The 121,896-nt window shown below is 55.1% G+C and overlaps 2 protein-coding genes and 1 long non-coding RNA gene across 16 annotated transcripts; 1 reads left to right on the top strand and 2 right to left on the bottom strand.

Moving 5' to 3' along the window:
- Positions 1-5,934: 5,934 nt before the first annotated feature.
- Positions 5,935-31,747, bottom strand: LIMK1 (LIM domain kinase 1). Of its 4 annotated transcripts, none has more exons than XM_027527156.1 (16): positions 31,640-31,747; positions 29,861-29,957; positions 22,540-22,678; positions 22,111-22,220; positions 20,349-20,555; positions 14,207-14,312; positions 13,941-14,107; positions 12,744-12,927; positions 12,137-12,223; positions 11,697-11,828; positions 11,274-11,333; positions 10,882-10,947; positions 10,361-10,517; positions 7,734-7,789; positions 7,351-7,508; positions 5,935-7,241 (listed from the first exon to the last, which is right to left on the bottom strand). In XM_027527156.1, exons 1-16 carry the CDS (start codon positions 31,692-31,694, stop codon positions 7,079-7,081), a joined length of 1,944 nt encoding a protein of 647 aa, XP_027382957.1. In that variant the 5' UTR covers positions 31,695-31,747; the 3' UTR covers positions 5,935-7,078. The 4 variants fall into 4 exon arrangements, with proteins under 4 accessions (XP_027382957.1, XP_027382959.1, XP_027382958.1 ...); XM_027527158.1 differs by lacking the exon at positions 31,640-31,747 and adding an exon at positions 31,397-31,495; XM_027527157.1 differs by lacking the exons at positions 29,861-29,957; positions 31,640-31,747 and adding an exon at positions 26,285-26,589.
- LOC113883446 lies at positions 26,852-31,390 on the top strand. Of its 3 annotated transcripts, none has more exons than XR_003508645.1 (3): positions 26,852-28,283; positions 29,388-29,607; positions 30,591-31,390. It is a non-coding gene; the product is annotated as an uncharacterized LOC113883446 (long non-coding RNA). The 3 variants fall into 3 exon arrangements; XR_003508646.1 differs by having other exon boundaries at positions 26,852-29,607; positions 30,591-30,695; positions 31,045-31,390; XR_003508644.1 differs by having other exon boundaries at positions 26,852-29,607; positions 30,591-30,700; positions 31,045-31,390.
- A 12,585-nt stretch (positions 31,748-44,332) lies between the features above and the next one.
- Positions 44,333-77,421, bottom strand: ELN (elastin). 9 transcript variants are annotated; one of them, XM_027526772.1, is made up of 36 exons: positions 77,026-77,231; positions 70,537-70,587; positions 69,428-69,457; positions 68,898-68,930; positions 65,443-65,478; positions 64,712-64,804; positions 64,401-64,460; positions 64,256-64,318; positions 63,508-63,555; positions 62,466-62,537; positions 62,204-62,233; positions 61,627-61,698; positions 60,743-60,784; positions 60,271-60,330; positions 59,960-60,010; positions 58,424-58,519; positions 58,279-58,338; positions 57,538-57,723; positions 56,484-56,537; positions 55,830-55,910; positions 55,520-55,558; positions 55,025-55,111; positions 54,252-54,308; positions 52,529-52,642; positions 52,382-52,441; positions 51,734-51,859; positions 51,071-51,109; positions 49,577-49,648; positions 49,342-49,398; positions 49,005-49,073; positions 48,081-48,119; positions 47,816-47,869; positions 47,432-47,476; positions 47,064-47,090; positions 46,376-46,426; positions 44,333-45,358 (listed from the first exon to the last, which is right to left on the bottom strand). In XM_027526772.1, the coding sequence occupies exons 1-36, from the start codon at positions 77,105-77,107 to the stop codon at positions 45,315-45,317; spliced, it is 2,280 nt and encodes a 759-aa protein (XP_027382573.1). In that variant the 5' UTR covers positions 77,108-77,231; the 3' UTR covers positions 44,333-45,314. The 9 variants fall into 9 exon arrangements, with proteins under 9 accessions (XP_027382573.1, XP_027382571.1, XP_027382574.1 ...); XM_027526770.1 differs by having other exon boundaries at positions 55,520-55,561; positions 77,026-77,229; XM_027526773.1 differs by lacking the exon at positions 60,743-60,784 and having other exon boundaries at positions 55,520-55,561; positions 77,026-77,421.
- Between the last annotated feature and the right edge of the window lie 44,475 nt (positions 77,422-121,896).

Below are 121,896 nucleotides of genomic sequence, written 5' to 3'. Positions count from 1 at the left end.
CCCAAAGGGCCATGCTGGTGGCTGACCTCAGATGATGGTGCAGAAGGATGGTGGCAGGCAGAGGCCTGATTGCAGAGATGCCCAGAAGTAGATTCCATCCTGGAAACTTTCAGAAAGAGGAGGGCGGAGTCCATGGATGGCTAAGGATGACACTTTGGAGTTGGGATCCCAGAAGGAGGGCAGGATGCTTGGGGGAAACTGAAGTCTGTGTCTGGGCACTTGGCCTTTGAGGAGTCTTTGGGTCTTCCTGCGACCAGCTGGAGACCTGGAGAGATGAGTTGGAGGCCCTAGGGTGGGCAGCCCTGCTGCAGGTGAAATTCTCTGCCGAGAGTCAGGAAAGGGTTGAGGACAGGATGAGTGGGGAAGGGATGGGGAAGGAAAGCTGAGGCTTTGAGGGGCAAAAGGAGGCCCTACAGGGTCCTGACTGTCACCTAAGGGGTCCTTTGTTTTTGTTCAGTCGATAAGTCGTATCTGACCCTTTGCAAGCCCGTGGAGTCTGCAGCACACAGGGTTTCCTGGTCCTTTACCATCTCCCAGAGCTGTGTCAACTCGTGTCCATTGAGTCAGGGATGCCATCCAACTATCTCATCCTCTGTCACCCCCTTCTTCTCCTGCTGATCCTTCTCCACTCTGTCACACCCAGAACAGACAAACAGGTGGGGCCTAATGCGGACCTCTGAGATACCTCTAGGGCCTGTCCTCCAGGCTGACTGGCCCACTCATCAAGCACACGTGGGTGTAAATCCACAGAATGGAATCCAGGCCAACCTGCATGCTTCCCGCATGACCTCCATCGAGGTCCTCAGAGACCCGGACAGAGGCTGGAATGCAGGTTGTCCACCCTGAGGGTAGTCTGACCTGGGTCTGCTAAGTCCGTGGGGGTGGTGGTAAGCTCCTCCTTCCTGTTTTAGGGGAAGGGAAAATGATCTTTATTGAGCAGTTGCTCTCTGGTTTAATCACACATCAGACCTGCAGTGGGTATTACACTGACTACAGGCGTCAGCCAGTCATCTTTCATGCATTCACGTATTCACTGTACATTTACTCAGCATCTTCTGTGGGTGCATTAGGCACAGAAGTCTAAGACACCAGGAACTGAATCAGAACACTGGGGAAGTGAGTTGTATCATTTCCCAAATTGTGCGTGGGTGCTCAGTCGCTTCAGTTGTGTCCGACTCTTTGCAACCCTACAGACTGTAGCCCTCCAGGCTCCTCTGTTCATGGAATTTCCAGGCAAGAATCCTGGAGTGGGTTGTCATGCTTTCCTCCAGGAGATCTTCTTGACCCAGGGATCGAACCCACATCTCTTACGTTTCCTGCACTGGCAGGTGGGTTCTTTACCACTAGCGCCGCTTCTCAAGTTACAGAGGAACAATCCCCACTGTCACCCCATTTCTGGCCCCAGATGCACCCAGATTTTGGCAGACTCTTTAGGAGGCAGTGTCAGGATTTTGGCAGGGGAAGAAGGCCTAGGAAACATGTTCTGAGAAACCTCCCCACGTGCTTCTGATTTGGCAGCTAGGACAACCAGAAAACTCGACAAGTAAAACCCTTTGAAATGTTTGATCAAATTAATTTTAGATGCACAGCTGCGGAGAAGGCAATGGCACCCCACTCCAGTACTCTTGCCTGGAAAATCCCACGGGTGGAGGAGCCTGGTAGGCTGCAGTCCATGGGGTCGCACAGAGTCGGACACGACTGAAGCGACTTAGCAGCAGCAGCAGCAGCAGCAGCAGATGCACAGCTGAGCTCCCAGGGAAGAAAGAGAAAACCCAGGAGTCCAGAAACAAACGGGACTAAACACCACACAGGAGAAGGCAATGGCACCCCACTCCAGTACTCTTGCCTAGAAAATCCCATGGACGGAGGAGCCTGGTGGGCTGCAGTCCATGGGGTCCTAAGAGTCGGACACAACTGAGCGACTTCACTTTCACTTTCCCCTTTCATGCATTGGAGAAGGAAATGACAACCCACTCCAGTGTTCTTGCCTGGAGAATCCCAGGGATGGGGGAGCCTGGTGGACCGCCGTCTATGGGGTCGCACAGAGTCGGACACGACTGAAGTGACTTAGCAGTAGCAAACACCACACATGACCGACAATGAGTCGATAATGTGTCTTCCCTTAGGTGTTAGTGAGGGTCTGTAACCAGGAGTGACAGGAGATGAGATTTACAAGAAAAAAGAAAAATACAGACTAATTCAGGATGTATTATGTATACATAAAGTTTTGGGCTAAGTGTGGCAGTTGGACTCACCTACAATGAAAATTGTACCCATTATTAAGAAATGTCGTATACATATAAGAGATATACGTATACTATGGCTGATTCATGTTGAGGTTTGACAGAAAACAACAAAATTCTCTAAAGCAATTATCCTTCAATTAAAAAAAAATTGTTGAGGGCTTCTCTCATGGTGCAGTGGTTAAGACTCTGCTTTGCAATGCACGGGACATTGGTTTGACCCCTGGTCTGGGAAGATCCCAGATGCTGCAGAGCAACTAAGCCTGTGCTCCACAACTACTGGGCCAGAACTCTAGAGCCTGTGAGCTGCGACTCCTGAGCCCATGAGCCACAACTACTGCAGCCCCCGCACCTAGCTTCGCAGCGCGAGTAGCCACCACAGAGAGAAGCCGTGCATCACGACCAAGGGTAGCCCCGCTCACCACGACCAAGGAAAGCCCGTGTGCAGCAATGGAAACCCACGCAGCCAAAAAAAAAAGAAGCAATTTTTAAAAAGAAGTATCGAAGCCCTTAAACAAATTTTCACATGTGAGAATCAAAGTTACAATTAGGACAATTATAGCCCCTAGATCCTGAGGATATACAACAACAACATGAAAGAGAACATAAAATTCAGTATGCTGAAGACTCTTAAAGACATAAAATAATGAACCCAAACTTTTAGACAACACTCCATCTGACAAAGAACCAAATAAAGTTTCTAAAAAACTGAAAATGTAGTCACTGAAAGGGCACAATCAAGCCCTCGAGGGGTGGATTTAACACAGTAGGAGCGGCTTCCCAGGAGGCGCTGGTCATAAAGAACCCGCTGCCAATGCAGGGGACGCGAGGGATGCGGGCTCCACCCCCGGGTCGGGAGGACCCCCTGGAGGAGGGCATAGCAACACACTCCAGTACTCCTGCCAGGAAAACTGCATGCACAGAGGAGCCTGGTGGGCTACAGTCCATGGAGTGACAAAGAGTCAGATATGACTGAGCGCGCGCGCACACACACACACACGCACACACACATCTACCCTTCCCACCACTCATCTACTCTCTGTCTCTATGAATTTGCCCATTCCGGACATTTCGTGTACACAGAATCATCAGCATGTGACCTTCTATGTTTGGCTTCTTTCTCTCAGCATTGTGTTTTCTGGGATCATCCACGTTGTAGCATGTATCACTATTTCATTCCTTTTCATGGCTGAATAATATTCCATTGTATGGATATACTAGTTTTGTTTGTCCATTTAGCAGGTGATGGACATTTGGTTGTTCCCACTTTCTGACTCTTACAAATAATGTTGCTATGCACCTTCATGTACAAGTTTTTATGTGCATGTTTCCACCTCTGCTGTTTGTAAACCTGAGAGGGGAATTGCTGGGTCATAACTGTGTTTAAAAAAATTTTTTTTTAATATTTATTTTTGGCCTTTCTGGGCCTTTGTTGCTGCGCACAGGGCTTTCTCCAGTTGCGGTGAGTAGGGGCTGCTTCTCATTACGGGGAGGGGGCTTCTCATTGCGGTGGCACGTCTTCTTGCTGAGCACAGGCTCTAGGGCAGGCTGGCTTCAGTAGCTGCAGCCCTCGGGCTCCGCAGTTGTGACTCGTGGGTTCTACAGTGTAAGCTCAGCAGTTGTGGCACACAGGCTTAGTTGCCCCGTGGCATGTGGGATCTTCCTGGACCAGGGGTTGAACCCATGTCCCCTGAATTAGCAGGCAATTTCATAAACACGGGACCACCAGGGAAGCCCCATAACGCTGTTTAACATTTTGAGGAACTGCCAAACTGTTCTGCACAGCAGCGGCCCATTTTATATTCCCATTAACAGAGAAGGGGGTTTCTGATTTATCCACGTCCTTACCAACATATTTTTCCTTTCTTTTTAAAAATTGTGGCCATCCTGTGGGTGCTAAGTGGTATCTTGCTGTGGTTTTCCACGGATTTACTTTCCAAATACTGAACCACTATTGCATTCCTGGGGTAAATCCTCCTTGTCATAGTATATTATTCTTTTTAGGTATTTCTAGGACAACAATGGTGCCTGATTTTCCTCTTCCTGTACTGTTTCTAATTTTTGGCATTAGAAAGAGAATGACACATCTGTGTACAAAAGGTATTTGCATCTTGTTATGTGGAAGCATTGTTAAGAGTTGTATGGAAATCAAATATGGCAGAAAGGTGTGTGTGGGTGAGGAGCCGAAAGGATGGGTTGTGCTGGTTGCTCACGGTACCTCAGCCCCACGCCCGCTCCACAGCCTGTTCTGTGATAGTGTTGCTGGACTGCTGAAAACTACATTTCCCAGATTTCCTTGCAACTGGCTTCCTGTTGAGGTGCGCCTGCTAACAGTGGTCCCCTGAGAGAGACTGGAACATGGAGCAGGTAGAGACCTTCTTCTGCCCTTGTCCAGCAGGAGCCAATGTTTAGCTCTAGCACTATTTTTGCATCTTTTTTTTTTTTTTAATTACTTTTGGCTGCATTCGGTCTTAGTTGTGGCACGTGGGCTCCAGAGCGTGTGGGCACACAGGTTTAGTTGACCCACAGCATGCGGAACCTTAGTACACTGATCAGGGATTGAACCTGTGTCCCTTGTACTGGAAGGTGGGCTCTTAAGCACTGGACCGCTGGGAAAGTCCCGCAGCTATCTTCTTAGTAAGAAGTTCCAGCACCAACTGGAATCCAACCCTTCCCCCCAACACACATCAAAAATCCAAGCACTGTTCTGGGGCTCCGCCCTCCACGTCTCTAGCCAGCTTCCAAGATGACTACAGTGATTTCTCCTGGGCTGTATTTGTGGCCTTGTATAGACAGCTCACATGCTGGATCGGGGTTGGTCTGTGTGACTGGTGGAATATGGTGGAAGCAAGCTTGTGTGACTTCTGAGATTAGGTCCTAAAAGGCAGTGGAGCCTCTGCTTTGCTCTCTTGGGATGCTCACTCTCGAGGATGCTGTGAGGACACTCAAGGGGCCCTGTAGGGAGGCCTCTGAGAGGGACAGAGGCCTCTAGTCAGCAGCCAGCCCAGTTTGCAGCCATGAGCATGAGCCATGTACAGAAGGTCCTTGGAAAGGGACCCTCTGGTCCCAGTGAAGCCCTCAAAGCGTTGCAGCCCCGGGCAGTATCTGACCACAAACACAGGAGAGACCCCAGGCCAAAACCACTCACCAAGATGTTCCCAATTCTTAACAGAGAAGTTCTGAGCCACGAGTGACCACTGTTATTTCAAGCCACCAAATTTAAGGGGTGAATTGTTAACCTTGGCACCAGATAACTAAATTAACTTATTTCCTTAAGTGCCCCAGCCAAGGGGTGGCCGCTTCCTACAGTTCAACAGAAATGGTTATCTCAGTATCCACTTTTTGTCCTTCCACTGGATTAAACGATTCCCTGGATTAAATGACCTACATTTGAAATAACTAGGGTGGTTTCCAGTTTCCTGATGGGACTCTTTACATTTTAGAAAAAAAAAAAAAAGCAAGCATGAAATAAGAGCAATCCATTCCCTAGTCTCCCTTGGCTCTCCCCCTACTCCTCCCCCTACCCTCAAACTCAACTTTGGCAAAGCTGGGCCAACACCTCCATCCCCGCCCTCTTATCTGTCCCCACCCACACCTCCATTCCTGTCTTCTCAGACCAGGCTTCTGAATCAAAAGGTCCTTCTCTCCTCCTGTTTCTTTGGGGCCCCCAGACACATGTCACAATGCGGGATCTGGGGGGGGAGTACGGAATTTATTTTATTATTCTGAGTCTGGGTTTTGTTCCTTAGACGTCCCCATTCCTGGATGGAGATGACTCTTGTCACCTCCCTGAGTCATAGTCCCATGGGCCTGTTTTTGATTGTTTTCCAGGTTCAAAGTGCACTGAGAAGGCTTCACAGTTTTAATACTTCCTAGATGCTCAACTGAGGCACAGTGACAAAATGGCCCCCCACCCCCGCCCGCCGGAAAAAATAAAACCCCAAGCCCCCGGCAGCTGCTGCTGCAGCCGTTATGAAAAAATAATACAAACTCTTCTTAAAAAATAGATTACACAGAAAGAACCCAGAGGACAGAGGGGTGTGGGGAGGGGCAGGGGCTGCTTCAGCCACTGGCAAGGAGCCTGGGGAGAGGCCTGGAGGGGGTGCTGAGATGAACTTCAGGGGGCTGGGAGGCTGGGGGACTCTGCCCAACCACCCTCTGCGGCGCCCCCCAGCAGCTCTGGCCCCCGGACCACGGCTCCCCTCCCCCTCCAGGGACCCTCCCTTCACCCTGAGGCCTGGTACCTGCTTCCCACTAAAGTGGCTTCAATAAAGAAAGGAAAAGACCCAAAGCGAGTCAGGGCTGCTGTCTGGCCCCTGGGACTTTCGCCCCACGGGAGCAGACCTCTCTCCCTTTGGGGTTTGGATAATTATCTATACCTGCTGCTACCGAGACAACCCCCTGGGGGGCTGACGGGCCCCAAACTCCCTGTCTGCTCCCAGGAACACGCATGATGGGCCACAGTCGGGGGGGCGGCCTGTCCTCCAGCCCAGCCTCGGAGGAGCTGCAGACAGCGGAGTGTGCATGGGGGTGGGCCGGGGGGCAGGTGCGGGACAGGGCGCAGCTCACACGGGCCCTCCAGCTCATGCAAGGAGAGGCGGGAGGGGGCGGCCCCACCAAGACAGAGGTAAGGCAGGGTGAGGTGATGGTGTGTGTGAGGCCAGACCAGCTCTGGGGCCGGGGGCAGAGATGGGGCAAGGCAGGGCCCGGCGCGGGGGAGGGTCTGGGTGCCCGCCGCCCCGGTGAGGGCGCCACACCCAGGCCGCCTCCTGTAGAGGAATCCAGTGCCGGGCAGATTCCATGGAGGCGGACAGGGGCAGCCAGGGGCGCTGGGCTCAGTCAGGGACCTCGGGGTGGGCGGGCAGTCCGCTCTCGCCACGCCGGTAGGTCTCCCAGAAGCCCCTGTCCAGCTGCTCCAGCTGTGGGCCCAGCGGCAGGTGGCCAGCCAAGTGCATGTGGAGGGTCTCCAGCCACTGCTCCAGCTTCACGAAGGAGGGCCTGGGTGGGGGTGGGGGGTGGGAGACAGGAGGTGGGGGCATGGTGGGTTCTGGCTCTGCTCGGGAATCCCCCCACCCACACCCCGCCCTAAGCCCCGCATCCTGCTCACCTCTTCTCGGGGTCCAGGTCACAGCAGCGCACGGTAATGGGGAAGAAGCTCGGGGGGCAGTTTGGGGGGCAGTAGCGGTCCAGGAAGCCTCGCACATTGAGGCCGAAATCCATGGTGCGTGGCAGGTAGTCCGGGTCAGCGTTCACTCGCCCAATGATCTGTCCAGACGAGGCCCGGCAGTTACCTGGGGGGCCCTGGGGCTGGGTGCCACCCGGATGGGTTTGAGGGTGGGTCTGGTACCCATCTGACCACGGGGATGCAGGCAGTGGCGGGCAGCCCGTCCCCACAGCCTCCCTGACCTGGGACCCCGTAGGGCTCCAGCCTGCAGCTCAGAGTGCGTGGGGAGGGGGCTAGAGCCAGCTGCCACCCGCCCCTGGGCCTACCTCGCACAGGACGATCCCGAACGAGAACACATCCACCTTCTCATCGTAGCTGCGGCCTGGATGGAGAGACTACGGTTGGCAGGTGCACAGGGCCGGGGGTGCCAGCTGGCGAGGGGGCCAGGCTGGGGACTGCCCGCAGGGGGATGTGCTGACCCATAGGTGGGGACCAGGAGGCAGGTGCTAGCAGCCTCCGCGGGATCAGGCCCTGGGCTCTGACCTTACCTGGGCCCACCCAGGCTGAGCCAGCCTGCTGGCGGGGGAGGGGTGGCTGGTGGCTGATTGAGGGGGGGTCAGGGTGAAAGCCCTGGGCAAGGGGTTCCAAGTCCAGCTCAGTCACTAACCAACTCTGTGACTCCGGGCATGTCATGGACCCTGTGGTGACCCTGAGAGATAACTGTCAGACCCTCAGAGCCCGTTTGTGCTACTGTTTTTGGAAAGATAAAGAATTGATTTGAAGATACAATTCTAGATCCTGAGATGAGACCACCCTAGATTATCTGGGCAGGTTCTAAATGCCCTCCTGCATGTGTACTCACTCAGCTGTGTCCAACTTTTGTGACCCTTTAGACTACAGCCCGCTGGGCTCCTCTGTCCGTAGGGTTTTTCAGGCAAGCATACTGGAGTGGGATGCCATGCCTTCCTCCAGGGGATCTGCCCGACCCAGGGACTGAACCCGAGTCTTTTGCATCTCCTGCAGTGCAGGCAGATTCTTTACCACTGAGCCAGCGTGGAAGCCCCAAAATGCCATCCTAACTGTCTTTATAAGAGAGACTGAAAAGGAGAAGATACACAGGAGGAGGCAGCCATGTGGAAACAGAGGCAGAGATTGGGCCGATGTGGCCACAAGCCCGGAATGCCAGGGTCAGAGCTTAGACAGAGCAAGGAATGGACTCTCCCTTGAAATCCCTGGAGGGAGCAAGGCTCTACTGGATTTCAGACTTCTGCTGCGAGCACTCAGTCTGTGCACATGTTACAGCAGCCTCAGGGACTGATACAGACTCTCTGAGCCTCGGCCTGCCTTAGCTGTAAAATGGGAACAATACCGTCTGCCTAATAATGTTACAGATAATCAGGACAACCACTCTCACTGAATCCTGACTAGTTTACAAATCTTACCCAATCTTCATACCACTTCTTAAAGATAGGGACTCTTTTTGTTTATTTATTTTATTCTTTTTCTTTTCTTCAAGATAGGGACTATTAACCCTACTTTACAGGGCTTCCCTGATGGCTCAGATGGTTAAGAATCTACCCGCAATGCAGGAGACCTGGGTTTGATTCTTGGGTCGGGAAGATATCCTGGAGCGGGAAATGGCTACCCACTCCAGTATTCCTGCCTGGGAAATTCCATAAACAGAGGCGGCTGGTGGGCTACAGTCCATGGGGTTGAAGGTTCAGACATGACTGAGTAACTAATGCTAACACTTTCACTTTCTTTTACTTTACCAGTTATGTTATTAGGGGGTGGGTTATATTAACTTTGATCAGAGTTGGTGTTAAGGTGACCCCCAGTCTGCCTGTCCTGACCCTGTGTTTGCACATCCCCTGCCTGTGGATGGACTTTATCACCCCCAGTCTGGGCACACACGGGATCACTGTGTGACAGGCCTGAAAAAACAAATGGGGTGGGAGAAGGGGACTCTGTGGGAGGCCTAATAATGGTCCTGAGAGACCCTACACCCTGTCCAGGGACCGCCTGCTCCTTGGACCCTGAATGTGCTGCCTTTTACGGGACTTTGCAGGTGTCACTCAGTTAAGGATCTTGCGATGGAGAGATGATCTTGGGTTAGTTGGCTGAGCCCTCTGATCACAAAGGTCCTTGTGAGGGAGAACGGAGAGTCAGGGTCAGGGTAAGAGAGGTGACGGTGGATACGGGTGTCGGAAAGAAGAGACTGCGTGCGCTGCTGGCCTTGCTGGAGGAGGGGCCAGGAGCCAAGGAGTGAGGCTGCCTCTGCAAACTGTAAAAGGGAAGGAAACAGATCCTTCCCGCTCGAGCCACGAGAAGGAACGCAGTCCTGCTGACACTGGACTTTAGCTCAGCGAGCCTGATACTGGACTCCTGACCTCCAGAACTATAGGATAATCTGTGTGTGCGGTTTTAAATTTTTTGGGTGAACCTCATGACATGTAGGGCTTCCCTGGTGGCTCAGATGGTAAGGAATCCACCTGCGATGTGGAAGACCGGGTTTGCTCCCTGGGTTGGGGAGATCCCCTGGAGGAGGAAATGGCTACCCACTCCAGTATTCTTGCCTGGAGAATTCCATGGACAGAGGAGAATTTCATGACAGTGGGCTACAGTCAGTCCTTGGGGTCACAAAGAGTCAGACATGACTGAGTGACTAACATTTTCACTTGTCACTTTCAGTGGGCTCATACTTCCCTGACCAGGGATCAAACCTGTGCCCCTCTGCATTGGAAGCATGGAGTCCTAACCACTGGACCGCCCGGGAAGTCCCTAGGGTGATTTGTGTTTTTTAAGCCAAGTTGTGATAATCTGTTGCAGCAGCAAAAGGAAACTTATGTTAGGACTCGAGGAGAAGGAAGAGGTGGCTGGGACCTCTGCCTCCTGCAGTTCCGCCTGGGACCATGCGGCCCCAGGGATGTGCCCTGTGGGGCCCCCGACTCACCGTTGATCATCTCGGGCGCCATCCAGTAGGGGTTGCCCACCACCGTGTACCGCTTTTTCCGGTCTGGCTTCTTGAGGCTCCGCAGGTCCTCGGGCTGCGTCTTCTCGTCCACCATGAGCCGCGCCAGCCCGAAGTCGGCCACCACCACATTCTTGTTCTGGGGAGATGGGGAAGCAGGGCCACGCTGAGACACGCTCCCACCACCACCTGCTCACTCCCTCCTCTGCCTTCTGGGGTCAGCCTGTGGTCTCCTCATCACTGACCCCTAGACCCCGGGCTGCCTGCTCCCACTGCCTCCCACTGAAGTATATCTCCCTGCCCCAAATCTCTTTCAGTAAACCTCCCCTGATTGCCCCAGCCCCATATCCAGGCCCTCCTCCGGGCTGATGCAGCCTGGTATGGCCCATGGCCACACTGTGGGCCATTCTCTGTGACGGTCACCCTCCCAGCAGACCCCCAACCTGCTAGGAGTGTGGTGGGCGGCGGTCCCGCTGGGCCCTCCTGCAGCCCTGGCTGCTCACCTCGCGAACCAGGCAGTTGTGGGAGTTGAGGTCCCGGTGGATGATGTTCATGGAGTGGAGGTAGGCCTGAGGGTAGAGGGGCGTGGAGATGAGGGGGCAGCCGCGCTGAGGGACCCCAGCCACAAGGATGACCCGTCATCCTCCGCAAGGCTCCCATCTTCCCTCCCACTGGGTTCCCTCTGTCCTCTCTTGAAGCTTCCTATGGAATTTAGGAGAATGGTAGAGAATTTTTTTGGCAGGGGTCGGGAGAGGGGGAACTGCAAAGCAAGGCAGGTGGGATCTTAGTTCCCTGACCAGGAATCAGACCCATGTCCCCTGCAGTGGAAGCATGGATTCTTAACCACTGGACCGTCCCCCACTCCGTGCCGCCCCTGAAATCAGAGCCTACTCACCATCCCAGAAGCGATGTCCTTGGCAAAGCTCACCCTCTGACTCCAGGGGTACTGACTATCCTGGGGGTGGGGGTGAGGGGGGAAAAAGTCCAGGATGAGCCAACAGGGCCACAGGGACAGGACAGTGGGTGAGAAAAGCAGGAGGGGGTGAGTGTCCTGTAGGGGCTGATGATCACCCCCTCACTCTCTACGACACCCCCAACTGTCCCTTCCAAGGGGTGTGGGTGAACAATTCCAAACAATTTCCTGAAGAGCGGCTTTGAGATCAGAGGCTGATCCCCAGTGAAGAGCCTGGGAGACTGGGGCCCAGGGAGGAGCCTCTGGGTCCAGGGTCCCTCGGTGGGAGCGGCTGGGATTGGATGCGGGTAGGGGTGGGGGTGGAGGTGGGGTGGGGGGGAGGGCGTGGTTCCGCCCGGCACTCACCATGCTCTTGATGATGCCCCGGAGCGTGCCGCCCTTGATGTACTCGGTGATGAAGTTGAGCCTCTTGTCTTTGTAGAGCACCCCGATGAACTTGAGCACGTTCGGGTGCTCCAGGCATCGCATGACCTTCACCTGGGGAGTGGGGTGCAAACAGACTGCGCCCCCATCTTCTCCCACCCCTCCCACCAGAAGCCGCCATGGGCAGTTCTGAAGAAGGGGGAGTCTCCACACCCCACCCCCTCACTGGGGGTTCCTGCCTCACCTGCCGCCGCCCTGCCCTTTGCTTGGGCTGCCCCCACCCCCAGGGATGTCCCTGCCCCTCTCGCCCTCCTGGCAGAGTCTGTCTTCTTTCAATGAGGGCTTGAGTGTCACTTCCTCCCGGAGCCCTTTGCCACCCACCCCCTCTCGATGGGCAAGGGTGGGGCAGGCCCCTCACCCACCTCCTTGAGGAATGTCCGCTGGGTCTCCTCGTCAAAGCGGATCAGCTCCTTCATCACCATCACCTCGCCCGTCTCTCGGTGCGTCACCTGCATGGGGACACGTGGGGCACGGGCTCTGCTCCAGGCCGCCCCGCAGGAGGCCCACCCCACCCCACCCCAGGCAGATGGACACACGGGGCCAGGGGCTGAGGCCTGGCTGGTGGACATGGCAACCTGGCTGGTGCCTTTTCTATAAACGTGAAACTTCTAGGCTGGCCACTGCCAGAGAACATCAGAGGCAGGAAAGGGCTGGTCGTGAGAGTGTGAAGGGGGTGAGCGGCCCACATTGGGCTGAGTAGAGGGGCCTGGGGGAGGAAGCCTTCAGGGTCAGTCTGGGCTGCCCTCTCATCCCGACTCTGAGAAGCCACTGCCCTACGACCTCCTTCACGCAGTCTACCTACATATGGTAGCTAGCTCGAGGAGGCCCAGGGGGAGGCAAGCCCTGGCCAGGGAGCCTGGAAGCCAGACACCTTTCCACTGTGGCTTCCTGGGGACACTGGTGGGAAGAGGGTGGAGGGCCAACAGGTCACCCCCAGGTGGTCCCCTCCCTCCCTGGCATGCCCCATACCTTGATGGCCTGGCCGAAGCAGCCTTTGCCCAACACCTCCCCATGGATGAGATCCGAAGGCCGAAAGATGCGGTGCGGCCGGCAGACCACACGGAGAGACTCGGAGCGACCCAGGTCCTTGCGCTGGGAGGCCGGGGAGCCCAGGGAGCTGGCGCCCGGGGACCTGTCGATGCTGCAGCTCCTCCTGGGGAGACACACCAGTGCCAGGTGCCACCGGTGTCAGGTGGGCCCCTGGCCGAGGGCCCTGCCCCTTCCCCCAGCCTGCCATGCCCCACCGATGCCAGTCCATGTAAATCGCCCGTAGTCAGGAAGGGTGGGACCGGGCAGCTCTCCAGGGACCATCATGAGAGCCCTGCCCTGCCCTGATGCGAGCACTCCGTGCCCTGTCTGGCTTGGACTTCCCGTTCAGGAAGGAATGTTTGCCCTTGGCCTTCTCTGCCTGACGACCCTGGATCAGATGCTTTGTCTCCCAGCATTTGAGTCCTGGCCCTGAGGTGCAGAGGCGGACGACCTGCGCAGGACGCCCCTAGGTGGCCCTGCAGGGTGACCTGAGCTCCAAACGGGGGAGGAGGAGACCCAGGCCTTCGAGGTCACTGCTTCCTAGTGTAAAGGCTGTCACCCCAGGTGTGCCCCTGACCAGGAGTCCTGAGCAGGCCCCAGAGTGAGTGGCGTGAGGACCAGGCTGTCTCTGGGCTTCTTCTTTGCACCCTTCACCTCCCTTTAAGAGGTGCCCCTGGCCCCTCCAACCTGGACCACATCACAGCCCTCCGGCTGTCTCTGGTCCTGAGCACCTTCTCGAAAAGGGGACCAGAGTGGTCTCTGTGGGACGCATCACTGTGCTGTGAGACCCTGGCCACCAGCTGCCGCCTCGGAGCCCACCTCTCAACACACACCAGACGCCACAGCATCCTGAGCGCCAGGCCAGCGGCTCCTTGAAGCCAGGGCTGTGGTCCACCCCAGGAGCCCTGTCACCCCTGGCTGGGGGCGCCGCTTCCCCATTTCCTCCTTCTCATTCCCCTTCTTCTTCCCAGCTCCCTGCACCCCTTGCTGGCGTGTTCTTTTTTTTTTTGCGGGGCTGACTTCTCCATCAGACTGTGAGCAACTGGAGGGCAGGGACCACCCCTCCCCACCCCGACTGAGGCCCAGTGTCAGTGAAAGTAACAAGATACAGAGCATCACGGTGCAGGGCTGACTTACAGCACAGGCTTCTGCCGGCCGGAGCTGCCCGCCTCCCCACTGGGCGTGTGAGCCGGGGAGCCCAGGGGGCTGGGCTCAGACCCCGGCCCATGGCCCAGGCTGTCATGGGGGTCATGTTCCAGAGTCAGCTGCAGCAGGCGGCTGGTTTCCTGGATCAGCAGATCAATCTGGGGAGAGCAGGCACGTGGACAGGTGAGTCTCAGGTGGTGGCAAGCAGGCACGAAGGCACCACCTCCAACCCTGCTTGCCAGACCTGGGACCCGCACCTCGTCCAGGGGCACGTTCCGGATGGGGGTGCCATTGATTTCCAGGATCCGGTCCCCGACATGGATGGAATTCTTCACATCCGGGCTCATGCAGCCTGGGTCCACTCTGTGGGCACAGGGCAGTGGTCAGACCCCTGCCTGCCCCAGGAAGCCAAGGCCAAGGGGATCAGATCAGGAGTGTGGGGGCAAACAATGCTGTCTTGCATGACTGGTGGGTGGCAGTTGTCCAGAACACCGAAGTCTGGGTGGTGGGAAGAGTTCTACGTTAATTGCAACGCCTGCCATGGGTGGTGGAAAATGCCATGCCCCGAGGTATCTGCCCTGCTATACGAGATGCTCAGGCTTCCCTGGTGGCTCAGATGGTAAAAAAACCCACCTGCCAATGCAGGAGATGCAGGTTAGATCCCTGGGTCGGGAAGATCCCCTGGAGAAGGAAATGGCTACCCACTCCAGTGTTCCTGCCTGGAAAGTCCCAGGGACAGAGGAGCTGGCAGGCTACTGTCCATGGGGTCGCAGAAAAGTTGGACACAACTTAGTGGCTGAACAGCAACAGCAGCAACAGTGAGATGCTCGGGGGCTCCTGTTCAACAGAGCATTGTCTCTGCTACGGAGGGCAGACTTCTCCTTCCAACTGCCTGTGATGCTTGGAGCAGACGAGTGTCAAAGAGGCCTAAGAGGGTCTGGACCTACTGGCTTCCTGCCTGACCCCCAAACATGCCCTGCAAAACGAGCCTAAGGCTCCCACTCCTCCGAGATTGGCAGGAAGGGGTAAGCAGCCTTCCCTGAACCACAGCTACAGGTGAGGTGGGGCTGGTGACTTCCATTAGCTGGCCACGAGCTAAGTCACAGATGGCCAACTTGCCACACTACTTTGCTTCTTTTAACTCCTCCTGAGTGTTAATGATCTGATTTCATTTTGTCCTCATTAAAGCTTTTCAAGGAATGTTTGTCTCTGCCTTGAGATGCGGAAGGGCTGGGGCAGAGGGATATGGTTGTGGTGGTGGCAGGACAGAAAGGAGACAGAGCTTTAAGAAAAACAGTCTTAGCAATTTTTCAATTATTGAGAGTATATTCTCACGTGGGGGAGAAGCGCTTCCTTACACAGGGAAGTCAGGTTAACAAATGAAGCAGCAAGAACAGAGCTAGAAAAATCATCATTTTGTAGCCATCACAGTAGTAACTGCTATAGGGAAGACTTATCATGAAGGCAAGAACCATTTAGTGAAAGGTGGTTGGGGACAGGATATTTAGACTCAAATCTCACAGACGACTCACTGGTTACACTGCAAAGGGGGAAAAAAATCCTTTACAGCGGAGAGAGTAGACTGCACTTTAACCAAATAATCGAAGTTGACATCCCCAGTGAAGGGTACACTTTATACCTCCTGTGTCTACCACTAAGATGCACAGAGGAGGAGAGAGCATCAGTTACGAGGGCAAAATGCACGACCCAAATCTAGGGAAGAGGAACCCAAGTGCGGGGGAGGGGGACATCCTCCTAACGACTGACTTGGACTCTTCACAGATGTCAAGGGCATAAAGGACAATGGAAAGCAGAGGCACTGGCACAGGTTAAAAGAAGCTGAAGACACTTGAGGACAGCATTGTGACGGCTGGCAAAATCCGAGTTCGGGGTTGTATACTGGATAAAAGTATTATATTGATGGTAAATTTCCTAACTGTCATATAGTTGCACTATAGGACACAGTGGGTAATTACATAAAGAGAATTTATGCTTTTATTTTCAGGAGAATGTCTGAAGTATTTGGGGAAAGGATGAGTCAATGGTGCCTACAGCTTACTCTCAAATGATTCAGTAAATAACAGCAATACATGCACATGTGTGTATGAACATATCCAAATGAATATATATATGCTGATACACCCACACCTAGATATACATAGACGAAAACACACACATATCTCAAACGTGACAAAAAGTTAAAAATGATGAACCTAGGTAAAGGATGTACATGTGCTAAGTCACTTTAGTTGTGTCTGACTCTTTGCAACCCCCTGGACTCTAGCCCCCCAGGATCCTCTCTACGGGACTCTCCAGGCAAGAATCCTGGAGTGGGTTGCCATGCTCTCCTCCCAGGGATGCTCCCGACCCTGTGATTGAACCCACATGCCTGCATTGGCAGGTGGGTTCTTTACCACTAGCGCCATCTGGGAAGCCCGAAAGGGTGTATAGGTATTCAATACACTTATTATTTCAGCAATTTTTCTGTAAACTTGGTATTTTTCAAGATAAAAAATTTTAAAATCGCGACTATATTTTCACAGAGACTTCTTGTGGATCAGTTCAGTTCAGTTTAGTCACTCAGTCGTGTCTGACTCTTTGCGACCCCACAGACTGCAGCATGCCAGGCTTCCCTGTCCATCACCAACTCTGGGAGTTTACTCAAACTCATGTCTATTGAGTCAGTAATGCCATCCAACCATCTCATACTCTGTCGGCTCCTTCTCCTCCCGCCTTCAATCTTTCTCAGCATCAGAGTCTTTTCCAATGAATCAGTTCTTTGCAACAGGTGGCCAAAGTACTGCAGTTTCAGCTTCAGCATCAGTCCTTCCAATGAATATTCAGGATTGATTTCCTTTAGGATGGACTGTTTGGGTCTCCTTGCAGTCCAAGGGACTCTCAAGAGTTTTCTCCAACATCACAGTTCAAAAGCAACAATTCTTTGGTGCTCAGCTTTCTTTATAGTCCAACTCTCACGTCCATACATGACCACTGGAAAAACCATAGCTTTGACTAGACAAACCTTTGTTGGCAAAGTAATGTCTCTGCTTTTTAATATGCTATCTAGGTTGGTCGTAACTTTTCTTCCAAGGATATGGCCTTAAAAATATATTTCCTGGACTGCCCTGATAGTCCAGTGGTTAAGACTCTGCACTTCCACTATGGGGTGGTCTGGGTTCAGTCCCTGATCAGGGAACTTGGATCCCACAAGCCGCACGGCTTGGCCGAAAAACCAATAGGAAAGCGTGTATATATATATATTCCTTAGACTCTCCGTCTCCCTTGCCTCAGTCTCCTGCTCAAGTAGCGGGGAGGCTGGGGCAAAGATAAATTTAACTTCCCTTTCAATGCTGCTATAAACAAAATACACATAAACAAAATAAAAAGTGGCCAGCTAAGACTCTTCAAACAAACAGTTCAATCTGGCCAGCTGCCTTTGGGCAAGCTGGGATGCTTTTGAGAAGGGTGTGGCCCCTCGCAGACTGCTGGGAAAGCAGACGTTGGCTGGAAAGAATGCTCGCCCAGTGAGGGAGGCAGGGAGGAGGTGTCACTGACTCTCTGTTTCTAAAATTCTGCCTTGCTGTCAGGGTCCAGCTGGTCTGGGAGTTTCCCTGTCTCTCACCAGTCTGTCTGCTTAGTTGTGTGCGGAAGGCAGCTGCTGGCCTGGCTGATGCTCCAGATGGGGCTGGAAACACAGCATCAAGTCCAGCCTCCTCCTCTCTCCCGCTACCCTCTCCACTCCTGCCCCAACCATCTTCACTTCTCACCAGGCACTGGCCTGGTACCCAGCAGGCGTGTGAGAACTGTTCACTGACTCCCAAGGAAGGAACAGTTCACTGACTCCAAGGGGGTAGTTGTCCTACACTCAGACAACTATTTCTCAAGGGTCCTTGAAGGCCCAGGAGAAATATTAGAAGGCTCCAAGGTATCTGACTCCCTCATGGTTTAGACAAAGACTACGAAGCTCAGAGAAGGCAATGGCACCCCGCTCCAGTATTCTTGCCTGGAAAATCCCATGGATGGAGGAACCTGGAAGGCTGCAGTCCATGGGGTCACTAAGAGTCGGACATGACTGAGTGACTTCACTTTCACTTTTCACTTTCATGCATTGGAGAAAGAAATGGCAACCCACTCCAGTGTTCTTGCCTGGAGAATCCCAGGGACGGGGGAGCCTGGTGGGCTGCTGTCTATGGGGTCGCACAGAGTTGGACACGACTGAAGCGACTTAGCAGTAGCAGCAGCAGCACGAAGCTCAGAGAGGACAAGGAAGCAGCTCAGTGTCACACAGCGTATGAGCCACTGGCTTGGCCCCTTAACTTTCATTTCTTCTTGCATCTCAGGCCTTTTCTACAACCTTTAGAATTTTCTTTAGGGATGATCTGCGGGTATCAAATCCTGTTTTGTCTGCTTTAACATGTCTTTATTTCACCTTCATTCCTTTTTTTAATTTTTAATTGATTTATCTGTTTGTTGTTTTTTGGAGCTGTGCAGGGTCTTCGTTGCAGTGCTGGCTTTTCTGTAGCTGCAGTGTGTGGGGGCTACGTGTTGCAGTGTGCGGGTGTCTCATCGTGGAGCTCGGGTTTCAGGCGCCTGGGCCCAGCAGTTGTGGCTCCCAGGCTCCAGAGCACAGTCTCAATAGTTAAGGTGCACTGACCTAGTTGCTCCGCAGCATGTGGGATCTTCCCAGATCAGGGATTGAACCCATGTCTCCTGCATTGGCAGGCAGATTCTTTACCACTCAGCCACCGGGGAAGCCCTTTCCTTCACCCTTGAAGGACATTTTCATCGAGTATAGAATTCTGTTTTGTCTTTTTAAAATCATCTGGCTGCGCCACGTCTTAGTTGCGGCATGCAGGATTTCTAGTTGCCTGACCAGGGATCGAACCTGAGCCCGATGCAATGCAAGCTTGGAGTCTCAACCACCAGACCACAGTCAGGTCTTTTTTTGAAGGAAATTTGTTTCTTCCCTATGGCTACTTTTAAGATATATATGTTTTTTGCCTTTGTGGGGGTGATCCATGGGTAGATTTCTTATTTTTCTGTTTGGGATTTACTGGGTTTGAGTTTGTGGATTGACATCTTTTATCCCCTCTGGGAAGTTCTCAGCTGTTAAATACTGCCTCTCTCCCATTCTCTCTTCTGGGATTTTAGATGGATAATTAGATCCACTCACTCTGTCCTCTCTTTCTCTACTTTCTTAGCCTCACTACTTTCTTAAGCCTCTCTACTTTCTTAGTACACCTTAGCCTTTCTTTCTCTACTTTCATCTCGTGTTTCTGCTTCTCACTTCAGCTGTTTAAAACCTTGCTCTACTAGTACTAAACCTGTATTTCACTTCTAGAGGTGCTATTTGGTTCTTTTCCAAATTCATTTGCTCTTTACTCACTTTTCCCAAGCATCTCTTACTTATTAAAACACAGGAGTAAACAGAAAAAGAACACACACGGAGCATGCGCATTTTACATGGTCTCTGATAATCTTGCTCTCTGCAGTTTCTGTAGGTCTGCTCCTGCCCCGTTGCTGCTGTCGGCTTGCGATCACAGTGCCTTGTTGCCACACGTGCTCTGTGGTTTTTGACTGAACGGCTCCTATTCCTTGGGACACTCATCTCAGGAAATTCTCTGAAGCCTGGAGGTGGGTCCCACCTGCATCTGCTTCTGTCAGGGCCTAGGGACATTCCCAGTGGAGAAGTACTTTAAACTTTTACAACTTCTCCTGGAGGCTTTTTGAACTACCCAGGCTTGTCAATTTGGTTGGCAAACTCAAGTGTTTGAATTCTCAGGGGAGATTCCTTCTCCCCTTCTGTTCAGGTTCAAATCAGTTTATTTTCCAGTTCTGGGAAGGAGGGGTGGAAATCGCTGGTGGAAGGCACGGTTTATTTCTTGTTCTTCCTCACCTTGAGAGCACTTTGTGGGGGCGGGGGGTGTCCCAACTTTATGGAGAAGGGATAAGTGTTCTCTTACTAGACTCACTTTCCTAGAGCTAGTCGCTTGGGCTTTGAGAGATGCTCAGCCACAAGAAGACTTCAAAAGTGAAACTTAATTCCCTCCCCCCCACCCCTGATTTAGATTTGCCCTCAAGGTATGGCTGCCTTCCATGCTCTGCTGACACCCTCAGGCTCCCTTCTTCACCTGCTCCTGACCTGGTTGCTTCTCTTTCTTCTTTGGTCATGCAGTAAGTAAAGAGAACATTTTAAATATTTTATCTGGCAATTGTTACAGATTTTTTTCTCTTGGAGGAATGACTGGATCAGACAGCTGGTATAGCAGGTTGTTGGAGCTGGGCTCCATCTGGGCTCACATTTACCCGTTCTCAGTCCCCGCCCGAGTCGGCCTGCCCACCTAAGGCATCCGTGCCCACAGCCACACCAGCTGCAGCCTTGGCAGCCTAGCCACTCACCCCTGGACGCGGACGGTGTGAGAGTGCTCCGTGCTGCAGCCCGGCAGGCCGTGAGGGGGGTCGATGGAGACCGAGAGGCCACGTTTGCCATGAGCTGAGGCTGGGATGGAGACTAGGGTGACCGTGTGGGGCAGGTGGGAGCCAGGGGAGTCGGGCAGAATCTGCTCGATGACGGGGGTCACCACGGTCTGGTAGTAGCAGTGTCCGCTGCAAGAGCCGCCGGCGGTGGGGACCCAAGAGTGGGAAGAAAAGTGTGTCAGGGCAGTCAGCAGCATCACCCCCCACAATCCCTCAGGCCCGGGCTCTCTTCTCCTTCCACCTTCGCCTTCCTGCTCCCCATGGGAAGAGGAGGGTCTTGGCTGCTTGGTGGGCTGGGAGCAGGCCCTGCCCCTCTCTGGGGCTCAGTCATTCAGGGTTGTCTACACTGTCAGCTGGCCAGGATGAGACCTGGGGATAAATCCCATTTGGGAGGAAGTCATTAAAAGTCCATTTGGGAGCCTCAAAAGCCATGCTGCCCTCAAATCCAGCTTTATCAGTGCTGCCACACTAAAGGATTTCTCTGATCTTTGTCCCTGGTTCCTGCGAAAGAGGCTCTAAATCCTCAGGAGTGTGTCTTCTTTTTTCATGAGTCCCTCAACCCACACTTGAGCTAATGTTTTTGGTTTTGCTTTTATCTGTTTTTCTTTCTTTTTCAAAATTTCTATTTAATTGGAGGCTAATTACTTTACAATATTGTGGTGGTTTTTGCCATACATTCACATGAATCAGCCATGGGTGTACATGTGTTCCCCATCCTGACCCTCCCTTCCACCTCCCTCCCCATCCCATCCCTCAGGGTCATCCCAGTGCACCAGCCCTGAGCACCCATGCATCGAACCAAAATTTTTATTTATTTTTTGTCTTTTTTTGAGTTAATGTTAATGAGCCAATTCAGGCGGGGGTAGGGGGGTAGGGGTAGGCTGGTCACCAGAAAGACTGACCATGTGATGAGAGGCTGCCATCCTGATCCAGTCTGACCTCAAGGAGCCCAAGTTCAACCCCATGCCCAGTGATTCAGTCAATTACGCCACATAACGAAACTCCAATAAAAACTGTGGTGATGCTGGCGAGGACAGATCACATGTCCTGATTCTATGAGCGGAACGCGTGGAAGCTCTGCATTCCAGACCTCCCGGACTTGCCCTTTGTGTGTCTCCACCTGGCTGGTCCTGATTTTAGCTTTTCAGTCTTGCCTCCTTTGTCAAAGATTAATTGACCACAGGTGCATGGGTTTATTTCTGGGTTTTTATCCTGTTCCATTGATCTGTATTTCTATTTTTGTGCCAGTACCATACTGTTTTGATGACTGTAGCTTTGTAGTATAGCTTTTAGTAAAAACTGTGATTGTGGTGCTCTCCTGAGCTCTGTGAGTCACTGAATGAAGTATCAAATCTGAGGGCGCTGTGGGGATCCCTGAGTCTGCAGTTGGTTGGTCAGAAGTGTGAGTGGCCTGGGGACCCCTGCACTTGGGTCTGGGGTGTGGGCGGTCTTGCTGGGGATGAGTCCAGAGCTTACAGGGTTAGTGCTCACGCTGGTGCCAGAGTTACACAGCAATGATGTCAGGAAGAGAGCTGATGTCTCAGGCTTCCTCCATCTGACTTCGGTGTCTTATTTCCCAGTGGATTCTGCACTGTCACCATGACTGCCCTCTCGCAGAAAAGGGAAGGGCCCTGGCATGGGAGACCTGGGGGCACGCCAGAATCAGGGAGGGGCTGGCGCTCACCAGTACAGCTTGGAGTGCTCCACCAGAGTGTAGGTGTCCCCGTCACCGATGAAGGTTCCACATGTGAGGCAGATGAAGCATTCGGGGTGATATTTCAGCTCCCCGGCCACCTGGAAGCAAGTGTGTGTGTGTAGGGGGGGGCATGCGGGGAAGGGGACCACAACCCAGCTCAGAGGTTCCTTCAGCCCCTGTAGCTTCTCCCCTTTGCCTCCTCTCAGAAGGGCAGCCCCAAACCAACTTGGGGGCAGAGCTGGCTCCACAGATGGGGACTGAGGGATACAGACAGACACACAGGCTCAGGAGGCACTGGGCAATCAGAAAACCAGTGAAAAGAAGAACAAGAGAGATGATGGGAGAGAGATCTGGGGCAGGGAGTAACCTGTGAACACATACACACACCCACCAGGTAAGGTTGGGGGGTGTACTTACCATGACCAGCCCCTTGGTGATGTGCTCTGAGCATCCGTGGCAAGACTCGCCATAGCGGGCCCAATAGTCCTTCTTGCAGAAGAGCTGCCCATCCTTCTCGTAGTACTGGTGCGAAAGGGAGGCACTGCATTCGCAACACCTGGGTGGAAGGGGAGCTGGGACTCAGAGGGGCCCACCCTTTCCCCCCACACCTGGGCCCTGCCAGTCTCCAGGCAGCATTAGAGAAAGGTGTGCTCTCTGGATGGAGGCAGCCTGCTCTGGGCACAGGGCTTGGTGAGTGGACTCAGGGATGGATTTGGTGACCACCCCACTCCCTCCACCATGGTCCCTCGGCCAGAAGCCTTGGTCCTGTGTGCAACCTCAAATCACAACCCCATGCCCCCACCACAGCAGTTCTGCACCCAGAGTGTCCGGTCCACCTGCTAGCCCTGGGGTGAGAAGTGCTCCTCATCTGAGGCCCCCATCCCCTGTCGTGCAAGGAAGAGGGCCAAGTGTGGGCAGAAGACTTACTCTCAGGCCCAGGGAAGAACCTGGGAGCCCAGGACTCATGTTGCGGGGGGCACTGGAACAAACTGTGAGCCCCACTCATCTAGTCTAGTCTGCTTCTTCTCCCTTCTCGTCCTCCTATTCCCAGCAATGGGGAGGCTGCTGATGTAAATGGAGGTGTCTTTTTGGAGCTCTGAAGACCTATTAAGTGCTCACATCTTTCCATTAAAAAAACAATTAATTGGAATATAGTTGTTTTACAATGTTCTACTGGTTTCCGCTGTACAACGTGAATCAGCTGTAAGTATACACATATCCCTTCCTTCTCGAGCCTCCCTCCTACCCCCCCATCCACCCCCTAGGTCATCACAGAGCATCGAGCTGAGCTCCCTGTGTTTCGCAGCAGCTTCCACTAGCTATCTGTTTTACACATGGTAGTGTATAAGCGTCAAAGCTGCTCTCTCGCTTCATCCCACCCTCTCCTTCCCGGGTGTGTCCACAGTCTGTTCTCTTCGTCTGTGTCTCTATCCTGCCCTGCAAATAGGTTCATCAGTACCATTTTTCTAGATTCCACAGATAAGTGTTAATATATGATACTTGTTTTTTCTTTCTGACTTACTTCACTCTGTATGACAGGCTCACCTTCTTGCTTAAATTTACTTAGTCCTCACAGGCTACCATGAGGCAGGCATGGCTATCCCCATTTCTAGAGACGAGGCAGATGAACTTGAGAGGGTCTGTTCCACCCAGGGTCATACAGATGGGCAGCACAGGCCCCACGAAGATGCTCCCAGGTGCACTAAGATAGAAGGCAGGAGTTCAGCTCAGTGTAGACCAATCAGTTAGCTAAGACAAGGAAATCTCCTGGCTTCCTAGACTCCAGCCAGCCCCATGGGTGCTGCCGGTAACAGGAACAGGGTTTGGCATAGGGAGCAGGGAGGCCTGGCTGGTGGAGCCCCTGAAGGGCAGGTGCAGAGAAATGAGGTACAGGTTTCTTCCTAGGCACAACTCCACAGTCAGGAGCTAGACCGACACGCCTGGCTTCTTTACGCTCAAGGGTCCTGGTGGGGTGGGGACCAGCAGCCCAGCTAAGCCAGGGTGAACAAATCCAAGAATGGACTCTGAGTGACCAACAGCCCCTCCACCCTGGGCATGAGCCCTGCTGGGTTCGTAGAGCTTGACCGGGGTCCTGGCGTGCACAGGTATGTCTGAGCTGAGGACATGCCATGCAGACAACTGCTAGGGAATCCGTCCAGCTCTGCTGCTGTCTGGGTGCTCTGCATGATGTGCCAAAGTCACACAAGGATAGAAGGACCAGGCTTAGAGCTCCTAGCTCAGTGCAGGAACAATCTAGGAGAGAGGAGGGCAGGATAGACTGGGACTGGGTCAGAGAGCCCCGTGCCCCAGGCAGCCGGGGAGGCCTCCACTCTATTGTAGCCTGCAGAGTGGCAGGGCTCATTGACTGTGCTCCATAACTGCTCCTGAACTAGGCAACTGGCGGGGCGGGGGGTGGGGGGGTGGGGGTGGAGGAGGAGGAGGAGGAGGAGGAGGAGGAGGAGGAGGAGGAGGAGGAGGGAGAGGGAGGGGACAGCAACCAGAGCGCTGATGGGACGCTGTCCCTTTAAGAGGATCCAGCAGGTTCCCTGCTGTCTGGGAGCCTCAAGGGAGGCGCTGGGGACCACAGCTCAGGGCTTTGGGTGGGGGCGGGTGGCAGAGGAGCACAAAATGCCCAGGTTTTGAAACCTCCAATGGTGGGCGGAGGGGACAAGGAAAGCTCCTGGAGGCAGCGCTGGGATGTGGGAGGCGGCGCTGCGGCGGAAGCAGCTGGACCAGAGCCATGACGTCATCGGGCGCCCCCGCGGCCCTTCCTGCCCCGACACTCGCGGCCCCTATGGTGGGTGGACGTCTTACCGCAGGGTGGGCGACGGGCAAGGAACTTACCGAGCCAGGGGGGGAGGACGCCCAGGGTGGGGAGGTCCCTAGGGGAAGTCCCTAGCGCAGCCCCCGGGGGGCTCTAACCCAGCGCGGAAGGGAAGGTGGCGGCCTGAGAGCGGGCTCCGCACAGAGGCGGGGCGCGCTCGCCCCGCACCCCGATCCGGGAGTCACTGCGCCCTTCCACCGCGTCCCGGGAGTGTCCCCGCGGGAGTCTCACCCGACTCCGGGCGGCTGGAAGCCCCCTCCCCCGCCCCAGTGGGCGGGACAGCGGCAGTCACCTTCCTCCAGGGCAGAGACTGCTCTTCTGCCGGAGAACTACTTCGCTCACGCACACACACTCAACACTGCAGCAGCCCTGGAAGACGCGACTGTTGATTCACTCACGCGCTGAGACTGCAGTCAGCTCCCCAATAACCACTTCCTCGCAACCTGCTCCGATGCCCCACCACGGGCTCCCCACGCTGCCTGCATCCCCCCAGCCTCTGCCATTATAACCTGCCGGCTCTCTGAGGTCCCAGGCCAGGCACCTTTAAACGGTGCTCGCCGCTCACGGAGAACGTAAGTGTTTCCGTCAGCCTGGAGCAGTTCTCATCCGCCAGCGTCCTCGGGACTGCTCCCAGGAGCCTGGGGCTCAGCTTCTACCTCGGCCAGGGGACCTCCACCTCAGAGAGCGGACCCAGCCTAGGGTCACACAGAGGCTTAGTGGCCGGCCCCCTGGGGCCTCGGTGGACACTGCTGATGGCAGGCACACAGGAGCCCCTGACCCTGGGCATCCCCTCATCCCTCAGGCCCCTATCTGGGCAGGAGCCAGAGGAGGCAGGTGGGGCAGGTCATGTCCCTACAAAGGGTGTCCAGGGAGGAATACCCAGGATACTGTACCTTCCCTGAGAGCAGGCAATGGCAGAGCCAACCTTGGGCAGGAGAGAAGGGCACTGGGGGTGGGGTGGGGTGGAGTTGGGGGGGCTGAACAGGCCAGGCTGGGAAACCGGGATGACCCCCTCAAGGAAAGAGCAATCCCTCCCAGGGGTGCCCTCTACCCAGAATCATATTTCTGGATACCAAGGGTGCAAAAGAGCAGCTGGGGGACCAGCCTGATGGGAACCTGTACCAGAAGGGCCAGGGGCCGCAGCCTCGGCCTGCTTCCCCCTCGACCAGCAGCCAACAGTGACCAAGGAGTTTCACTTCTCCTGCCCCAGAACCCGGCCTCAGGTGGGTCTGTCCCACCGTGGCCTCCGGCCCCAGCAGGCCCCAGCCGGCCCCAGCCCTCACACCGCAGGCCCTGCCTGAGGCCTGGGACAGGACAGGAGGGGGGCTTTCCACTTACTTGGCCCTTCTGATGAAGACACGCCGTCTTCTCAGGGGGGAGGCCAGCATCCTGCGCTGCTGCCTATCTCTGGGTCCCCCGGAGGCTGCGGGGAGCGCAGGGGTGGGCCGGCAGAGCTGCTTCCCCGTCCCGCTCCAGGCACTCAGGATTGGAGGCTGCCGAGGGAGGGGCGAGCGTGGCCACGAGGCAGGGGAGGAGGATGCGGCAGTGTGGGTGCTGGCGGACCTGGTCTTAGCTCAGAACAGGAAGCAGCTGAAGGCCCTACTGCCTGGGCTCTGGTGCAGATAGGGAGGCCTGGCTGCGCCCTGCCCTCAGCCCTGCACATCAGAGAAAGGCGCCCTCCACAGCCCGCAGCCTCTTTTGTTTTTGGCCTTGCTGCATGGCTTGTGGATGCTCCCTGACCAGGGATCGAACCTGCACCCTCTGCATTGGGAGTGTGTGTGTGTGTGTTCAGTCGTATCTGACTTTTTGTGACCCCATGGACTGTTGCCTGCCAGGCTCCTCTGTCCATGGAATTTTCAGGCAAGAATTTCCTGAAATTCTTGCCATTTCCTCCTCCAGGGGGATCTTCCCGAACCAGGGATCGAACCCGTGTCTCTTGCATCTCTTGCCTTGGCAACTGGATTCTTTACCACTAACTCCACCTGAGAATCCCTCACTGGGAGTGTGGCATCTGAACCACTGGACTGCCTGGGAAGTCCCCCTCGGCCTCTGCTTTGAAAGGCTCCGGGTACTCTCTGGGGACAGGGAGCAGCTGCTTCTTCCGGTGCTGCCCCCAAGGGAACAGAGGTTGACTTCCACGAACAGTCTATCCTCCTTCCCTGAAAGTCCCCTGAAAAGGGGGGGGCATCCCAGCCCAGGCTCCGGCCCCCAGTGCCAGCTGCGCACTGAGCTCTCGCCCTCCAGGCCCCACCAGCCTCCAGGGAGATGTTACCAGAGTTACAGCAGCCCTGGGGCTCCTGCACCATGCTTTTCTGAGAATGGACCTCCCGGAGGCAACAGCTGGGCCAAAGGAAGCCTGGACCACCCTGGGCCTGGCCCCAACCTTCTAGAAGGCTGGGACAGAGAAAGGGGGTGGCCCTGCCGTGACAGCGACCCCTAGTGCTAACGCCAGAGGCATTCCGTGGGCCCACAGCAACCCTCCCACTGCGAGGCCTTGAAGCCCAGGGGCTAGCACTTCCAGGGGGCCCAGCAAGCAGTCCCTCCTTTATGAGCTGCTTTCCTGTCATGGGCGTGAGGACTGGTGGCCTTAACCAGGTTTGGGGGCTGTTGGGAGAACCACACAGCGTGGGGCCTGAAATGCTGTGGGAGTCATGGAAGCAGGGGAAGCCACGACTCTTACTGCCTGTGGGCCCCTGCCCCATTGTGGGAGCCTTCCCTGTGGCCCCACCACACCAGGGACAAACCCAACGTGCCCCCTCCCTACTGTCCCCACCTGGGGCCTCCCTCCTCTGCTGGTGAACAGGGCAGGGACCCCTCCCAAGTTGGGTTCCACACGTCCTGCCCCACTCTGCCCTTCTGTGGCTTCTGCAGGCGCACTCTTGCCCCTTCCCCACGTCTCCCAAGACTCTCCCTCCCTCCCCACCCCACACACAGGGACCCCCAAAGTTCTTCCCTTGATTTCTCTCAGCCTCATCTCAATCCCCTCTGCCGGCCCTCAGTGGGCTGATTTCTCTGATCTCTCCGCCTGGGACGGGTCTCAGATCACCTCGGCCAGCTGTGGGCAGGGCAGGGCCACTCTGGTTAACCTACTGCTTCTCCAACTCAAAGAGAACAGGGCATGACTCATGGCCAACTTGGCCCCCAGCTCCACCAGACCCAACGGACCACTCGTCTCCTTTGCACCCGGGGGTGCAGAACCAAATGGCTTAGATTAGTGTGCCCCTGCACTCACCAGCCCCCAGCTCCTCCCCCATGGTCCCTGACTTCTTCAACTCTGCAGTGACTTGGAGTGAGACAGATACAGGTTCGAGTCCCAGCTCCGCTGCTGCAACTTTTGGTAAGTTACTTGATTTCTCTGAGCCTCCGTTTCTAACATGGAAATTGGGCAAATGATGGTACCTCCTACACTTGTGGTGAAGGCTTGAGGACATGACATCCAGGAGTCACTGATGAACAGTGGCTAATATGACTAACTTGCCAAATAGCGTCCCTTTCAGATCTGAAACTCTCTCTGCTCTGAGTCACTGTCCCAGGTCGGGTCTTATGAGCACAGATCCCTGAACCACTGTGACAGTCCCTTCCCTGTCACCTGACCACCATCTGCCCACTGGAATGGCACTTTTCAGTAGCACTTCTGCTCACAACCCTCCCCTGCTTCCTGACACTCTCCGCTGGCTCCCTACTGCCTTCAGAAGCTCCTTATCTTGGCATTCAGGGCCCTTCACACATCAGTCCTAACTTTGCCTCCTCATCACATCCGTCGACTCACTCTGTCCAACCAGATGAGCTGTTCCATGCCTCAGCTGCTGGCACTGTTCCCCCTTCCCTGTCTCCGTGCATGTGGTCTTCTCTGCCTGTTCAGAGCCCCGTTCCTCCTCGAATGCCTCCTTCTGAACACCTGATTGGGAAGCCCAGGACATGGAACCCACCTCACCTCTCCTCTGGGCTCCCCAGCCAATGTTCATTTCACCCCTGCGGCTGTGTGTCTTTGGTCAAGAGAATTAACCACTCTGTGTCCCAACTAAAGGAGACCACACATATCCAACTATACAGAGTCCTTAAACCAGTGTCCAGCCCTTGCTAAAGTGTGGAAAATATTAGAAATTATTTTTAAAACATAAAAAAAAAACCCTCGTTGGCGGCTCCCGGTGCCCAAATTTAACCCTTCGTTCAGCTGGTGGTAGTGGCCCTGACCCCAGCAGGGCCTCCCCAACTTTACCTCCCTCCTTTTTGGTGCTTTTCTGCCTGAACTCTGCTGGCCACTGGCTGGGCCAGGCCCCGTCACCATTCATTCTACCATTCATTCATTCTGCACCTGCTGGGCTCTCTGTCTAGAATTGCTTCCTACCACACTTCTCCACCTGGGAAATCTCCCATCCTTTGGACCCCAGCTCAGGCCCCACAGGGCTCTCTAAGGCCCTCCTCTGGCCTTGTTTCTCAGGATGGTGGTACTGGATTGCTGGGCCACCTCTGCGTCCCCACGTGCACCACCACAACCCTGATCCTTCTCTCCTGTACTTGGGAGTTGGTGTCCTGGACGGAAGGGACTGGTCTTCCTGGTTAGGCATCTTTGCAAGGAGCCTGGGGCCACGACGGGGGCCCGTCTCCTCCCAAGGCCTGCTTGGTCTGCCTCTTCTCCCTGAAGTACCAGCATCCAGAAGGTAAAGGTGGATCACCCTCCACTCCCCTGCCTGCCAAGGTGCCATCAGGCCTTGGGATTATCAGCATAAATGCAGGTCTCTCCTTTTCTCTCTTCAGAGGTGTAGAATGACAAAAAAGAGAGGCCTCCAGGGAGCTTCTAAGCCAGATGCCCCATTTTACAGATGGGAAACTGAGGCCCAGGACCAAAGAGAGATCCCCCTGCCTCTGGCAAGCTTTTTTTCGGGCACCCCAGCCCCCACTAGCCTGCCCTACCTGAAGCAGTCTGCGTGCCAGTCAGCATTCAGGGCCTGGAGGTACTGGCCATCGTAGATCCTCTGGCCGCAGCTCGCACACACGGGCAACTCGCTTCCTGCAGGGGTGGAAAGAGCGTTAGGAACCATACTCAGGAGGGGCCATTTGCTGTAGGCCTGGCCTGCCTCGCTGGACCCCATGTACACCTCCACAAAGCCCCCTGTACACACGCAGCACCCAAGCTGAGCAGTGTCCGTGCAGAGCAGGAGACAGAATGAGAGTTGCTGAGACCATGGCTCAGTCTCCAAGCCCCCCGGGCCTCAGTTTCTCTCTATGTAAGCTAAGGAGGAGGTAGCAGAGGTCCACCCCCCAGCAAGAGCATTCTTCAGCTCAGGCTCTGGCAGTGTAAATGTGAAAAAAGAAAGCAGATGGAAGGCAGTGGCTGACACTCTCGTCACAGCCCCTTCTCCTCTGCTGCCTGCCCAGGAAGAGGAGCTCTTTTGAAGGGCAGGGAGTGGACAGCACTAAGTTGGTGCATCCTGTATTAAAGACCCCTGGAAGGCTTGGCTATGCCCTGGCCTCACAAGGGGCCAGGGCCTCAGGGCTGAGCTCCCAGACACCTGCTCCCAGGGAGGCCTGGCACCTCTTTAAGCTGGGCCACTAGGCATGCTTAGTCATCCTTGGGGCCTGGCACCCTCGGAGCAGGGTGGGCCCTGCAAGATCTCCCAGCTTGCCCCTTCCCATTGCACAGATGGGAAGACTGAGCCCTGGACAAGATAAAGCTTGCAAGGTCACCAACCAGGCTCCAAGGCCACAGCCTGCCCCTTCAAGAGGACTCAGGGGCCTAGGAGCTTCCGTAAGGTGGCTCCAAGTGGGCCTTCATGGACCTGGGGGGAGGGCAGGGCTGGAGGAGCTGGCAGAGTAGAAGCTTTGTTGGACCAGGTGGGCCTATGAGATGGCTCAGAGGAGGAACCCCAGGAAAGGAGACGCTAGGGAGGGAATCGTGGGGATCTTCCTACCGTAACTGTCCTGCAAACCCAAGCCTTGGACCGTAGTAGGTGAAAGGGGCAGAAGAAAGACTAATCATCCTCCCAGTCAAGACTGACAGCAGGCAGTGGGTTTGGTGCAGGGAGGGGGTGGGGTGGGGGCCGCTGCCCACAAGCTTCGGCGGACTCATATCTCTGCTCTGCCCATCCTGCCCCTAGATTCCCAGGCACGCCAACTATGCGGGGGCCAACTGTACAAACAAGGAAACTGAGGCCCAGAAGGTAGCGCCTGGCTCAAGGTCAGAGAGCCGGCCCAGACTTGGGGCTGCGATTCGGACGCAGGGCTGCGGCTTTCCCAACGACTCTTTCTTCCAAGGGCCGGTTAGAGACGCGATAACGGGTGGCCCAGGGCGAGCCTGGGATGGACACAGCACGCGCGGATGGAGGCCAGGGCTGGGTGGGCTGTGCCCGGGCTTCCTCCGGGGTGGTCGTCGGTCGGAGGATGGGAGAAGGCGGGGATGAAAGGGAGGAGGGGGCTCTCCGCCAGCGAGGGGTGGAGGGAGCATCTCACCGGGGCTGAGGAGGGGAAAACGGGATGGGATCTTTCCAGGGAGGGGCCTGCGGGCTTCTGAAGGACGAGCTCATCCCGGACGACACAGGGGCGCGGCCTCGCCGCAAACCCGGCCTCCGCGGCGGGCAGGCCCGGCCCCCTCCCCGCGCCCGGCCCCCCTTGCTTCTCCGTCTCCCCCCCAGCGCAGCATCCCCGCCCGCCCGGCCCCCAGGTCGGCGCCACCGCCGCCCGCATCCCGCGCACCTTCCTCTCCCATACGTTCTTCCCTCCAGGTACAACAAAGTAGCGTCAACCTCATGCACTCGGCGGGGGGCGGGGCCCGGCGGGTCTGGGGCTGGGGGCGGCCCGGGCCCCGCGCGCTCGCCCGCAGCCGCCGCCGCCGCCGGCCAGGGAGGCAGGGGCGGAGAGCGCGGGCCGGGCCGGGCCGGGCTGGGCTCGGGGCTCGCGGCACCGCCGCCGCCGCGTCTCGGATACCGGCTCCGGCAACCACTCCGCACCGCGGCGGCCTGGGGAGCGAGCGGAGGGGCGGACCGGGGCGGGGCCTCCGAGCTGCGGCACGGGGGCGGGGCGGGGCGGGGCGCCGGCGAGCTGCGGAACGGCCCTGCGCGGCCCCGCCCCGCCCGCAGCCCCGCCGCGCCAGCGACCACGCCCCCTCCCCGCCGGGCCCCGCCCCACTCCTCCTTTCATTCATCTTTCCCAGAGCGACAGCACTCCTCCGAGTCCCTAGGCAAATCCGGAATCCGAAAACTGCGGCTTAGGTGGGATGTGTGCTCTGATGCGGCAACCTAGAGGGTGTAGAAGCCGCAGTTGTTCAGTCGCTCAGTTGTGTCCGACTCTGCGTCCCCATGGACTGCAGCACAGCTTCCCTTGTCCTTCACCATCTCCCGGAGCTTGCTCGAACTCGTCCGTTGAGTCGGTGATGCCATCCAACCATTTCGTCCTCTGTCATCCCCTTCTCCTCCTGCCTTCAGTCTTTCCCAGCATCAGGGTCTTTTCTAAAGAGTCGGCTCTTCGCATTAGGTGGCCAAAGTATTGGAGTCTCAGCTTCAGCATCAGTCCTTCCAATGAACATTCAGGACTGATTTCCTTTAGGATTGACTGGTTGGATCTCCTTGCAGCCCAAGGGACTCTCAAGAGTCTTTTCCAACACCACAATTCAAAAGGATCAATACTTCGGCGCTCAGCCTTCTTTATGATCCAGCTCTCACATCCATACATGACTACTGGAAAAACCAGAAGCCCGCAGTTAGGAGCCTCGGTTTCCCTGCGCAGAGCCCGTCTGATCCAGGCCTGCTCGGTGGGGGCTGAGAACCGGGACCCTATCGGAAAGAGACGTCGCGGGACCCTGAGGTCCATAGTAGTTGCCTGGGGGAGGGGCCTCGGCCAGATCCTTTCCCTCTCTGAGGCCTGCAGTGAGAGCTGGCCCCACCTGGGGCAGGTGGGGTGCTGGGTAGGGAGGAGATGTGAGGCCCTCACCAGCCAGGCAGTGTGCTAAAGGTTCAGACCCCAGGGGAGACGGTGACAACTGAGCCCAGGGATTTGCTTCTCTCAGTGCTAGAGCCCTGGAGCTGGCGCCACCCTGCCCAGGATTCAGGAGGAGGTACTGCTAAAAGGAGGTTTTGAGAGAAGTGGCCGGAGGAATTGGGTGGTCCCCAAAGCACAGGCTTCCCTGGTGGCTCAGACCATAAAGAATCTGCCTGCACTGTGGGAGATCCAGGTTCCGTCCCTGTGTCAGGAAGATCCCCTGGAGAAGGCACTGGCTGCCCACTCCAGTATTCTTGCCTGGAGAATTCCACGGACTGAGGAGCCTGGCGAGCTACAGTCCATGGGGTCCCAGGAGTCGGACAGGACTGAGAGAGACTAACACTTTCACTTTCACTTTCAAAGCGCAGGTGCTCCTTCCAGCCCTGGAAGTATGGAGCACCCTGCTTACAACTGTCTTTCCGAGATCCACCCTCCCACTTCATCCCACTGCCTGGGAGCCTATACGGGGAGAGGCTGACCCACGTACCCAAGTTCATCCAGTGAACAAGGGGCAGAGCTGTTTATGCTCCAACTCCAGCCATCGTGTGTATAAATTTTCTCTAGCCAGGGCTTTGTCCAGTGGCCTACATGAGGGACAGTCACCTCTGGGTGCAAAACAACTACCTGGGGGAGGAAACAAAACATAATTTTTCTTTCTTCCTTCTTTCTTCCCTCCCTACCTGTTTATTTCTTTCTTTTTCTTCCTTCCTCCCTTCTTCCTCCTCCCTCCTTTCTTAACATGCAGGGTTGATGCTTGTCCTCACTTTATGCTGGTCAGATGGCCCTAAAGTACTTATAGTAAAGTGTCCTAAGGAGGTGTGTAGGTCCTCAGAGGCTGGCCAGCAACGCCTTTGCTTGTTTGTTGGTTTCCTTCAAGGTATGTATCAGGCAGGGTCCAGGCTGATATAGGAAACAGGAGCAGTCAGTGGGGATTACTGAGGAGTTTAATAAAGGAGATTTGACAATGGACTGGGCAGAGTTAAGGGAAATCCATGAAGACAGGCACAGCCTCAGTGTGGCAGCAGTTAGTACTCCTGGGTGAAGGGGCTTGGGAGAGGCCCCCAGTGCAGGGGGCTACCAAGGGGGATGTAGAGGTGCTGTGGGCCTGTGCCCAGTTAGCTGGAAGACAATCACTCAGTTTTAACACAATTAACCCTTACAGAATAGACTTGTGGCTGTGTAAGATTCTGGAAAAGAAAGCAGAGATTGAAGATGATGCTGATGCTGTAAGACGCATGAGAAGACGGAGCTGACACTTCCCTCTCTTGCTGGAGCTCCTTGGCAGCCGCGTTTTTCCGTGAAACCGAGGACCAGCTCATCAGATCTGACATATTCAGTCGCATTGCTCATCCAAGTTAAGTCTCTTTTTAACTGAAAGCAACAAACCAACTTTTTACTTTTAATAAATAAAACATTCACATATTGTTCATCTCATCTTTAGAACCAGGGGCTTCCCTGGTGGATCACGTGGTAAAGAATATGCCTGCAATGCAGGAGACCCAGATTTAATACCTAGGTTGGGAAGATCCCCTGGAAAAAGGGATGGCTACTCACTCCAGTATTCTTGCTTGGAGAATTCCATGGACTAGAGAACCCTGCCTGGGTGGCTCCTCTAGTCTGTGGGGTCACAAAGAGTTGGACATAACTGAGCAACTAACACTTCCACTTTTCACTTTCATCTTTAGAACATTCTTCTTAGATTCTGTTTTTGCATTGTTATGTGACGAACATTTTAAAAATAATTTATACGAACAAGAAGGTATGTAATTTGTAAGTGAATATGTCTATGTGTGTGTTGGGGAACAAATATTAAATTTTTATTTTTTGGCTGTACCACACGGATTATGGGCTTTTAGTTTCTCTACCAAGGATTGAACCTGGGCCCCCAGCAACAAAAGTTCTGAGTCCTAAATTCCCTGGACTGCCACAGAATTCCCAAATAGTAATTTGGGTACAAATTAAGATCTCTGGCTTAGAGGTGTTAAGTTTTAGGTACCCATTTGCCATCCAAGTGGCAAATATATATGTGATGTTTGCTAAAAAATATTTTAATGATTGTGTTTGTGATACAAGTTTTGGGATTAGGGGTCCAGAGCCCTATTGGGAAAGACTTACTCCAGGTCTGGTGGCTCAGACGGTAAAGAATTTGCCTGCAATGCAGGAGACCTGGGTTCGATTCCTGAGTGGGGAAGATCCCCTGGAGAAGGGAATGGCAACCCAGTATTCTTGCCTGGAGGATCCCATGGACAGAGGAGCTTGGTGGGCTACAGTCCATGAGGTTGCAAAGAGTTGGACACAACTGAGCAACTAACCCTGAATATTCATTGGAAGGACTGATGGTGAAGCTGAAGCTCCAAGACTTTGGCCACCTGATGTGAAGAACTGACTCATTGGAAAAGACTGGGATGCTGGGAAAGATTGAAAGAGAAGGGGATGAGATGTTTGGATGGCACCACGGACTCAATGCACATGAGTTCGAGCAAGCTCCGGGAGTTGGTGATGGATAGGGAGGCCTGGTGTGCTCTCGAAGAGTTGGACATGACTGAGCAACTGAATTGAACTGAGCAACTAACATTTTCACTTTTACTCCAGGTCAGTGATTAGGATTTGCCCAAATTGCCAAATTGTGGCCTGGCTGAACACAAGCTGGTGCCAAAAGGCTGCATAGGAACACCGACAGGATGAGCCCAAGACTGTGACCCAGGACAGGGGCCAGAGCCTGAAGTGTTCTAGCCCAGGGAGGGACAGAGAGCTGGCATCACAGGATCCCTGCTGTCAGATACAGCCTGCCCCCTCCTTGCCCATTCTGTGTGACCTCACCCAGACACGTGGCTCGGTGACTCCCCTGCCCTCTCCTTGAACTGTGGACACAAAGACCCAAATATCTTTGTGGCATCTCTTGGATGACACATGGGCACCTCAAACTGAATGCATCCAGATTAGAGCTCTTAACTGGTGCCCGGATCTGTTCCTCCCTCAGTGTTTCTCATCTCAGTAAATGACACCCTTGTCCTTTAGTGGCTCAGCCAAAATTCAAAGACATCCTCAACTCCTCTCTCCCTATTTCTTTTCTTGCACCCGTGTGTGTGTACTCAGTTGTGTCCGACTCTTTGCAACCCCATGGACTGTAGCCCCCCCAGGCTTCTCTGTCCCTGGGATTTTCCAGGCAAGAATACTGGAGCAGGTTGCCACTTCCTCCTCTAGGGGATTTTCCCGACCCAGGGATTGAAACCTGCCTCTCTTACGTCTCCTGCGTTGGCAGGCAAGTTCCTGATCCATCAGCAAATCCTATTGGCAGATTCTACTGGTTCCCTGTAAATCCCAAACTCCACTGCTTCTCTCTCCAGCCACCCTCCTCCCTGGTCTAGCTGGGTACAACTGCCCCCGGGTTATTCCCCCATGATGCCCCTGCACACATGGGTCAAAGTGTGACATTTCCTTACTTTCAAATCCAAAACTCTTACCGCAGCCATTAGGGGACCTCGTCCCTGATTACTCTTTGCTCCTGTTTCTTCTCTCCTTTGCTCTTTTTCAATAACCACAGTGCACCTCTCTGCTCTCATAACTTCCCAAGCAAGGGGTTGTCACAGGGCTTCTCACCTGAGATCAGGTGTCCCCCACCATCCCAACTGACTTAACATTCTTCCTCACTCTCCATCTCCTTCCCTGGCTTTTGATCCCCATAGCACTGATTTGCCTGATGTTAGGATTAATCGTTTGCTCACTGTGTTCGCTTCCTGTGGCTGCTGTCACAAATTACTGTGCTCACAGTGCCAGAGGCCACAAGTCCCAACTCAGTTGCACTGGCCAAAATCAAGGGCTGCATTCCTTCCGGAGTCTCTAGAGGACAATCTGTTCCTTTCCCTTTCCGGCTTCTTTTCCTTTTAAAATTGTGTTTTAAAACACACACACATAGTATAAATGAATCATCTTGACCATTTTTAAGTGTACAGGTCAGTGGTTTAAGTACAGTTGATACTTGAACAATTCAGGGGGTTAGGGCCACCAACACCCCCTCTCGCCCACTCCCACTGCCCCCAGAGACACAGACACACACACACACACACACACACACACAGTCGTAAAATCTGCACACTGCTATCTCTGCCTTAAAACCAAAAGAGTTGATAGATGATGACTCACCCAGGCCAGGAAGCCGAAACTGGAAAGAATCAGGACTCAACTCCCTGTTCTTTTGATTCTACAAATTGCGATCTCTACTCAAACACAAACTTTTCCCCACACTTCATCAAAGACCTGTAAAATGAAAATACAGGTACTATCTTTACTGAAGAAAATCTGCATATAAATGGACACTCCCAGCTGAAATGGATGTTGTTCCAGGGTAAACTGTACATTCACACTGTTGTGAAACAGATCTCCAAAAGTTTAATTTTCTTTTTTGGGGGGCTATGCCATTTGGTTTGCCGGATTCTAGTTCCCCGACCAGGGCTCGAACCTGTGCCTCCTGCAGTGGAAGCATATAGTCCTAACCACCAGACCACCAGGGAATTCCCCAATACTTGGAAAAAAAAAAGCCTTTCTTTATTTATTTGGAATATAGTTGATTTGCAATACGTGTTGGTTTCAGGTTTACAGTCAAGTGAATCAGTGATATGTGCACATATAGCCAAAAATTTTAAAGAGTATTTTCCCATATAGATCATCACGGAGTGCAAAACTTTTCCATCTTGCAAATCTGAAGCTCTGAACCCATTAAACAGTCCATCTTCTTTCCCCCTCTCCCCCAGCCCCTGGTGACCACCGTTCTACACTCTTTTCCCATGAATTTGACTACTTTAGAGGCTTCATCCAAGTGGGATTGTACAGAATTTCCCTTGTGACGGGCTTTGCACTCAGCAAGGTGTCCTCTAGCTTCCTCCGTGTGGTAGCATGTGACAGGATTTCCTTCCTTTATTTATTTTTAGGATTTCCTTCCTTTTTAAGGCTGAATAATACTCCACATTTTCTCTCTTCATTCCTCTGTTGTTGGAAACGTATTTTGTTCCCATATCTTGGTTAATGTGGATCGTGCTGCTACAAGCATGGGAGTGCAAATATCTCTTCAAGACAGTGATTTCATTTTCTTCACTTATATACACATAAGTGAAATTGCTGAGTCATACGATAGTTCTTTTCTTTTCTTTTTTTAAAAATTTATTTATTTTTGGTCGCGCTGAGTCTTCGTCGCTGCGCAAGGGCTTTCTCTAGTTGCGGCCAAGAGGGGCTGCTCTTCGTTGCGGTGCACAGGCTTCTCTTGGCGGTGACTTCTCTTGCTGCGGAGCACAGGCTCTAAGCACACGGGCTTCAGTAGTTGTGTCTCGTGGGCTTTAGCGTACAGGCCCAGAGGCATGTGAAATCTTCCCAGACTAGGGTTCGATCCACTCGTAGATTCTTATCCATTGCGCTACCAGGGAAATCCTTATTTTTAATTTTTTCAAGGAACCTCCATACCATTCTCCCATTATGGCTGTCCCAACTTACATTCCCACTAGCAGTATACAAGGGTTCCTTTTTCTCCACGTCCTCTCCCACACTTGTTATCTTTTGTTTTTTGATAAGAAACCATTCTAACAGGAAAGGGGTGATATCTCATTGTGGTTTTGATCTGTATTTGCATCACCTGACGATTAGTGATGCTGAGCACCTTTTCATTTACCAAATGGCCACGTAGATGCATTCTCCTGAGAAATGTCTGCTCAGATTTTTTGCCTATTTTAAAAAATTGGATTAAAAAGAAAAAAGATTTTTGAGTTGCTTAAGTTTCAAATACATTTTGCTATTTACCTATATCAAAGATACGATCCAAAAATATTTCCTCCCATTTCGTCGGTGGTCTCTTTGCTTTGTTGATGGTTTCCTCTTCTGTGAGAAAGCTTTTTAGTTTAAAACCATCCCACTTGCTCATTTTTGCTTTTGCCATCTGTTCCCCTGGGGTCTTATCCAAAAAAACTGTTGCCCAGACCACGGTCAGGAAGCTTGTCTTCTATGTTTTCTTCTAATATATTTTTCTTCTATATGTTTATTTTCTTCTAACGTTTGATAGTTTCAGGCCTTACAGTTGTCTTTAATGCATTTGGAGTCGATTTTTGTGTACGGTGTGAGATGGGGGTTCACCCTCCTTCTTCTGCATCTGGATATTCAGTTTTTTCCAGCACCGTTTATTGAAGAGACTATCCTTACCCCATTGTGTGTTTTTGGTACCCTTGTTGAAGATTGGTGGTGGTGGTTTAGTCGCTAAGTTGTGACCGACTCTTGTGACCTCACAGACAGAGGAGCCTGGCAGGCTACAGTCCATGGGATTCTCCAGGCAAGAATTCTAGAGTGGGTTGCCATTTCCTTCTCCAGGGCATCTTCCCAACCCAGGAATTGAACCCGGGTCTCCTGCATTATAGGCGGATTCTTTACCAACTGAGCTACAAGGGAAGCCCTTGAAGATCAGTCGATCGTAAACGCATGGAATTATTTCTGGACTCTATTCTGTTCCATTGGACTCTCTCTTTTTCTTTATTACTGTAGCTTTGTAATGTATTTTGAAGTCAGGAAGAGTGATGCCTTCAGCTTTATTCTTCCTGTTCAAGACTGTTTTGACTGTTTGGGGTCTTTTGAGGTTCTGGATGAATTTTAGGCTTGTTTCTGTGAGGGTACGTGGGCTGAAGACTTCCTATTCTGCAACCTTGCTAATGTCATTTCTCTGTATTTTTCTCTTCTTGTGGTATCTTTGTCCGGCTTTCCGAGTAACGAAATGGTATCAGGGTAATGCTGGCCTCTTAGAATGAACTTGGATCTGTTTCACCTCTTCAGTCTTTTGGAAGAGTTTCAGGAGAATTGGTATAAATTCTTCTTTAAATATTTGGTAGAATTCACCAGTGAAACCATCTGGTCCTGGCTTTTCTTTGTTGGGAGGATTGATTACTGATTCATTCTCCTTTCTTGCCATTAGTCTGTTCAGATTTTCAATTTTTTTTTCACCATTCAGTCTTAGCAGATTGTGTGTTTTTAGGAATTTATTCATTTCTTGGAGGTTATTCAATTTGTTGGCACACAAGTCTCCTAGCTTCTTTTAAGGATACTTGTGATGGCATTTAGGGCCCATCAGGATAATATCCTCATCTTAAGATTCTTAATTACATCTGCAAAAACTTTTTTCATATAAGGTAGCTGCCATGGGCTTAAAATTCATGCCCCCTTAAAATTCATATGTCGAAGTCCCAACCCCCAACATCTCGGAATGTCACTGTGTCTGGAGATAGAATCTTTAAAGAGGCGATTAGGTTAAAATGAGGTCATCGGGAACTTTCCTGGCAGTCCAGTGGCTAAGACTCCATGCTCCCAATGCAGGGGGCCTGGGTTCGATTCCTGGTCAGGGAACTAAGACTCCCCCATACCACAACTAAGAGCCCTCACACGGCAACGAAGACCCGGTGCAGCCAAATAAATCAATACTGAAAAATACACACAAAAATGAAATGAATACAAGAACTAAAATAAAAATGGTGTCAGAATAATAAATAAAAATTTGTCAGAATGGGCTCAAATCCACTACGACTTGTGTCCTTATAAGAAGAGGAGGTTAGGAGACATATATGCACAGAGGGAAGACCATGCAGGGACCCAGGTAGAAGGCGGCCACCTGCACTCCGAGGAGAGAGGCCTTAGGAGAAACTGGGCCTGTGGACACCTTGATCTTGGACTTCCAGCCTCCAGAACTGTGAGAAAATAAATTTCTGCCAACCAGCCTGTGCCACTTTGCTATGGCAGCCTGAACAGACTACTAGCAAGCGGTGGTATTTACAGGGTTTCGGGGATTAGGACCCAGGTCTCCTTGAGACTGTTATCAGCCTGGCACAGGAGTCTTGCCTGGAGAATCCCATGAACAGAGGAGCCTGGCAGGCTACAGTCCACGGGGGTCGCAAGAGTCGGCTATGACTCAGCGACTAAATCACCATCTCTCTCCCAGCGTGTATAACTAGTGACAGCAGGGAGTTTAATCTCTCTTATTCTTACAACAAAGTTTATCCTCAGGGAATTGCATTATGGTGTGGATAGACAGTAAACAAAGAAGCAAAGTGCACTCTGGGCTTTCCTGATGACCCCGCGGTAAAGCATCGGCCTGCCAGTGCAGGAGACGCGGATTCCGTCCCTGTATCAGGAAGATCCCCTGCAGAAGGCAATGGCAACCCACTCCAGGATTCTTGCCTGGGAAATCCCATGGACAAAGGAGCCTGGCGGGCTACAGTCCATGGGATCGCAGAGTCGGGCACGACTTAATGACTAAACGACAACAACAAAGTGTGCTGTGTTATGTCGCGACATGACAGTGGGTGTTGGTCACGGGTGCTTGGAGAAAGAGAAGGCAGGGCCTAGTGTTGGAGGAAGGTATAGCTCGAAATCCCCAATCAGGGACTGAACCTTTGCCCTCAGCAGTGAAAGTCAGGAATCCTAACCACTTCAGTTGCTTCAGTCATGCCGACTCATGTCTCCTGCTTTGGCAGGTGGGTTCTTTACCACTAGCGCCACCTGGGAAGCCCCAACCACTGGAAAAGAAAGTGAAAGCCGCTCAGCCATCTCTGACTCTTTGCAACCCCATGGCCTGTACAAGTCATAGAATTCTCCAGGCCAGAACACTGGAGTGGGTAGCCACTCCCTTCTCCAGGGGATCTTCCCAACCCAGGGCAAACCCGGGTCTCCCACGTTACAGGCGGATTCTTTACCAGCTGAGCCACCAGGGAAGCCCAAGAATACTATCCCTTCTCCAGCAGATCTTCCTGACCCAGGAATTGTACTGGGGTCTCCCGCACAGCAGGGGGATTCTTTACCAGCTGAGTTACCAGGGAAGCCCCTGGACCACCAGGGAATTCCCTAGAGTTTGCAATTTCAGAAACAGGGTCAGGGGAGCACCTTCTGAGAAGGTGACATTTGAGTCAAGACCTGAAGGAGGTGAGGGTGCCAAGCACGTCGATAGCAGAGGGAAGGACGTTCTGGGCAAGGGAGACAGCAGAGGTGCTGGCCGGAGATGGGGTGGCCTCTGCCCGCGAGGAATGGGGAGAGGGCAGGGTAGTTGGGTGGCTGGTAGGGGGCCAGGTAGCAGGATGCAAGATCAGAACAGCTGGTCTAACTCAGTTAAGAGGCTCCTCGGCCATGGACGGGCCTCTGGCTTGGGCAGACGGCAGCCGCTGCAGGATTTTGAGCAGATGCATGACCTGAGCTGACTTTACGTTTTAAAAGGATTGTTTTGGCTGCTGTGTGAAGCGAAGGCTGAAAAGGAGCCAGGTCAGGATGGGGAAGCCCAGTCTGGAAGCTGTGTCTGTTGTCTAGGCAAGAGTTGCTGTGGACCAGGGCCTGGACCCTGGAGGTTGGGAGGGGTGGTTGGACCCTGGTCACCCTCTGAAGGTGGTGCCCTGGGGTTTGCTGGTGAATCTGGTGTGTGAAATGGGAGGAGAGGAGGATTCCTAAGCTGCAGCCTGAACCCCTGGAACTGAGATGGGGAAGGTGCCGAGGGGCAGAGGGGAGCAGGTTATGGTGGGGGTGGGAGGGGGGAACCCATGCCACTCAGGGTTATGAGACTTTCAGGTGGGGATGTTAGGAACTGGCTGTGAACGTGCAGGTCCAGAGTTCAGGGGAGAGGTCTGTGCTGGAGGTATCAGTTTGGGAATTGCTAATGCGTACATGGTATTTAAAGTCATAAATTATGAGAAACCACAGCAGGGGGCCCCCAGGGCTGAATGCTGGAGCCGGCCAAATTTCAGAGTCTGGAGAGCTTGTGGAGTAATGAGCAAGGGATCTTTTCGATGAACAAATAAGTGATGAATCGATCTCGTTTGCCACTGCTCTTGGGCAGGTTGTCCCTCCTCACTGATGGTCACCGCAGCCCCTTGCGGTCTCTGCGAACGCACCCCTACCCCCTTCTGACCCATCCTCCGTTTTTCCTGGGCTCTGGCCGCTCCGGCCAGGCACTGCGGGCCTTCACGGGGCTGCTCTTCCTCCCTGAGAGGCCTGATCCTCCCTACTCTCTGCACTATTCTCCGCCTGGTAAATTGCTTCCTGCGCTCTGCTGTCCTCTGGAACTGGGTCCCTGAGCATCGCCCCACACCCGTGTCTTTCCAGCCAGACTCCTGGCAGCGTGAGGGCCCTTGTTCTCAGATGTGCGGATACTAGCGTCTACACGGGCAGACCCCACCTGCACTCCCAACACAGCTCCTCCTTGCCACCCTTGTGGCTTCCCCGGGTGCCCACTGGCCCTGGGGTTGTCTCTGGGGAGGACGGACACTAGCCCATACGGGCCCTGGACGTGGACTTGGTGGTTTGGGGAGGGGAGTTTGGAATCTGGTACCCAGAGTGCTCTAGAAGGGAGGGGTGGGCTCCGGGAGGGCGCATCAGATGGATGAGTGGCCCGAGGGGAGGGGGACGGCCCTGGGGAATGGGTGCAGTCAAGGGTGGTACTCAGTCTCCTGTTGAGCCAGCAGGGTGTCCCTCTTTATAATTTGTCAGGAAGCAAAGTGGTGCCTTATGCCAGGTGTGACAGGGAGGGAGCGTTGAGAGGGAAGCATGCTCCTGTTTTTCTTCGGCTGGACCATTTCTTCTCTCTTGGCTGTTCACTAAGGTCAAGGTTTGGTCTGGACAGAAGGGTCATTTTTGTTTCCTCCGCTCATCCAGCTGCAGCCACAGCATCCAGAGGCCAAGGACTTGGGTCTGAGGGGTGAGGGCTGGGGAACGTGTGTCTGGGTGAGCCCATCTCCTCGGAGGGATGAGTGCGTCAGACTGGCTTCCCTGCTTCCCCTAAAAGGGATTATCATTTTTAAAGGACAGGCTGAACTTGAAGAAGGATCCTTTCACCAGAAGTCAATGGCAGATGATTTTGGTAGAGTGAAAGTGTTAGTCGCTCAGTCGTGTCTGACTCTTTGCGACCCCATGGTCTGTAGCCCACTCGGCTTCTCTGTCCATGGGATTCTCCAGGCAAGAAAACTGGAGTGGGTTGCCATTCCCTTCTCCAGGGGATCTTCCCTGACCCAGGGATCGAATGTGCGTCTCTTGCACCTCCTGCATTGGCAGGTAGATTCTTTACCTAAGCGCCACTTGGGAAGACCCAAGTTTCCCCGAGTTTCCCTGAGCCCTGTTCCCTACCTGGACCGGCAACTGAAGGCAGATGAGAGCTTACAAAGGAGGCCAAGACACAGTTTCCTTTAAAATGTTTTCATTTATTAGTCTTTTCTGAAGCAGTTAATTCTTTTTTTTTTTAAATGTATGTTTCATCCAGAGCTATACCAAAGTGATTAAAATGAATTTTCTAAAGGGGATATAGCTCCCCAGATCAGAAAAAAGAAAGGTTTTTTGTTTGTTTGTTTGTTTTTTTCCAATAAACCACACAAGTAAAATGAAAGAACATCAACAATCAAAAATAATCCCCAAATGTCCAGGACAAAAAATAAAATATTTATTGATCTATCACAGCGAGACACATAGAGATGGGCGGGGCGGGGGAGAAATGCTCTGAAGTACAGTGGCTCGAGGAGGGGACGGGGATACAGTACTGCGTGGGGGGAGATCCAGGTTTGGGCGGAGATTCCTGCGGCCCCAGCTGGTACAGCTCTTCACACCCAGAGGCTCGGGGCCCCTTCGTAGGGGTGTGTGCGATGGGGTGGAGGCTGGGCCCAGGCTGCCATGACAGGTTAACCAAGTCGATGGTGGGGGTGCCCAGCCAGCTAGGGGTGCCGGGCGGCCAAACCAGGACAAGGATGGACGGACGGATGGACAGATGGGCGGATGAATTCCACAAGAGCAAGAGGGCTGTTCCCAATATGGGGGCGGGGGGAGTCTTCGGACATAGGGAACAGCAATGGGTCGGGGAAAGGGGGGCCAAGGAGGCCAAGAGATGGTGTGACCCAATCCAGCGTGAGGGTTTCGATGCTTGGGTACCAACTGGACTGCAGCCAGAGGTGGGTCCTGGTGGGCAGGGGGAGGCGAGACTGCCCAGGAAGTGTCTGCACCATCTTCAGAGGAGCCCCAGGGAGGGGGGGTCCCTAAGGGGCTGCCCTTCCCTCCTCCCTCCCCGCAGGAAGAGTCAGAGCACCAGCATGTAGCACCAAGTTCCCCTAGAGATGGAGAGTGTGTGAAGGGGGAGTTCCTGGGCGGGAAGGGCGTCGGGGCAGGGGGCCAAGCCCACCCACCCCTTGCCTCTGAAGGAGGGGGGGCCTCCCGGGGCCCACTTGGCCACCACTCTCTTGCCTCCTTGCCCTGTGGATTTCCAAGGCCGCCCGGCCTGCCCTGTTCCCACCCGGGGTGGGAACTTAGGAGGGGGCATGGGAAAGGGGGGTGGGGTCACAAAGGGTTTACATTCTCCACCAAGCAGTAGCACCAACGTTGATGAGGTCGTGAGTCAGGGGTCCCGGGAAGCTCACTTTCTCTTCCGGCCACAGGATTTCCCCAGGCAGGCCCCACCTGGGTGCAGGGGAGGCACGCCCCCCAGTCAGTCCTGGCCGCTGGTGCTCAAGCCCTTGCCCACTCTGCCCAACTCCAAGCTCTTCTCACATCCGCATTATCACCACGGGAAACAGAGGCTCCAGGAAGCCAGGCGGAAGCCTGGCCACCACCCCAGGCCAAACTCCGCGCCCTTTCATTGTGCAAACTCCCACTGGGCAAGTGGATGGTAGCAGGGCTCTTGCCCTCTCCTGGGGAGGATCTGACTGGTTAACCTTGTTTCAAATCATCAAGCCACCAGGGTCGGTCGTGGGGCCTGGACTAGCGCCTACCCCTGCAGGAGCAAGGTGTGGCTCGTTACCGCCACCTGGTGGCAGCGAGCTGCCTAGTGGTAGAGACACCATATCTCTGCAGAGCTCATCCAGGGTGTTTGTTGGGAAAGAAAGCAAGTAGGGTCATGGGCCGCAAGCACCAGCTGGTGCCTGACTGAGAGCTGGGCGCCTTTAATGAGGTCAGACTGCTCTGGCCTCTGTTCCTCCCTGGGCTGCCTCGTCTCAGGGTGAGGGGGGGGGGGGCGGTGGGAAGCAGGTGCGGGTGGAAGGGGATCCAAAGCCTGAGCGACTGCCAGGGTGGAGCTGGGGCTTTTCTGAGTCCCTTTCAGGCATCTTGGGAGAGGCCTTGAGGGTGGTGATCAGACACTGCCAGACACATGTCTGCCCCTTGGAGCAAGGGCGTGGCTCCAGGACCCCTGCAGGGTCTACCCTCCAGTTCCCTGACACCAGGGCTCCCTGTCACCTCCATCCTCTCTCTCCTCCTCTGTCCCTCCCAGTCCTTCCTCCTCCCCCCACCTTTTCTTTCTCTCGGCTTCTCCCTGCAGGAGTCGGGGTGTGGGTACCAGGCAGGGAGGGCTTGCCAGGCCTGGCCTGGGAGAGCCAGGAGGGTCCCTGGCCCACTCTCAGCTCTGAGGATCTGTTTTGGAGACAGCAGCTCCAGCCTGTCCCCCCACCCTGCCCTCTTCCAGGGGCAGAGTCTACTCACCTGGGAATCCCAGGGCTCCCAGGGCCCCTCCGAAGGGCTTGGGAGGTTTGCCTGTGGAGGGAAGGCAGGGGGTTGGGGAGGTGGCCAGGCTTCCCCACCTCTACCAGCCCGCCCCACTAGCCCGCACCCATGCGCCTGTAGCAGCAGGTTCCGAAGGCCTCTCTGCCCCCAGCCTGACCCTCCCGCCCAGCCTCGTTCCTTGCAGCCTCTGGAGGTCTGACCAGCTCTGTGGCAGCCCCTCCCACCACAGTCAGACCCCAGGCCACATTTCCCAGGGACAGCCTCACCCCCCAGCCGAGGGGCTCCAGGCTCGGCCTCCTTGACCACCTGCTTGAATAGGCCCTGTTCTTACCCAACAATATCTTTCCTCTTCTATGAGACCTCGTCAACCTCTCTGGTTAGACCCTAAGACCTGGGGTGACCCAGATCCCCGTCTCACTCCTGATGCCCAGTCAAGTGCCAGGCTGGGAGCTCTAGGAATTGGGGTCCCCACACCCCAAGGCTGGCCTTTTCAGCTTCTGTGATTCTCCCATGGGCTCCATCAAGCCCCCACACCAGAAGGCCAGCCTAGGGCTGTGGCTGCACTAACCGTTCCCTCAATAGGATGGACCCTCCCCGCCCCACACTGCGAAGGAGCTCAGGGCCCTGCTTGAAATGAGGCCCCGACTTGTGAGATTGGTAGACTCACCACCAACTCCCAGGCCCCCAGCTCCACCTGCAAGGCAAGCAGAGGGGTGGTGAGGGTGCGCGCCTCTAAGAAGCCCACCAAGCCCTCCCCGGCAGCGTGGGCCTCGTCTGAGAGGGGCCCAGTTCTGGGCTGGGGTGTGGGGGGCCCTGCCAGTGACTGTGTGACCCTGGATCCTCTCTGAACCTCAGTTTGTCTCATCTGAACATGATGTTTTGTAAAATCCGATGCTCCCTGATGTTGCACGGGAGGAAGAGAAGAAGAGGAGGCCCAGATCTGTACTATCTAAAGATGTAGGGGGCCCCCCAGTCTGTAGCCTGGCTCAGCCCTTCTGGGCAGGGGAAGAGGAGGGCTGGGGCTCCTGGCCGTACCTGGGAAAATAGGAGAGAGTCCGAAGCCAGGCCTTGCTGCGACTCCTGCAGGAGGGGTTTGGGGTTGGCGTGGGGGTGTGGGGGCGTGGGGTGGTGTGGGGTGGGGTGGGGTGGGACCCTGGGACCCACCACGGCCTGGCCACCTACTCCTCTCCGCCTAAGATCCCCTCCTCCCACTGCCCCTCCCCCACTGGCAAAACAGCTTTCTTAACAAAGTCTCATCAGCCTGGTGTCTGAGGCCCACATGTCCCCCCAACCCTGCGGCCTTTCCCGGACTGTCCCCTCCGCCCTCTCTCTTGGTTCCCTGTGCTGATACAGCCCTGGAGTCCCTGCTGCTAGCCAGCCAGGCTCAGCTGCGGATCTCACAGCAGAGGTGGCCCCTACCTCCAATTGGGAACGGCTGGCCAGCTCCTAGGACACCTCCGAGGCCAGCGGCACCTGAGAAGAGGGCAGATGGGGGTCGGGATGAGGCACAGCGTAAGGGGCCCTGAGCATCCCCTCCAGGGTCTGGGACGTGATTTCCAGGAAGGATCCTTCACAGGTATTGTGAACAGGACTGAGGCCTGAGCTGGTTCGTGGACAGGGCAGTGAGGGTGGGGTATAGGCAGCTTGCAGGCCTGGGCTCGGGGGGGCTGTGGGAGTAACTCACCGAATTTGGCTGCTTTAGCAGCTGCAGCTGGAGACACACCTGGAAAGATGGGGAGCAGGAGGGCTTAGGAATATCTCCTCCCTCCCAGAGTCGTGTCCTCCTCCTGACCACTGCCATCGATCTGCCCCTGCCCACTGACTCATGCTTTCACCATGCCTCCACCCCGCCTCCATCCATCCATCTTTCCAGAAATCTTTATTAAGCTCCTACTGTGTGACCAGACTTGTGGAGCACACGGGGTAAGAAACTTCAGGCTGGGTCAGAGACACAACGATGACCCGAGAGAGACAGAGACGTTAACACAAGGTCCACCACGATGGCAGAGACTTTGGGAAAGGGATTTTCCTCCAGGCTTTGCTTCCCTTCTCTGAACTCCCACTGGAGGTGGTTGGGCGGATTGAAAGAGAGAGGAGAGGGAGAGATTGGGACATCCAACTGCAAGGGGCAGCCCTCTCTAAGCCTGCCCTGTGCTCAGTCGCTCAGTCGTGTCCGACTCCTTGTGACCCCATGGACTGTAACCCGCCAGGCTCCTCTGTCCGTGGGATTTTCCGGGCAAGAATACTGGAGTGGGTTGCCATTTCCTCCTCCAGGGGATCGTCTCGACCCAGGGATCAAACCCATGTTTTCTGCATTGCAGGCAGATTCTTTACCCGCTGAGCCACTGGGGCCCCTCCAAATGCTGCACGAGCCCAGAGAAGGGGGGAGGGCTCAGTATAATCTTGAGTTGCTGATAAAGTGTGGGCAGGGTCCAGGCAAAGAGGACCGCCTCAGCAAGGTATGGCCAGATGGGAAAGAAAGTCAGTCTCTATCTCATTCATATAGGCTGCTGCTGCTGCTGCTAAGTCACTTCAGTATGTGCCCGTGTATGCAAACACAGACACACATCCCACGCCATTCGTTCACTGATTCCAGAACACACTTTACCTCCAAGGCCCACAGCCCCTGGGACAGCTCCAAGCCCACCAACTCCCAGGCCTCCGACTCCCCCCAGGCCTGTGGAGAGAGCTGTGTATTAAACCCTGAAAGTGAGAGCAGCTGGCTCTGTCCGCAGAGGGGTGGGGCTATCATCCCAGGTCCCATGTGGAGCCTGGGCCCCCAAGGGCCTTGGAGGGCTGGTGGGGCCAGGAGGTGGGCTGGACCCCCAGAGACAATGCCCCTGAAGGCCTTGGGGAGCAGGCCAGGAATATATGCTTCATGGCATGTAGTCAGACACCCTCCACCCCAACTCCCAGGGCAGCTCCCACCTCACACCCGTGCTCACCAAATTGGGCGGCTTTGGCGGCAGCTTTGGCGGCGGCCGCGGCAGCAGGTCCGACTCCTGGGGACACAGAGGGAGCTCAGGGAGGGAGTCTCCACAGGTCAGTCTCCCTCAATGCCCAGCCCATCCTGGGGTTTCCACTAAGGTAGGTACCATTAGCCCCATTTCACAGATGAGAAAACTGAGGCACAGCAGAGGTTAAGCAATGTGCTCAAGGCTTCATGGGGTTTCAACTCACCTGCCACACCACCTGGAATGCCGGCTCCACCAAGATCTCCAACCCCTCCAAGGGCCCCGACCCCTCCTGGTCCTGTGGAGAGAGGGCGGAAAGTCAGTCCTTCCCCCCCTTCTGAAGGACGAGGCTTCCCCACCCCAAGGTCACTAGGCAAGTAGACAGGTGGTGAAGGCCACGTGACCCAGTGGAAGGAGCAGAGGACAGAGGTCCATTCCCAGACACACGGGTCTGAGTCCCGGCTCTGCCCTGACCCACTGGACAAAGGCAGACCCCGTCTTGATCCCTGACCTGCCCACCTCCTCTCCTTCCTCCCAGGCCGGCACTGGGAGCCGCGGGTGGTCCCAGTGGTGGCTGTGGCCACGAGCTGCCAAGGGTGGAGGACTAGTCTCGGCCCTGACAGCCCTGGGTTTGAATTCTGGTTTCTTTGCTCATCAGAGCTGTCACCTCTCTGACCCTAAAGGGGATGACGATCCTTTCCCTGTTCACCTACAAGTGTTTGGAGAGTGAGAGGACGCTCTCTGTGTGAAGGCCCTCTGAGTGTGAACCACTGTCCAGTACAGAGCTGCCAGGAGTTACAGCTAGTGCTTTAGGGGCACACTCATGGTCAGTGCTTCATGCTCGTTAGCCGGCTTATTGTTTCAGGCAGCAAGGAAGGTAGGTACCGTTAGCCCCATTTTGCAGATGAGAAAACTGAAGCACAGCAGAAGTTAAGCAATGTGCTCATGGCTTCAAGGGCAGGAAATGACTTGGGAGCCAGAGCCCTTAGCTGCTCCGTTTCCCTGGCAATGGCTGTCGAGCTCAGACCAGCAGGGCCGCCAGCAAGGAACAGGAGAGAGGCCTGTGGGTTACCAGGCCCGCCACGGATGGAACACTTTCCAAGGTGGAAAGTGGCCCCAAGTGGACCGGCCAGACCTGGTTGGCAGTTCCCTGGCAGAGGCCCCGGCCCAGATCCTAGGAGGCCGGAATGCAGGGGGACACAGACAGCATGGGTCTGGCCAGGCTGGGGCTGCCTAGGTGCCAAGTGTCGGGGGGTGGGGGCAGGCAGGCCTGCCACGTCCTCGTGGCGGGCACGGTCCTGCTGACAGCAAGGCAGGGGCCCAGATGAGGAGTCCTGGCTTTGCTGGGACATCAGCCCTGGTCCCTCCCTGGCCTTGGGCCCCATGAAACTGTCATGGTCTGAGGGGCCTTAACGACCATGGTCCTCACCAACATGGAACTGCCCCCCCGGGGGGCTGGAAACGTGAGGGGCGGTTTGGGTTGTCCTGGGGCTGTAGGCACGCTAGGCATTTAGTGGGTGGGAGCCGGAGTCTGCTGAGCTGTCATTAATGTGTCCTAGAAACTGCCTTTTTCCACGCTGACCATCACAGCCCTGTGATGTAGGCTGTAGGCACTGGGTCCTGGCCCAGGGGGAGAGGAGACAGGTGACCAGGTGTTATCAGGGATGGTGGGGCAGCAAGGGTATCAACCACTGTGGGTGGTGGGTTGAGGGGCTCTTACCGAACTTGGCTGCTTTAGCTGCGGCCAGGGTTCCAGGTACTGGGGAAAAGGGCAAAAGGAAGAGTTGGGGAGGTCAGTAGCTGAGCTCTGTGCCTGGGAGTTCTGCTTCCTCCAGGGAGCCCTCCTTGACTTCCTCAGCTTTCTTTGTTTCTCTCAAAGCCCTGAAGCCGTGGCTTCATAGCTAGGAGCTCACTGGGCCAGGGACAGAGCTCTGGTATCTAACTGTGTCTCTACCAGTCTGGTCTGGGGGTGCTTGAGGGATTAACTGTGCCTCCTCTTTCCATTCTATCCTCTGCTGGCTCCTCGAGGACCAGCATGGTCTGTCTGAGGCTGATGTAACTAGAAGATGAAGAACTAGAGTTCCCCGTGGCCCCCTTTCCTCCACACACTGCTGAAGGGGAGCTAGGTGGGCCCAACCACTTCCACTGACCCCAGGGACCCCCAGCCTCCTTCCTTGGGCGGTGGGCTTCCTTTCAGCTTGGAGCCCTTCACCTGGCCTTTCCCCTACCTCTTATCCCAGTTGTCTCGGACTGCTCAGGAGGATCTAACAGAGCATGTATCACACGCCTCGGTGCGAGAGTGCTGGAGGACGTGTTGGGGAGAGAGCCCTGCCTCCTTTGGGCTCGGGGAGCATTGCTCTTCAGCCCCCAGAAGGCCCCTTACCTGCCCCAAGTCCAGGAACTCCGGCCCCGACTCCAAGGCCAGGAACACCAACGCCCACTCCAAGGCCAGGAACTCCAACGCCCACTCCAAGGCCAGGAACACCAGCGGGAAGGCCAGCAGCAGCCCCTGCGGGAGATGGGGGGGTAGGGTGACAGCGGCAGGCAGGAAACAGGCCCTTTTGGGGGTGTCCTGCCCAGGAAGCTGAGTCAGGGCCCAGGAGAAGGGGCCCAGTCTCTTGCAGGGGCCCCTATCCCTTTCATCTTCCCTCTACACCGCCACCAGTTCTCCTAAAACTCACACTGACCGCCAAGTCCAGCCCCTCCCCAGACCGGCTGCACACGCTGGACACTGCTTCCCTTTTCATCCTCACGTCCTGTCCCTCCCTCTTGAATGAACTCATTTGATTCCCCTAACAAGCCTCCCTGGCATGTACCCTCGGTACCACACAGGGACATCAGAGGTCACTCGGCTGGTGTGGGGCTCAGGACACGAACGCGGGTCTCCCTTATGCTAAATCTGTTTCTAATGCCCATGTCTGCCGCCTGGGGGGCCTCGGGAAGCTGGAGGGCAGGTCTGAGAGGTTGCGTGTCCAGGGACCCAGCTCAGGCTGGGGTCACACCAGACCGAGAAGGCAGGCAGGACACTCACGGAACTGGGCTTTGGCGGCGGCCTTAGCAGCAGACTTGGCTGCAGCTGGGACCCCTGCTCCTGTAGGGAAGAGGATGAGGTTTAAGGACGGCACCCATGGAGGATTCAGAGCACCCTCACTCAGGCCCACTTATTCACACGGCTTACCTATGACACCACCGGGGCCCAGGCCAATGCCGGGAGCCACGCCGACACCGGGAACCACACCGACGCCAGGAACCACGCCAACGCCGGGAGCCACGCCGACTCCAGGGCCTAATCCTGCAAAAGCGAGCAGAGCCAGTCCTTAACCGAATCCTAACCAAGGAGGACAGAAGCTGACGGAAAGAGCAGCGGGCTGGGGGGTCAGGAACCCTGGATCCTTGCTCCAGCTGGGCACAGACTTGCTGTGTGACCTTGGGCAAGTTACTTTCTCTTGATGGGCCTCAGCTTCTTCATCCCTAATAAGAGGTCTGTGCAAGATCAGGAGCTCAACTTTTGGAGTTCCAGGGACCCCTTTGAGACTCTGAGGGTGATACAGGCAGACTCATGCAGCAGCTAAACAACTGCAACAACGTGTAGTAAAGGGAGTTTGGCAAGACAGGCAGGCCTGGCTTCAAAGCTCAGCTCAGCCACCATTTAGCTACGTGAGTATGGGCAAGATACTTAAGCTCCTGGAGACTCAGTTTCCACATCTGCAAAATGGGTGCAACAGAACCGATCTCATAAGGCTGGTGTAAGGATTACCTCAGCAAACGCTGAAAGTGTTAGTAGCTCAGTCATGCCTGACTCTTTGTGACCCCATGGACTGTAGCCCACCAGGCTCCTTTGGCCATGGAATTTCCCAACAAGAAAACAGGAGGGAGACTCCTGGCCCAGAGATGGAACGCACATTGCAGTCAGATTCTTTACTGTCTGAGCCACCAGGGAAACTCTCAGCAAATAGTAGTTTTACAAACATGAGTTGCTGTATCTGAGTTTAGGAATCACTGGTGGCTCAGTGGCAAAGAAGCTGCCTGTCAAGGTAGGTGACGTGGGTTCGATCCTTGGGTTGGGAAGATCGCCTGGAGAAGGAAATGGCAACCCACTCCAGTACTCTTGCCTGGGAAATCCCATGGACGGAGGAGCCTAGTGGGCTACAGTCCATGGGGTCACAAAGAATCAGGCACGACTCAGCGATTAAACAGACCTGAGGTTAAGATTTCTCTGGCACGCAGCTGGGCTCTAAAGTGAGCTGTTTGGCTGTGCCGTATTCAGGAGGGTGTGGGAGCCTGGGGCTGCCAGGGTGGCCCCCGGCTGAAGCAGGAGATGCAGAGCCTGGTCAGGGAGTGAGAGCCCTGCTGTCGCTCAGGGTGGGCAGGAGCTCAGAGAAGCCCAGCGTTGGCTCCAGAAATGGGGCAAGGCCCCAGCTGGACCGGAAGGCAGCAAGGGCTGTGGGAAGGGTAGGGGTGGGTGCTGGAGGGCTCTCCGGCATCTCTTCTCTCTTTGTCTTCCTGCTCAGAAACTTCGCTCCCATCCCTCAAAGTGCTTGGATGGGCCGAGACCTTTGAGGAAGGCCCAGGCCCAGAATGTGACAGCTTGGAGAGATCACGTTGGAGAGGGGTGCTGTCAGACTCCAAAGCAGAGATATGAGAGAGCAGTGCTCTGGGATCAGGCTCGGAGGCAGAATTGGCAGGGGGCTTCCCAGGTGGCTCAGTGGTAAAGAATCCATCTGCCAATGCAGGAGATGTGGGTTCCATCCCTGGGTCGGGAAGGCCCCCTGGAGAAGGAAATGGCAACCCACTCCGGTATTCTTGCCTAGGAAAATCCCATGACAGAGAAGCCTGGCGGGCCGCAGCCGTGGGTCTGCAAAGAGCTGGACACGACTGAGGGACAAAACAACAACTCTTACCAAACTGGGCGGCTTTGGCGGCAGCTTTGGCGGCTGCAGCTGCTGGAATCCCGACCCCTGGAAAGGCGAAGATTAAGGATCCGGAGCCGTCCCCAGCACCCCTCCCCTCTCTCTTCCATCCCCCATGGTAGAAAGACTTCGTGGAGTCCACATCTCGGGAACTGCCCCCTCTCCCAGGCCCGCACTGTGATGGCCCGCCAGCCGCTCTGGGCATGCCGTCTCCCTGAGAAGCAGCTCTGACTCTGTGGCTATTGGAGGAAACGGCTCATTTCTTGGGGAGAAACGCAAGAGAGGAATGTCCCTCCCCCCGCCCAGAAAGAAGAAGAAATGCAGAAGAGAAATCTTCTGGTGGGGAAAAAAACCACAAACCGACAAGGAGGATTGTAAGTTAATCTCATTTCCTCCCTCTGGAGAAAGAGTGCCGGTAAACAGAGACTAACACAGGCCCTCCCACCCGATCAGAAAGCAGAAAGGCCCCGTGGGGTGAGGGATGAATGAGGTCTCCCCAAACCCCAGCCAAGCGGAGTTCTGCTGGCTCTCAGGCTGACATCCTGAGCATCCCTGAGGGCAGGGAGGAGACTTTCTGGGTTCACTCAGCGATCTGGAATCCCATGGAGACACTTCCCTTCAAAGTATGGGAAATCCCTTTTTCTCTACCCCTGTCTCTGGGCTCAGTCTTGCCATCTGTAAAATGGGACCCTTGATCTACATCAATTCCAGGGCCCCTTCAATGAGATAAACCAAACCCACGTCTGGGCTGGGACACAGCTCACCTGGCACCCCTCCAACACCTGGCACGCCTGGTATTGCTCCTGGGGCGCCTGGCACCAGCCCTCCCAGGGCTCCTACTCCCCCAGCACCTGGAGTGAGGAAGAGCATCCAGCTTTGCCCTTGAAGCACCCTCTTCTTGGGGGAGCCGAGGGTGGAGGTGGGGGTTGCATCGTGGCCGGGTATCATCTGGGCACCTTTAACTCACTGGTGTGGGATGGGGGATGATGAGCCAGGTACCAATGACCCCAACAGTGGGCAATTGCAAAGGCCAGAAATGTTCACTGTGGCTTTGGAAAATGGGGCCAGGGGCTTCTGACTTAACCCAGGCCTTTTCGGCCCCAGAGGCCAAGAGTATGAGGTTGCTCTGATTTTTGAGCCTTGGCCCCCACAGGAGAGCCTGGCTGTGGAGGGGAGGGGGCAGGGCTTGGCCGTGGGGGGAGGAGTAGGGGGAGGAGGGGAGGCGGAGGGGGCAGGGAACGCAGGGCTGGGGCACTTACCGATTTTGGCTGCCTTGGCGGCGGCAGCTGCCTGAGCTGCTGCTACGAGGAATCGAGAAAGAAAGAGATTCAGAAACCTTGCTGGATCTCAGCTGGGCTGTGCTGACAGTGCACCTGCCCCAAGGGCACCGGAGGCCCACCCTGTGCTCTCCCCCACGTCTTCCCTGAGTTCCCAGAGCTCAGTCTACCCTCCCCAGCCTCCCATAGCCCGACAGAAGATGAGCCTCCATCCCTTTCCCTGTCCCCACCACCCCCCACCACCTGCCTTCATGGAGCTAAGGCTCACGGGAAAGGCCAGCTCCTAGAATACCTGCGTCTCCGATGCCAGGAAAGCCCCCAGGGCCAACCCCAAATGTGGGAATGCCTCCAACTCCCACTCCGCCTCTGGCCCCTGCAGAGGGAAGAGAATCAAGTGGTAAAGGGTCTAGTGGGAGAGGCTGGGGCAGGCTCTGGGGGATGCTGGATGGGGGACAGGATGCGAGCCTCCCCCCAAGTCTGGTCCATGAAGGACAGGAAACCATGAGATGCCTGAGCCCCACCAATTCCCTCCCTACTGACACCCCCTAGTGTGTCCCCAGCCCCTCTCTTCTCTGAGCAGTTGGGGAAGGGTCTCTTTGTTGGTGATGGGCGGACTGTGCAGTCTTATCCTCCGCCAGGCTGAGGCTCTCCTCTGAGTGGGTCCTGGCCAGGACAGGGAGGTCAGGGACACTGTCTCCACTGGGAATGACATACTGGGACTCCACTATTACTCAGTCCCTTGGCCTCATGGTGGGAGACACCTGGGGGACACATCGTCCTGAGGCCCAACAGGTCCAAGTCCCAGCTCTGCCAGTGACTTGCTGTGTGGCCCTGGGCAAGTCCCTCCTCTTCTCTGGGCTGCACAATGGGGAGTAGAAGATGAGGGTCCTGGAGTCCAAGTAAAGGCCAGAACAGGGCGGGGCGGAGCTATCCGCTTGGCACTCACCGAATTTGGCTGCTTTGGCTGCTGCTTTAGCAGCTGCGGCTGGGGACACGGCCCCTGGAGAGACCAAGAGAAACACAAATGCTCAGGGGAGAATGGAGTGGACACTCAGGATATGTATATATATCCCTCTGTCTTTCAGTCCATCTTCTATCTATTGAGCCAACACAGGGTTGTCCATCCATTTACCCACTCATATCTCCACTTACCCATCTGTCCATCTGTCTACCCAGCCACCCATTCATCCATCTGCTGACCTTCCCAAATGTCTGTCCATTTGTCTATCTTTCAATCTCAATCTACCCACTCAACCACTCAGCTCTCCAGCCACCCACACATGCATTATCCATCCATTTATCCACCCGCCTGCCTATCTATCTTTTCATCTAAATGTCTAACCAACTATCTATTTTGTATTGGCCTTCTACCCACCCATTCATCTGCTCATCCACCATCCATTCATTCACCCATCATTCTAATCACTTGTATTGTCCCCACCTGCTTATCCATCTCTCTTTTCATCTACCCATTTATCTTGCCATCCACTATTTTGCCCATCTTATTTATCCATCCATGTAACCACCCATCTTTGTATCTCTCCATTCATCCACCCATCACCCACTCTCTCATCCATCAATATGCCTACTCATCCACCTGGCTGTCCACCTACTTCCCCAGCTGCCCATTTGCCCATCCATCCATCCATCCATCTCCCCAGACATCTATCCATCCATCTACCGACCCACCCATCTATCCACCATTTACTGAACACATATTCTGTGAAGGGCTGGGAACACAGAGATGAAAAAGACATGGAGCATACTGACAACCAGAAGGTAAATTGAAGAAGATCAGAGGCTGGCAGTAGTTAATTATAGCCCAAGAGAGAGAAGATGACCAAGGGTATGGAGAGAAAAGGATAGAAGGGTGATGTGTTAAGGAGAATCGGAAAGTCTTGGCAATAATTTCTAACATCTCTCTCTTGCACACACAAACACATATGTGCACACATAGCCAAGCTCAGCTGGTCCACCTATGATATCCGAGCACCCAATACCTGGAACTCCAACACCAGGGACCCCAACACCAGGGACCCCAACACCAGGGACTCCAACACCTGGGACTCCAACACCTGGGACTCCGACACCTGGAACCCCGACACCAGGGACCCCGACACCTGGAACCCCGACACCAGGGACCCCGACACCAGGGACTCCAACTCCTGGGAAGCCTCCAGCAGCACCTGTGGATGGAAGGATTACTGTTCTGGCCTGGACCCTGTGGGAACCTCAGGGGGCCTTTGGGAGCATGACTTTGGGGAGCTTCAGGAGCCACAGGTCCTGTGTGCAGGATGCTAGCCTGAGGGGCATAGCCTCTGCGTGGATCCAAGTCACCCGAGAGGAGGTGAGGGAACTGAGGGAACCCCGACAGAGCTCTAGGGGTTTGTTTGGATCTGTGGCTGGGAAGAGCAAGGACTATGTCTAAAGCAGATTCATAATGCTCTACTAGGCCCAGGCAGTTGGTACAGCAGCTGTGATTGGCCCAGGGCGTAAAATGGGAGGAGTCAGCAGGGTCCCTGCCCACAGCGCTGGGCCAATCAGTGCAGAGCAGTGGACAGAGCCTCCTGGACAGAGGCAAGGAGGCATGACCATGATGCTTGGGGGGGTTGGGGGGGAACAGTGCCCCAGCTGGACAAAGACAAAGTCCATCCAGCCTTATAGGCCTGGAGCCTTCCAAGGTGCATGCTGAGGCTGGGGCTGGCTGCAGCCCTGGCACTGCCCATTCCGGGGACACTCACCGAATTTGGCTGCTTTAGCGGCGGCGGCGGCGGCAGCAGCAGCATCTGGAGCCCCGACCCCTGGAGGGAAAGCGGCAGAGGGTGAGGCCCTTTCCCTGCGACCTTCTCAAGGACACCCCTCACCGCCTGCTGGGATGGACCCTACCTGCAATGCCTCCGATGCCAGGAATTGCGCCAGGCGCACCAGGAATGCCAGCACCACCGACGCCAACGCCAGGGAGAACTCCGGCTCCTCCAGCACCTGTTTGGAGTGGGGACAGTGAAGAGGTGGCTCCCAGGGGCCCCTCCTGAAGCCAGGCAGGAAGGCTGCTTGGACGCTGGTGTTTTCACCGCTGCAATCTCCTCTGGGAATGAGGCCCAGGCATCTCCGGCCGGGCCTGCTTGGGAAGGGGCCCCCACCCCACTGTTCCTTGACTCACCCCTAAAGTGTCCATTTCAACAGCCTCATTAAGTGACTCGTATGTTTTCAGACAAATCCCATCCTAATCACTGCCACATACTGAGAAACCACAAGCGGCCGCTCCCCGGGCCAGAGGGGCCCCTGCAAGAATGTTCAAGACTTCCTCTCTCTGTGTTCCGAACACGCGGCCAAGTTTGTAATCCAAGCGCCCAGCCGCCTGGCTCTCGCAGCCCCTCGCTGCCCCTCGCCGCCCCGCTCTCTTGCTCCCACATTCCAGCCATCCCCTCCAGCCTTGGGGGCCTGGAGGAGGACCTCTGTGTGGCAGGCCTCCAACTCACTGCTTCCCTCCACATTCTCGCCCCCTTGGGCTAGTGGGCAGGCATCTTCCATCTCATCATGGCTGCAAGAAGGGGCTCCCTTGGGACTGGGGCTGAAGGTGAAGACTTCACCCCCATGATCTAACTCTGAACTGGGGAACCGCCAGGGGCCCACTCGGCCCATGCATGGGCCGAGGGAAGGCCGTGCCACATCGACTAGCCAAGGGATCGGGGCTTGAGGAGCTAGTTAAAAGTTTTATAGTACATATTAAATTGATACTCAACTATTAAACTGTTTAAACGCTCATACATGTACCACCTAAAATGATCATTCTAACCACTGCTGTACCCACTCCCTCTGCTTGCTCCTTCCTATTTTAACCGCCTGGCAAACTCTCTACCTATATTTTAAGGCTATGAATCAAATATCATTTTCTCTGAGAACCCTTCCTGATTATCCCCAGGTAGAAGCAACATCTCCCTCTTCCTGAGCCCCATGACAGTGCTGACATTCTTCAGCAGAGCCCTTATCTGTCCCTGGTTTCTGAAACGGAGGGCGGGACAGAGGAGGAAAGGATGGAGGGATGGATGAACAGATGGATGGAGGGATGGGTAGATGGATGGATGGAGAGATGAATGGGTGGATAGATGGACAGAGGGAGGGGTGGATTCATGGCTGGATGGAGGGAGGAAGGACCGAAGGAGGGAGGGATGGGTGAATGGATGGGTGGAGGGGTGGGTGGATGGATGGAGGGATGGAGGGTGGATCGGATGCACAGGGGGAAGGAATGAATGGAGGGCGGGAGGGAGGAACGGGTGGCATTGAAACAGCCGGATAAACAGGAGTGTGGTGAGGAGGGGCCACCTTGGTTAGTTATCTGGGATAACTACGCTCTCGGTGGTAATAGGCATGGTGAGGCTGGAGGGCTGGCAGCTAGCAGGCAGGGGGTCCAGGCGTACTTACCAAGCTTCGCTGCTGCTTTAGCCGCTGCTGCTGCAGCCTGGGGGCCAACCCCTGGGGGAAGAGGAAGGGGAGAGCCTGGAAAGTGTGCCCCGGGATCTCCGGAGCCCGTCTCTTCCAGGCCCAAGAAAACCAACTGGTTCATATCTGGGTGTGGATGTGGGGCATATAGCAAGCAGAGGCTGGGAGAGCTGCCCCAGCTTCCTGCCTTGCCCCACCAGGGTCCTTCTTTAGACTCAGACCAGGGTCTGGATATAGGCTAGCTTTCTGGAGCCTGAGTTATTTGGCTGGTGGAGGGGTGAGGCTCTCCTTACCTGTCCCCGTTGGATACCCAGCCTTGCCCGCGGCACCAGCCACTCCTCCAGGCCCAAAGCCTGCGAGAGGAGAGGCTCAGTGGGCATCCGTGCGATCTCACGGTGGCTGCCCCCTCCCCTGCCCTTCAAGGACCAGGCCACCCAGAGCCTCCACCTGTCACCCCCAGCCAGAGTTAAATACAAACATGTGTGGAATGGTTATTCCCATTTTACAGATGAAGAGACTGAGGTTCTGAGAAGAAAACCTGTTTTCTCAAGGCCTGGTGATAAGTGCGAGGGCCAGGATTGAGAACCAAGCTGTCTTGAGTCCCAGTTCCACGTCCCCCTTCTTAGGGGGCTCCCATTCTGAGACTCCACGCCCACCCTACCCCCCAGTTGGTATTCTCCTAGCCCTGGACTGGGGCCATAGCTCCCTTGCCAGAACCCTGCAGCTGGAAGGAGCCAGAAGCCCGTCAGTCTAAGAGGGCCTTACCATAGGGCAGTTTCCCCGTGCTGTAGGGCAGTCCATAGCCACCTGAGGAGATGGAGCGTGGGCTCAGCGGCTGCCCCCTGGCGGCCCCACGCCTCACCGGGCCCCCGGCTACCTGGGCAGACAGACCTAGTCCCCACACGTACTGAGGCCTGAGGCCTCCTTCTGTCCACCAGGGTCCTGAGCTGCTTCCAGAGGCTCTCAGGAGAGCCAAGGCCTTGGAGGAGGAGAGGGGAGAGGATGCGCCGCTCCAGGGCACAAAGGGATGGCCATTCTTCTACCTGCCATGGCCCCCAAGCCTGAGGGTCTTCCTTAGTCTCTTCCCCAGCAGGAAATAGCTCATCATCGTGTGAGCTTGACAGCTGGGGTGAACTGACATCAGAGGTTTCTTTCCAGTGAATGGTGTTTCTTGCCATCAACATATATGGCTTCCCATCAGGGCTATGGGTCTCTGTGCGTGTGTATGTGTGTGTGGACAGGGATGCATGTGTGTGTGTGGGAGGCCAGCACCTGCAAGATGTTGGTCTGTCCCCGCTTTCCTTCTTTTTTAAAAAAAATATTTCTTTATTTGGCTTTGCAGCATCTTGGTTGAGGCATGGGGGATTTCTAGTTGCAGCGTGCCCGCTCTAGTTCCCTGACTGGGGCTTGAACCCGGCCCCCTCCCTGCATTGGGAGTGTGGAGTCTCAGCCGCTGGACCCACCAGGGAAGTTCGTTCCTCCCTGCTTTCTTTTGCTGGTGACCAGAAGTGGGCAAAATTACTCAGGTTTCCTGACTACCCTCTCCAGCCACGCCAAGATACAGGTGGACAAACAAGTCCCCTCCCAAACTGACCTCCCAGCAGGGAGGCCCAGTGAGTGGTGTCTCACAAATCCTCTGCCTGCCTTACCTGGCAGCTTGGGTGCCTTGATGGGGTATCCCAGCGGGACTCCAGGCTGCTGCCCTCCGAAGGGTCCAACTCCTGCGGGAACAAGGAAAGCAAAGCAATCAGGCCCCAGCCACGTGGGCCAGAAGCCCCTGCGAAGCCTCCAGCCTCCAGTCCCACTTTCCGCTCAGGCTAGAATGAGCTCCCATGGCATGGGAATATGGAAAGCATCCTGCCCAGAGGGCCTTCCTGCCTCTTTATGTCATCAGTCAGCTGAGCAACCCCCAGCGACGGGCCGCTTCCTCCAGGAAGCTGCAGGATGCACCCCTTCCTGTGGCTTGGGCTACACTCGGAGACCGCAGCCTTCTCGCCATTTGGCACAGGCTGCTGCATTTTCTGGGCTCCTCTGGGCTGCCAGACAGGAGTGGGGGCAGGGGAAGCAGGCCTGTGACGGATGCCACTTTGTGCGAAGCCAGTCCAAGGCCTGGAGCAGTGGGAGTGCTCAGCTCCTCCCAAGGCAGGAATCCCTGCCTGGCTGCCCGCCACCGCCCCCCAGGCCTGCCCACCCTCCCTGGCGTGGAGGGACCCAGCCTTGCCTTACCTGGGATTCCAGCAAAAGCTCCGCCCCCACCTGTAATGACAAGGAGCCATCATTGCAGCTTGGCCACCACAGGCCCAGGGCACCCTGGCTCTGGTGAGGGGAGTGCTGGCCCAAGCCGTGGCCAGTTCTGCCCAGACCTCCCAGCTCATCACAAACACATCAGGGATTTCGCACCACCCATCTGGGCCAGCTGAGCCCAGGTTCCCCACCCCACTCAACCCAGGACAGAGGGGACTGAGGGTGATCGGAGAGTCCCACATACCTGGGGCCTTGGGCTTGACTCCTGCTCCAGTGGGAACCCCGGGGAGCACCCCTATACCCGGGAACCGAGCTCCTGAGAGAGCAAAGAGGGGGCTGGTGGTGAGGGTGGGGAAGGTACAACCTGGAAGGGCCAGCCTGGCACTGCACCCACCCTCCATGACACAGCTGGCTTCCTTCGATGTCAGCTACTGGCGTGGCTCATGGGGTGGGTGGAGGGCTCCTCTGGTGGTGACTTCTCTGCCCTGTCTGCCCCAGGGTCAGAAGTTTTAATCCTATTTCCTGTGCTTCTGTTGGCCTGTCTCTTAAACTGGAGTTAATTTCCCATCGCCCTGCCCAGCCTCATCAGAGAAGGCAGGCAGACAAGGGAACAGGCTGCAGGTCGGGGAGGCCTGTGCCCTTGGCGGGGAGGGGCTCTCAGTGGATGCGATTCACAACCAAACACGAAACCATCATCTGCTCTGGCTGGGAGGTCTCCAGCGTTTAGTGCTGCCACCTCTCCTTTCTCCCCACACCGGGGCTGGGCCACCATAGCAGGCAGGGGCTCGGCAGGGGCCACGGGGGACCCTCTGCCAGCCAATCCCACCGAGCCAGCCTGAGTCTGGGGTTTTGGGGGAATTCAGGAGGTCACATGTTGCGTAGGGTGGCCAGGCCCTGGCGGGGAAAGGAGGTTGAGAGGGCAACTCCGAGGGTCTCCTGTAGGGCGGATGTGCTGGGCGGGCCCCCCGGTGACTCATGGCATTTGGGAAACCGCTGGCCACTCTGGGGACTCGGTCTGTCCCTGGAGACCCACCGCAGGCTGTGACGTTGGTCTGGGTCTGGGCCTAGGCTTGGGGTTCTGGGGGGGCTGGGGGGAGCTTGCTGGTCTTCCTAGGGGAAAGACAACCAGAGCTATCTTTGGTCTGTGGCCTGAGCTTTAATGCTTAGGGCAACAGTGCCCGTCAAGACTCCGGTGGCCACAGTTTGGGGGAGCTGGGGGCCCCCTGGGAGGCTGCCAGGGGCTGTTCTCCTCGCTCTAGGGTCCCTCTTTTCCTCTTTGCTCTCACCTGCGCCTGGAAGCACTCCGCCCGGGTACACACCTGGGAGCCCCACACCTACGGCCAAAAGAAAACCGTGTGAGCAGCAGCCGTGCCTCCAGGAGCCTCTCGTGGTCCTTCCCTTTGCGGCAGTCCCAAGGCTCCCGAGCTAGCCCCCCAGAATCGCCCTGGGGAAGAGCTGGGGACATGTGTGTGGTGGCTGCAGGCCCCCCTCCCACAAGTTCCGGAAGTCATCTGCAGATCCTTCTGTGCGTGGATTTGTCCCGTCTCCTGGAGCCTGTTTACACGGCCGGACACGGTCGGCCCAGCCCAACTCGGGGCTAACAGCTTCCAGATGTTCCCTTCCCGCTGTGCGGACTCAGGCCGCCTTCAGTTGAACCTGAAGTCACTTCCTTGAGGGCTCGGTGCAGAGGGACGGGCACCGGATGGGGCTTCACCCCAGCCCTGCCGGGACTGGGCGGACCCTGCTGCACTGACTCCCTGCTCTGCGCCTCAGTGTCCCCATCGGTCACCCGAATGCCTGCCACAGAGCCTGTCTCTCAGGTCTGCTCCAAGGTCCTGGAGGAAGGGCCTGGAAGGACGGCCGGAGTCCCTCGCCCCTGTCTGGGACCCGGCATCACGCTCTGGGCCTGCCTCTGCCCCTTGACCCCTGCCCCGCTGCAGCCAGGCCCTGACCTTCCTGCCCCTGGGGGGAGCTTGGGAGCTCTTGCCTCTCCCTGACCTCTGCCCTCCAGCCCCAGGGACTCCATCCACTGACCTGGCACTTTCCCAGGCTTCACTCCAGCCCCGACTCCGGCTCCAAGTTGAGGCACCACTGCACCTGGAGGGGAAGGGGCCACATCAGAGGGGGCTCCCCTCCTCCCACGACTTCCTCCCGGGCCACCCAGGTCTCGCCTCCATACCTGTAGACACTCCTAAGCCGCCAACACCACCAATGCCGCCGACCCCGAGACCAGCAGCACCTGCAGAGGCAGAGGCGGGTCACACCAGGAGCCGTGAAAGGCAGCAGGACACTGGACTGAGGTCTGGCTCCGCCTCTGCCTCACTTTGAGACTCAGACATAGCTAGTTGCCTCCCATCACCCCCAGGAGACTGGAGCTGAGGATCCTGTTCACCTGCCCACCCGCTACCCAACTCAGGAAAGGTTTTTTGCAAGGTGGAGAGCCCACAGAGGCCAGAGGGCTTACGGCACATCCCAAAGGGTAATACTCACCGGCCTTGGCAGCGGCTTTATAGGCTGCAGCAGCGCCAGCCGGGCCACCGGGCACCAGAGCCCCTGGGAAGGCGCCGGGCAAAGCCCCGAGCCCTGCAGAGAGGAAGATAGGTGAGCTCCTGCTCCCAGCCCGGCCCTGGCCCACCCCGTCCAGGAGGTACATCTGAGGCTCTTCTGCTCCGTGCAAAGATGTGACTGGGTTCAATGTCAGAGATGCAGTACGGCCCAGGCTGCTCCGCTCAGCCTGACAAGCTACAGGGATCTTTTGGAGTCAGACTTCCACACCTCCCTCCTTCAGGAAGCCTTCCTGAAGCCCCGCTGAGTTGGGTGACTTCTTTGGGCTCCGGGGGCTGCTTCCTTCTAGCTCTTCTTGCTTGCTGCCTGCTAAGTTGCTGCAGTTGTGTCCGACTCTTTGGGACCCCATGGACTGCAGTCCACTGTAGCTCCTCTGTCCACGGGGTTCTCCAGGCAAGAATCCCGGAGTGGGTTGCCATGCCCTTCTCCAGGGGAATCTTCCCGACCCAGGAATCGAATCTGCCTCTGTCTCCTGCATTGGCAGGCGGGTTCTTAACCACTACTGCCACCTCGTCAGTATGTTATAATAGCGCCAAGACCCAGCTGTCATTCCCGGGGCCCCGGGCAGGTGGTCTTAACATCACACCCTACACCAGTGCCCAGAAGAGGCCTGGTCTGCACCCAAAGGAGCATCTTGCCTGGATGTTAACACTAACCTGCTCCAAGGCCAGGGCCGGCAAGCCCTCCGACACCTGTAGGGAGAAGAACACAGAGCCAGGTGAGGGAAGGCTGGTGTGGGTCATCGTTCCTGGGCCCAGGGTGGGAAGGGACTCTCGGAACCCGGCAATGCTGGGATCCGTGTGTGGCCACTCAGGTCTCTAAGCTGGACTCAAGTTTTCGGTACTTGGAGGCCAATCCTGGTAAGATAGTCACCACTGCTTAGTAACCAACTGCTTTGTGCCATGTGGGTGCCACTGTGTTGATCCCAACCAGACCTCTCAGTTTCCTTAGAAGTCCCGCCAGCTAACGGGGGACCCAGGAGGGCTTTCCCTTGAGGCTGGAGCTGAGCAGAAGCTGCCAGCAAGGCCAGGCCAGGCCCTGCCCTGCTCCCACGTCAGCCCCACCCCAGGCCTTTCTTCGGCTTCCTTGCAGGAGTCCCCTGGTGCAGCCCACGCCCTCTCCCTTGTATCTGGAGCCCTTTTTGTCATCCATCTAGCCTGCCCTGCAGTCTGGGAGCCTCCTTGCCTGCAGACAGATGCTAAAATGTTTATAAAAAGCCAAATGGGTCCCTCTGGCTCTCTCCTTCCCACATCTGGGCTCGATCTCTGCTTTTCTCCCTCCAGGAGACATTCCACGGCTTTGGCCAGGACCGATGGGCAATCAGGTTGGAGTTCACAACCGTGCCGGCTTTGTTTCCAATTATATGAGAATCTCTCCCACAAGCGCCAGTCCTGGTCACCAGGGTCCCAAGCTCAGAGGCGGCCTCTCTGGGGACCGACCCCAAACAAGCAGGACAGCTGAGTCCCGGAGAGTCCACCTGCCTTTCTCTGGGTGTGGTCCCCTGGCCTCACTTCCTACTTATGTGAGCTGGCCCGTCTGAAAGCCAGCCAGGCCCTCTGTGAGATGGGCCTCTGCCTCCAGCCCATCTCCCTTCCGAGCAGGTGTGGTGTGGTCTGGCCGGGCCTGGGGTGTGCCTGGGTTCACTTCCCAGCGCTGCCGGCCCCACCCCGCCCCAGCTCTGTCAGGGGTGTTTCTCTCCAGCCTGGCCTATTTCCTGAGGTCCAGCAGGGCAGCAGACACCCTCTGGCCTTTCCTGACCACAGAGGGGCCGGGAGGAGAGGATGGGGACCGGCCAGGAAGCAAGAAGAGGCTGGTGGGTGGGGTGGGGCAGGTGGCTCTCTGCAGCCATCTGCCCTCTTCCAGGGCTCCCCTCCAGGGTCGCCCCTGAGCAGAGTCCCACCCCTGCTCCCCTTCTTCCCGTGGACTTCTCTGGCCCAAATGCCCCCAGGAGTCCAACCCCTGGAAAGAAGGAGAGAGGGGTGAGGAGGAGAGAGGGGTGAGAATGGCCAAGATTGGGAGCCCCGAGAGGCCTGGCTTATCCAACCGTCACTCTCCAGAGTCACTGAGCTCTGGATTTAAATCTTGCTGCCCCATGTTACTCCTTGCATGAAACAGCAAGTCACTTGCCCTTCACTTTCCCTCAGTTTCCCCACGTACAAAAAGGCTGGTGTGTCCCCAGCCTTCCTGGGACCACAGGGCTTGTGAGCAGAGAGCATGTTGTGTCTGCAGCCTGTTGGGATGACCGCTGGATGTCCCCCCCCTGCTCTTTCCTAGGCTCTTGGGTGGGTGACTGGCCTTCAGCCGGTGCTGGGGGTGGGGGTGGTGCTGGCTCCCAGCTGCCTGGTCCCCCACTGAGAGCCCAGGCGGGGCCAGCTCCCGAGGCCCACGAGCAGCAGCTGCCAGGCCACCCACCCTCTACTCGCCAAGGGATTAGTTGTTCCCAGGCATGACACTCGCTGCCTGTGCCCAGTTCCATCTCTCCTGGGTATGCCTGGATGTGGGGAGCTGCCCTGTGTTGGGGGGCACTGTGGCCCAGTCCAGGCCTTTGGAGCCCGGAGACCTAAGGCTGAAAGATAAGCTCTGGGAGGTCATGGAGTCCAGTCCCTTTTCATCAGTCGAGGTCCTGACTTTCCTCTTGGTCTACATCTTCACTCCAAGCTGGAAGTCCTTTTGGAAGTCTACGCTAAATCTTTCATTACTCAAAGCTTCACTTTATCAACTGCGACTGTGTGCAAGTTTCTGTCTTCTCTCTGGTGTTTCATCACCACCGACCGTGCGTCCCCGGCTGCCAACGGGATCAACCAGTCCCTCCTCCAGCTCTGCAGTCACGACTTCCTCCATTTGGGTCTTCCCAGATACGTGCGATCCTAATTCCACACCCTTGCTTATCTAGCCTTTCCTCTCTTCTCTCTCCACCATCAAAGATGCTTTTAAGATCACTCACTCCTCTGAGAAGATAGGAAACAGGTTCTGGCGGGAAAAGCAGTGGATCCCAAAGGGCTCCCAGCCCTGCAGACTCCTACAGACCCCAGTAAACCCCTTGCCCAGGCCTCCTGCCCTCCTGTGTCTCTCTCTTGCCTGGCCCCAGCCCTAGAGTTTCACAACCCAGATGGGGTTGCAGGGAAGGGGAATCTGGGTTTTGTAGATTCATTTGCACTTGAATCATCGAACATTGTTGGAGGGGGGGTGGATTTCGTAAGAGCTGTTGGACATGCAAACTGTCCTGGAGTCTCAGGCTTCAAAACAAGGGAGACACGGAGTGGGGCGGGGTAGGGGGGCGGGTGGGGGGAAAGGCTATATCTCGTGTTGATCAGATCATAAATCCAGACAGAGACACCCCTTCCTCCACCTGCTCCTTATCCACCAGGACTTCCTGGAGGAACCCACCTTCCCTCTTTCCTTGGCGAGGGGGGTGTGGTGTGTTCTCTGGAGCTTAGTGGACCTAGCGGTGGATTGGAGCCCTGTGGGCCAGGACACAGCCAACCACATCTTACTGGAAAACTCCATGGTCGGAGCACAGCTGAAAGGGGCCTGGGATCAGGAAGGAAGCTCATCTGGGGTCAGGGTTAGGGTGCAGCCTAGGGTTAGGTGCAGGGCTTTGATCTGGGGTCAAGGCTCAGCCTGGGGTCAGGATAAGGGCTCAGAATGGATCATCAGAGTCAAGGATAGCCAAGATCTTGGCCTGGAGTAAGAGAGGGCTTCATTTGGGAGTCAGGGATCATTCAGGCAGAGGCTGGGGTCCAATTATCTGTGTCTGAGCCCAGAGTGACATTCACAGGCTTGGTGGCCACTGGAGCATCAATTCTGACCTTTGACCCCAGCACCAGGGCTGTTTTCTGGGATCTGGTGCAGAGGGGACTCTCGGGGGGCACAGAGGCCTGGGCAGAGTCGGTGCCGGACACCCCACCTTCAGGGAGGACTGTAAGCTGCCTCTAGCCTCCTGACCCTGGAAGCCCCAGAGCTCGGTCCTAGCCTGGTCCTGGGAGGCGTTGACTAGAGGGGAGGGTCCATCCACCACCTCACTCCCTCCTCCCATCCACAGGCCCGGTTCAGGGGTCTGTGGCCCCTTCCCTCCCCTGCCCCCTCAGTGCTCAGAGGCTGCAAGGCTTACCTGGCTTAGCTGGTTTGACTCCAGGGCCCAGTGCTACAGAGGGAAGGAGGGAAGAGATGGTTGTTAATGGGGAGTCCTAGCCCACCTGTCCCACTACGATCCCCACAGGGCACTGTGGGGTCTCACTGTGGGGTCAGTGTACAAGGAGCTGCTGGGAGCCCAGCACCTAGATGCCTGGGTGGGGGCCCAGGTCCCTTCCTGACCTGGGGTTTCCCCCTCTCTCACTGTTTATCAGGCCTCTGAAGGGGGTGATGGTTCCCATTCAGCTGGATTTGCATGGATATTACTAAGGATCAAAAGAAATGTGAAAGAAGGCAGGGGCCCCCAGGGAGAAGAGACTAGGGGCAAGGGCTTAGGGGGCTGAGGGAGATAGTTTTTAGAAAAGTCCCTCTCCACTAGATGCTCAGTCTGGGAAAAGAGGGACCCCTTAATGCCTGAGTTTTCTGAGGTTTGAGGTCCAAGGATATGTGTGGGTTAGGCTGAGACCCAGACCCCATTAGCGAGGAGCCAAGTTTGGTGTTTGAACTCACCTCCTACTCCCAGGCCTCCAAGACCAGCCCCTGTGTCAGCAGGATAGAGAGAGAGAGGGAAAGGCATCAAGGTCCCTGCCAAGAAGCCATCGACTGACCCATGGTCAAATCCATTGCTGCCTAGCCACATGATCTTGGGCAAGCCTTGAGCTCTGCGAGCCTCTGTTTCCTCATCTGTCTCATCTGGCAAAAGTCTCCTGCCTCTGTGTGTGCCTGGGAATGTGCTGGTGGCTTCTCTCACTTCCACATGAGTTCTGAACGCTCAAACCCTTTTATTTTTTGTGGGTTTTTTTGGCCATACTGTGCGGTATGAGGGGTCTCAGTCCCCTGGACCTGGAACCCATGCCTCCTGTAGTGAAAGCGTGGTTTCTAAACCACTGGACCATCAGGGAAGTCCTTTAAACACTTTTTAAGTATTGAAAATATTATCTGTGATTTTTCAATCTACGTTAAAACATCAAGCTTTTTTTCTAAATTAAAGGAAGGGATTGCCTCCCCCTCTATCCCCGCCCCCACCCCCCCCACAACCCCGGCCATGCCATTGAGCTAACATTCTGCCCTTTTTTTTTTCTCTTGAGGTGGGGCTAATCTTCATCTGCACCTTGTTCTTGCTTTTATATTGTTTTTACTTGAAAATCACTTGACCGTAAGAGAGCATATTCATACTTTTTAGTAGTTGTATAACCTTAGATTACTTAATCACACCCTCCTGTCAAGCGGGTTTCTTGTTTTGCATTTTTGCTAGTAACATTCTTATGAACCTTGGGGCAGATGGCTTTTTTTTTTCTCTCTCTCTTCTTTTCAATGATTTCCTTTGAATGGATTTCCAAGAGTGGGGTTAATGGTTCGAAGACTAAACAGCAGAGGATGGGTGAGGCGGCCACTTTCCTACCGTTTTGCAAGCACTGAGTTTCATCTTTTAGAAAATTTATGCTCAGTAGTTGTAGAACAGCATCATGTAAACTGCTTTTTAATATAGGAGTGACTGATGAGTCCTCTGCGGTGGGCATGCCAATGTTTTTTCCTTTTTAAATGTCCAAATGTCTGTCTCTTGCAAATTTAATCAGCATCTGTCTTACCTGGGCACGTGCAAATTTCATGTACATTACCTGGGAAGAAGACGCCTCCAGGAACTCCACCAGGAACAGCTCCTGGGACCCCTGGAAGGAAGGAGGCAGAGTCCCCCATGAGCCAGAATGAATAAAAGCGTAATGATAAAAGATAGTCTTGGTGAGTCTTAGTGAAGTCGCTTAGTCGTGTCCGACTCTTTGTGACCCCATGGACTGTAGTCTACCAGGCTCCTCTGTCCATGGGATTTTCCAGGCAATAGTCCTGGAGTGGATTGTCATTTCCTTCTCCAGGGGATCTTCCCAACCCAGGGATCGAACCCAGGTCTCCCGCATTGTAGACAGACGCTTTATCGTCTGAGCCACCAGGGAAGTCTAAAGTCTAAGATAAAAGATAGGGATGATGGCAATAATCCTGTGTGTCTACAAAGTAACCAGTGTCGCCCAAGCACCTTATGTTTGCAAAGCATTTTCTCTTTCCTGCTCCTCAAAATGGTCCAGTGAGTTTGGAAGGGCAGGGATTATTAACTTCAATTTAACAGATGTGAATTCAGGCTCAGAGATGTTAAGACACGGGCCGGGGGTCACACAGCTGCAAATAGATGTAGGCTGGATTCAAAGCCAGGCCAGTCCTCTGAGCATAATGGCTCGTGCTGTGTTACCTGGGGAAGGCCTGGCCAGGGACTGGGTCTGAGCACCTTTGGCCACGTCTCTCCAGTCCTGAGCAGCGTGGGCAGGACCCAGCGTCGTGGGAGAGCAGGCCTGGGCTGTGACAGCAAGCGGTAAGGAAACGCGGCTGCTGCCAGCCGAAGCCCAGCCATTCCCACACTGATAGGAAAGCGTGAGGTCAGCGTCCTTAGCTGCTGGGCAGCAGAGCTTGGGTGGGGCTCTGGCTGTCTGACACAGAGCTGTCTAAGGAGGCGCGGGGGCCCAGAGGGGGACACCATGAATGAGCAAAGTGAATAGTTTCCTAAGGAAAAGCTAATTCACTGGCTGGGCCAAAGGGGCCGTCTGCCCAGCCCAGATCACGAGTTCAGTCCCCATGGACCCGTGAAGCTCTCACAGGGGAACACTGGGAGGCCGGGCCCCAGACCCAGCCTGTGTGTAGTCATGGCAACAGACAATCCTGGTGCAGACCAGGCCCTGACTCCATCACCACTGAATGGCCCCTTGACAAGCTGCCTTGCCGGTGCCCCAGCCTGAGCCCCGGCACCACCCAGCTGAACATGGCTGAATGAATGGGGTAAGGGGAGAGTGTAGGGCAGCTTCCCGCATGCCCAGCAGACATCTGGCCTCTGTGGCCTGGCTGTGCTGCACAGCTGGGCCTGCTGGCCCCAGGGCCTGGTCAGCCTCAGCCACGGCCCAGCAGGGTGGAGGATGCCAAGCTGTCATGGTCACCCTGTGCCAAAGCCCCGGCGCCACCCGCCCCTCCCCCCCACCCCCCGCCGCCGCCCCAGGCACTGTGATCCAGGCCTGGAGTGTCTAAGTAATCTGCTCAGAGCCTTGAGGGGCTCAGAGCGGTGGCCCAGGAGGCTGGGCCTGCTGGGAATGGGCGCTCGGGCCCTGTCATCGACTGCCAAGCGCACACATGGTCCTTTGATGCCTTCTCTGGCTCGGGCTTCCAGCTCTGAGCACTGGCTCGTGTGCCTTTCCCTGCCTGGCCTCTCTCCCTCCTCCCCTTCCTTCCCCTCCCCCTCCTCTCCTCTCCCCTCGGCTCTCTGGCTCCAGAGTTGGGGGAGGGGGGCGCTGGGTGGCTGCAAGAACAATGTGGTGGGCGGAGGGAGCAAAGGGCTCAGGACAGACCCATCTGGTCTGTAATCCCGGCTGTGCCAACTTCTTACCATCTGTGTGACCTCAGGCAAGTCACTTAACCTCTCTGAACTTCAGTTTCCTTTGTAGAAACGTGGGGCTAATAACTTCTGCCTTGCCAGGTTGCTGCGGAGTTGTCAAAGAGTTCCAGAGACCTGCCCTGGGCCTGGCGCTTGCTCCGTAATTGCTCCAAAATAAGTAAATTAATTAATGACTGACACTTTGTTTCTACTTCACAGTACATGGCCTGGGGCCAGGGAGACATAGGTGCTCAATAAAGGATGGGTGAATTTGGTGGAGGGGAGCCAAGGAAGTTGCCTGGAGGTCTGGTCTGACCTCTTCCATCCCCAACGGGCTTACGGGTCTCCCCACCTCAGGCTGGTCTGATTGAACCCCCAGTTCCTCTCCTGGGGTTCTGTTCTCCCCCCAGCGCAGGGGCCAGGCCCGTCCTGTGATCAGCCAGCTCCTCTTCTGCTTTCACTCTCCCCAGGGCCTACCCAGCTCTCCCCAGCTCTCTCTTCTCCCCACTCTCCACCTCCATGATTCAGAGCCCAACAGTGTCTGCCAAACTCCATGCCTGAACCATGACGGCCCACAGAGCCAAAGGTTTTGATCCCCATTCTGCAGTGAGGAAACGGAGAAGCCTTAGTGGGCGTAAAGGATCCCCGCCGGGCCCCTCTTTGAGTACAGGAGAGGGGAGAACAGAATAAGACTGGTGGTGATCAAAGGTTTTTGAAAAGGCAGCAGTCTCCTCTCCTGCCCCTCATGCGAAGGGTCATCCTGCTTCCCACCTCCCCTCCTTGGCCTGAGCTGTTCCTCCTGCCAGGAATGCCCTTTCCTCTCTCCAAGTCCTACCCTTCCACCAAGACTGGGCTCTGCTTCTCCCCCCTGCCGTCTCTGAGCCTGTGGTTCCCACTGCTCAGCTGCCCAAAGCAGTTGGCCTGGAGCATACTTGTCTTGTTTTATGTGGGTTTGGCTTGTTTCACCGGCTAGCCCAGGGTGGAACTTGTCTCTTGCATCTTAGAATCATGGTCCTAGACTCTCAGGGATCATAACAGTCTTTTGGCCTGGGTTGAAATTCCTCTGCGAACATCCTGTGTTTCTGCTTGCACGCCTCCAGTGACAGGCAAATCACCACCTCCTGATGCTATCAGCTCTACCAACAGAGATCTCCCTCCTACTGAGATAGAATCTGCTCTTCTGTCTCTCCAGTTCTGCCCCCTAGAGCCCCAAAGACCGAGGCTCACCTCCCATCCACAGAAGCCCCTCAAACATTTAATTTTCTTTCAAGATTTAACTCAAATGTCACCTCTGCCATGAAGCCTTCTTGGATTTCCTCTGCACCACCCTCTCTCCCAGGCTTGTCACCTTCCTCCGTTACTGCATCTCTGTTTACACATGGGCTGCCTCCCCATTAGACAAAATGTGGCGTGAGTAGCAAGAGAAAAATTAAACCTTATAAATGTGTATGAATTACAAAGGTTGATATTAGTTCACACTAGCAAATCTCCAGTAAGAGAATATATGGTTTTTAAAATTTGCATTCCCATAGTCCTCTTGATGCATTATTTGCAATATGACATTGCTGGAGCCACCCACCGGCCCTAGGAGATATGCTGGGCAAGGATCTTCTCCCTATTTTACAGCCAGGGAAACCATCCATAAACCAGAGAGATGAAATGCCTGGCCAGGTACTCAGAGCTGACCCCAGTCACACACAGGGCCTTCTGCCTGGGCCCTGGGCTCCAGGTTCAAAGAGCTGGGAGACGGCTGTTCGGGAGCAAGCAGAGGGCCAGCGGGCCTTGGCAGGGGACTTTGCCAATTTCAAGTCCAGGGGGGCCGGCCTGGGGAGCAGATAAGACCACACGAAGCTGTTTGTTGTTTGCATGGAGAAAGGCTGCCAAGGGCTTTTCAAAAACAATCCGCCCTTCAGTGACTGAGTCTGTCCCCTCCCTCCCCTCGGGCATGCCTGCCTTCCTGCCTCGGCCCCAGCAGACTCAGAGAGCAGCATCAACCCCTAAACTGGGGGTCCGAGGCCCTGGAGGCCCCTCAGAGTCACCTGGGCAGCAGCTTTAACAAGACCTACATGTCTGGGTCCCTCCTCAGACCAAGTAAAGCAAGAATTTGGGGGTGAGACCCCATGTCAGAATGGTTTCAAGTTCCAATAGGCTGAAAAAAAATCCCTGTTTCAAAACCATCTTCAGTTCCAAAATCAGAAAAACAAAAATGAAAAACCACCCAAAGCTAAAATGATAAAATTTCTGGGGGTTTGGGGCAGCTGGTCCCAATTATAACTGATTTAATTTCTCTCTCTCTTTAAATGGCAAGGGAGTCTGGGGCAAATGATCTTCAAAGCTACTTTTGACCCATCTTAAATGGGTCCAGACAACCCTTCCATCGCAGAGCCTTCCTGGGTTGTCCCGTTTTTGTCTCCACTGGCAACGTGGTTCTTTGGGACTAGGGGACCCATAGGGGTGACATCCTTCAGGATAGCCGGGCAGGTGTGAGAGTGTGTGTGCTTGTGTTGAGCCTGTGTATGTGCGAGGGGGCCCCTCCTTTGGGAGGCTCTGGGCACAAACCCCAGAAGAACGCATCAGTTCACACACCCCTTATTTGGACCCGGCTACTCTACCACCCAGGACAGAGCTGAGATTTATGTTTGCAAAAAAAGAACAGGGCCAGCGGAGCATTTAACCCGGTCATTGAGGGTGCATTCTTCTTAGGGCAGGCCCACCCTGGAGTACTCAGGCCCAGGCCTGCCCCCTCCCAAATGCCACTTGGAACCTGGCCCCCACCTCCCTCATCCTTTAGCCCAGGGACGAGCTGGCTGGTACTCACCCCCTGGTGCTGCCTTAGCCTGTCTCAGCCTCAATCTCCCTGTTTGTGGAGTGTAGATAAAAATTCTCTACTCTCAGGGTTCCTGCGGAGGCTAGGCGTCATGCTCTAGCGAGGAGCTGTCTCTGGGAAGGCAGGTGTTCAGGGGCCAGACTCCGGGGAGGAGGTTCAGATGGGACCCAAGCTGCCATCTCAGGCCCGGGGACGGCTGCTCCCTTGGGATGGTCTCTCTGGCCCCTACGGGACCCCACCTGATGCTGTGCCAGCATCCCTCGGCTTTGTCCAGACTTGGGAGCTGACCTCTGTGCAGGAAGCCCCTGCTCCCAGCGGTCCTGCCCTGCCGGTCAATCTCACGGAAACAGCTGCTGCCTCTGCCCAGCTCCTGCTCCTGCCCTCTGGCCTGGCCCTGCTCCACCCAGTGGCCCCCCCATCCCGACACTGGCCCCCACTGGTTCTCACGGCAAAGAGGAGTCTCCTGGAAACCAGACCCCACCCAGGCTACCCCACCAAAGCTTCAGGAGCCTGCCTGCACCTCTCTCTCCCCACGGCCAGGAGCACCTTCAGGGGACGCGGGGGGACCACTCCCAGAGTCCCCCCAAGGTGCGTAGCACCTGGAGAGGGACGTCCTCCGGGACCACGGCAGGGAACATGCCAGGTGGCCCGGGAGTGCCCCCAGGTTCGTGCAAGCCCCCAGCACTCAGGCCTCTCCCTCTGCCAGGAGACGGATACCTTCCCCAGCTTCCCTGTCCTCGCTGGTGTTCCATAGCACACACACTCGCACGCACACACTCACACGCACACACATGCTCAATGACGAACCACACCCAGTGACGCACCTGGACACCAGATCGCCTCTGGGATGCGCCTGTTGGGTGGCAGGCTTTTACACATGCTAACAGGCACTTTCACATATCCTATGAATATATCCTATAACATGCTTCCCTCCAACACACACACACACACTCTCACGCACGCATATGCACAATGACAAACCACACCCAGTGACACACCTGGACACCAGATCGCCTCTGTGTACATGCCTGTTGGGTGGCAGACTTCTGCACATGCTAACAGGCACTTTCATATATCTTATAACACCCCTCCTTCCAACACACACACACTCACACACAAACACACACACCTGTCCAGGGATGAACCTGTGAACATTCATCCCCTTGCAGAAACCTCCTCCTTTATCTGATGACACGATTGGACATATACAGACCATGCACACCTGTACAAGAGCATGTAACACACTCGTGCACACACGTACACTTCACATACTTACACACATGCTCAGAAGTCCCAGCCTTTCTCACCAGGGACAGACCACAGCGGCAGCTTTCCAACCCGCAACCCTGTAATCAACTTAACCCTGACATCACCCAGAGCAGGTCCCGACTTCCCAGGGGACAAGGAACCTGCTGAGGTCAGAGAGCTCACTCCTGCAGAGCTGGCCTCCAGCCCAGGTCCCCTGTCCCTGGGGCACGTGTACACAGCCACTGGGTCCACAGGTGTGCAAACCGCTGGTGCTCACAGACCCGACCGGACCTCGCCGGCCCTTCCCCAGCGTGCTCAGGATCCCCATCCTGGGAGAGCCCCCCAGGACAGAGCAAGGTTCATCCACTCTGTCGGGGCAGCAGAAGCCGGCGCTGATCTGGGACCATCACCGTTCTTAGTCTCGGGGCGAACGTATGACAGGTTTCTGCTCCGCACGGCTGGCTCCCGGGAGGGGTGGTTCCGAGGGTCCAGTGGCTGAGGGGCTCCTGCCTGGGAGCCCCCTGGAGGGTGCTGGGAGGGCAGGGAGCCCTCTTGTCGGTCGGTCCAGCCACCTGAGCGGGCGGCCCAAGGGCTGCGGGCCCTTGGGGGGAACAGGGGGAGGCCTACCTCCGGGCTGCGAGGGCTGGAGGATGCACAGCAGGAGCAGAAGGACTCCGGGCCGCCGAGCCGCAGCCGTCAGACCCGCCATCTCGGGGAGAAATGCCCCAGCCCGCTCTCTGCGCCTCGTTTTATCCCCAAAGCGTAATTGCTGCCTCGTCGGCTGCGAGGGAAGGAGGGAGGGAGAGAGGGCGGGCGGGAGGGCGGGAGAAGGGGGAGGCCTCGGGGAGGGGGCCACGGGGAGGGGGCAATTACGAAAGGCCGGCTCGCAAGCCTCCCAGGCTGGGTCTGACTGGACTGGACTGTGGGCTCTTTTTTTTTTTTTTCCCTTAAAACACACGCGCGCACATACACACGCGCACACACACACACACACAGTTTCCCCCCATCTCTCTCCCGCTTTCCCTCTGCGGCTGTTCTTTCGCTGCTGGCCCTGTTCCCGCCAGAAAGTGCGAGGGGGGCCTCTGCCAGGACAGCCCTCGGGAGAGGAAGCAGGAGGGAGGGCCCTGCAGCCCGGCCAAAAATCCGGCTCCAGCCAAGGCCTGAGTGGCCAGGCCCCCGCCCCTCCGGCTGGGCCCCGGGCCCAGTGTGGGGACACAGGCCAGCTGTCCTGCGCCTCTGCCCCCCCACCCCAGCCCTCCAGACTCCCTCACCACTCCCAGACCCGGCCAGAGACAGGCCAAAGCTGGGGAGGGGGCTGGGGTCTGGGGTCCATCCAGGCCAGGGTCTGGAGAGGTCAAGGGACTGTGGGCAGAATGGCTGGGAAGGTGAGACTGTGTTGCTGCTGCCCCCGTGGGGCATCTGGGTGCAGGGAAGGGGACCCTGATGCCCTGCAGGGCTCCATTCTCTGTGGGTTAAGGTCACAGCCTCCTGCCTGAGGCTGGGGAGGGGGTGATGGGTTGGTCTAGGATCCGGGTCTGCAGAGGCCAGGTGGCTGCGGGCAGTATGGCTTGGGGGTTGAGACCCTGTTGGTGTCATTCCCTGGGGCATCAGGGGGTCACATTGGAGACTCTGATACATCAAGGGGCTCCGTCTGTCATGGATGAAGATATAGCCCCCTGCCGTTTATGCGGGCCACGGTGTCTGGTTAAGGTCAGGCTGGATCCCCAGGTGCCCTGCAGAGAACCAGGGGGACGAGGGAGCCCACTCAGACTGATAAGTGGCCCAACATCCCCCACCTTTATCACTTGGCCCCCACCTGTCCGAACACCGAGCATCCCTAGGACCCAAACCAGACCTGGTAGCCCTCAGACTACCAGGCCTCTCCTTGCCCCAGGAGAATGCCTGGGGCTGACGTTCCTCTGGCGGCCAGGAGGGGGAGGCCCTGTGCTGAAACAACTGGGACCAGCATTTCCAGAAGGACTTGGGCTGTCCTTGCCTGACTATGGGATCGGGACCCTGGGGATTGAGGGGTGAGATGGGGTGGGAAACGAGGGGGTCATGCCTCCCCACCTAAGTGGGGAAAAATTTAGGGGCCAGAGGATAGGAGAGGGAGACGGGTACCTGACTTCATCCCAGCTTTCGACGGGGAAAAGTCAAGGCCGTGAGGTCTGAGAGCTTTTCCCTGCCCCCAGAGGGAGGATAAGAGGAGAACACAGTCACAAGTCCGAGGACAGGAGTTAAAGGACCCCTCCTCCAGCCAGGAGCACCGAGGCAGTCGGCAGGGCCAGTGGGGGAGGCCGGGGTGGCAGGGGCCAGAGGCCAGGCATTGGGCTTGGTGGGACCTAGGACTAAAATTCTGGCTCGAGCACTTTCTATCAGGGTAACCTCTTCAAAGGACTTCGGTTTCCTCATCTGTCATATGGTGATAAATACTCCTGCCTGGGAGGTTATCGCAAAGGTGAGTGAGATGAGGTCATATATTTCTGTACCGTGCTGCAGTTCCGAAATGCTCCGTGCCCTGGTCTTAGCTGCAGTGCTGCTGCTGTTAACATTAGTTCTGCAAGCCCCACTCCATGTAACTATTAGACCTGGCTCTCTGCTGGGTCACCCTGGGACCCCGGGCTCTCCCCTTCCTCTCCCTGCTCTTAGGCAGTGGCTGCTCTAGGAGTTTGGAAGGTGGTGGGTGTGGGTGCTAGAAGAACTGTCTTGAATCTGTGCATGCACAGTAAGTGTACAGCTCTTACTTCCTGTGTGTGTTACTTGGGGATCCTTTCAGGGGGCGTCGCTGATGAGATGATGAGCCCAAGCCAGCCCTTGTTGTTGAGGGTAGGGGGTGATCAGGGTTAGGGGCTGAGGCTCGGGGCCTGAGATGTGCCTGCTGGGGGAAGGGAGGGGAAGCCAGGGGGTAGGGTGGATCTGAGTGCCTGCCCCGTCCCGGGGAGCGGGAAGGACAAGGGTACTGGGGAGAAACTGGGCCCCACTCCTCTCAGGGCAGTGACGTGGGCAGGAACCGGCTTTCAGACTTGCAAACCGCAGTCTGCTCAGAGTCTTTATTAATTCCAGGACTGGGAGGGAGGCTGGAGCCAGCGGGAGAGGACTTGCTGCAGGGGTAGTGGTGGGGGGGGGGCCAGGAGAGGTGTGGGGGCGCCTGCAGGGTACGACTTGAGGCTGCCGGGCCCAGCCTCTCCGCTGTGTCCTGTCCCCCACCTGCATCCCTGAGTCCCCCCTTTTCCTTAGCATCCTGTATCACAGCAGCTCCCTGAACTCATATCCCACAGGCTTTCTGTACACCTCCAAAGAATCAAACCCAGTAGACTGATTATCCAGTGCCACTTAGTCCAATGCATTCAAGGCATAAAATGTAAGAACTGGGGGTTACAGTGATAGACCAACATTCATTCATTCAAGAAACACAACAGTCCTGAATTGCTCTCTACCCACCTGCCGGCATAGCTGTACAGATAAGCAATGTAAAAAAAAAAAAAGAAAAGAAAATGTCAAACTGCCTGGGGCACCAAATGTTGCAGGGGCTTGGCTTTACTGTTACCACCAAGTGTTACCCACCCACTTGGTCCAGAGCATCCAGGTGAGTCATTGATGGGCCACCAGCCTCTCCAGACCTTTAGGAAGGACAGAGCCCCAGCCTCCATTTGGCTCTCAGTCATGGCTGTGCTCAGAAACCCTCAGAAAAAGCCTCTCAGACAAAGCCCGGATTTCTGAGCATGTCCTTCAGGGCCTTGCCCGACCTGGCTCCACTGCTCTGCCTCTCTCCTCCCCTCTGGCTGATGGAGCGGCTCCCCAGCACCTGGACTCGTCCTGGAGGGCTGGGTGCTGGACCTTTGCTGCTGGAGTTCACTGGTCTCAACTTCCTCCAGCTCCGTGCCCCTCGACATGCCTGCCCCCAGAAGCTCTCTGAAGGTTCTTGACTTGAACTTGGTGCTTCATTCTTATCCTCCACTGGCCTGGCCATCACTGAGGGCAGTGTGAGGACGGACTCATTTCTGCTTCCTTCATGGTTGAAGAGTATGAGAGGACAAACACAGACGTGCACTCCAGGAGATGGGGGCAGAGTTCTGGTGATAAGGACAGACCTCCAGAAACCCGGGAGGTGTGGTTTCTGTTTTCTTCCTTATCTACACACGGTCCTTTTGTCCACTGAGTGCAGGATGTGCTATCTATCTGCACGGGACCTTGGACCAGAGAGAGTAAGCGTAGGCTGCCAGCTAGCCTGGGAAGAGCTCGATGTCATCCCAGACCTGGGACCCCCTACTGGGGTTCCCTCAAATGAGGGGGCCTCAGTTATCAATCATTTACACCTCCGTGTGAGCGAGCGTCCCCCCGGCTGGTCCCATGGGAAATAAGGTCCTCGTTACACTAACAGCGGGAACAAGAATTTCTCAACCTAAGTGAGGTTTGGGAAGGACTTGCATGCTGGTTGGGTAGTGTGGGCTCCAGAGCAGACCTTCTAAGAGAGAAGCAGCAGGAAGGCAGAGTGAAGGCCATACATACACACGCTGCCCTGGCCCATCCCTTCTCACCCATGAGACCCAGCTGCCAATGACATTAAGGTCTGAGCTTTCCCCTCTTCTGATTTTAAATTTTCTAGTAGCTTTGGAAAGAAAGCTATGACAAATGTGACAAACCTAGACAGCATATTAAAAACCAGAGAGATCACTTTGCCAACAAAGGTCCGTGTAGTCACAGCTATGGTTTTTCCAGTGGTCATGGATGAATGTGACAGTTAGACCATAAAGAAGGTTGAGCACTGAAGAATTGATACTTCCGAACTGTGGTGCTGGACCAGACTTTTGAGAGTCCCTTGGGCAGCAAGGAGATCAAATCAGTCCATCCTAAAGGAAATCAGTCCTGAATATTCATTGGAAGGACTGATGCTGAAGCTGAAATTCTAATACTTTGGACACCTGATGCGAAGAGCCAACTCATTGGAAAAGATCCTGCTGCTGGGAAAGATTGAAGGCAGGAAGAGAAGGGGACAACAGAGGATGAGATGGTTGGATGGCATCACCGACTCAATGGACATGAGTTCAAACAAACTCTGGGAGATGGGGAAGGACAGGGAAGCCTAGCATGCTGCAGTCCATGGGGTCACAAAGAGCTGGACATGACTTAGCAACTGAACAATAACAAGTAGCCACTTGAAAGAAAAGACAAATAAAATTAATTTGCTTAATAAGCTATGCTAAGTCACCTCAGTTGTGTCCGACTCTGTGCAACCCCAGAGACAGCAGCCCACCAGGCTCCCCCGTCCCTGGGATTCTCCAGGCAAGAACACTGGAGTGGGTTGCCATTTCCTTCTCCAATGCATGAAAGTGAAAAGTGAAAGTGAAGTCGCTCAGTTGTGTCCGACTCTTTGCAACCCCATGGACTGCAGTCTACCAGGCTCCTCCATCCATGGGATTTTCCAGGCAAGAGTACTGGAGTGGGGTGGCATTTAACCCAATATACCTAAAAGATTGTATTTGGAGCAATTAATGGATACAAAAAATTATTTAAGAGATATTTTGCATTCTTTTTTGTACAAAGTCTTCAAACTGGAGTGTAGGATACACTTTGACTATCACCTTGATTTAGATCAGTTACATTTCAAGTGCTCAGCAGCCTCCTGTGGCCAGTGGCTGCTGGGTGGATGGTCCAGGGTGAGACCACGAGGAGTCTGGGTCTGGTGGGGAATGAGCCTGACTTGGGACCAGCGAGGAGGGAACACTGGGGGTGGTTCTTGCTACTGAAAGGTTACCAGTGGGACAGGGCATGAGGAGAAGGGACAGAGGGAAGAGTGCAGTCCTTGGGGGCCCTCAGTGGGAGGCCCGAGGAACGCACAGCACAGGGGAGAGGCCATTGTGTTGGTGACCGAGCCAGGGAGGCCGGCCTCCTACCGAGGGGCACCAGGCAGCATTTCATCTAGGAGAGGAGAGCGGCCTTCTGCAGCTCAGCCTCCCCAGAGGCGGCTGGGACCCCCGCAGCGGACTTTCCTGGGGATAAAGCATCTGCAGCTGAAAAAAGACTGAACGCTGCAGATCTGGGCCACTCGTGGAATCTTACTTCATCACATGGGATCTGCCCAAACCCGGGTAAACCCAAGGGAAGTACAGCCTGTGCTCAGAGCGGGGTTTGGGAGTTGGGAAGGCGGGCTAGCATTTCTACAACCCCCCAGGCTGGGGTGGGAGGGCAGAGGGGCCAGTGGCTGTCACTGTGACAGGGATTAACGCTGATCAGTGTGTGAGCTGCGACAGATCACCTTGTAATACCTGATGAAGGTGACATCAGGAGTAATCAACCCTAAGGTGCACTCGTTTCCTTTTATGGAGACGGGACAGGGGTCTCCACAAGCCCTTATGAGGGAAAACTTCTGGCTTTAAGAGTCTAGTCCCTGGTGGCTCAAATGTTTAAGAATCTGCCTGCAATGCAGGAGACCTGGGTTCAATCCCTGGGTTGGGAACATTCCCTGGAGAATGGAATGACAACCCACTCCAGTATTCTTGCCTGGAGAATTCCATGGACAGAGGAGCCTGGCAGGCACATGGGGTCGCAAAGAGTCACACGACTGAGTGACTAACACACAGACACACACACACACACAGCAAGTACTCAAGAGTGGGACAGGGTCCACTGAAGCAGACGTTTGAGGCTGGGGGAGGAGAAGGCCAAGGAGGACCATCCCCCCTGCCCCACGCCTCAGCTCCACACACTGCCCCAGGGTGTCCCAGCTCCGGAGGCCCGCGTCTCCGATCCAGTAACCTCTGCCCAGGCCCGGGTGTTTGTATGTCTGAGTCATTTGTCAGTCTGGGTCCTTGGCCCGTGCAAGCCAGGGGGTGGGTGTCCCGGACGGGCCGTTCTGCCCCGTGCTGTTCCGCTTTGCCTCGCGGGCTGTCTGCTGCCGTCTGGGGGGAACATCGTGAGCTGGGTGCTCTGAGCACCCCTCCCTAGGGGACCCGGGACGGAGGAGTCCAGGACACGCCTCTCACGGCTTTCACACTTGACAGTTTACAAAAGCACATCTCCATTTTCGATCAGAGATATTATTAACCAAGTTTATAAACACAGGGGTTAGGAGCCCTGTCTACAAACTTGGGCTGCCAGAAAGCACTGCTATCTCTTGCAGATCTATTTAATTCTAACTCTGAGCCCCTGTCACATGGGCAGGGGCAGCGAATTCCATCCCAGTTACTGGGCCTCTCTGCCTCCTCCCTCCACCCCCAACCAAAATCCAGGCGTCTCCGCTAAGCCCTGGAGACTAGAATCGGCTCTGGCTCAACGATCGCCATGTGGGAGCCTCTGTGCCTTTGTGAACCCCGCATTGCGCTGAGGCTGGGGAGCCGGGGCCTGGGGAGGCTTTCATGGGGCAATCCCCTCCTGGGAGTCACAGGAGGATCTCCCGGTCCCCGAGAAGGACCTCTTCCCTCTGGGCCCCCTGTCCCTCTGGGATTCTGACTCAAAGCGAGGATGGCTTCAGTCTGCGTTGGCCAGCAGCCTGCTAAGCTGCTGGAGGGGAGGGATTCAGGACTGACACTTACAGGTATTCACAACCAAATAAACTATTACGCTTCCCAGAGGAGGAAACTGGGCCTTAAGAAAGCACACACCCGGCCCAAGGTCACCCCAAGGCGTTGTCACCTGGAGCTGATTTCACCCCCTCAGCCACCCTGTCTTCTGAGTGATGGAGAGCAGGGCCTTCTCTTCCCTGGTTTTGGCACATAGTAGGGCCCAGGGCTGAGCTGTCTGCCCCCAGCAGTTCCTACGGGGCTCTGGTGGGCAGAGCAGTCTGCGCACCCTGCCCTCCTCCGTGCTCCCTCTGCCCGGCTTTCTCCTGCACGCCTTATCACCTCACCTCCCCCAGCCCGCCGTGCCCAGGAGCCCTTCCAAAAGCCTGACCCATGAACACGGCCGGGCAGGGAGCTCTCTTCGCCTGAATCCTGCCAGTCTCCATCTCTACACCACGTTTGGGGCCACTCCCTGCCCTGAGCAGACCCCTCCACCCATGCCTGGAACCCTTAGCTGGCTTGATCCCTGTGGCGCCAGGCGGGTCCCACGGGGCGGGCAGGGCAGCTGCCAGGATGAAGGGTGGGAGACAGGCGAGGCCGGGCCAGGGGTCCTGCTGGGCTGGGGTTATCTACTCTGTCAGTTCTTTCTGTCCTTCACATTCCTGAGCTGCCTGCTTTCGCTGAGCATGGAGCCTTGGGAGTGGGGGACTCACAGAATGCTAGCACCAGCAATCCTGGAATGAGGAGCAATCAGGAAGACTTCCTGGAGGAGATGACGCCAGAGCTGCATCCTGGTCCCTTCTCTCAAAGGGAGATGCACTCTGGGTGGCATCTGCAGAAGCAGGAAGGCTGAAAGCCCTGGCTGAGACCTGTACCCTTCAGCCCACCCACGGGCTGCCTGCCTGACTGCCTGCGGGGGAGGGGTAGCTTCCGAAAGCATAGACCCCAGCTGTCCCCGCCCTGCTTCAGGCCACCAGTAACTGACCCTGGGAGGATGCTGGCCCTTCCTGCTCAGCCTTTCACACTCTACTAGCAGGCTGTGACCCATTGATGAGGTATAAAATTGATTTAGCGGGTCAGGAACAGCATTTTAGAAGGAGAGAAAAGAAGACATGCAAGTGTAATATACATGTGACCAAACCAGCCTTGTATCTTAACTCTTTTGTCTGGTTTTCATGTTTGCCTGGGAGGCCTAGATGAAGATGAATTCTTTTCCTGCATGTCACAGTCAGAAAGTCCGAGAGACACCATGACCATGAGTGTTTACAAATGGTTCTCACACTCTGCGCGGGGGAGCTGTGGGGAAGAGGTACCTGTGATGTGACTGAGGAACGTCCAGGTAGACAGCTGAATGGGGGGAGGGAGATCCCCCAATCCTGCAATGCCTTCCTGATACCCCTCGCCTGGCCACAGGTTGGGTTCCCACCAAGCTGATAAGAACTGAAGTCTTGGCCCCCAAGCTTGGGTCACCATTGTTCTTGGGGGTCGCTATGCCTGCCGTCTGGCTCCAAAGCCCCCAAGACTCCCCCAAGGGCCCTCCTGACGCTCTGATTCCTTTCCTGACCCTCAACATGCTCACTGCTCCCGTTCCTGAGAGCAGTCCCTCTGGTGCTGATTCTTGCCTGGATTTGCGGGGTGGGTTTCAGGAGGTGTATAAACCTCCTGATATGACATTTCAAAATGTCCCCTAGAGGACAGAAGGTCCCTCCCCTGCGCTGGCTTCTCCAAGGGGTCTTTCCTGGTCACATGGTGTTACCAGACAGGCCTACTATCCAGACGGGTGTAGGGCTGTTCTCACCCATTGCTCTCAGAACGCACTTTGAGGTCTTGTAGGGCTGGAGACTGGCAGAATCTAGGAGGGCTCCCTGCCCGGCAGTGTTCGGCTAAGCTGCCCACTCTTTGTCCATCAACCCAGACTGCTGAGAGCCCTGGTCCCTCCAGAACCCTGTGTGTGTAGAGTTTGCCGGTTAGGAAATAAAAATCTGATACTGCTAAAGCGGATTGGGGGCCGTCAAGCAGAAGAAGTGTCAGGTGGGGTCAACCCAGGAAGGCTTCTCAGAGGAGGAAGCATGTGGCTTTGGATCCAGCCGGTACTGTGCTCCCCTCATCTGTCAGGCCCCATGCTGGGAGCTTCAACGACAGTAACCTGTTTCATCTCCAAATGAATGAGGAGCTGGTGTTATTTTCCTGACTCAATCACATCTTTTTATCTGGTATTTCTGATGCTTTGCCATCTTTGGATGTTGCTGACTCTGGAGGGACCATCCTTCCCAGGGCAAGCTAATTCCTATAGATAGTAAACAGCTTGCCTGGGAGAGGGACTTTCACATATAAACCAGCCAATCCAGAGTTCACACTTCAACCACCTCCTCTATGGAGCTCTCATCCTCCGGGCCACCACTCATCTCCCCTAATCAACCCCAGGCCAGGGATCAGTGAATTCAACTCCACAAGGGCATTTTAAAGTGAGAGCTGGTAAAGAATCTGCCTGCAATGTGGGAGACCTGGGTTCAATCCCTGGGTTGGGAAGATCCCCTGGAGAAGGGAAAGGCTATCCACTCCAGTATTCTGGCCTGGAGAATTCCATGAACTATACAGTCCACGAGGTCACAAAGAGTCGGACACGACTGAGCAACTTTCACACAACATATACAGAGTCAAGTGCACAGAGAGTAGGTGGGTAGCTTGAGGGTTTTTGTTTTATGTGATTTTTTTGCTTGAGGGTTTTTAAATGCTTACACACCCAGGTCACTACCCTTCGCATCAACATACAGAGCACTTCCGGGTCAGTCCCCACCGGAGACAACCACTCGGCTGATGCCTCTCACCACAGAGTACTGCTGCCTGTTCTTGAACTTTGCAGTGGGCCTAACTGTGTCCCCCAAAGATATGGTCAAGCCCTAATGGCTGGCACCTGTGACCTTATTTAATACTAGAGTTTTTGCAGATGTAATCTAATTCAGATGAGGTCCTACTGGATTAGGGTGAGTCCTACATCCAATGACTGGTGTCTTCATAAGAAGGCCACGTGGGGACTTCCCTGGTAGTCCAGTGGCTAAGATTCCCAATGCAGGGAGCCTGGGCTCAATCCTTGATCAGGGGACTGGGTCCCACATGCCACAACTAAGAGTTCGCGTGCCCCAATTAAGATCCCGTTTTTGGGAAAGGAGTACATCAAGGCTGTATATTGTCACCCTGCTTATCTAACTTATGTACAGAGTACATCAGGCGAAATACCAGGCTGAATGAAGCAAAAGCTGGAATCAAGATTTCCAGGAAAAATATCAATAACCTCAGCTATGCAGATGACACCACCCTTACGGCAGAAAGTGAAAAGGAGCCTCTTGATGAAAGTGAAGAGAAGAGTGCAAAAGCTGACTTAAAAAGCAAATTCAAAAAATGAAGATCATGGCATCTGGTGCCATCACTTCATGGCAAATAGGTGGGGAAACAATAGAAACAGTGAGAGACTTTATTTTCTTGGGCTCCAAAATCACTGCAGATGGTGAATGCAGCCATGAAATTAAAAGACACTTTCTCCTTTTTTTTTTTTTTTTTTGACACTTTCTCCTTGACAGAAAAGCTATGACCAACCTACACAGCACGTTGAAAAGCAGAGACATTACTTTGCCAACAAAGGTCTGTCTAGTTAAAGCTATGGTTTTTCCACTAGTCATGTATGGATGTGAGAGTTGGACTGTGAAGAAAGCTGAGCGCCGAAGAATTGATGCTTTTGAACTGTGGTGTTGGAGAAGACTCTTGAGAGTCTCTTGGAGTGCAAGGAGATCCAATCAGTTCATCCTAAAGGAAATCAGTCCTGAATATTCATTGGAAGGACTGATGCTGAAGCTAAAACTCCAATACTTTGGCCACCTCATGCGAGGAACTGACTCATTGGAAAAGACCCTGATGCTGGGAAAGATTGAAGGCAGGAGGAGAAGGGGTTGAGATGGTTGGATGGCATCACCGACTCGATGGACATGAGTTTGAATAAGCTCCAGGAGTTGGTGGACAGGGAAGCCTGGCATGCTGCAGTTCATGGAGTTTCAAAGAGTTGGACACAACTGAGTGACTGAACTGAACTGATGCCTTAGCTAAGACACAGAGCAGCCAAATAAATAAAATTTTAAAAGGCCATGTGATGATGTGGGGGTGCAGACACACAGGGAGAAGATGGCCATGCGAAGATGGAGGTAGACAAGCCAAGGAACACCAAGGATGGCTGTCAACCATCAGAAACTAGAAAGAGGCATGGAAGCGTTCTTCCTTAGAGCCTTTGAAAGGAGCATGGCCCTTTCAACCGCTTGAGTCTGGACTTCTAGAATTGTGGCAGAATCCATTTCTCTTGTTTGTACACCAGGTATGTGGTCGTTTGTTCTGGCAGCCTCAGGAAGCTCACACCCTCTCAGGAATGAACTCCCACAGTGTGTACTTCTTTGTATTTGCTTTCTTTTGCTCATATGGTGACTACCAGATTTACCCATACTTTCGTCTGTAACTAGACCTCATTCTTTTTCAAGGCCGTGTCATATTCCATCTGATAAATAAACCCCAGTGTATTTATCTATTGTAATTTTAATGCACTTTTGGTTCCAATTTTTTTTTTTTTGGTATTGTGAATAATGCTGCTGGAACATCCCTGTCTTTAGTAGAAATATGTACTCATTTCTCATGGGTATACAGCTGGAAGTAGAATTGCTGGGTTCTATGCTAAATACATGTTTAATTATTTGAAGAATTTTTGGACAGTTTTTTTTTAAAGAAGTACCATTTTACTTTCCTATCAGCAGCCTAGGAGAATTCCGGTTATTCCTCATCCTGTCAACATTTAGAATTGTCAGTGTTTAAATTTTAGCCATTCTGGTGCGTATACAGGGGTATCTCATTATGGTTTTAACTTTCATCTCTCTGATGAGTAATGATGGTGAGCTCTTTATCATATGACCTTTGGGCCTTTGAATATCTGTGTTTGTGACATGCTGCCTATTTAAGACTTCTATTCACTTTTGAAAATTGAGTTGTTTGATAGTTTTCTGTTTATTTGTAAGAGTTCTTTATGTACGCTGATACAATTCTGTGGCTAGTTGCATGTATTGTAAGGATCTCCCACTCTGTAGCTTGCCTGTCTTGCCTTCCTGTCTTTTGATGAACAGAAGTCATTGACTTTAATGAAGGCAGAGTTACCAGTATTTCTTTAGTGGTCAGTGCCTTTTCTGTTTCATTTAGGAAATCTTTGCCTACTCAAAAGTCTTAAAGATATTCTCCTATTTTCTTTTAGAAGCTTTATAGTTTTGCTTCTCACTTTTAGGTCTCAGATCTACTTTGACACAGAAGTAATTAAAAAAACAATTATTTGGCTGCACCGGATCTTCGTTGCAGCACGTGGGATCTTTAGCTGTGGCATGCGAACTTTTGGTTGTGGCACGTGGGATCTAGTTCCTTGACCAAGAATCGAACTGGGCCCCCTGCATTGGAAGCAGAGAGTGTTAACAACTGGGCTACTAAGGGAAGTCCCATTACAAGAGTATTTTAAATCTTAGCAGAGCCAGGCCTCAGTCTGCCCACCCAACCACTCTCCAAGCTTGGTGGCTCCAGCCTTTGGGAGAAGTCCTTCCCTCCTGTGCTGCCGGCTGTATGGCCTCTTTCACCAGCCCTTGCCCTTCCCTCAGGCCCTGGATTTAATAAAAGCTCCGAGCTGCCTGTGGTTTTCAGACTGAATGTTGGCTCCAACCTCTGTCAGGATTCAGGCAGCAGGTGGGGTGCCCCATCCCCTCTCCATATGCATGTCTATTCCTACCTGGGGTGGGATAAGCTCATCAGTTTCTACAACTCTGAGGGTCCCCAGACTGGGATGTGGAGCCTCTTTACTGATCCTTCCTTACTCTTCTCTAAACCCACCCCACAGCCTGGACCTTCCCCATAGCTACTCTCCATTTGTTCATAGATTTATGGACCAGAGGAGCTTGTCCTGACCAGGATGACAAATAGGCTCCATCACCAACCACATTTGATTGGCATTGGCTGCCTGAAATGGTGTTAAAAAGGATTCTGGGGATATCCAGTTTCAGCAGGTGAGAATTGCACAGTTGCTTGGTAACGTCTGCCTGGAAACAAGAGATGGGCGCTGTGCCCTGCACATTGTGTCTTTAATGCCTCTGATCCAGTCTAAGACTCTCACTAGGATTAGTCAAAAGTAGAGTTTCAATGACTCATTCAAGGGCACTCAGCTCTTAATTAAGAGAGAGACAGTTTGGAAGCTCAGGTGTTACCCATTCAGCCAAAAAGCAGCTTATTTATTCACTTACCAAATATTGATGGAGCACCTACAATATTTCAGGCCCCGAACTGGGCACTGGCATCACTGATAAATAGACATGAGTTTGAGCAAACTCTGGAAGACTGAAGAACAGGGAAGCCTGGTGTGCTGCAGTCCACGGGGTTGCAAAGAGCTGGATATGACTTAATGACTGAACGATAACAGCTGGGCATTGAGGATATAATGATGAATAAGCCCTAGTCTGGCATATCCCTCGTCTCATGATTCCCCTGATGCCAATATTCAACATACAGAATCAATGAATCAGGGGGTCTCACATGATGTTCATCTGCCATCCTGCCAGCCTGCCGTCGCTCACTTCTTCATCCTCCAGTCCCAGTCCCTGGGGTGAAATTATAGTACAGTTTTTTAAAAATGGAACTTGGTATGTACCTGAAGTTCCATGATTGAAGTGCTTCTCCCCAGATAACTTTCACAAAACTCATCCACAGATGAGACCTGTAACAAAAGGATGTGAAAATCGCTAACGAAATGGCCCAGGAGGACCCCGGGGATTCTGAAATGACTCTCGGGGCCTGTCTGGACACCATCTGACGACAACCCCCTGGTCCTGCCCCCTGGTCTGGACACCCTTCTCCCTCTGAGCCAGCCTCAGGACTCTCCACTCTTCCCTAGATGCACACACATGTAGATAGGTATGCACACACACATACACACACACAGAGGAGCACACACGGGGCCATAGACAAACGCAGGCTTAGACACACCTTCTCTGCCCCACAAGGGTCTGTGCTCACAGATCTCAAGTTAGAGCTCTCACTGTTCCACTTGTGACTCAGCCTTGGGTGAGGCAGCCTCCCCGAGCCTCACCATCCCCGTCTCTTAGAGAGGGTGGTGGGTGAGACACCCACGAGCACGTGGCACACACATTGGGTGTGGGGTTCAGCAACCGTTACGGGAGCACCCCCCAAAGCCCCGCTCAGATCCCTGGCTCAGAGCTGTTCCGAGAAACTGGAGCAGGGCGGAGGGCGTGGCCCGGCGCTCGGGGCTCTGTAGAACATTCATCACTGTGCCCCCTGCGCAGACTTTGGCACGGAGCTGGGAACATGGTAGACAGGCAATCTAGGCCTGTTACAGGAGGGAGGGAGGGAGGGAGGGAGGCAGGGAGGAAAGATCAGGGTTTTGCTCTCAATCTTCTGGTTCCTTCCCTCTGGGGAAGACCTAATTGGTTTCAGAGTCCTGAAGGAACAGGGTCTGTCTGTTTTCTGTCCCGGGTAAGCTGGGAAAAAGGCCACTGCTGTCTCGGCTGGATGAGAGGGGGCCCTGGGAGGTGAGCCCCAAGTCCGCTGCAGAGCCGCCGATCGGAGCCCAGCTGGGCCCCTGCCTCCCGCCCGGGCCCCATGTTCTCCACTTTCATCATGTCCACCGCCCTGGCTGGGCCCCCGCCAAGCCCTCACTCGCTGGTGAGGGCCAAGCCAGGGCCGTGCCAGGCTCAGCGGAGGCCCTTGGCCAAGAACAGCAGAGCCGTTCTCAGGAAAGCTGGGGGATTAAGCCGCAGGCCAGCAGGGACTCAGGTATCCGCCTCTTGTCCCCGGCCTGGAGAGGAGGGGCAGGACGACCTCAGAGCTGCCATCCTCTTGGGGACACAACACCCCCCGAGCCAGCTCGCCCGGGAACCACCTTCAAAGCGGAGCCAGGGCCACCTGACTCTGGTCCCTCTTGCCCCCTCAGTCGACCCGGCTTCGCAGCCTGGAGCCCCTCTCCTCCAGCCCCGGCTGAGTGCTGACCCCAGGCTGGACCCTGCCCCGAACTTGGGATCTCCCCTCCTCTGAGTCTCCTGGGGTTGGGATCTGCGTGGAGGAAGGGGTCGGAGGAGGTGGGGGCCTCAGGGCAGATGGTCCTTTCTGTTAAGACCACTTCTGTGCTCAGGTGGGAGACAGCATGGGATGGAGATCCCAGCCACAGCTGCCGGGTCATGGTGTGGGGCAGACACACCCGGGGCAGGAGCTGTCCTGGGTTGCCCAAATGTGTCCCCGAGGGGTGAGGCCCCGCTTGCTCTGGGGCGGGCCCCCGGGTGCCTGGGGCTTCTGTCCATCTTGCAGCCCTGACTATGGTGTGTTCCTTCTCCCTGTCCTGTCCGTACCCAACCCATCCTTCAGGACTTCTCGGCCTCCAGTGTCTTCTCTGACCCCAGGGGGGGTTGAGGGCTCCCTTCTGTTTCCCCAACCCCCTACTTCTCCCCTTCCTGGGACCTCGGCCACCCTGGGCTGCCCGCACCTGCAGACTCTTCTCAGAAGGGAGTCGCAGAGCTGGGCGCCCTCTTCTGCCACTCCCCAACCTCCCTCTCTTGACCCTAACGGTCCTGCTGCCCTCTAGGCTGTGACCGTCACTGGCTGGGTCCCCACTGGAGCAGGTGGCTGTTTGCCCCGGCCCAGTCCCTGGTCTGGGCCACCTCTAGGCCCCTCCTTGCAGGCCCGGACGGGTGGGGGTGTCTGCAGGGACGCTGACTCAGATGTTATTTTGGGCTCCCCTTGGGCCTGGCGGGCCCTGGGGCCTCAGGCCTGTTTAGACGGCTGGGCCGGATGTGACCACATCCAGGCGCTTGGGCCTCCCCGAGGCTGGTGAGAGGCAGGCCAAGGCAAACGCCAGCTGGGCAGGGGGCAGGCAGGGAGGCCAGGCCTAGCTGGTCAAGGGATCCAAAGGCTGACCCAGGCCTGGGTCTCAGTTCCAGGGGGTCCCAACTGAGGCCCTGAGCCATGAAGCTGGTGCATTAGTCCCTGAAAGGTCATTCTCTGATAAATCCCCTAAACTGAAATGCCAGTCAGAGAGGGTTGGGCTTCCCAGGGATAGCCTTGACACCTCTCACATGGACATATACCCCACGCAAGAGCCTGAGGCCCAGAGACGGAGGGACAGGCCCAGTTCAGATAGAGAAACCCACCTCAACCTGAGTCTTTGGGTCCCAAAAGACATTACTCTTTAGAGCTGCCACAGGCTAGAAGCTGCTCAGCCAAAGGTGGAGGGCTGGATGCCCTGGGCTCCCATCTGGACTCCATGCCCGTGCCCTGTGGGCCTCAGCTTCCTCATCGGTCACCCCCGAGCCCCTGGCGCCCTGTGAGCCTGTGGCCCACAACAATCCCACGTCTCTGTGTAGACCTGGCTTTCCAGGAGCGGCCAGGTGGTACCTGCCGCTCCTCCCTGAAGTCGCTTGTCTTCGGTCCCTGCCCCAGGCCCCAGCCAGAAATGTTTAAGGAAACATGGAAATCCTGAAGCTCTGTCCACCACGTCCGATTGAAAACAGAAGGGGCTGGAGCGCTGCTGTTAACTCTGGGAGAGCCAGTGAATGGCCTGGGGCTTGGCGCTGGCGCCCAGGTGCACACCTCTGTCCCAGACTCCATCGTGGGCAGGTTCAGGGCTGGCAGGTGGGTGCTCCTTGCCAGCCAACCTCATACTCTGGGCCCAGGGACACCCAGACCCGCTGCCTCGGTGGGAGGCCTTTCTGGGGGAAGGGAGGGGGCAAAGGAGGGAAAGGCTGAAAGATGTTTCAGAGCCACCCGAGGGCCGGGCCTGGGCGCCCCCTTTGAGAGAGGAGTAGGGTAGACGGCACACCTCACCGCTCCCACTTTGCTTTGTCACAGCACAAAAGTGGGGGCCAGTGTGAGACTAAGGACACCATGGCAGGGGGCCGCTGTGCTCAAAGCAGGAAGAGGGGCAGTTTTTCAGGCAGGATGCCCACAGGCACAAAGGCTGGCGTGTCCCTGGTGTCTCGGGTTGGGGGTGGCGGGTGGTTCTAGTGAGCCCTTTTCACATGAGATGCTCAGATTCCAAGACCCAGGTTCTATCTTCAGACACCTCAGAGCTGAGAGGACCTTGCTGCTACTGCTAAGTCACTTCAGTCGTGTCCGACTCTGTGTGACCCCATAGACAGCAGCCCACCAGGCTCCCCTGTCCCTGGGATTCTCCAGACAAGAACACTGGAGTGGGTTGCCATTTCCTTCTCCAATGCTTAAAGTGAAAAGTGAAAGTGAAGTCGCTCAGTCATGTCCGATTCTTAGCGACCCCATGGACTGCAGCCTTCCAGGCTCCTCCGTCCATGGGATTTTCCAGGCCAGAGTACTGGAGTGGGGTGCCATTGCCTTCTCTGAAGAGGACCTTGAGGGGAGCCCATTATCTGGAGGCTAAGACTGAGGCTCAGAGAGGACTGTGGCTTGCCCAAAGTCACGTGGTTGTGGCCAGAAAGGGATCTGGCCTCCATGTCTGTCTCCCAGACTCAAAGACAGTGTTTGGCCAGCAGGGCCCCGGGCCTGGGTGGGAGACCTCCGTCCCCAGCACCCTCCCCTTCCTCCTCTCGATCCAGATGCCAGCCCCAGGATATTCCCACCTGTTCTCCAGAGAGGTGGGGGGGCGGCCTCCCGGGGGCCAGTCCTCTCGGGACGGAGGCTGCGGCTGGCCCCGGGCAGCCCAGCTTTCCGGCAGCCGCCCAAGTATGTGGACGGCCGTGTGGGCAGCCGTTCTTGCCACGTTCCCAGAGCACACACCAAGGAAAACATGGAATGTTTCTTGGATGACACAGTCTCCATCCCAAGTCACGCATTCCTGTGGGAGGGCTGTGAGGAGGGGTCTCAGCTGTCTGCAGAAGCGAGGCTCTGCTAAGACACCCAGTCCTGTCTGCAGACGTGGGTCCCTGGGCTGTGTCCACAGCCAAGGACAGTCAGTGCCGGGTGGCGGCGCCGTGGGCAGGCAGCTGCCATCCTGTCTGTGCAGGCCGCCGGTGGACACCAGCCTTGTCACGGAGCCGACGCCCCGGTTCTGTGTCCTGCCCCCGGCACTCAGCTGGTCATCTCCCTGCCCCCATGGGGACAACTGGTATGACCCTGCCCACGAGTGTCTTCAGTCCTGATCAGGCAGCTGGTACAGCCTCTGCCCTTGCACTCACTGACCTTTCCCCACCCGCGTGTCCTCCCGGGTACCGGCCTGGGCTGGTTGGAGTATGGTTTGGGTAAGTGTGTGCCCCCCAACCTTTAGCCTCAGTTTCCTCCTCTTTAAGGGGCTCTTGTCATTCACATGACTGCTGTGATCAGGATAAAGTGTGATGGCCAGGACACTCTTGGTCTCTGGCCCAGGACTGGGTTACAGGGAATGACAGAGAGAATGTGGGTATGTATAGGAGGTGGATTATGCTGGAGGCCTGATCCTTCTGGCCTCTTTATAAAAGGAGGGAGCCTCTAGTCTTGAACTTGGAGATTCCGAGTCCTCATTAGCCTAAGATGGAGGTCAGGGACCCAGAGAAGGCGTGCATGAGGCCTCTGCCTTAGAGAGCCCATCAAAGAAAGAGGAGGTGGGCAAGAGTGCTGAGTACTGTGAAACAAGAGGACCAGGATGGGGTTGGGGGTTGCAGGAGCTGAAGGCAACCCCTCTCCTACCTTAGGGAGGCAGGAATGACTCTCAAGGAGGGGACTTATGGGATGGGTTTTGATGGTTGAGTAGGAGTTTGCCAGCAGATCAGTGCAGAGAAGGAATTTAGAGACAAGGCATCAAGCCTCATGTGTGCAAAGGCCCCCAAGGTGGTATGAAGTGTGAGGCACACTTAGGAAGGCTGTGCTTTTTTTTTTAAGATTCATATTTACTTATTTATTTATCCTTGGCTATGCTGGATCTTCGTTGCTGCGCGGGCTTTCTCCAGTTGCAGTGAGAGGGGGCTACTCCCAGTCGTGGTGTGCAGGCTTCTCATGGCGGTGGCTTCTCTTGTTACAGAGCATGAACTCTAGCTGTGCAAGCTCCACAATTGTAGCGCAAGGGCTTAGTTGCTCCGAGGTATATGGCATCTTCCTGGATTGGAGATTGAACCCATGCCGCCTGCACTGGCAGGCAGATCCTTAACCATCGGACCAGCAGGGAAGCCCCAAGGCTGAGATTGAGAAGGGCTATGATGAGCCAGGAAGAGGAGAGACTGACTTGAGCAAAGGCAGTGATGAAAAAAAGGAGTAGGTTTGCTTTGAGAGAGGATGAAGTGATGTGTGGAGGTGGCCATTCCCCACAAAGGAGAGGTTCAGGCCAGCTCGTGGGGAAAGGTGGGTCGGGTCCTGGAAGGTCCTGACACCTTCTGTCCTTAACCTGCCCCGGTCCCAGTGTCTCCGGCTGGTACAGGGCAGTGGGGGGCGCGGGAGGGCAGCCCCGGTGTCCGCCCCCTGCTGTTTACATTGCTCACATACTTCTGGGCTCTTATCTCCAAGGGTCTGTCGTGCGTGCCCACCTTGCCAAATGGTCCCATCACTGCTTGCCTCATAAATCAGGCCTGCCTCTCCCCAACACCTCCCATCTCTGGCCACATCCTCCCCTTGCTGCTCACCTCACCCTGAGTCCCACCCAGCTGGGGAGGCAGAGGGGGGCCCAGAGGTGAGCCTAGGGCCTGGCCAGAGCTCCCAGCTCTGCAGAACAGATATCCTGGTGACCTGGTTCTCAGGAAGCAGCCCCAAAGTTCTCCAAAGACTGCTCCAGGGGACCCCTATTTTCCTGGCCCCTGGAGGGGTGGTCAAGCCTACTGTTCCCTGCAGGGGATGATCTGGGGTCGGGGGCGGAGGGGAAGACCCTAGAGGCTAGAAACTGGCCCACACCCTCTGAGAAACTCTAGGGCCTATGTCTGCACTCCACAACAGATCAGAGGCCCTGTCCCTGCTCTTCTGGGCCTCACACCCCTTGTCTGTGAAATGGGTGCATTCACTCCTTCATCAGACAAACATTCACTGCGTGCCAGGCCCCAGGCACGGTGCAGCACCAGGCAGCATCTACAGTCTAGAGGGGACGATAGACAAACACAGAGGGGCTCCCCCAGCATCTCAAGGTCTAGGACAGATGGTACAGGGGGTGCCAGGGGACAAGGCAGAGCAGTCAGTCCTCTCTGGAAAGAAGAGGATCCATTTCTACAGTACCTGGGGCCAGGCTGGGGGATGGAAAGGGAGCTCTGGGCAGAGCAGTGTGGTGGGCGAAGGCTCGGGGGACAGAGTTTGGGGAACTTCCCAGGGTCTATCTGATGGAGTGAAGTGCTGCAGATGAGCCATGGGTGTTGAGATGCGAGGCTGGGGAGGTCAGCAGACCATGGGAATCACACCAAGGTGTGGGCCCAAGGCACTGGGGAGCCATGGAGGGTTTGAGACAGGGAGCATCATGATCAGATATGGGGATGAGCAGCTACCCTTGGGCTGCAACAGGGCAGATGGAGGGCCCTGTTAGAGGGCTGTGGGATCCTGGTCAGGGGAAATTGGAGGAGTCATAGTAGATCCCGATCAGAGGTGTTGTCCAAGACTGGTTTCTGACCCGAAGGGTCACACCGCCTTCTCTGCTGCCAAGCCAGCTTGGAGGAGAAGCTGGCTCACCCCTGCAGAGATGGTTCTCCTTTGGGGTCCCTGGCCAGGACCCCTTGACATCTTTCCCAAGCCGGATGCACCCAGGTCACGTGAACTGATGCTACTGAAATGGAGGAATGGGGGCACCTTAAGGGGAGCAGGAGGCTGTGGGAGCCCAGAGGAGGCGCTGACCCTGCCTTAGCAGTCAGAGAAGGCTTCCTGGAGGAGGGCGCATTTCAGCCAAGTCTTCAAAGACAAGAAGATGTTTGCTAGTTTAAAGGGAGACAGGGACATAGCAATTAGGGTAACCACAATTCAGAAAACACACAAGCCAGAAATCGAAGGCTGGGCTTTGAGTAGGGTGCCTGAGAGTGGCAAGTGGAAAGAAAAAGGCGGGGAGGCCAGCAGGCCGGATCCCTCCAGACGTGGCTTTTATGGAGGCGAGTGGGAGGCATGGGAGGTTCGAAGCAGAGGGGCCATAAGACCAGACTTGCATCTTCGGATGGCCTTCAGGGCATCACCTCCTACGTGCAGAACACCACCCATTGGTACCCAGGAAGGGGCTGCAGGGTCCAGGAGGGGCCCCAGGAGTCTTTCGGGATAACTTCAGCGATCCGAGGGGTGGACTCTGAGAACTCAGGTGGTGAAGGGGAGGCACAGGCCGTTGCCTGCATCAAATAAACACGTAAACACTGGCAGCTACACGCGATGGCTTTGATGAGCCTCAGACGTAAACGGGGACATATTCTAGGATTCCAGTTACATCCAGTTCCGAAACAGGCAAAATTTGTCTATGGTAAGAGAGGCCAGCAGAGTGGTCATCCTGGGGTGGAGGGGGAGCAGTCATCAAGACGGAAAGGGGGTGTGAGGTGGCTTTTGGGGGACCCGGCAAAGGTCTCTATATTGATTTCGGTGCTGTCAACACAAGTGTGCTCAGTTTGTGAAAATTCACATTGGATTTGATGAGAGTTCACATATGATTTTTGTGCTTTTCTAGAGGAACAATGGTGGCCAAAAAGTTCATTCAGATTTTTCCATAAGATGGTATGAAAAACCCAAACGAACTTTCTGGCCAACCCAATAATATAATACTGTAATTAAAGAGTTCAAAAATGAGTCACAGTATTTGAATATATATGTATGTACATATGTGTGTGTATATACAAATCTGGGCTTCTTTGCTGGCTCAGCAGTAGAGTCCACCTGCAATGCAGGAGATGCAGGTTCGATCCCGGGGTCAGGAAGATCCCATGGGGAAGGAGAGGGCTACCCACTCCAGTGTTCTTGCCTGGAGAATTCCATAGACAGAGGAGCCTGGTAGGCTACAGTCTGTGGGGTTGAATATAACTCAGCGACCAAGCAACAACAAACAAATCAAATGTTTGTTAATTTATCTGCCTGTCTGGGCTTCCCAAGTGATTCAGTGGGTAAAGAATTGACCTGCGATGCAGGAGACACAGGTTTGATCCCTGGGTCAGGAAGATGCCCTGGAGGAGGGCATGGCAACCCACTCCAGGATTCTTGCCTGGAGAATCCTATGGACAGGGGAGCCTGCTCGGCTACTGTTCATGGGGTCACAAAGAGTCGGACATGGTTGAAGCGATGGAGCACACACACATCTATCATCATTTAGCTATGTGTACTCGAGAAAACTTTGATAACACTTGCATGTTGGGTTCCCTGCAGGGAGGTGGGTGAAGGGAGGTAAGGACCAGGTCCCCCCTCCCCTACTCACCCGGAACAAAGACCCTCAGATCTGACACCCCTCCGCCGGAAGGGGAAGGGCTCAGGGTTGTGTTGTTGTCTTTGAGCTACAGAGACAAATAACACTGCTGGCCAGAGCAGACAACTTCATCTATATCCTCCTCCTGGTCCCTGCAGGCTGGCAGACCAGGCTGTAAGCCCCTCAAGGCCGACCTATACGCCCCTCAATAAATATGTGCTGATCCACTGACTGCCCAGCTTGCAGACTGCTGCCCAGCACTGGCCAGAATGCCCAGAAGCAGGTGGGGGACACACCATCTCGTCCCACTCATCAGGGACCTTCTGGGAAGAGCAGTCAATACAGGCGGCACAGACTCGGGGACAATACACGAGTCAATACACGGTCACAGACACACCTGGTGTGGACCTGGGCACCCAGGTGTCCACGTACCCTGCTTCTGAGAGGGACTCAGCCCACCCTGGACTCGGAGTGCCCCGGGGACAGGGCTGGTGCAGGGAGACCCGAAGGGTGACACAGATACGGGATACGCCCCAGGGAGGTGCCCAGGTGGAGCATAGACACACTCAGTCTGGCTGGAAGAGCTGGTAACAAAAAACCGGTGGAGAAACTGGAGAGGATGCTGGGAGGTGGGAGGGGGTGCAGAGGGAGTCCCAGCCTGGGGATCCTGATCTAGGGCTAGACTGCCACACGTGTCCCTGTTCCCCTCACCCCAATGACAGGAGCCTCGCACCTGTGGCCCAGCCCCAGGGGCTGGCAGGGTCGCTCAAGGCCTGCTTTGTCTTCCACTCCCACTTTGAAAGGGCAGCGACAGCTTTGCCAGTGACCCCTGACCTCTCCCTGACCCCTGCCCCCCTCCCACCCTCCATCACATCCCCGGCCCTGACCTCATGTCTGCAGAGCCTGGGCGAGGGCGAGATAAGCCGGGCATTGCAGGCTGCTCCCGCCTGGGGACGGACGGGAAGGGTGGGCCAGGCCGCCAGCCTCGAGAGCGCCCATGACTCACCAGGTGGGCAGGGTCCAGGCTGGCATCCGGGAGGAAATGCCACTTCCCCTGGATAAGGCTACAGGGCCCGCCGTTTCTGCCTTCAGATCTGTGCTTCAGGGCTTTTGTTTGAAGAAGTCCTTCCCCACTCCTGTGTTACAAAGCTATTCTTCAACAGTTGATTCTAGCAAATTCAGAACTCTGCTTTTTTACATTTCCGTCTTTAATCCATCTGGAGTCACCTTTTTACGATAGTATTAAACAGGGATGAGGTTGTAATTTGTCTCGGTCAAGTGAGCCCATCTCCTCAACCCTATTAAGCCCTCCACCCTTTCCCCGTGGACCTGGAGTGTGTTAAACTCTGCCCCGAGCTTGCGTGTCTGCTCTGTCACCCGCTTCTCTGTGCTCACGCCCACACCAAATTGTTTTCTCCCAGTGGCTTTGTTCTGTGTGCTAACGTTGGGCAGGACAAGTGAATGCTTCACTCTCGGTACTTCCAAGTCACCTGGCCATTCACGGATCTGTCTTCTGTGTCAATTTTAGAGTAAGTTTATTGAGTTCCTCAAAAATATCCAGATGGAACTAGGGGTTCTGGAAGTGACAGACGGGAGGATGATGACATATCGTGGTTTTTAAGCAACAAGAAACTGGGACCTGAAATAGACAAGGAATGGCTGTAAGGCAAGGAGAAACAGACAGCAGCTCCAGTAGAAAAATGGGCCAAAGGCTATGAACGGACCGTTTGCAGAGAAGACACACCCAACTAGAGAACAGGGAAAGGGACTCAACTGCACTTATAATCAGAGAAATGCTAATTAAGACAATGAAAGCGAAACTTGCTCAGCCGTGTCTGACTTTTTGTGACCCCATGGAGACTATAAAGTGCATGGAATTCTCCAGGCCAGAATACTGGAGTAGGTAGCCTTCTCCAGGGGATCTTCCCAACCCAGAGATTGAACCCAGGTCTCCCACACTGCAGGCAGATTCTTTACCAGCTGAGCCACCAGGGAAGCCTTTAAGCCCAGGGAATTAAAACAATAATGAGATATATTTTTTTTTCAAACTTTATTTATTTATGCCTGCCCTGGGTCTCCTTCACTGCACAGGCTTTCTCTCGTGTGGTGCGTGGGCTTCTCATCGCGGTGGCTTCTCATCGCGGTGGCTTCTCTTACTGAGGAGCATGGACTCTAGGGCCTGCAGGCTTCAGCAGCTGTAGCTCCTGGGCTCTAGAGCACACGCTCAACAGTTGTGCCACACGGGCCTGGTGGCTCCACGGCACGTGGGATCTTCCTGCACCAGGGATCCGACCCGTGTCTCCTGCACTGGCAGATGGACTCTTCACCGCTGAGCCACCAAGGAAGGCCAATGATGAGATATGTCTTAACATTCATCAGACTCCTGGGTATTAGTGTGTGCTTAGTCGCTCGGTCATACACAGAGTACGACTCTTTGCGACCCCACGGACTGTAGCTCGCCAGGCTCCTCTGTCTGTGGGGATTCTCCAGACAAGAATACTGGAGTGTGTTGCCAAGATCTCCTCCAGGGCATCTTCCCAACCCAGGGATCGAACCCAGGTCTCCCTCATTGCAGGCAGATTCTTTACCATCTGAGCCACCACAGAAGGCCATTAGAGAGCCATGTAATGCTAAATACTGGCATGGATGTGGGCAGGAGTGATCAGCCCTGATGGCGGGCCATCTAGCAGGGTTTCGTTAAGTGCACATGTGCCTTCAGACCTGGCAGTATCATCAAAACATTGCCACCCAGGCCCACAAGGGGGCATCCACAGCCACACTGCTCTTGGTGGCAGGGAGACGGGTACCCTTGGTGCCCACGCTGGGATCTGGGTGTATGATGTAGGTCACCATGCAAAGTGACCAGCCCGATGGAGACAAGTCCGTGCTGTTAGATCTTAAAAACAGAGCCCTGCATGGAAAAAGTAAAAAAGAAATATAGCCCACAGCCCAATTCCACTCAAGTAAATAAAAAATCCCCCCAAATAGTGATGTACATTTTAAAAAATTGACCTAAAATTCACATAACATTAACCATTTTTTTTTATTATTTTAAATTTAACTTAATGTTATTTTTGGTCATGCTGTGTGGCATGTGAGATCTTAGTTCCCAGACCAGGGATTGAACCGGTGCTCCCTGCATTGGAAGCCAGGAATCTTAACCATGCACCACTGGGAAGGTTCCCCCCTATTTACCATTTTAAAGTGTGCAATCCAGTTGCATGATGTTGTGCAATCACTCCCTCTGTAGTTCTGGGACATGTCATCCCCCTGACAGGAAGCCCCGCACATACTAGGCAGTCACTGCTGCTGCAAAGTCGCGTCAGTCGTGTCCCACTCTGTGCGACCCCATAGATGGCAGCCCACCAGGCTCCCCCGTCCCTGGGATTCTCCAGGCAAGAACACTGGAGTGGGTTGCCATTTCCTTCTCCAATGAATTAAAGTGAAAAGCAAAAGTGAAGTCGCTCAGTCGTGTCCGATTCCTAGCAACCCCGTGGACTGCAGCCTACCAGGCTCCTCCATCCATGGGATTTTCCAGGCAAGAGTACTGGAGTGGGGTGCCATTGCCTTCTCCAAGGCAATCATTAGTCGTCCACATTTGCAAGAACACTTGTGAGGAAAAGGACCTGCGTTAGAAAGATGACCGGGGAGGGCAGGGCCATGGGGCTGAAAACGACAACGGAAATGAACCATCTGTGATTGAGGGCCAAAAAAAGATTGAAAAATTAAAACATAAGGCATCCCTAATGACTCAGTTGGTAAAGAATCCGCCAGCCAATGCAGGAGACACAGGTTTGATCCCTGGTCCAGGAAGATCCCATAAGCTGTAAAGCAACTAAGCCCATGTGCCACGACCGTTGAGCCTGTGCTGTAGAGCCTGGGAGCCGTACGCCTGAAAACCCATGCTCTGCAACAAGAGAAGCCACCGCAATGAGAAGTCTGACTATTAGAGAGTAGTCCTGCTCACCGTCACTACAGAAAAGCCCGCACGGCAACCAGGACCCAGCACAGCCAAAATTAAATAAGTAAATTAAAAAATTATAAAACAAAATAAAATACAAGCTGGAAGTTCATGTTCCCTCTACTTTAGGGACTCAGGGAGCACAGACCATGAAAGAGAGAGACTCGGGGGTCCTGGGGAGAGTCTCCCATTGCTTCCTGACTCCTGGCACATGTGGAGAACAGGCTGAAGGTGGTCCTTGGGCTTGGGAGGGAGGCGGTGGGGAGGAGGAAGCAGGCAGAGTAAGGCTGGAGCTGAGGGGCTGGATGGTAGTAGAGGGGGATCCCTTTTGGGGTGCATGGTGTGGCGCTGTTGGGGTGGAAGCCGACGGGAAGAGCAGGGACCCGGGGGCTGTGTAGGGCCACACGCTCTGCTGATCCCCGGGCTCCAGGGCAGAGTAAGAGACCCAGACGTGCAGTTTGCCAGAGGTCTGGGCTTTCTTGGATTTGAGAATGTATTTATATGAAAAGTCTCACCAAGGTATAAACATTCTGGGCCTTTGCACATGCGGCAAGCTCAGCTGGAATGTTCCCTGCAAGCCCCCTCCTGCTCTGTGTCTGCCTGGTGAACTCCAGTCACCTCCTTGAGGCTTTCTCTGACTGAGGTCCGTCCCCCCCACTACACACACACAAGCACTCTGGGAGGTCGCTCTCTCCTAGGGGAGCCACAGCCCCTCACGTGCCGGTCACCCGCTGTTTCCACATCAGCCTTCATTCCATCCTGACTTGGAGGCAAGCGTGTGGGTGCTGCATACATGTTTAGTTACATGCTCAGGGGCTCACAGCTGGAGTAGGGGCTGCCTTGTCAGCACCGAGTCCTTGGGGTTTGAACCATGGGGGTCTCCAGGCCTTGCCTCACCTCTCCTAGGCTACCCCAGGAGGCTGGAACGAGCCTGTTCTCTGCCAGAGGGTCTGGGGCCAGGACCCGTGACAGGGAATTCTGGCCCCTGGGCATGGGGCCTTCCCTGTGGGTAGGTGATTGAGACCCCCAGACCCCAGAAGGCAGAGGGGAGACTGGGTGAATCAGGCGCCCACCACAGGGGGCTCTGGCCCAGGCACCTTTGTCCGTCTCAGCTGCCCTTGGTTGATCAGAAGGAGGGGCACCAGTGGTAGCCGGCCCAGCATCCCCAAGGCCCAGTGGGGCCTGCCGTGCTTGGGGCTTATCAGTGGGGCCACTTCCAGACCCTCCGTGGGCCCAAGAGACCCTCTCCCCCACAGCTCTGCAGGCTTTGCCTCTGAGTGGGGCTCATCTGGGCCTGTCTGGAGGACCTTGTTTGAGCACAGCCCCCCTTTTGGGAACGTGAGAGAGAGAAGGGAATTTTTAAAATGCATGTACTTTGGTTTTCTGGGCTCCCCCCCTTGCTTGGCAGTGCTGCCCGCCTCGTGCTGTTGACCTTGGCTGTGGGTTTGCGGGGGCTGGAGCTCTCACACCATAAATTCCTGTCTTCTAGGAATCCAGCCTGGGAAAGAAAGGAAACACCGAGGAGAATACTTGATTAACATTTTTCCAACGTGACCACATCACAGAGACGTGTGGCCGGAATTCTCACCCTGGACTGGGCAGGGTGGGACTCGGCTCGTGCCCAGATACAGGAAGGGTGAGCTGAGCCAGGGGGCCCTGGAGAGAGGGCTGGAGTGGGGTCTGGGTTGGCATTGCCCCTAGGGGTGGAGGGTTCCTGGATAGGAGCTGGGCCAGGTCAGACAGCTGGAGTTCAGAGCATCTGGGAGAGCTCACCTTTGTCCTCAGTGGCTCTTGGGCTGCACCCTGAGTTTGGGGTGAACCCCAGGGGTGTGGGGCTCTGACCATGTTTTAACCATCTGCTCCCCAGTCTATGTATGTGGTAATAGTAGACTCAGGTCGCCACGCAAAGTAGGGTTTTCCTGGTGCTTCAGATGGTAAAGAGTCTGTCCGCAATGTGGGAGACCCAGGTTCAATCCCTGGGTTGGGAAGATCCCCTGGAGAAGGAAACGGTGACCCACTCCAATACTCTTGCCTGGAAAATCCCGTGGACAGAGGAGCCTGGCAGGCTACATTCCATGGGGTCGCAAAGAGTCAGACACGACTGAGTGACTAACACGTTCACACTTTCTCTCCCCACTCTAGATAGGACCCTCTCTGCCCCTGGATTGAATCTTGGCCCTAACTCCAGACTCAGACCTGGCTCGAGTTCCACAGTGACCTCTGACCCCAGTCCCAGGCTGATTCTGGACTTGCCTCTGAGCTCTTAAACAGAAATCCTTCAAGTCCTCATCACAGTCCCCAAGCTCTGAGCCTTTACGCACAGCCTGAGGCTGGTTCCACGGACCAACATCAACCTGCTGTTTCCAAGCCTCTGGCTGTCTGTCCGCCCTCCTCCTCTCCACCCAGGCCAAAGAGACCCTTCCTCCCAAGGTGCCTGGCTCCCCTCCCCTTCACCTGCTCAGCATCTCAGCCCATCCACCTCTCTTAGGTTTCCAGCACCTCTCTTTTTATCAGTCCCTTCAATGGCATGCAGACATTCCATCGACAAAAAGAAAGCCTCCCTTGAACCCCGCGTCCACCTCTGGCTGCCCCTGTCTCGCGCCTCCCTGTTACAGCCAAACCCTCCAAAAAGCTGTCTGCACAGTTGTTCCCACTCCTCACCTCCCTCTCACTCCTCGGACCACTCCTGTCTGGCTCCTGCCCGCACCGTGCTGCCCACACAGCCCTCACCGCGGTCAGCGGTGACCCCACAGAGCCCCGCCCCAAGGGCAACATCGCGGGGTTTTTTTTACCCTACCCGCCATCGCGGTTTTTTTTTTTAACCCTACGAGCCGCGGACCACCCGCCCCCTAAAACCGTTATCCTTTCTGGCTCCGAGGACCCCACTCCACCCTCCTTGGTCCAGACAGGCAGTGTCATCTCTGCTGGTTCTCCCTCGGCACCTGAACTTCAGTCGTCCAAACCTGGAGTCCTCCTCTTCCCCTAAACTGCTCCCTCTGCAGTGCTCACATCCCAGCCGCTCAAACCCAAAGCATTTCCCATGCTTGCCCCCTCCTCTCCATCTCAGGTCCAAACCAGGACCGTGCCCTGGGGAATCTGACCTCATGAATCCCTCGAGCACTTGCCTCCTTCTGTCCCATGCCCATCCCCTCACCACCCTGCACTGTCTGGTTACCGCCACTCATGCCCACCCCATCATAGCCATGGCTCCTCCCACGTCTCCCTTCCCCTGCCATCCTCACAGCTCATCACTCCCCAAAGCATCCCCATCACCCACCCCTACCACCTTCCCATCGCCACTGCTCCTCCACCACTGCTCCCACTGTCCCCCGACGCCTTCCTCCTTCCCTCCCCCCACCACCACTGCCCTCCTCCAGCATCATCCCCCGCACCTGACCAAGCTGCCGTCACTTTCACCTGCCTTCCTGAGATAGCTTTCCAACTCATCTGCCATCAGCCACTCCTGCCCCCTTCTAATCCAGCTTGATCTTTAAAAAATGCCAAGCTCATCCTGCTGCTTGCCTCAAACCCACCAATAACTTCCCACCACCAGTAGGATAACCTGGGAAATTCTTTCCACGCCCACAGAGCCCTGCGTTATCTGGTTCCGGTCGACTGCACCAGTCCAGCCATCCCGGATGCACCTGAGTGTCCCATGCTGCCCTCTCCGTGGAGCCCTCTGTGCCTCGTATCCCTCCAGCTGTGCCCCGTCTCCCTCCAGCTGTGCCCATCCCTGCCACGCTTCCCATCCCTGCTGCCCGCTCCCGTCCTGTACCTGAATGAAGCCCCCGACCCCAGGACCACTTGTATGTCGATCCAGCAACTATTGAAAGAGTGAGGGAGGGGCAAAGGTTGGAGGGAAGTCGGTTTTATTTTCCTTCGAATGCCATCAAAGCATCCTACATTTCATCTGGAAAAATACAGGCTGAACTCTTTTTTTTTTTTTTTCCAGAAATTCAAGACAAGAGAAGAAATGAAATCGAACAAGACCCCATGCACATTGCTAATATGCGCAGCACTGACTGTGTATCAGGCACTGTGCCGAGTGCTTCATGGGCATTGTCTCACTGCATCATCACGGGGGCACATGTGAGGGTGTCATCAGGGGCCAGTCTCCATTGCCACCCCAGCTCAGATTTCTATCTGAAGGCATGACAGCTAGAGGATGTTCCAGTTCTCTCTGCATTCTTGTTTCTCCTCTCTCAGGACACTTGTATTTTCTGCTGTGCTCAGCAGTAACTTTATGAGGGAAGCCTCTGCCTGGCAGGGGTGGGAAGAAGATCTAGGATGTCTGGCACTACCAATGACTAAGGTTTAACTCTATCCAAGTCAGGGAGGTAGGGTTAGGGTGCCCACTGAGGCTTCGTTTCGTTATTTTTCTAACCATCATACCTTTTTTTTTTTCTTGCCTTATTGCAGTGGCTAGGTTCTCCCGTACAACATTGAACGTGAATGGTGACAGCAGACAGCAATTCACAGTCATAAGGTTAATGCTGTCTCTGATGGATTCCTGCAGCAATCAGTTTTTTTCTGAACTGGTGAAGAAGATGTTATTTATAGGCCGCCTCAAGGCTATGCTTTTTCCAGTGGTCATGTATGGATGTGAGAGTTCGACTGTGAAGAAAGCTGAGCGCCGAAGAATTGATGCTTTTGAACTGTGGTGTTGGAGAAGACTCTTGAGAGTCCCTTGGACTGCAAGGAGATTCAACCAGTCCATTCTGAAGGAGATCATTCCTGGGTGTTCTTTGGAAGGAATGATGCTAAAGCTGAAACTCCAGTACTTTGGCCGCCTCATGCGAAGAGTTGACTCATTGGAAAAGACTCTGATGCTGGGAGGGATTGGGGAAGGAGGAGAAGGGGACGACAGAGGATGAGATGGCTGGATGGCATCACCGACTCGATGGACGTGAGTGTGAGTGAACTCCGGGAGATGGTGATGGACAGGGAGGCCTGGCGTGCTGCGATTCATGGGGTCGCAAAGAGTCGGACACGACTGAGCGACTGAACTGAACTGAATACCCCATTTTACTGTGAGGTAACTAGCCCAAGGTCACACATCTATTAAGTGGCAAAAAGTTCCTATGTAAATCTCAGTCAGTTTGACTTCAAAGGCCATAATCATAATTACTATGCTATAAAGCCTTCAATAAAACTTGTCCTCTAAGAACAATAATTTAACGGTGCGGTAAGATTAGAAACATGCATCACTGGAATAGAATACAAAGCAGTCATTATATGTAAGGACCACTTCTACGGAAAATGCAATGCACGGTAAAGCAAGGATTATAAGATGGAGGGTCAGCACTCGGGGTGGGAGGACATTAGCTAACCCGTCCCATTTAACACTAAAATCATCTCCAGGCAGAGGACAGAGTTAAAACTTATATAAATAAGTAATAAAATTCTACAGTAGCTAGTAGGAAATACTGAAGATTTTCTTCCCTCTGGAAAAGCATTTATACATATTCCTTAAATTCTTTAACTTTTCTTAAACTTCCTGAGGGGTTTTATAAGCTTCTCAGCAATAGAAGAAATCACAAGGAGAAAGACAAATCTTTCTGGCTGTGTGTTGGGTGAGGTCAGGGGAAGGAGCAGAAGGTACTCTCCTGGGCATGACCGTGGGGGGCGAGGGCACAGCAACTAGTGGTGAAGACTGAGAAATAGACCAACATACGGCTGCCACGTTGCTGGTACCTGGAAACCCCTGGCCACCCTTGGATGCTCACACCAGCTACACCTTCAGGGCACACTCACACCTGTGTTGTGCACTACAGCCCTGGTTGCACTCTCACAGCCTTGGATTTCCACAGAGGCATCTTCTCTTGACTTCATGCACCCCAATTTGTGTCCCACAAATGTGCTCACCCCACTGCCCCCTCATATTCCCAGCCTGGCCCACCTCTCCAACCCAGCCAGTACTGTGCATCTGCAGGCCTTGAGGGACAAGTGGCCTGTCCTAGGCAAGGTCACAGGATCCCCTTCCCCTGCAGGTTCAGCCCTGTTCTCTAAGCCCTCCTACCTACGCAGGCTGGGAGGAGGCATCACCACCTGCTGGGGGATCTCCAGGGAGCAGGACTGGCCTCCATCCTGTGTTTCCCAGGTCTGCTCCTGCCTGGCAAGCACACACCACCCTTTACCCCTCTCCAGTCGGTCCAGTCCCAACCCCAGCATCTGCCTGGGCTTACTCCCCAGACCCAGCCCTTCCCTGTAGAATTTGAGTTCCGCCCTGAGCTCCGTCTTGGCTAAGCCCAAGTCCTATCTCCAAGCCCTTGGAAGCGCGTTCCTTGGAAAGCTAGACCCCCTGCCCCACCTCTGTGCTGGAGGACTCCAGCCAGAACTGAGCACAGTGCCCGGCACATAGTAGGTTCTCAATTAATATTTGCCAAATATTTGAGTCAATTAATTTGAGTCAATTCCTCAAAAACCCCTCGAACACTCTAGTGATCTGCTTGACCCATCCCCTCGGCTGGACCCCAGGGGTGGGCTGCTTTGGGCCAGGAGGTGAGTCCTTGCTCAGGGCAAGTCTGCTCAAGCCCCATCCCGCACCCTCCCAGGCATCCCTGTGGAGGGGTCGTCTTTCCTGACTCGAAGCGCCTTCTCCTTGGCGCTCAGAGCAGGGCCCAGCACCACCAGCTTTCCTGGACCTCACCCTTCCTGTTGCCCAGGGGTTTTCTGCCGGCCTGGCTCAGCCACTGCTTCATTTGGAGGCCCGGGCCTCCCACCCTGCCTCTCCTGTGCTGAGTTTCCTCAGACCCCTCTGAGGATGAGTGAGTATTTCACTCTCAGAGCTTGACCAAGGGTTTCCAGGCGGCATCAAGTGCTCAGCACTCTCAGCCTGTCTGTGCAGAGGGGCGGGTACCAATGCTGCTGGGCACCTGCCTGTCTCTGCTCCTCAGCCAGCTCTCCATTCTCCCTCCCTGTGCTCCTGCAACCTTGTGATTAGAAAGTAACAGAGACATCGAGGCAGAGGGGTCATCCTGTGGGTCAGTGCTGCTCTGAGATTTACAAAGGTTGTTTTTGGTTGTTTTATTTATTTGTTTATTTGGCTGCCTGGGGTCTTAGTTGCAGCATGCGGGCTCAATCGCTCTGTGGCATGTGGGATCTTAGTCCCACGCGTGACCAGGGATAGAACCCGTGTTCCCTGCACTGGAAAGTGGATTCTTAACCACTGGACCACCAACGAAGTCCTTGTGTGTGTGTGTGTATGTTAGTCGCTCAGTCATGCCCAACTCTTTGCGACCCCATGGACAGTAGCCCACCAGGCTCCTCTGTCCATGGGGATTCTCCAGGCAAGAATACTGGAGTGGGTTGCCATGCCCTCCTCCAGGGGATCTTCTCAACCCAGGGATCAAACCCAGGTCTCTTGCATTGCAGGCGGATTCTTTACCATCTCAGGCACCAGGGAAGTCCAAGGAAGTCCCTACAAGGGTGTTAAGGTGGGCAGGACTCCATCTCCAGATGTACCGCTGAGGGTCTCCCAGCCTCACCCATCCGTGACCCCAGCAGCTCTTCCGCCGCCCTGCCATTGCGCCCTGAGCAGCTGTTCCCTCAGTGATGCCCCATCCAGAGTGCCCGCAGCTGGACAGAGCACTCCAGGGAAGCTGCCCGGTGTGGGCAGATGCCTCTACTCGTGCCACTCCTGACACCTGGCTGGGCTGTGTGTCCCCAGACTGGATGACAAATGTGTACCCTCACTCAAAGGCCAAAGCCGCAAGTGGGGTCAGACTTATTCTGGGCTTCAAATGCACGGATCTTCCCAAGGACTTGTCCTGAAACTTTCCACCTCAACAGCCTTTGCTCTAGCCCGACTAGACAAGAAGCCAGCTCTTGGGCACCCAGTCTTGTTGCTGCCCAGTTGTGAAGTCTTCTCAGCGGGAAGAACATGTTTTTAAAACACACAAAAAAATCCCATCCTGTCTGAACTGAACATTTTCTCCTGCTTGTTCAACACCACCATTTACATTCTTGGGCCGGGCCTTGGCCAAGATATTTATAGCCTTGCCCTGGCACTCCATCTTGCCTAATTGGCGTGGCCTGACGGGGCCCCCATCCGTCACGGTAAGTGGGGCCTTTCACCAGCTTCTAGCGGGCTCTCAGCCGGCCCAGACATTCCCAGGCCCCGGGGCGGGGGGTGGGGTGGGGGGGGAGTGGGAGGCTGCACCCCACCCCGGCCCCAGCCTGCTCCCTGTGCCCCTCACCAGTGGGTCGGACCACAGCCAGGGGAACCCCCAAGAGTGAGCGTGTAACTCAAGCTGCCTGTCCCGTCCAGCCCAAGGGTGACGGGGGATCCTCGACAGCATCCTCCCAGACGCTCCCAGGCCACCACAGTGCCTTCAAGGCCCCTGTCGTTTCTCACTCCATCCTTCTCGCTTATAGAGTTGGCCTGCTCACGGCACTGCCTCGTGACTTCATGGGTTCCCTGCGCTGCAGGAGGAAGCCTCGAAGCTCTCCAGCCCTGAATGGAGCGGTCACTCTTCACCCCACATCCCCCTCTCAAGCCGGTCCCCTCTTTCTACTCCAGCCCCAGGGAGCTACATGCCCTGTCCCTTGAGGCCTCCAGGGGGCGCTCTTCCCTCTGCCCGACACCACCCAGCCCTTCTCTGCCCCTCTGCTCTTCCTCCCCGATCTACCTTAGTTGCCCCCTCCTCCAGGAAGCCTGTTTGTGCCCTTCCCAGGGTTGGGGTCTCCCTCTGGTGCCCCCAGGAGATCCTGGGCTTCCTGGCTACAGCACAGAGCTTGGTTCATCACGGTTGGATTGTCCTTGCTTGACCTTGAATTCTCCAGGGCCGAGGGCGGGGCTTCTCCACTTTTCCTGGGGTGGCTACAGAAGAATCCTCAGTGCTGCTGAGAAACCCATCTATTTTGTCCCTTGGATCATGAGGACTGGATGGTTTTTGTTTCCAAAATACCATATTTCATCAGTTCCCCCAAAACACTGTTTTCACATTTTCACGTCTTTGAAATTGGGATGGCATGTCCCAGCTTAACTGTCAGGGGTTTTAATCTTTCTTAATGGGCCAGAAAACAATGTCACATTCTTGACTGGATGGCTTCTAAGCCTTGGTGGAATACAGGAATGGCCTTGATTACATCACACCACTGAGATAGCACAAGGGTTAGGTCAGACCTCAGGTTTGACCCGTCTGAGTTCTGAGCCCAGCTCTGCCCTGTTCTGGCTGCTGATACTGGGCTACTCATCCCAGCCTCTGAGCCTCGGTCTCCACATCTGAGAAATGGGGGCACTAATACTATCTACCTCCTCGGGTGGTGAAGATGCTTAGAGTCCACGTGAGAGAGAGGCTGAAGTGCTCAATCAGGAAGAGCTGCTGCTATGACTTCAGTTGTTAATTCATTCAGCAGAGATTTCAGTGCCAATCAGAAGCACACAGTGAGACAGACGTGCTCTGCCCTCGGGGATCTTAACAGTTTGCGGCAGAGACAAAGGGTAAATGCATAATTCTGAAATGAAAGTTGCTCAGTCGTGTCTGACTTTTCATGACCCCATGGACAGTAGCCCGCCAGGCTCCTCTGTCCATGAAATTCTCCAGACAAGAATACTGGGGTGGGTTTCCATGCGCTCCTCCAGGGGATCTTCCCAACCCAGGGATCGAACCTGGGTCTCCTGCATTGCAGGCAGATTCTTTACCATCTGAGCCGCCAGAAAAGCATAATCGTAAATTAAAGCAAGTTCCTATAAAGGAGACAAACCAGGGACTGTGAAGGAACAGGCTGGTGAAATCCTAGTTGGGGGCCATGGTGAAGAAAATGAGACAGGAGCCCAGATCTGGAGGACAAGAAGGGATCATCTGAGTGCAAAACTGCAGGGAAGAGCTTCCAGGCAAAGGGAACAGCATGTGCAAACACACAGATGCAAAGAAAAGATCAGGAGAGTGGAAGGAGGTGAAGTAATACCAGGTCACCAGAACCTCAGAGCCATTGAAGGGTTGTCAATGTTGCTCCGGAAGCAACAGGAAGCTGTTGGGGGGAGGGGCTGTTTAAGCAAAAGAGTGGGATCTGATTCACATTTTACATTTTAAGCCCATTCTTCTGGCAGAGGGGAGGCGGGCACTGTGGTCCAGGGGAGAGCCTGTGGTGGTGTGACACAGCGGTGGCAGCGGGAACAGAGGAAAGTGGATTGGGGATTTATTTTGGAGGTAGAATTGACAAGTCTTGGCAGGGGATGGATGTGGGTGGTGAGGAGTGGCAGGATTCAAGGATGCCTCCCAGTTTTCTGGCCTGAGCAACTGGGCGGACGATGGTTGCCATTTCCTGAGATGGGGAAGACACAGGGAGGAGCAGGTTGGGGAGGAAATCAAGAGTTTACTTTTGGACGCTTTAAGCTTGAGCTATTATTTGTCTTGCCTGGTTCATTGCTGACAGAGCGCCATGGGTCTTGGAGCTGCAGAAAGGCCAGAAAGAGGGGTGTCTCTGACCCAGAAGCGGCCCTGGCCACGTATGGCCCCTTTAGAAAGGTGTTTCTTTCTCTTTTTAAAAATATTTATTTATTTATCTTTGGCTGTGTCGGTCTTTGTGGCATACAGGCTTCTCTTTTAGGGTGTGTGTGGTCTCAGTAGTTCCCATGTGCTGGCTTAGCTGCCCTGCAGCACATGTAATGTCAGTTCCCTGACCAGGCATCGAACCCACGTCCCCTGCATTGGAAGGCGGATTCTTAACCACTGGACCACGAGGGAAGTCCCCTCATTTACTGTTTTGAAGTGCCGAGATTTTTTTTAGGTATCCTTTATCTTGCCTTTAAGGTGCCGGAGGCCGAGGAAATTTCCCAGTTCCAGCAGAGGAAGACCCGATTGGCCCAACCTCTTCATTTTGTAGCAAAGGCTACACAGGCTTTGTCCTGTGTCCTGTCCTTTGTCCACAGGCTCAGAGGGGAGGCGCTGCATCTCTGCTGGGACCACTCTGCCACTGTGAGCCCCGGGGTCTGGGCCTGCCCCTTCTCTGTGCCCCCGACCACCCCCGTCTACATATCCTGGATCCTGTCTGCAGAGTTCTCTCAAACCACACAGACTCCAGTTCAAATTCCACCTCTCCCTTCCACATCTACTAGTTAAGAACTGGATGGCTGAGGACAAATGTTCCGCATCTGTGAAATGGGGGTAGAGGCATCAGTGCCCTGCTCAGGGGTGCTGTGAGCGATCACCAAGCTGATGCTGGTAGGAGGATCCCAGCAAGGCTGCTGAGAGGCAAGTCCACATGCTGCTGTCCTTGATCCCTCACTCAAGCTTACTCTGTCACCCTGAATGTGGGATCCCCAAGCCGGGACCCCCAAAGCCTTAGCTTCTTTTCTTGCCTGGACCTTTGCACACCCCGACAAAGCGTTGAGGGGGGATTCCAGACAGTGACAACCAATGGGAAGGGAGGGGGCGCTGAGTCACCCCCTGTTGGCATGTGGTGGCCTCTGGGGCCCGCAGGCAGGGCTGGCCTTGTCTGGTGACTGGGGCGGGAGCTGGCAGGGCCCGGGGAAGGGGGGACAATGGGCCCTTGTCTTTGCCGAGCTTTCTCCTTCCAAGACACTTCAACCCCTAGACAAACATGACCTCATTCCTCCTCAGGGCTCCAACATGAAGGGCAGAAACAAGCCTGGAGTTGGACCCACCCATCCCATTTCACAGACTGGAAAACCAAGTCACGGGGGCGGGGGGGGAGGCAGAAAGAAGACAAGAGGGCGCTGAGGCTCTGGCTCTCGCGACCTGAATTCACAGCCTCCTGGGTCGCTGAGCTCAGGGGAGGGGCCCCGGAAAACGGCCAAGGTCCAGATCCATGGTGGGGGTCAGACAGGCTGTGGAGGGGGTCCCAGCTCGGCCACTCACAGCTGTGCGCCCTGAGGAACTCAGTCACCTTCTCCAAGACTCAGCTGCCACATCTGATGGAGGGACCTGGAAGCCCCCTTCCTGGCAGGGTGGTACAGTCCTTGGACATCACTGACCGAGGACAAGGGCTCAGACTGGCCGGCTTAAAGTCAAAGTGCTGCCCCACCTCCCCCGAGGGTGGGTCTCCCTCACCCAGGCAGGTTTTCTCAGCGATGGGGACTAGGACTCACTGAACCCAAGCCCCCAGGGCCACCAACGCCCCCATCCGCCGCGCTCAGCCAGGGGCCCTGCAGCGGGAGGTGTGGCTGGGGCCTGGCATATCCCCCTGATCACTTTCTAAAGGATATTTTCAGGCACTGACCCTCTGGGGCCCTCACATCCCTGCCCCAGGGCAGCTCTGACCTCCGATGCTGCTACCCCACCCCACCCCAGAGGGTCTTATTCAGCCTGGGCTCCATCCCCACCTCCACCTGGGGGTGCTCCAGGTAGCCCGCCTCTCTCTAAAAGTGGGATCATGACAATCCACGGACAGGTGCGAGGTGCAGGTGGGAGCCAGGAGCCCGAGAACCAGCCTAGGGTGGGCATGGGGTCCGTGCTTATGAAATGGTAGGTTTATTGCTCACAGCAACAAGAACCCTCAAAGGTCATTTAGGACAACTTCCAACTCCCAGACGGAGGAAACAAGGCCTGGAGACAGTATGTTCTCGGCCTGGCTGCATAGCCCATCCATGCAGGGCCGAGTCCAGAACCCCGCCTCTGGGCTCCAGGTTAGAGGCTGTTAGAGCGGCCCCTCCCTGAGCAGCGGGGCTGAGATGGCTGACCCGGTGGGCTCAGCCCGGGGACCCAGGTGAGGGAGGCAGGCGGTCGGGGCTGGGGCCCTCCTGGAGGCTGCCCAGGCTCCGGCCTTCCCCTTGGCCCCAGCTTCCACTGCGGCTGCATTCCCAGTGAGATAAACAAGGGATCAGTGGGAGCAAAATGAATGAAGTAATGGGTAAGATATGAACGGCCGCGCCCAGCCCCCAGCCCACCCCACCCGCTGCCCAACCAGGAGGGCTTTGGAAGAGGCCAGGCCCACCCACACCTCCAGCTTCAGCCAGTGCCAGGCACCAAGGGAGCTCAGCTTAGGCCAAGTCTCATCCTGTCCCTGGGCTCAGGGCACAGGCCCCTCTGAGAAGCCCCGGGCCCCCCGCTGGGCTGTGTCCCTGAGCCCCACCCTCCTGCCTGGCCTCCTCAGCCCCCAGCCCGCCCTGAATGGAGACTGTCTCCAGTCTGGATCCTTGGTGATCTAGGGGAACGCCTCACTTCCCTGTGCACGCTCAAGGAGCCCCGAGCCATCTGGGCAGCTCGGGGGTCTGCCGCCCTGGTCCAGATGGGTGGGCGATTCGGCCCAGCACAGCGCGTCTGCATCTCTGGGAACCTACCCACTGAGTCTTGGCAAGTGGTGGTGGAAAAGCCCAAGTTCTCCCCAACCCTGGTACCAGCATCCTGACCTTGCTTAGTAGAGCCTGGAACTCTGGGAGTGTCTCTGGGGCCAGATGGGAGGCTGGCACTGCTGACCCAGCCTGGACCCCAACCAGGCTGGACACAGTCACCTCTCCTTCTGGGGAGCAGACAAAGAGCGCATATCAGCTGGATAGGGCTCCGCCTGCTGGCTACAGGGTCAGGCTTCCTGCTGCAGGGATCCAGGCCTACCAGCCCAGACCGGGGGACCAAGAGACTCAGCCCCTGCTCCTTCTTGCCTTGGAAGGGAGAGGTGGAGGTAACTGGGTCCTCTCCCTGCAGGGGAACACGCAGAGGGCCCACCTGTGCCAGGAGCCTGACACAGAAGGGGCAGGGTTCACCCCAGGCATCAGCTGCTCTCTGCAAAGGGCCCCCAAACTGCCCCAGGCCCTGATCAGGCTGAGAGGGGGCCATCTCCCTTTTCCTTAGATCTCTCTACTTCATACCCTGCTGGAGCTATGGGCCTGGAACCTACATTTTTAACAGATTCCTTCAGGTAGGGAAGATCTCCTGGAGAAGGAAATGGCAACCTGCTCCAGCATTCTCGCCTGGAGAATTCCATGAACAGAGGAGCCAGGTGGACTACAGTCCATGGGGTCACAAAGAGTTAGACACTGAGTGACTGAGTGCGTGCATGCACACACACAGGTGATCAGAGACAGCAGGTCTGCGGGCACGCCTGAAGAAAGCCTGCTGCTGCTGCTGCTGCTGCTGCTAAGTTGCTTCAGTCGTGTCCAGCTCTATGCGACCCCACAGACGGCAGCCCACTAGGCTCCCCTGTCCCTGGGATTCTCCAGGCAAGAACACTGGAGTGGGTTGCCATTTCCTTCTCCAATGCATGAAAGTGAAAAGTGAAAGTGAAGTCTCTCAGTCGTGTCCGACTCTTAGCAACCCCATGGACTGCAGCCTACCAGGCTCTTCCATCCCTGGGATTTTCCAGGCAAGAGTACTGGAGTGGGGTGCCATTGCCTTCTCCGTGAAGAAAGCCTACACCACAGCAACCTGCCCTGCCCGCCAGGCTTCACCCAGCCCCGCCGCCTGGCCCCCAGGTCCCCACTTTGCCCTCTGGCTTCCTGCCACCCCGCCCCACACACACTCCCTGCTCTGACCACTGAGAACAGCATCTGTTTCCCCAGCACTTCGCTCTTCCACATGCTGGTCCCTCTGTCTGGAAGGCTTGTTCCTCTTCCTCCTTTCTACCCAGGGTTACCCCTACTCGGCCTCATGGACAGCTCCAATTTCACCCCAAGAAGCCTTTCCCGATCCCCACCTGGTCCGTGCTGCCCCTTCTTTCTGACGTATCTGCCAGTGGCACTTGTCACCTGAACTGAACTTGCCTCCCCTCCTGGCTGGGGCTAGGTCTAAAGTCCCCGTGCCGGGCTGGCCCAGAACTGCTGGGAGAGCGGTGCGGACCAGCCTCGCCGTGACACACACGCTCAGACTCCCATCTTGGGGTTGCTGAAGCCCTGTTAGGTACTCGGCTCTCTGAGCCAGGAAAGTGACTCGCCCAGGGTCACTCAGCTTAGGTGATGGCACGGCCCCTGGAACTGAGCTGCCCTGACCCCTGTGGCCATTTGCTGCACCGGGACCTGACCTACACCACTCACGGACCAGGACCGTGGTCTTAGATGGAGGTTCGGACGCAGGTTCACCCAGTTCCCGGGCCCCAGATAGGCTCAAGGAGAAAAACACTGCAAGAAGAAAAAGAAAGACTTGCCTGGAGCCAGTGGCCCGGACACCACCTGCCAGAACAAGGGGATGGCATACAGGATCTTAGGACACGGCCAGTCCTGCACACATGGTGACCGTGCTCTCACTCGAACCCAGCACCCCTCTGGCCAGTGGCTCATCTGCCCTGTGGAACTGCGGGTTCCCAACGCGGTTCTCCCGGGAGAAACCAGGCAGGGGCTAGATCTCAGAGCTGATGCTGAACACACTCCATCCCACCAGACAGACGTGGGAGGCGCCCCAAAGAGGCCAGTGTTGCTTGAGCGGAGCGGCAATGAGGTGACCTCTGACTCCTTGCCAGGAGGCCACTTAGCGGCAGCCGCCGGCACACCGGAGACACCCAATCCATCAGCACCGGCCATGTGATGGGCCGGCACCCAGCCACGGCCGTGAGGGGAGCCATCGGCGGGGGGGGGCCAGACGCCGCTCGGGGCCCTGCCTCAGAGCTGGGAGGGGGCCGAGGTGGCCAGCCCAAGGGAGCCACCTTGCTCGGTGACAGGCTCAGGGTGCTCAAAGCCAGCTTGAGCCCCACTCCGCTCGCCATTTCCCAACTGGGCATGGCCGCAGGCGGGACCCCTCACTACTGACCTTTCTGTTCCTTCTCCTGGAAATGGCCTAGGTTGTACTTTAGAATCCCTGAGGAGCCGTGGAAAAATTCCAGGGCCAAGTGGAATCCTTCCTCGGAGATTCTATCGGTCTAGTGATGGGGTCCAGGTGTCAGGATGTTTAAAAAACTTTCCAAGTTTTCATTCTAATATGAAACGCACATTGTGAACCACTGGGAAAGACGCTGGGGACTCCCCAGTCCCGCCTGTCTCCACACGTTGGCCCCCAGCACCACAGACTCAGCACCCCCAGGTCTGAATGCACCTTCCTCTCCCCACTGGGATGTGTACCCCAGGAGCACTGACTTGAGCTGGAAACAGAGCGGTTGTTTTTGGTTCCTCAACCTCTCTCACCTCAAACACCCTCAGGTCTGGCCAAGTACCTTCTAAATGCCTCTTGAGACGAGGCACTTTTCTCTGCCCCAGTGCCTCCTACGACTTGGGCAAGGCAGATCTCAATTCTCCCTTTATGGGACTGAAAGTTTAGCGAAAGAGGAATAGTCCTGTGTTTACTACTCCACCCACAGTCCTGGACATTACCCCAGACCTCTCTGGTCGCCCACTGTAATTTGGATGTTTGTTTACAGCTTTATTGAGGTTCAACCGACATAGATTAACACAAATAATCTGACATGTTCAGTTTGAGTATGTTTTGACACAGGTATGCACCTACAGAATCGTCATCACGTTTAAGATAATGGACACACACATTCTTCACCCGCCAAAGTCTCCTCCTGCCTCTTTGCAATCTCTCCCTCCAGCTTCCCACCACGTCCTCTAACAACTCAGTATAGATTTATTTTCATTTTCTAGAATTTTATATCCTCTTTTTTGGCCTGGCTTCTTTCATTCAGAGTAATTATTTGAGATGTGTCCATGTTGCAGCGTATTTACGTCTCAATTTGCTTGTTCATTCATTCACCAACAAATGGACATTTGGGTCGTTTTCTGTTTGGGGTGCAAACAAATTCATAGCTCTTGCTATGAATACTCCTGCATAATTTTTTTGTGTGTGTGGATAGATTCTTTCATTTCTCTTGGAAGATTCCTAGGAGGGGAATAGCTGGGTCATGAGGTACATGGATGGTTAGCATTTTGAGGAACTACCACTCTGTTTTCCAAAGTGGTCATTCCATTTTACAATCCCACCAGCCATGGATAAGAGTTCCAGTTTTGGCCTGTCTTTTTTTTTTTTTTTAGCGAAAGAGGAATAGTCCTGTGTTTACTACTCCACCCACAGTCCTGGACATGCTCTGCATGGCATTGGAATTCTAGTTCCCCAACCAGGGATCAAACTCACGCCACCTGCATTGGAAGCACAGAGTTGAAACCCACTGGACTGCCAGAGAAGTCCCAGGCCCGTTTTTTCAAATTGGATATTTATCTTATTGCTACAGCTAAGTCACTTCAGTCGTGTCCGACTCTGTGTGACCCCATAGACGGCAGCCCACCAGGCTCCCCCGTCCCTGGGATTCTCCAGGCAGGAACACTGGAGTGGGGTGCCATTTCCTTCTCCAATGCATGAAAGTGAAAAGTGAAAGTGAAGTCGCTCAGTCATGTCCGACTCTTAGCGACCCCAAGGACTGCAGCCCACCAGGCTCCTCCGTCCATAGGATTTTCCAGGCAAGAGTACTGGAGTGGGGTGCCATTGCCTTCTCCAATCTATCTTACTACTTAGTTGTAAATTTTCTGTGTATATCCTTTGTTGGATATGTGTTTTACAAAAATTCCAGTCTGTGCCTTGCCTGTAAAATTTTCTTAAGAGTATCTTAGGGCTCCCCTGGTGGCTCAGTTGTACAGAATCCGCCTGCCAATGCAGGAGACCTGGGTTCGATCCCTGGTCCAGAAAGATCCCACGTGCAGCAAAGCCCATGCACCGCGACTATTGAGCCTGCGCTCTAGAGCCTGTGTCCCCAAGAGACGCTGCCACAATGCGAAGCCCACACACTGCTTGCCACAACTAGAGTAAAGCCAGGCAGCAGCGAAGACCCGGCACAGCCAAAAATAAATAATTTTTAAAAAATGATAGAAGAGCTAACCTTTTGCATTTTATTTATTGCAATCTATTCCTCCTTTTAGTGTTGGTACTTTTTGTATTGCATTTCAGAAATGTTTTCCATGTCCAAGGTAATTTTAAAAATTTCCTCTATGTTTTCTTCTAGAGGTTTCATAGTTTTTATTCATACTAGTAGGTCTATGATCCATTTTCAGAGAAGGCGATGGCACCCCACTCCAGTACTCTCGCCTGGAAAATCCCATGGACGGAGGAGCCTGGTAGGCTGCAGGCCATGGGGTCGCTAAGAGTCGGACACGACTGAGCGACTTCACTTTCACTTTCCACTTTCATACATCGGAGAAGGAAATGGCAACCCACTCCAGTGTTCTTGCCTGGAGAATCCCAGGGACAGGGGAGCCTGGTGGGCTGCCGTCTATGGGGTCGCAGAGTCAGACACAACTGATGCGACTTAGCAGTAGCAGCAGCATGATCCATTTTGACTTAATTTCTGTATATGGTATGAAGTAGGGTGACCTCTACCAGTCCGACTCCTTCCAATTGACTCCCCTCATTGAAGGATGGTTTTGCCAAAATTCAAACCTTACCATGTTACTCCTCTGCTTAAACTCAGCCTTTACGGAAGAAACCAACACAATTATTCATTACAGTTAAAGCAATTGTAATTATTATTATAATATAATACAGCCCATGGGGTGACAAAGAGTCGGACACAACTGAAGTCACTGAGCACACACGCCACTTCTCGAGGACACGGCAGCTGAAAATCAGTCCAGCCTTCATCTGCATCCTCGGTGGCACAGAGGAGGCCTGGAGCAGCCATGGAGGGAACCAACCTGCGCGTCACGGGCACAAAATGTTACCTGCACCTGGACGTGTTGCTTCCAGGATGCGCCAACCTCAGGTCTGTTCCCTTGAGAGCGTCCCTGGGGATGGAGGAGCTTGGCTGGGGAGACAGAGAGGAGAGGAAGCAGAAGCTGAGGGTTTGCCAACGCAGGTGGGGGAAGGTGAGGACAAATGGGC

Source organism: Bos indicus x Bos taurus, chromosome 25 (assembly GCF_003369695.1).
Source record: "Bos indicus x Bos taurus breed Angus x Brahman F1 hybrid chromosome 25, Bos_hybrid_MaternalHap_v2.0, whole genome shotgun sequence".
In the NCBI taxonomy this organism is placed as follows: Eukaryota; Metazoa; Chordata; class Mammalia; order Artiodactyla; family Bovidae; genus Bos; species Bos indicus x Bos taurus.
Note: the sequence above shows the minus strand (reverse complement) of the source record. Positions and strands in the feature narration are given on the sequence as shown.

Coding starts and splice junctions, on each gene's coding strand:
- LIMK1 (XM_027527156.1), bottom strand. CDS start 31,694: ATGAGGTTGACGCTACTTTGTTGTACCTGGAGGGAAGAACGTATGGGA. Junction 11,829..12,136: donor AGCGGACATTCCTCAAGGAG/GTGGGTGAGGGG, acceptor CCCACTCCCCAG/GTGAAGGTCATGCGATGCCT. Junction 11,334..11,696: donor GGGGCATCATCAAGAGCATG/GTGAGTGCCGGG, acceptor CCCCACCCCCAG/GATAGTCAGTACCCCTGGAG.
- ELN (XM_027526770.1), bottom strand. CDS start 77,107: ATGGCGGGTCTGACGGCTGCGGCTCGGCGGCCCGGAGTCCTTCTGCTC. Junction 60,785..61,626: donor CAAGGCACCCAAGCTGCCAG/GTAAGGCAGGCA, acceptor CCATCTCCTCAG/GTGGCTATGGACTGCCCTAC. Junction 47,870..48,080: donor TGCTAAAGCAGCCAAATTCG/GTGAGTTACTCC, acceptor CCCTCTTCTCAG/GTGCCGCTGGCCTCGGAGGT.